A 144,179-nucleotide genomic window follows, 5' to 3' on the forward strand; every position below is an offset into this window, starting at 1 on the left:
TAATAATAATAATAATAATAATAATAATAATAATAATAATAATAATTATACATTTAATACTACTACTGCTACTGCTACTGCTGCTACTGCTACTGCTACTGCTACTGCTACTGCTACTGCTACTGCTACTGCTACTGCTACTACTACTACTACTACTAATGGAAACAATCTAAGCCGGGGGTGCTCTATTGTAATTAAAAAATCTTTCTTAAGCAATTGCTGCATTATCGATAATGTGAAGGACTTAAATGGTCGGTGTTTAATTTTAAATATCAAAGTTTTTGAACATACATATTCCCTAATTATTATTTATGCGCATGATAATGTCAAAGAAAGGAAATCTTTTTTTCTTAATCTTAATAACATGTTAAATGACAAATGCTTAGGTATTAAAGTGATTGGAGGTGATTTTAATGAATCAATATATAATATAGATAGAGTTTCTAAAAACAACAATAATGCAAAGTCGGAAAAAAACGTAATTAAACTTATAAAGAAAACAAATTAAATACTGTATGGCGTGAAAGCAATCCAGATACAAAACATTACACATGAAGAAGGAAAAACAGTCACGAAAAAAGCAGAATTGACTACTGGTTAATAGATAAAACATTTGTTCCCTTTATCGAAAGTACTGATGTCCGACCAGCCTGTATTAAATACACAGATCACATTTCAATTTCTATAAAAAATCATAAACAAATAGAAAGAGATCCAGGTTACTGGAAATTCAACAATGCATATTTATATGATGAAAAGTTTGTAAATGCAATGTCTAAAGCCTTAAAACGTAGTTTATCATTAAATGAAAACATGAACATACCAACAAAATGGGAACTGATGAAAGTTGAGATCAAAAATAAATCATTTGAATTTGCAAAAAAAAAATCAAAGGACGTCCGAGATAAAAAATAACAGCATTGGAAAAAAACTAAACTATCTAGAAGCCAATGATATTAATAATGAGGAAAAAATAAAATACTAATGGATTTAGGAAAATTTTACGCAAACAAAGCGAGAGGTGCTCAAATAAGATCCAGCATTCAATTTCTAGAAGAAGGTGAGAAAAACACAAGTTATATTTTGTCCCTTGAAAAATCAAGATAAACGAGGAACAATTTGACGTAATTAAATGTGGATGGCCATTTATTTTCAGAATAAAATGATATTCTTAATGAATAAGTAAAGTTTTATAGCAAACTATTTAAATCCGATGAATTAGATGAAAAAGATCTTAAAAGATATATTAACGATAGAAAATAAGCTAAGCGGAAATGAGGCGAAAATGTGTGAAGGTTTTTTCAATAATGAGGAATGCGAAAATGCTTTATTATCAATGAAAATTAATAAAAGCCATGGATTCGATGGCTTATCAGTTGAATACTACAGAAAGTTTTGGAAATTAATAGGCCCTTTATTGTGAGATGTTTTTAATGAGGGATTCGTCAAAAAAGAGCTTAGCTATACACAAAAATCAGGAATATTGTCATTATTATATAAAAAGGGGGACCCTACAAATATAAAAAAATGGAGACCAATAAGGCTTTTGAATGTAGATTACAAAATTGCAGCAAAAGTTTTATCACTAAGGCTACAGAGAGTTATATCCAAAATTGTTAGTTCAGACCAATAAGGGTATATCAAAAATCGTTTTATAGGGTACAACCTTCGTCAAATACAAGATATTATAGATTATGCGGATGAGCTGCAATCCGAAACCGCGATCATATTTCTTGATTTTAGAAAAGCATATGATACGATTGAATGGCCTTTTCTATTTCATACACTAAACCATTTTGGATTCCACGATGACTGTATCACTTGGATCCAAACATTGTACAAAAATTGCTTCTTACATATTTTCAATAATGGATGGAAATCAAATCCGGTATTCCCTGAAAGAGGTATACGCCAGGGATGTCCACTCTCTTCATTACTTTTCATTCTTGCTGCAGAAATCATGGCCCTAGTTGCATTGTAAAAGTTATTGAGGTCACAGTAGACAATACAACAGTTCCACTCAAGATATCTCAGTTAGCAGATTACACGACTCTTTTTGCAAACTCTGTAAATGATATTGAAAATGCATTAAAAATAATTGAAGAATATGGTCATTTTTCCGGACTAAGGTTAAATAAATCTAAAACGGAAGGTATGTGGATAGGAAAAGCCAAGGACTTTTCTATTAAACCTGGTAATATCAACTGGTCAAATAAACCAATAAAAGCACATGGGATTTATTTTGGTCTCAACCCGAGAGAGTGCGCATCTTTAAATTGGGATTCTAACGTAGAAAAATGCAAAGAAATAGTACAAGGTTGGTCAAAAAGAAAATTAACGTTTTATGGAAAAATACAAATTATAAAAACGCTACTTATTCCGAAATTCACATATGCCTTTCATGCATTGGTCGTTCCGAATCATGTGATAAAACTATTAAACAGAATCATATTTAGCTTTTTGTGGGATAAAAAAATGAAAATAATAAAACGAAGGACGCTTATTGCTGCAAAAATGAACGGTGGTTTAAATATGATAGATTTAGAATCTTACAAGTTCAAGTTCAAGTTCAAGTTTTATTAAGTAATTTACGGCCACCGGCTCATAATACAGAACATATTTACATCAATGTCATTCAAAAATACCATTGTCATTTCCATGACTATATAACAATATTAACAATATTATAGAAACCTATCAACATTTAGTTATTTTTCATAATTGCATGAATGAATTGGCATGTCTTTAACAAAGTGTTATAATTTTTGCATGACAGTTTGCTATTAAATACTTCCACTGTAGAGTTTGCAGTTGTAATACTACCTAAGTAAAAAACATCGTATTATATCATATTTCTTGCATTCAAAGAAAACATGGTACTCATCTTCAACTACATCTATGCCATTACATTCACTCAATAAAAATAAAATGGGTGAAATCTTTAATTTCAGAAGAAAAAGCTCATTGGAAAGTTATACCTAAATATATGATGCAAAAGTTTGGTAAGGTTTTTCTAGTTTTTTTCTATGAGTTTAGATAGTCCTTAAAGCATTGAAATCAGTCAATTATCTCCCTTTTATAGAGATTTAATAACTCTTTGGATAAGGCTTAAAAATGTTGAACCTGAATCTCCAAAGAGTTTTTATGACATCAGGAACCAAGTTCTTTGGGGTAACAAATTTATCAAATTTCACAACAAATCACTCATTTTTTTGAACTGGATTAATTCTGACATATGTTATGTAAATGATATATTAAATGAAGACGATGTAATTTGTGGGGATTTTTTTTTCAAAAATTACGCTATAGGCAAAATTGGATATCAGAAATAAATATTTAAAAACATGTTTTCCCCAAAAAATGGTTGCGAATAACCTCTAGCGAAAAAGGAAAAAATAAGAGTATCAAAATATAAATATTATTATTAATAATAAATCACTTATACAGCTGACAAACAGGGATATATATTCGTATTTGATTAAGGACAAGGTTATCAAACCTCATGTCCATCGCTTTTGGAAACATTATTTTGATAAACAAATAGCTTGGGATTCATTTTATAAAACTATTTATGCCATACCAGACAACAGAATAATACAATTCAAATATATAGTTTTAAACAACATTTTTCCGTGCAACGTTATAAAGCATAAGTGGGGTATGATTAACTCACCAAACTGCATATTTGCAACACGTGTGAGACATATGAACATGTTTTCAGATTGTTTAGCAGTCAACTCTGTTTGGCAGATCTTTTCAAATCCCTTTTCAAAATACGGGGTAAATAAGAATATAAGAAAGATTGAATATATTGTACTTGGATATAATATTACTTATCCTGAATGTTTTTTATTTAAACCTAATATTTGCCACTCTAGGTTATAGAATATATAAAGCATATTTCATCAGCGATAGTAGACGAGAACATGTCGATATTAAAAATAAAATAATAATAATAATAATAATAATAATAATAATAATAATAATAATAATAATAATAATAATAATAATAATGAGTTATAACAAAGAGTTTCCAATGTTGAAAATCTATAATTACTCAGTTTTTTTCTACCTAACGTTTTTATTTATTCAGTGGTGCTTGGGTACCATTATATATCTAAATTATGCTTTAGAAAAGGAATTTCGCTTAAACTCCGTTGACATTATTTCCTTAATGTCAATAAACAGTTTAAATTATTAATGCAATGAAAACCACACGGACAAGCAAGTAGTGTAAACCCTATTTAGAGGCACAAGGCCAATGCCGTTTGACAAAGCATTACACAAACAAAACACAGTCATGTATAAACACCACAAACACAAATACAAACACCACGAACAGACCACTCATGCATTCATTCAGCTTAATTGTCATGCAAGTAAACCGTAACTGATGTTTTCATAATTGACAAAGTTTTTTATTAAATTTAATGTTTTATTACACAAGAAAAAAAATCCATACATGACAAACCTCTGTTAATAAACCGGCGTTTCCTTGTTGCTAAACCATGTTAAAACAGCATTTAAAGAACCTTAGTGCACCTGCTTATTCCAAGCAGCTACGGGCCTGCTTTTGAATATATTGCTATGTTGATTTCACAGTACAAGTGGCTGTTAAAAGTTGTAAGATAAAAGTTGGACCAGTTTAGAGAACAATTGTTCGTAAAGCTACGAACAGCAGTGTCGAAACTCTCTCCGAGTTACGATGCCGCTCGTATAACTCTGAATGAAACGGTTCCATTGTTCTTGGAATGGTGTTTGTGCTGTTTTATTGGCTCCGGTTTTGTTGCATTATGATAATTCAATGCAACTTCATTATGTCAATGCAATGGTCCTAGGATTATCAACCCATGAAATGCAAATATTTTGATATTATTGTATCGAAAAAAAGGTTTTACCTCGATACATATTTCAGACAACCAAAGCCAGGTTGAACATTGAGATCTATATAACATATTGCTAATAACAATCGCCGAAAAATAGGTTTAATATATACTTGACGTTTTGTCGGAAAAAGCTCGATTATGTAAATTTGTCTATTACAGAACTGACCGACCAAAAGCTCCTAAAAGCGATTGAAAGAGCTCTAGATCGACAACTCAAGGATACAGAAGTAAGACAAGAACTAAGTTATTTTATTGGTTTCCATCTTGTTTTGTTCCGTTTCGATATCGTAAGGAAAGCTTCGAAAATCTTTTTTATATATGATGATAGGTTAGTTGCAACTGTTGGAAAAATGTTTTCGTTTGATTGTTACTGGTTCTGTATCTTTGTTGGTGTAAAGGTCGGGCCAACTGTTGACTAAACCTACGACTGTGAAGGAAACCAGATATGCAATGGCTGTTTTGACGAATGTGAGGGCAAAGTGAAGTGTGCAAGCGTTTGCATGCTGCGCGGTCTTGAAGATGAAGACAAACGTGGAAGGTCAATAATTACACGTCATTGTACATATTTTTGTTGCTTTCCGTTCCAGTTTTCGAAAACATATGTATGTTTGTTTAAGTTTACGATCGCATTGAATTTCACATCGCAAACACCGAAAGTAAATATACACTCAGGGCACAACTCTTCGCGCGAAATCGGTGAAAAACATTGCGATCCTACACTGAAACGGGTGACTATTAGTTTATTTAACGCAGCTACTGATCTTTTCATGGGTTTCGGCTCCAGCGATTAGTCTTTTTATTTTGGCACACAGTGCACAGAAAAAAATAACACTGGTTAGAGTTACACTGGTTCTTAAACGTACATCAGCGTATAACATGGTCACACGGGACCTCTGTTTAACTAGTAATTTAGTGTTAAGGCGGGGAATCGAACTTGTGACACTGGTTTGCCATTGTGTTAGCACTAGGCCAAAGATTCGCCACTTATAATGAAACAAACAGCTTTACTCTAGTTCATATAGTTTTGTCGTTGTTTGTATCAGTGGTATTTGTATCACCTTTTGGCCAGTTTTACTTTCTCTAAGTTCTGAATAAGTAGCACAATGTAGTGAGTCTAAGGAATGATATTCAGACTCAACATAGTTAATTTTTAACAACCTTTGTTTTCTTGATCAATTTTCAGTGACGATACGCAAAAAAGGATGGTGGTACCGCTAAACCCGGAGATATCTACCTTCATATCCTATTCGGAGAATTTCATGATTGGAATTTATGTGTATACAAAGTTCATACAGAATACATTAAACTAAATAGGAATTCATTAGGTTATTGTGTCTGCACCAACATTCTATGAGTTAATTTAGGGAACCTTTTTCGATTTGTTCTTTAAAGTCCATTACAGTATAAGCAGAGTTAATCAGTCGCCTTTCCCAATTTAAAATTTGGTATCAATTGTAATTATTATTCAAAAGGCACAATACAGCTTGATACCAAAAACATTTTTATTTTTATGCATTATTATGTTTATTTGATTTTAATGATAAGAGAAACAAAAAACATAATCTAGCACCTTCTTCTAGCTGACAAGAATCACCAATTTCATGAAAATTTAATTTCAAATTATATCCGCATACAATTGTTTAAGATACGTTGGTGCAGATTCTGAAAACGATTAGTTTTCGAACCTAACATATTAATTGAATGTAAGTTAACGATAAAACATTTGTTAAAGAGGTCATCAGTATCTTAGTTGAAACACTCCTTATGATTTGTCAAATTTGATTTCCGTCATTTGACAAAACCATGAACGAGTCACTTTTATAATGATTAGTGTATGAATACAGACCAATTGATCATTTGGCTAGAATTGACCAAGCCAAACGATTAACCATTTTTTCACAATTGATAGTCAAACACTCAAGTCTGCTGAAAAGACTGCTTTTGTATAATCGAACTCTATTTACGGTACTTTTGTCTAACCAGGTATTTCTGAAATAAGATCATCTCATGTCAACCGTCAACCAAAAATGTTAGTGTGCCCATGATTTAGATATAGCTTGGTATCGCTATGTTATTTTCCTAAATACGAGTATATAGTAGTACGTATGCAAAGAACTATTCTGCAAAGTTGAGAGCTAATTCTACAGACTAAGTCTGGATGTTCTTGGCCTTTCAATCATTTCATTTATGTACACTTTTTAGTGTTCTGTGACCTCTTATTTAAAATATATCTTTCGCGTTTTATCCTTGTAGCATCAAGGTCACTCGCTAGGCAAATCGCTTAAGTATCGATTTCAGATATTGCAGATTAATGTTATGCTCAATTCCAGTAGAAACGATCTTTAGATCGGGTTTACTAGTAAAAATGTAAGAATATTACATTTTTATTTATAATTATAAAAAGAAGGCGCGCGCGAGCGTGTGTGTGTGTGTGTGTACGTGTGTGCGTGCGTGCGTGCGCGCGTGCGCGTGCGTGTGTGTGTGAGTGCGCGCGCGTGTGTGTGCGTACGTGTGTGCGTACGTACGTGCGTACGTGCGTGCGTGTGTGTGAGTGTGTGCGCGTGCGTGCGCGTGTGTGTGTGTGTGCACGCGTGCGTGCGTGCGCGCGTGTGTGTGTGTGTGAGGGCGTGCGTGAGTGCGTGCGTGTGCGTGAGTTTGTGTGTGTGTGTGTGTGTGTGTGTGTGTGTGTGTGTGTGTGTGTGTGCTGTTTGCAAAGTATATATATATATATAGTTACACAAATACCCATGGGGTACAATTTACCATAAGGGGCACATTTTTCTCAAGTCTCGGTTTGTATGAGTTTAATAAAAATGACCAAAACTATGTAAATAGGACGGAAACAACTCCTTCAGAAAATTGACAGCTACCTTAATTACCGTTATTTAACCATTTGCATCGCTGCGTATCGCGGTGGCTCGACGCGGTGGAATAAAGCGGTGGGCATTATGCTTCAATCGCCACGTATAGTGAAACTTAGATACATGCGATCATATTCTTACATTGAATTTCATTATAAGTAAACTTAGAGCCCAGAAAAAAAAAAAAATGCTCATTTATTTAATTTTCGGCCGCATTTGACTCTGTCTGGCTTGTGGCATAAGCTAATACAAATAATTGCAATATAATATCATCAGGTGAATAAGAGTGGTATTAAATACAGATACTGATATCATTTGTAAGCAATATAAGCTGTATCGTTATATCGACGTTCTTATGAACACAAAATATTTCTCTTATTATTTTCTATTATTTACGACATATGCACAAGTTTGCAAAGTTCATTAACACTAAAAATGAACGAACAGTGAAAAATTTGAGTGTGAACTCTTTTTTATCACAATCACAAAACTACTAACCAGAAGTTTATCTTATTTCAACATTTTTCTCATGTGTTTCTAACAGATAAAAACGGTGCCCCGAAAAAAAGTGTCCAGACAAGAAGAAGTCAAATCTCACCACTTCAAACTGACTAACTACTAGCAATCATACATTGTGATATACAGATTTTGTGTTGAATACTTAGAGTGTCATTACAATGTCATTTCTTGGGAGTATCTGTCTACGATTTCGGGTCTTACAGTATCCATTTTAATCACAAAATATAACTAAAAGTTTGGCTAGAACAAACCTTCTATCTTCAAGTCCATCAAAGCCGCATGAAAAAAGTACATTCAACCTTTTTTGTGTAAATGACCTCATTCACTATATTAAACCTATTAAATGAAAAAAATCTCTAATTTAGTTTCTGATGGGACAGCAAATGGATACTAGTAACCAAGGGAAGCAATCGTGGGGCGATTTCATTATTTACTTATCATAGTAAAAGCAACAAATATATATAAACTTTACCACAATTACACTGTTTTGAATTTTAATTTTCTTTCTTAATATCATCATTTTTTCGTTCTAATTTGACGAATAATAAGTAATTATAAAGAGAATGTTAAAATTTTGAAATAGGAAAAACAAATATGAACGACTACAATGATCAAGCATTTAAATGTGGTAACATACTATTTATTATCGTCACTGAACCCCTGAGGACAATGCAAAATATACTGTAATCTATTTCCGAGACCCGATACATATCGTTTTATAACAAAATAAAAGAAGGGTTATTCGTTTTAATTTGTATTTTTGAAATAAAATGAACTTGAATCGTGATCAACCCCGAATCCAAAGAAATAAAGAAATAAAGGAATAATACATATTTTTATAACTGCAACTTCAAAAGGAAAAACATGATGAGCGAAAAAAAGACAGTTGCATTCCGTCCAATAATTCTCAAAGATGAAAGTTAAAAACGTTGCTTAATTACCTCTTTCTACATGCCAAATGTTTTCTTCCTGATTGGTCAGTTTAGATTCAATCGTTCGATTGTCTCCCCTTGTGCCGTAATCAATTTTTCTATAGTGTGGATATTTAAATGTCCATTAATTTCCTCAGCCCGCACTGACTTAACAGTTACAAACATTGTCATTATCAAAGTGAGCAAGATTTTTAAAGAATTTTACAGTTCAAATAGATGTGCCTGATAATTCTATAATATGTTTTATTTTATTGATGCTTTTCCGTTGAAACAAATGTTATTCTGGCACTTAAATGTGAATATGCGTGTGTATATAACTTTATTTATCTAAGTGTGTCACACATCTAATTCATTATCTTCTTCATATATAGAGTCACTGCTCGAAATGATGCATTCAGCTGGCTTAGTGAGTGTTGGATGATATTATTTTTTTGACATGTAGTACGTCAATATGGTTGTTTGAAAAGTCATATGGATGAACATGTCCAGCTGTGAACAATCAAAATGGCCCTCGTTATTGTTCGTTTTTCTAATTTAGTTTGAAATTATTTTAATACAACAATTGTCAAACTTACACTAATCACTTTCATTGGCACCATGTTACTCGGGATAACGGTCTTATGCTGTGGGGGGACTTGATAGCCCTGAAGAAACCCACTTGTCCGGCTTGGTGTCCATAAACCAAACTATTTTTTTCCAACTCTGTACACATCTTCATAAGCATAGAGTGAATTTATCATTAGTTTCAAACAATGTGGTAAAGTTCCGTCCATAAAAACGAGAAACGTTTTTGGAAAAAAGTTTTTGCCGATAATGGTCAAAATATTTTAGTTGAACGTTTTCAATATATCAAACGTTACAGGGTTCAATCATGTAATACAAGACCATTGTATTGAGAAAATTACAACCTTTTGTGTGAGACCAATAATCTGACATTCTTTTACCATGTGTTGTTTCTTGTTCTAATACAGACCAATCAGATCTACTAATGCCGTGTATTTGTTAAAACCCTTTAACCATTTGGTATTGTTGTATATTTTCACGCACTAGAGTCCTCGAATTAACTAATGAATTGAGAGCTGATCTAATTGATATCAGCATTCTCCCATGTAGTGTTGTTTGATTTCATACACTAAAGCCGTCATATCTACAAATGCGTTGTGAGCTGATGTAATTGTTATATATTTTTAAAATGTTTTATTGTTGTCTGTTCTCATTAAAAACAGACTTAAGATTTACTAATGTGCTGTGAGTATTCAGCAAACATTCAAGACGGGGCAACCCATAAACATCATTCAGGACGAGACAACCCATTAATCAACATTTAGGGCAATACAACCCATTAATCAACATTCAGGACAGGGGTAAACAATTCTTCAACAATAAGGACAGGGCACCTCATTAATCAACATCCAGGACGGGGCAACCTGTTAATCAACATCCAGGACGGGACAACCTATTGATCAACATTCAGGACGGGACAACCTATTTATCAACATTCAGGACGGGACACCCTATTGATCAACATTCATGACGGGGCAACCCATTGATCATCATTCAGGACGGCACAACCCATTGATCAACATTCAGGACGGGGCAACCTATTGATCAACATTCAGGACGGGGCAACCCATTGATCAACATTCAGGACAGGGTAACCCATTGATCAACATTCAGGACAGGGTAACCAATTGATCAACATTCAGGACGGGGCAACCCATTGATCAACATTCAGGACGGGACAACCAATTAATCAACATTCAGGAAAGGGTAACCTATTGATCAACAGTCAAGACGGGGCAACCCATTGATCAACATTCAGGACGGGACAACCCATTGATCATCATTCAGGACGGGACAACCTATTGATCAACATTCTGGACGGGACAACCTATTGATCAACATTCAGGACGGGACAACCTATTGATCAACATTCAGGACGGGACAACCTATTGATCAACATTCAGGACGACACAACCCAATAATCAACATTCAGGACGGGACACCCATTGATCAACATTCAGGACGGGACAAACCATTGATCAAGATTCAGGACAGAGTAACCCATTGATCAACATTCAGGACGGGGTAACCAATTGATCAACATTCAGGACAGGGTAACCCATTGATCAACATTCAGGACGGGGTAACCAATTGATAAACAGTCAAGACGGGGCAACCTATTGATCAACATTCAGGACGGGACAACCTATTGATCAACATCCAGAACGGGACAAGCCATTGATCAACATTCAGGACGGGACACCCATTGAGCAACATTTAGGACGGGACAAACCATTGATCAAGATTCAGGACAGGGTAACCCATTGATCAACATTCAGGACGGAGTAACTAATTGATCAACATTCAGGACAGGGTAACCCATTGATCAACATTCAGGACGGGGTAACCAATTGATCAACATTCAGGACAGGGTAACCAATTGATCAACATTCAGGATTGGGCAACCCATTGATCAACATTCAGGACTGGACACCCATTGATCAACATTCAGGATGGGACACCCATTGATCAACATTCAGGACGGGTAACCCATTGATCAACATTGAGGACGGGACAAACCATTGATCAACATTCAGGACGGGACATCCATTGATCAACATTCAGGACGGGGCAACCCATTGATCAACATCCAGGACGGGACAAACCATTGATCAAGATTCTCGACAGGGTAACCCATTGATCAACATTCAGGACAGGGTAACCCATTGATCAACATTTAGGACAGGGCAACCCATTGATCAACATTCAGGACAGCGCATCCCATTGATCAACAATCAGGATGGGGCAACCCATTCAATAACATTCAGAACAGGGTTACCCATTGCTCAACATATAGGACAGGGTAACCCATTGATCAACATTCAGGACAGGGTTACCCTTTGCTCAACATTCAGGACAGGGCAACCCATTGATCAACAATCAGGATGGGGCAACCCCTTCAACAACATTCAGGACAAGGCACTCCATTGATCAACAATCAGGACGGGGCAACCCATTGATCAACATTCAGGACGGGGCAACCCATTCAACAACATTCAGGACAGGGCACCCCATTGATCAACATATAGGACAGGGTAACCCATTGATCAACATTCAGGACAGGGTTACCCATTGCTCAACATTCAGGACAGGGCAACCCATTGATCAACATTCAGGACAGGGCAACCCATTGATCAACAATCAGGACGGGGCAACCCATTCAGAAAATTCTAGGACGGGACAACCCATTCAGCAACATTTAAAACGGGGAAAATCATTCAGCACTTTTCAAGACGGGGCTACCCGATCAGCAACATTTGGGACAGGACCACCAATTGAGCAACATGCATGATTGGAAAAACCATTCAGCGCCATTCAGGGCGGGACAGCCCTTGAGCAACATTCATGATGGAACAACCAATCCGCAACATACATGACTGGGCAAGCAGTTTAGCAAACTTCAAAACGGGACAACCAATTTAGCAACATCCAAGACTGGACAAACAATATAGCAATATTCAGGACAAAACAAATCATGTAGCAACATCCAGGAAAAGACAAACGATTCAGCAATTTTTAGGATGGGACAACCCCCTCAGGAGCATTCTGGACGGGGCAACCGATACAGCAACATCCATGCAAAACAAACAATTCAGCGACATTAAGAACGGGAAAATCCATTCAGCAACATTTAGGACGGAAAACAATTAAGCAACATTTAGAATGGGACAAACAATTCAGCAACATCCAGCACGGGAAAACACATTCAGCAGCATTCAGAACGGGACAATTCATTCAGCAATTTTAAGGATGGGATAAACAATTCAGCAACATCTAGGACGGGAAAATCCATTCAGCAGCATTCAGGACGGGACAGCCCATCCAGCAATATAAAGAATGGGATAAACAATTCAGCAACATCCAGGATGGGAAAACCCACTCAGCAGCATTCAGGATGGGACAACCCATTCAGCAATATTAAGGATGGGATAAGCAACTCACCAGCATTCAGTGCTGGAGAACCCTTTACAGCAATATTCTGGACGGAGCAACCTCCGTTTTATTCTATTTTGTTATGAAAATAATTAATTTATGCATTTTTTGTCCATAGCGTGTCAATTTAACTTTAAAAATAAACTCTAAAGTTGTTTAATTTTTACCGCGTTATTATGAAATCGTATGACAACCTGTTTCCGGTCGGGTCGTTCTATTTACAGAACGAACGAGAAAAAATACTGATATTTTTTTTAATGAAATTAATATGTATACAATAAGCTACAGAAACATGCTCAGTAGCAAAATGTTTAAACATAAACCCGGTTTAGTGGCAATGGGCAACGCCAAACACATAGAACACAAATTCACAAACAAGACACATAGAACAGCACACAACTCTACAAACAGCACAGTGCATAAATACTATATATCTACTTAACAATTCTTGATAAACATACCAATTATATATATATATATATATATATATATATATATATATATATATATATATATATATATAATTGGTATGTTTATCAAGAATTGTTAAGTACCGCCTTGGAACGGTCAGTAAAATGTAAATTTACTGGGGGTTTAAACCAGTTGATGTGCAAGTATGCGTTAAGTAGTATTTTAACAATTCTGAAAATAAATAATGTGTTATTGGCGATAAATAAAAGTAATGAATTGCGTTCATACACCGATAATGACATCAATTAGAAGGTTAATTTCTTACATTAATTTCAGTTTGTTTTACGATTACATATACTCGTGACCCGAAGTTGCTTGTTTAGATTTAAAGTTGTTTATTCGAGTATCTTGTGTATGGATTGCACGCCCTAAGCTGCACCAACACAGTGTGTAACAAAGCGCCAGTTTTTCGATGCGCCTGAACTATGTAGTATCCTATGCCGAAGTGGTATAAACACAGTCTAGACTGAACACGTATATAGATAATTGGAACAGACACACAAATAACTTTAAAAAAGGAGAAGTCGCCATCACCTTATAAACATTGGTATGACGTTGAAAGTAAATTCATATTTAGTTTTCATTTCAAAGTGTCTAGGAGGCTGGCTATTCGAGTATGTATCATTGACGATATGTTGATAACTTTTGTCGTATTGAGACTCGTGTTCCGGCGATCACGTGTTTCACAGACTGTTTCGATGCGGTAATCCAATCATTTATCGGTAAAGCTATTTTCAAAATTGATGAATGTGTGGTCTGTTTGTGGCCGTTGTATTTTTATTTAATGTGTTTGTGTCTCTAAATAAGGTGTTTTGATTTTCACTTACTGGGCTTGTCCCTGTAGTTTTTATAGAATTATTGAAGCGTTTTCTCCTTGTTTATTGGTTTGTTTGGCCAACATCCTTGTGGCTTTATACATGAGTTTGGTTGATACATTTTATTCTTGTGGGCTTGAAATAAAGTTTCATTTCATACGAATCATATATATGTATGTAGGTAGTAAGGGAAACTTCAACAAATTTGTTTATTTTATAGTTCAAATTTGGCGTTCCATAGAAATATGAGCAGCACGACAAGACTGCAAATCAAGAAAGGTTGCCCCCATCCGTCTAAAACGTCAAATCTTACTCTAAATTATTTTTGCGTAAATCATTTTTTACAAATATATCTATTCCAAAAAACTTGTTTTTTTTTCTCTGAACATTATTTACCGATCAACGGGCCACGGTCAATTGGAATAATCTTGTAGACAAGACCACAAATAATTGCAGACACTAACTATTATCAAATGCCCATAGAGTTAACTCACCCTGCAATTCAAAATTTATTGTACTTCAGGTTGTCTGGAATCGTTTTCAATCGTCGAGCACTCTTGCATGTCGGCATTATTTAAAATATCCTAATAACGGCTTCTTACAACGTGGCATGGCTATAATAAACCCCTGCTATTTTCTTTAGTGTCACATGACCTGAATACTTTAGTGAAATGTGACCTCAAATGATTCATTATTTCTTCCAATTTCCTGGAGAGGTCACGTCTTACAACGATCAACCATTTACTGACTATGATTTATACCATTTTAAGAATGCCAAAACATACAAGTACGTTAACCCGATCCAAGAATTTCTGACATCCAGCTGTTCATTCCCTTCATGCCCCTTGGTTTCTTTAAACATGTTGTGTTGAGATGGACTTGTTCGAAAAAAGCCTTTTCCAAATAATGTCAAATAATTGAATAAACTCCGTTTGCCATGTTCACTGGAACACATATTTTTACGAGACTCTAGGATGTAGTTATGAATCCATATTCGGACTCCCAATGTCTCCTTTGTTAGCAATATGTAATGGTTTATGTATTGGTTGCTGTCATGGGAGGTCGTACACATGCACGTTTCTTTGAATCTCTGTTAGGCGTTGAGTCTCTGAAAGACGTAGAGTCTCTGTAAAAAGTTGAGTTTCTGTTTTGCTTTGAGTTTTAATTGAGCCTCTGTAATGCCTTTTGTTAGACGCTGAGTCTCTGTTAGGCGTTGAGTTTCTGATAGGCATTGATTCTATGTTTAGGGTTGAGTCTCTGTAATGTTTTGAGTTTCTGTTAGGCGTCGAGTCTCTGTTAAGCGTTGAGACTCTTTTATGCGTTGAGTTTCTGATAGGCATCGATCTCTGTTAGGCGTTGAGTCGCTGTTATGCATTGAGTCTCTGTTAGGCGTCAATTCCCAATTGAGTGTTGAGTCTCTGTTAAGCGTTGAGTCTCTTTTAAGCGTTGAGTCTTTGTTATGCTTTTAGTCACTGCAATGCGTTGTTTTTTTGTTAGGCGTTGAGTCTCTGTTAAGCGTTGAGTTTTTTAGGCGTCGAGTCTCTGTTAAGCGTTGAATTTATGTTAAGCGTTGAGTATCTGTAGAGCGTTGAGTCTCTGTAGAGCATTGAGTCTCTTTTATGCGTTGAGATTCTGCTAGGCGTTGAGTCACTGCTCAGCGCTGACTCCTTAGTCAATGTGAAGCGTTGAGCGATGAATCTCAGTTAATCGTTGAGACTCCTTATTATGCGATGAATCTCAAATAGGCGTTGTGTCTCTGATAGTCGTTATGTATGTTTTAAACATAGTCATTGTTAAATATTCGGTTGCCGTGTTCGTCATGTGTAAATCAAAACAAACGCATTTTCATGAGACTTGAAAATCTACCATACGACCAGGTATCAATCCTTCATTGGTTGGCATTTTAAATCCTTAAACAGTGTTATTCATGAATTAGGATTTACATGAAGACTCAATTATGTTTTTTATTAAATTTGGGAATTTGGCCATATCTAACATCCGTTTCGACAATTCGCAAATGGTTTATACTTCAATCATTTTTATTACTAACGATTAATACGTATTTTCAAAATACACACGGTCTCGAACATCTCATTATTGTATTTTATAGTAGATGTGCCACAAACACTCAGGTAAACTGGTAAACTATCAGAAGATGGTTCTACCTTGTAACAGACAGAAGTTTATTTTGACGTACCGTTTGGATCAAAGGACGCCTTCTACTAGTGGTACGGTATAAACCTCTCAATTTCAAGGTGTTTTTGATCAACAAAGAGGTGCGACACTATTGCTATATCTTAGCATTAAGGTTTTGATTAACTGCGAAGTCTACACCTCGGTTAGTGCAAGTTGTTGTCTTTAAGACCTGCCATGTTGTACAACGTCAGCAAATTATTTTTATTTGCAAATGCTTAGAAAATGATAACGAAACATTACGTCAATGAAGTTTTGCATTTATTGAAGTATAGGACATTTCGCTGACTACTCTTTGTAACCCCTTCGCATGTCACACGTGCACAACAGAGTTCTACAAAATAAATGCAGTTAATATTTTGATGAATTTGTCTGTAACAATATCGAAATGTGTTTTTCAAAAGCATTTCTTTCATATTCATTTCGGTCCAAGAAAATTGACGACGTCCTCGAACATATCACCTAGAATGTAATTAAATATATGTACGAAGTTTTAAATTCGCGTAAGAAAAAAGCACCAGAGACAGCAACATCTCAAGCCCTGTTTGAATGCGAGATTTGGGCAGAAATCATTAAGCCTGATACTTTGTCGCATTGGATTATTATTTTCCAATAACTTATTCTGTTTAACTAAAAAGGGGCCTCACTGACAATGTACCGAACATTGTGGTAGATACGTGGTCTGGTGGTAACACACTTGACTTTCAATCCAGGGTTCGCAAGTTCGATTTTCCGCCGCAACACTAAAAGTAAAAATCGCCTTCCTATAGGGACGTTGAATGGGGATCCCGTATGACAATGTTCTACACTGGTGCACATTAAGGAACCAGGATAGCTCTTACCAGGTTTACAATCTGTCTATGCACTATGCTCCAAAACCTCAAATGACATCTTACTAGAGCATTCGCCGAATGGGCGAGGCCCGATTGTGAGTATACTTATGCTTATACGTCAGCTGTACCAAAAAAGTACATATTCATCAATCTTTAAGATTTGTCCAATTCAAAGATAGTTGCCATCTTCGATCTCCCGTTTAAAAGGATGAACAGCACCTGGGTAGAGTAACTTATTTTCGAACAACGCATATAAACAGGAACTATAACATATAACATAGTACATGTGTATAGAGTCCCTGATTTATAAGAATGATAAAAACAATTGAATATACTCTTTTTATTTCAAACTTACAGCAGAAACAAACAAAGAATTAGAGACAAAAACTACATAGACAACAACAGCAACTCGCAAAATAATTACGTATCTCTAGCAAAGAAACATTAACTTCTAACACGGCGTGCTTTATCGAAAAGTAACAAAAATACATTTTTCAAAAATGAAACCTTTGACCTATTACACTGACTCATTCTTTATTAATCTTGTCTTGGTTATTGAAAATGAAACGTTTTAACGGAGTTAAATTCTTAAAAAAAATCATAATGTAAAGTGGTTGATTTCGCCAGTATCGTCTGTTCGCTTTGATGTCATCACCAGAACGCAATGTCAGCATTTGACTTTAATTTGAATATGACGTATTTTTGTTGTTATGTTTTCGTTGTTTGTAATTCAATTGTAGTGCTTTGAGCAACAAAATTGTGAAGAACAAAATGCAAACTCGTCATTTTAAAATTGCTTAAAACCGAGCATTTTAAATGTCTTTGTGTTAAGTGATTCGTCGTTGATGTTCCATTAAAGTCTAGTCTTTTTGGTTTAGTGCCTACAACAAAACGAAAAGATAAAACTGCTAAAAATCCACCACTATGAAACGAAAGCCTTCATCTACTTTTTATCCTTATGCAGTTAAGAAAAATTATCATATTAAGAAACAAAAATATTATTGCGAATTGAATACTATTAAATGGTGAAACTAAACAGAGCCAAACTATTGTGTATACATGTACACACATATATCAAATTATGTTTTCCTTTTTGTAGTCAAAGTCCGTTTAAATGGACAACGTTTTTGGTCAGATATAGACTTTACACTATCATACATTTCTCACTAAAGCTTTATGATTTCTAACATTGTTTTCAAACCTCTAAGACTTGCAACTATTACATAAAATTATTTAATTGACATGACGCTATAATCGATCGTCGGTTATCAAAAGCAACAACAACAAGAAAACAATATATTTACGGTTTTTCCACCTACACAAAATCCTCATTGGTTATTGCAATTGTTCTGACACTTATTATTTGTTTAACCTTACGTGTTTTTCAGTTCGGTAGTTTCAAATACTGGCAAAACATGTGACATTTTGATAGAGCATTTGGTTAACATTGACCAAGACATAATGGCGGCATTGGTCAATACATATGACATTCATACACAGCCTAACCTTCATGGTGCAAATTATAGGTAGCTTAATCGATATAAAATGATTTAATTTCGTTCGGGTTCTTAAGACAATATTTAAACATCTATGAAGTCGTAACGGCGTCATGTCAATTGTTTAAGCTATGTACCTTTACAAACTAAAGCGCACACATATATAATTAGATTTATTATTCAACACGTAATATGCTTTGATTAAGGCAACATAGAACGCTTACGTCGGTATCTTAATAAAACAATCACACATTCATGATTGACCCTACACCAGAACGCCTATAGAGAGTCATTCAGACGAATAAAAACACATCAGAGCAATTTTATTTTCATTGTTATCATATGTCCGGCTATTTTGTTGGCGTCTCGGTAATGGTTTGACCTCACGCAAGTCAAATGGCGACACGCCCAGTAGGTTCGGCGGACAAAAGTGAACAAACGAGACTGCTGAAATTGAATACCATGCCCTAGTTTCTAAAAATGTGAAACAAACTAAGCAATACTCTTTCGGCCACCTGTAAATTTATCAATACAATTTGAATACCGGATTTTAAGGCTGGAAAGATGTATTCGTCCTCTTAAATGTAATATTCGTCGAACCGGCCCGATATGTTTTCGTTTGTCCGTCATTGTTCAATCCGTAAATACATGCAAGCGTTTCGGCGTAAGGTCAATTGAAACAAAACGCAAAAAATCTATATTATAAAACTATATATATATATATATATATATAGATATATATATGCATACCTTCAAAAACACTTCTAATATATTACAATTACATTGTATCACGGTCACATATTGAAATATCCGATTATATAAAAAAATGGACACATCATTTTTGTAATCAAGTTTGAAAAACATAAAGCATGTACTTAGTTTCCCAAATCAATGAAATTGAACAGTACAAACTAATTGAAACTTTTCTGACTACTTGATTGGAACATTAGTATTTTAGACTAATCTGATATAAGGCGGGAAATATTTCACGTCTAAGAAATGTTCTTGAAACCGGCCGCATTTGGGCGTATGGTTAATTGTAAACGAGAAAATGTGCATACAATGTACAAACAGATGTATATATTGTATCGAAGTTGCATTAAACATCCGATAACATAAATAAATGCATATAAAACATATCATTAAACTTTAAATTAATACATTGTGTCAAGGTTATGTATTCAAATATCTGATTACATAGATAAATCTATATATATATTCATGGAGAGTGTGCACATTTTTACAGAGACAGTGCATATCCTTTTTTAAATACGGTTTTAACGTTAACCATAATTCATTGACATGTATTTTAACATGTAACACAGTTGAATAGTGACGTTTAATATAACAACTAACATGAGGGCGTTCAATACATTATATATTATATATATACTGCCATAAGGATTTCCATATGGATGTTTTTACATCAATTCTATGAAAACCTAATGAAAAAGAGTGGCCTTTCTGCCATTTGACCTTAATTATGCATGTACTTGTATACGTCAATAATTTTATTGTTTGATGAGCTTCGAATATGGCATGTTCGAATATTCATTCAGGTCTAAATTAATCAGGGGTAAAACATAGATCAGTGTCGTGTTTGAACGTATATTTAGGATAAGCCAAACCGAGGATCGTTTGTTTTGAATAAATATTTTGATAAGTAATTCCATATTTTTACGATTTCAATTCCAACCTTTGTAGATTTCATATCGAAAATCAATTACATAATATATTAAGTAGGATTCGATAATTGTTGTTGTGTTTTTTTTTATATCAAGCTATGAACATCTTGCAAATAATGGTTATATCAATGAAATGATCATTTGACGATTTTATCTAGTTTGTGATTCCACGATTTCATCTTCACGAGGTCAACTTCATTCATCTTCACGAGGTCAGCTCCATTCAGTCACGATTTTAATCTCACGTATTGTTAATTTCTATCGAGAAACATTCAGATTATATTCAAAGTTGCATTCACATGTTATTGTTGCTGTGCGTTCGCACATAAAACTATGAATATCTTGCAAATAATGGTGAAATCAACGTTATGATCCTTCAACTCTAAAGGTTTGACTTTTAATTTTTGCTTTGGGATTTCACAATTTCAACTTCACGATTTCATCTACATACATTCCTGATTAAATGTCATACATCGAGAAACATTCATATAATATACAAAATTACTTTCATTTATAATTGTTTGTGTGTGTTTTTTTCGTAGATAAAACTATGAAAATCTTCCAAATAATGGACTATAAACGCTATCAAACATATCGAGAAACATTCGCATCATATACAAAGTTCGTATAGTAACTGGTATGCCTTTCTATCATTCTATGCAAATCTTACAAATAATGGCGACATCAGTGTAATGATCTTAAATTTATCAAAAGCTAGACCAATAACAATATCATAAAGGTTATTTTGCTGTCATTAACTTGTGAACATGATATCAGTAAATTGAATACCTTATATATGGTATTTTCATGAAAGTATAATTTTGTAAAATGAATAACATTTCTGACATGCAACAAAAATACATTTGATTAATTTCATTCAAGCTGGGTTTTAAACTTAGTTTTTAGCTGTAAAGTATTCTCTATAAAAAATTCAGCATTTAAAGGAGTAAAGTAAGTTTTCTAAGCTAATTTCCTAAATATCGTCTTTTCAATCACAGCAAGATTCATATCTTATTTATTCAGAGCAGCATTCCACAATCGAAAAAAAAAATACTCGTCTTTTCGTTCCTGTTCCTGTTTCATCAGTTCTGTCAGTTTTTCTTTTCCAATTTTATGTTTCTCTTCGTGTTTTCTATTCTCTTCTTCCCTTTTTTCCATTACGATTTTAAGCTGCTCTTCGTGTTTTCTATTCTGCTCTTTCCGTTTTTCCTTTTCGGTTCTAAGCTGCTCTCTTTGATTTCTATTCTCCTCTTCAAAAACTTCCTTTTCTCTATTAAGTTTCAATTCGTGTTTTTTTACTTGTTCTGTCCATGCTTCTTTTTCCATTCTACGAGTCTCTTCATGATTTCGTTTTGTTTCTTTACTTTTTTCCTCTTCGCTTCTAATAATCTCTTCGTGTTTTCTTTTGTCTTCTTCCCATGTTTCCTTTACACGTCTAAGAATCTCTTCGTGTTTTCTATTTTTTTCTTCCCATGCTTCCTTTTCGCTTGAAAGCTTCTCTTGGTGTTTTCTTTTTTCTTCTTTCCGTTTTTGCTTTTCGCTTCTAAGCTTCTCTTCGTGTTTTCTCTTCTCTTTTTCAAATACTTCCTTTTCGTTAGTTAGCTTCTCTTCGTGTTTTCTTTTCGCTTCTTCCAGTTTTTTCTCTTCAAGTCTATGCCTCTCTTCGTGCTTTCTATTCTCTTCTTCCCTTTTTTCCTTTTCGCTAATAAGCTTTTCTTCGTGTTTTCTATTGGCTTCTTCCCGTTTTTCCTTTTCACGTCTATGCCTCTCTTCAAACTTTATTTTCTCTTCTTCCAATTTTCCCTTCTCGATTGTAAGCTTTTCCTCAAGATCTTCACGTTTTTTATTTTCAAGTCTTTGTATTTCTTCGAGTTTATTATTTGCCTCTTCCTTTTGTCGTCTGCTTTCCTCTTGAAATGCTGAAATTTGATCAAGTAGTTTAATTTGGTCTTCCTTATTTGTTTCAAGAGACGCAATCTTTTTCTGTAGATCTTCTACCTTGTCCTCATGTTCTTTGTCTCGCCTTTCGCGTTCTACATTAAGCTCCATTTGTTGCTCATCCAGTTCATTCTTTTGTTTATCTAAAGCTTTCTGATTGTCTTCTGCCATTTCGATTTTCATTCGTTCCATTGATTCTGCAGTTTCTTCTTTCTCCCCTTAACATAGAAATAATTAACGTTGATCATGTGATGTTTATAACTGTTTTCAAATTGACTCTAACAATAGAAAAACAAACTATGTGGTTATGACATAATAATATCTAGTTTGTCGGTCGGTGACGGGTGTCAAAGTGGTAATATATCATTTCATTGTGATAAACATGACACGTTTCTCACAATTAACCAATAAACGAAACTCATTATGGCGAAATATGGCCTCGTTAATTATTGGCTAAGCTAATATATCAAACTTGTTTAAGGAATAGGCCACCGCATTTGAAGGCACACGAAAAGCTTCTTTTCTTGAATCAACATGTAGGAAAGAATTAATGAAATAAGAAGCCTTGAATATTTGAATTAAATGAATCAACATTTTTATGCGACATTATAAAGCTTCCTGAAAGAGAACCAGTCACATCGCATTCATGTTTTTCTGATGATATCTTTTATTGAAACCCTCTTGGTCATTAACCGCTAAAATCTTTTGACTTAAGGGTATACTATCTAGTCCTAGTTACATTTTTCTCCGTGACTTACCACTCCCGAAACGGATTTATTACCACTGACCTATCAGAGCTTAACTGAATTTACTACTTAATGTTGCTTACATGAGCAATATGTCCTGCGGCATGCTCTGAATATATTGTATAAATGTCGGTCGATTTTGGCTCTTGCGTTATCGAATAGAAGATTTTGTTGTCAAACATTAAAAAAACTTGCTCCAACATTTGAGTCCAATCATTATGAAACATTTTCAGAATGGTAATGTGATTTTAATCAATTAAAATGTAAATCATAGCATCTTTGTTCGAAAATCTTGTTGACAGTGTACGGACCACCTTCGTCCTTCATATATTAATGAATATAAGTAATCAACGCCAGTTTGATCATGAACTGTTTCGGTTCGGTACTAAAAAAGAGGCCAGTAGCTCAAATCATTGAAAAAAGACACATCTTCATAACACTTGGTCGGATTGTTTGGATCGATGAAATATTAATCAGGTATGATTCACTCGATCAAAATGTTTGAATATGATCTTTAAACTAAAGAGGCCAACTTAGAATGAATGTACGGAAAAGGAAATCATCTCCGTCGGTCGAACCTACCAACAATACAAGGAAATAACACTGTCATGTTCAGAAATTTAGAACAAAGGTTAAATATAATGGTCCTCGGTATATTAGAACGGAAAAACATATATCATTAGTTATGGATAATTTTATGGAATGAGCATGACCTTTATGAATCCGATGTACGTTAAGATCATATTTGGATACCCCCATATTATTTTGTAATCATTAAAAGGAGTTAATGAGTTGAGAAATAATTTGTTAAGCATTCACCGACCAATATATAACACACCAACATATTTGTGTTTGAACTATTGCAGAATGGGTCAGTTTAATGATGATTTTGAAATAAAGCACAAAATATATACTGAAATAACATTTTCTCTAAAGTTTTTTAGGTCATTTAATTCATATGAAAGTTATCAGAAGGCAATAATCTTTACATGGTACCAACATGATTTAGAGTTACCAGGCATCAAAATTAAAACTTACAGTTAGTGACACAATTAAACGAAAACTCATTTGTACATAACGGATGCCTTGATACATGTACACTATATAGTGTTTGATTTAAAACCATTGAATACATGTTATAATCAGATGAGTATTATAAAGCAAAGCATCTTTTTATTTGTACAGATACATATTTTAAAAAACTTACTCTTTTTCTGTTCCACACAAAGCTCATCGTCTTTTTCAAGGATCTTGTTTTCATCTGGACCAAGTCGGTTCGCAAAGTTGCTCCAAACTAATCCGACCTAAACATATAATGCACTGTAAACTTCTTGGTCACGTTAGATTCATTGACTTTCTACAAGTTGGATAGAAGCAGTATTAGAAGTGTCAACACATGTAACTTGTTGTTGGCTTATTTTACAGCCAGCAGCCAATTGTATAAAACTGGTTGATTTTTTGGTTTGATCAAGGTCAGCCCAACTGCTGATTGATTGCCCAATTATTATTCACTGTATAACTAATCACGTTATTAATATGAGCCGCATCCCGCAATGTTTGGCCTTTGGGCATACATTTGCTTATATTATTTTATTAGGTATTTGAATTAAGTGACATTTACGGTAATCCTACTTTAATTTGTAAACAAATAAATTGATAAACAAGTTGCAATATTGTTACATTTTTTTGCAAGAATATTCAATAATGTGACGTCCAATTTAGCATTCAAAATGCGCAGAAAGGTCTATAAGGACGTATTTTATAAGTGATAAATACAGTCACTCTTAAATGGAACGGGTGACGCCCGCAAAATATAAACTGACAAATGTCGGCTCGGATGTGATTTTAAAATCAGTGAAGAACCGCCTTTACCAGATAGACAGATCTGCAAAGGCGTTATTCCAAGTGTACGGCGTTTCGTTCAAAAACTGCAAACCTTTTAAATTAATCATCAAATAATACGTAGTTCAAAACATAATTATATATTTTGTAAAATATTGAACCTTTCTAATGTATTACACCTATGAAGATCGTGAACCAAAAAAATCTCATAAGGCCGGACAAACGGTCGTATTCAAGATCAATTGTTAATATATAAAAAATCGTGAGCTACATTCAAAGTCGTCATGGAATTGGCGTAGTTTCAACAACGAAAGATAGTTCAATCCAGGGCAAGGTCAAATAACTGCAAATCTGCACAAATAGGCCAAATTCACCGCATTATCTTCAAAATAAGAAATCAGATATAACGACCAATGTATAAAATCTGAAATAATGACTCCTTATCAAATGAACAGTGCTAGAAAATCCAGTGTTGTTCGACCGTTACCCTGTACATTAACACGTTTATTTTAAAGTGTTTAACTACAGGGCTTGCCCCTGTAGTTTTAGATTGACCATTGTTAAGTTACAGACAGTATACACCTCCTAACCGCTGCAATAATTTTAAAACTGGACCACCAACGTGCTTTCAAATTATTTACAACTGCCCTACAAGGGAAAAACGACTGCTCCTGGCGCCGATATCTTTATTGAACGATCATGGCTTGGAGGAATTCGCTAGTAAAACACTATGTGAAATTATTTAGCCTGACGAACCATTTTAGAGCTTGCTTTTTTTCGGTTTTGCATCAAAGAAATTATTCTAAAAGCTGATCATAAGGCGGTTTAGTTTATTGAAATTGGCCGAGTTGTTGTGGGGAATAATTTATTTGAAATAGAATGTTTGCAATGGACAGGTAAATAAAATAGCTTCTCACGTTGGGCTTACAACAAAATTCAGATATCAAAGCGTTAGGTAAGAATCTTATTCAAATTAAATGAAATTAAGTGATTCTTCGAAATATGTATTTACATCCATATTTCTATGTAAAGAAAACAACACACACCCACAAATAAAGTTTACCTCTCTTGGTTCATAATCAAAAAAAGCTTGCTCGTATTGCTGCCTGGCTGTTTCGACATCTCGTTTGAATTTTTTATGGCCTCCGAGGACATTATAACCTTCGGTCTGCAACCTCGCAAGCAAGTTTCTAATGGATTCCAAGCCAAAAAGTACGTGTTTACAATGTTTCACCAATTCCCCTTCATTTTGTCTTTGAAACTGTTGCCAGAACAAGTCCATTTCCATCTGCAAATCAAAATATTGCCATATGTAAATAATGATAATTAAATGAGTCATAAATATACAAAACCGAGTTAAATCAGAATTGTTTCAAAACATACATATTTGAGTTCTTTCTCAAAAACACGGTAAAGTTTTGTTTGTATTAAGTTTTAAACAAGAACGATATGAACACGACTCTCATTTACTTTCTGTTTCAGAATTGGCAAACCAAACATTTAAATGATATTAAGAAATAAGATAGCTGTATTTGATATTTTAGTTTATCGCTTTCTTGGCTCCAAACGCAGAGCCTGTGATTGTTTAACGTGTAGTGTTGATATGGCGACACGGTGAAGTTCAAAACCTTTGGTCAAATTTTGTGTTAAACTCGTGTTCAAAATTCAAGGACCATATTTTCTTTTAAAAATAGTACGATCTGTTAGAATATGAAATCTTTATCCAATATCAAATCCAATATCTAGTGTCCTGAACATTGCTTCAAAGTCCGGTAAATTTTGAAAATCAAATTGGATAAGTGAACAGTTCGATCTGGATGTTTATCAACTTTGGTTGCTAATGTAGTCAAGGAATGACAATTAATATAAATTGTCATTTTTGAAATTAAAATGCGATTAATCTGAAATGAATCGTTGCAGTTAACATAAGCGCTCGAGACTTTATGTTTTAACTAGATTAGGTTAAAATTGGCATGCAGTAAAATTTGACTGTTTATCAAACTTTCTCTAGATTTTAATTAAGCACATGGTAACTATCCCTTGTTTTAGGTTTTATAAAACCATCACGTATTTTACTGTATTACACATGTTTCATAGAGCATTGCTCTATTTCTTTTGGTTAGAAATATGTTACTCCGAATTTTCGTTTACAAATTTATTGCCAAAAATCTTACTGGCAATATTCTTGCAAATCAAACGTTTGTTTCTAACTTTGTATTTATGATGAAGTTTAATTCAAATAAAATAGTATATTTTGTTTTAAGTTTGAAAGGGTAAGCATGGTATTTCGTCTTGTGTGAAAAACACTTTAAAGTAGGTCAGATCTTTATGTATTACAACTGGAAACGACGCCATGAACATATTGCAAACTATGACGTTATCTTACCGGATATGTCGTTACAATTTAAAAAGAGCAATTATCGTTTAAAGTATAGTGTTTTTACTGTATTTCTAATTAGATATTTTGGTGTTCATTCTACTTCTAAACATATTTAATACGATCAGATGTATCTGTGGTTTTAAATTATTCCGGGTACTTCATTTCTGCAATTCATTTAGCGCGGAATATGAAATTACTTTGTGGTATTCGGATAATCACTAAAGCAGGTGAAACAGGTCAGTGGTTTTTGCTATATTTCACACAAGAAAGCATGACTTTTTGTGTTAAAAAGCAACTGACACTAGACATCATATAATACACAATTTTATTCAACATGTTAAAACTTTTGGCTACTGAGCTTGTTGCTGTAGTTTCACATTAAGTATTGTCCAGGAAAAATGTCATTAAGCTCGCAAAAGGCTCGCTGACTAACTTATTTCTTGAACTTGATGACAAGAGGTCTTTATTATATGACTACTCGTGACAAATTCCTTATCTTATGAACATTTTCGCTTCGTTTGAGAATTTTTTTATAAAAAATGTATTTCCGGTTCGGGTCGAAATTACCTGCCCGAGGACACGTGCGGAAGCCGGAAACAGGGATTACCACGCTTTTCCATGGTTAATATTTCGATCCGGACCACCAACGCATGTTGTTGTGATTTGAAATGTTCAATTTGCGAAAATAATAATGAAGAAAACATATGTTTGTACAGTCTGCCTTAAAGCGAGTACGATTTTTTTCAAATTATCAATATGCATTGAGTTGCACTCAATATAAATCTCCAAATTAAGTTTTAATTAACCACGTCATACTATAAACAATAAGTGGCGTGACACATTTTGAATGGGATGCCAGTCACCGGAAATGCATATCTGGTGTCTGGACATGCTCAAATTAGAGAGAAATTAAGGAATATGTGGAAAACCTTGACCATTTACGGTATTCTACATTGGAATGAAAGGAACGTCTTTTACCGAAACGTTAATTTAATTTGAGCAAGCACGAACATCTTGCTGTTTAAATTATTACATAAGCACTATTTAAATTCGTAAGCGGACATGTAAGTGTGACAGCCTAACAACGGGATCTCTGCAATGTTGCAACTGCAACTGAATATGCAAATTTGTAAAAATGTATTACAAACCTGAGCTTTTCTTTCAACAACATTTGCAACATCCTTGATAGCTTTTGTACGCATGTATTCAAGCGCAGTCCACCGGGTGTCTGTGAAATGTATATCAAGCAATTTTGATGGCTGTGGCAACTGTAACTCCTCCATTTTTGATCGAAACATGTTCATGCATTCTTCTTTAACTCTTTGATTTTCGATTTTAGCAACCGTTGCAAATGCATCGTCAACATCAGGCACAGCTCCATTTGCAAGGGCATCTACATAATTTCTGGCTAGCGTGGCAAACACTGCAAACACAAACCCTTTATGAATAAAGACAATTTGCATCCAATATGTAAAGAAATATAAGACAATGTTTAGGGTATAAGCTTCACATTAAAAACTTTATCTTAAGTTTGTGAAAGTTATGGATTTCAAAATGTTTTGGTATCTGTTTGCTATATATTCAACTTTGATATTCTTTTAAGGATGTTACTTTCTAATGAAAGTACTTGACTTAAACGGAAACATAGATAACAATGAGGAGGATGTGCACTGTGAAATAAATATAACGGTTAGTTCCATTGTTTCAGAAGAGCCTTTCCTTGTGCTTTAATTCCTTAAAAAATATTATGCCCAGAGCATTACGTAACAAGTACTTGACGATTAAACAATAACAATGTGACGTGGGAAAAATTATTCCCCCCCCTTGAGCTATTATTTGCTATAAACAAAACTGTCATAGGGACAACTCAGAACGTACTAAAAGGTAATCATCAATATAATGTTTAAGAAGTTGTACATTGTGCTCAAACACGATCAAAACAAGAGATATCCCCTTTTTTGAGTTTCTTCAAACACACTTGGAAAGAAATTTCTTTGCATTGTTTTTTCTCTTTTCCCTATTTACTATTACTGTTATTATAATTATTATTATTATTATTATTATTATTATTATTATTATTATTATTATTATTATTATTATTAATATTATTATTATTATTATTATTATTGTTATTAAATATATAATTTTTTTAGCAGAACTCGGAAACAACTTCAAGGCATGCAATGAACTTGGAACATTGATAGATGGCATTATGTAGTTATGTACCATGCAGTTACTTCAGCTAGGGCACTTTACTGTCCGCATCTATCTTCCCTTGTTAATTTCAACAGAAAACTGTCCCAGAGCATGACTAAAAACAATTTGGCCTTTTGAAAACAACATTTTTATGTATTGTTTGAAATTGTTTTAAATTTCTTACTTGATCCGTTGACTGGTTTGCTAACTTCGAGTTGCTTTGGTTCCTGGCAGTAGATATATGACAATAATTTTGTAGTAACTTTCTGAAAATTTGGGGAAAGGTCTTGAAAAGTGAGGCTTTCTATGTTTTCCAAAACGTCGCCAGGGCGAGGGAATGCAAAACATCTCCGTCTGCCTTTCGGAAAGAATTTTCGGATGGATTCACGGACTTTATTGAAAGAAGCACCTTTTCCCGTTTTACTCTCTAGGCCCTGTTCAAGGTATTCGTCTTCTGTGATTTTCCGACCATTTTTGATCAATTTCACATCGAAATCTCTCAAAGCCAGCACAAATCCAGGAAGTACGCATTGCAAAAGACTGTTGTCTTCATCACACCTTCCGCCAAATTTGACGGTTTTAGACATTTCAGAAACAAATCTGACCCATTAAGGTGAAAAAACAGCACCGAGTAATGTTTTGAATAGTCAATAATTGAGCAGCTCAAACAGCTTGCTTTTAGAGCACTACTTGTAAACAGTTTGTTCAACAAGAAATTAAAAGAAAACAACAGGAAAGTTCTAGAGTCCTCAGGTAACACTTAACTAAGTTATTTACCTTTACTTCTATTGCATATTTAGAACAATTTTAAAAAAAACACTGCTGTTCTTATAATCCTCGTTAACTGATGTTCAGGCTTTTAAATATAAACCAAACGAAGGTTAAGTGATCAAAATCTTTTCATTTGCTTTTTGAAAAAAAAAATCATCAGTTTCTAATATCTTAATCCTTGTTTTAACAATTTAGCAGTCAATAATTGATTAATTCATCCACGTCCAAACATGCTCTAGCAATTCTAACCAATGGAGAAATCAATAAAGCATAAGACAGAGACAAAGGAATATGGGCAACCAAAGACGGACAACTTACAATTTAAAGGTTAAAAATATCCCGCTTGTCATAAAGTTTTATGATCAATTTGTTATCTTTTTTATCAAAATGATAAATAATAAATATTTGATCGGACGTGTTTGATAATTACGTTTTAATTCTGAAGGGTATATTAATTTAATATTTTCTGTAAATGAGGAATTATTCTACCTAATAGTGTTGTTAATTTTTTTAGAAACCACAAGATCTCCAGACTTGAGATGTATTCACTCTCGTAACAAAATAAATACAGGTAAAGTTGTATTAGAAATACCTTAAAACTAATTGATAGGCCATAATATATTTATTCCAGAGTTCTCAAATACTTCATTACAATACCTTAACATGCGTTTTTATTGCAGTTAAACAAGATGTAAGTAACACAGAAACTTGTTACGTTGAACAAGAGATTGAATTTACTTTAAATCGTGTTTGTTGTGAATTTTAGGGTTCGGGTGTATTGTTGTGATTTCTTGTGATCTTCATTCAACACTACTTGAAATTAAGCATTGGCCTCAATATGTTTTTTTTATTATTCTAATTAAATTAAGTTCGCTAGAATGTTAGTAGATTGTTATTCATAAAAGAGTAAATTTACAAGACTAATTTAGGATGCGTTCGTACCCGTTGTGCTTTATAGATATTATTTGAAATAAAGTAAACCGTCCGTATGTGATACATCTCTGTTTTAATGAGATCTCAGCGCGAATATTTTACATTATAATTACTTTGGAAAATGACTTAGTACAAATTTCTGAATATTTTTAATTGATTTTCACGTAATTATACGTAAAACGCAACGTATAAAATCAAACATATAGTTCATCAAAAGGATACGTGAGTTTATTCAAAGCATCCTGGTCCAACTGTCCTTTCATATTGTACACTAGGGTGCTGCACAGCAGTGTAGCAAGTGTGAAAATGCGGTTGTCGTGGTTCGAATCCCCCTGCAATCCGTATGATGCCATTTTTAACATTAACACCAATGGCAGACAAGTTGAATAAGTTGTCTGGTTAATCGCCGTTATCGCTCTGAATAGCTAAGTTTGTACCCCAAAAACTATCTTTCAAGATGTTTAATCCACCCTTATTCTGTTGAATTTTATTTTCAGTAACACACTGTTGTACGAGAAAATATTAAAATAAACACTGTTTGAAATTGAGTCAAAGAATTTTCGTAAGCCTGACGAAGCCTGGCCAAACAAAAATCTTTAGTGATCAGTGAACAATATAAATTTAGAGAACAACAAATACTCTTAGTATACCACATGCTTTATAAACGCGACATTGAAATGACTGTCCGACGAACAAAACCTATTTTATATGCCCCCCGTACTCCTTAAAGAGTAGGGGAATAAGTTGAAAGGTACTGCAATCCAAAGAAATTTATTTCGACCACAAGTATAACATATTCAATTGTTTGAAACCATACATGTTTTCGCCTGTTAATAAGACTTAACATCAGGAACCTGAATTGTATCTACCTTTTCAATGTCTCCCAATCCTTCCGTGTCCAGAAGTATTAGAACTGTGTCCTTCTGTTCTGGATGATCTTTGCACCAAACCCAGATGCCTTTCGTTGTTGACTCTATTGTGTCACCGAGTACAAAACCTGCATCATATTGATTCTATAATTTATATATCATTCTTATAATTATTGCTTAATACAATGCAAACTATAGCAACAATAACATGGTGGGACCATGACAAAGGGAACTATCGCATAAAATTTTATAACTAACGAAGCAACGATATTTAGTATATGACTCGAGGACGCACCACCTCTTCTTAAGAGAAGATTCATTCGAGACAAACTTTCTTTTTGTAACGCCACTTTTAAACTCACAGCCTCATTTTAGAACTATTTACACCTGAATCAATTGGAGCAAGTTGACAAAACCCCGTTATAAAGCCGACAATTAGTACTGATAAAGTTTTTTGCATTTGTACAAACTAATAAAGATAAACCATTATCAAAATATTATACCTAATATACGTGTACTATTGTTCTGAATAACAGTGTGGGGAAACGTCTTCAGTAGAATATAAAACGGTTTAACTACGCGCATTATAACTGCATTAAGCAAACCATTGGTATATAAAAGAAAAGTGATATCATTTATTTATTTTTTTCTACACAGAACATTATGTGTACCTATGTCAACGGATCATCATGTACAGATTGATGAGATTCAATAATTACCTGTTTGTTCGTTAGCAATTCGATTCATCAAAAATGATTTTCCTGTTCTATATAATCCCGCAATTGCCACGACGACACACGGTTTGTCTATGTGGGAAATCTCGTCAAGGACATCATTACAGACTTTGAGTGTATTGTCTTCGCTTGCGCAAATAAGGCATTGGGGTTTCTTGAAGACGCTGGAATAGCGTGTTGACAGATGCCTGAATAGTATAAAGTTCTTCTTTGATGCTGTGTTTAAAATTACTTTTGGTACATTTCATGTGTGTTTTTTCCCAAACGTGTTGTATCAAGCCATCTTTTTATGCATTAACATTGTTGGATCTCAATTGAACTTGTCAATGTCCTGATTTATATGCATAATATATGTTTAAAGAGCATTCATCTAACGTTGGTATTGTAAGTTGAAGAATAATTTATAACCCACTTTGGTGGGTTTTCTTATTGTTGTTTTCTTTGCCAGCCTTTATTCGATATAACATTATTATATTCAATGTCAATGTTAAGGGCCGGTAGCAATTCAAAAGTGGGTGGGGAAGGTCAAAAATTAAAACGTTTAAAAATGGTTGTTTTATTTAGATTTGAGAAACGATCTTTTTTGGGGTTGAAACAAATTTAAAAGATTTTATCAGATTATGGATCAAAACGCATTCACATTATGACGAAAAAGTCTGTCGACATAAGTACTTCGTTATTATGTCAAAATGCCACAGAATACTTATCCAACATTGTCTTGAAAGATCTTGATAATATTTTGTCAAATAAGAATGTTATTCAGAAAAAAAATGAATTTTCCCGGATGAAATTCATTTCCGGGTTACAAAAATGCATATATCTTTTTAAAAAAAGCTCCAATCAACACAAACCCACATGCATTGTTGATGGGGCAGTCCCGATAAATTTGACTAACAAACATATTATTTTTGCTTTACGACATTTCCGGGAAAGCGTAAATGCTTTTTGAATGGAAATCTAACAAAATATTATTTCGTAAAAAATGTTCAACTCCTAATTACTGCTTTTCATGTTGCATCGGATATATGTGTCATGCTTGTTAAATATTGAACCTCAAAACTACATAGAAGTTGAGTTTTTCAATCTTTTAGATTTTTGGTCCTTCAATTGACTTTTTCATCGCTGCAGACCCTTAACGACAATAGTTTATACAATTTTTATCGAGGGCTACTTAAAAGCGGCGTCACTTAGAAGTTGCAACGCTTAGTTAGCCCGAGTCCCCCCTCACACCCTCCATAAAACAACAACGCTTTTTTAAATGTTACGTGGGTAAAGGAGGTTCTCTCAAAAAAGTGATGGCTTTCTGTTTAAACTTTTGGCTACTGAACTTGTTTCTGTGGTTTTTCATATAAATATTTATACCCTCTTATATTACTCAAGATGGCTATTTTTATTTATCTAGTTTGACTATACTTTACTCTTTTCAATGCATATTCTGAGGGATTTAGAAGTGATACCGATAGCCTAATTAAAATTATAATGTTTTATATGTATTAGTGATCGCAGTGCCAATCGAAATGATAGAAGTACCAAAGAATTGAGGGACAATCATGTGGCTGCCACAAGAAGAGCTCCAAGCAATGCAAATCATCATGGTAGCAAAAATACATGGATTTCTATCGATTCGGCAGTTAAAGTAGGAATATCTAACATATGTAAAGAAAGCATTATGTAAACCGAACGACCTATTTTTTAACATTTACCCTGACAAAAAATAACTTACCTTAGATTGAAATTCTCCATAGAGGAAATGACTCACAACTAAACATGTATAATGTTAAACGCATTTTATGATTAAGGTTTGTGAGATAAAATCTTAACAAAACATAAAATCACTAAGAAAAAATATAGAACGTATGTATATTTCCGATGTGCAACAAGCGTGTATCGATAAATTCGCGAAGAAGTGCAAGGTAAGCGTATTTGATTTACATTAAACAATATTACTATTATATAGTCATTCAAAGTATGTGAAATTGAAGGCGCCGGTATTTCACAAACCGCTAGTATAAAGGGATTGCTAGTCTGTTAGTTAAAGCTACGGATACAAAATATGATCGTTTTTATAGAACACTTACACATTTCTTGTAATCGATTCTTCTTGTGGTATCGGTTGTGATGGATCTTCTTGAGGTATCGGTTGGGATTGATCTTCTTGTGGTATCAGTTGTGACAGATCTTCTTGTGGTACCGGTTGTGATTGATCTTCTTGTGTTATCGGTTGCGATGGATGTTCTTGTTGTATCGGTTGTGATGGATGTTCTTGTGTAATCGGTTGTGATGGATCTTTTTGTTGTATCGGTTGTGATGGATGTTCTTGTGTTATTTGTTGTGATGGATCTTCTTGCGGTATCAGTTGTGATGGATCTTCTTGTGGTATCGGTTGATATGGATCTTCTTGTGGTATCGGTTGTGATGGATCTTCTTGAGTTATCAGTTGTGATGGATCTTCTTGTGGTATCAGTTGTGATGGATATTCTTGTGGTATCGGTTGTGATGGATGTTTTTGTTGTATTGGTTGTGATGGATGTTCTTGTGTAATCGGTTGTGATGGATCTTTTTGTTGTATCGGTTGTGATGGATGTTCTTGTGATATCTGTTGTGATGGACCTTCTTGCGGTATCAGTTGTGATGGATCTTCTTGTGGTATCGGTTGATATGGATCTTCTTGTGGTATCGGTTGTGATGGATCTTCTTGAGTTATATGTTGTGTTGGATCTTCTTGTGGTATCGGTTGTGATGGATATTCTTGTGGTATCGGTTGTGATGGATCGTCTAGTGTTATCGGTTGTGATGGATCTTCTTGTGTAATCGGTTTTGATGGATCTTCTTGTGGTATCGGTTGTGATTTTTCTTCTTGTGTTTTCGGTTGTGATGGATGTTCTTGTGGTAACGGTTGGGATGTATCTTCTTGTGGTATCGGTTGTAATGGATATTCTTGTGTTATGGATTGTGATGGATCTTCTTGTGGTATCGGTTGGGATGGATCTTCTTGTGGTTTCTGTTGTGACGGATCTTCTTGTGGTATCGGTTGTGATGGATCTTCTTGTGTTATCCGTTGTGATGGATCTTCTTGTGGTATCGGTTGTGATGGATCTTCTAGTGTTATCGGTTGTGATGGATCTTCTTGTGGTATCGGTTGTGATGGATCTTCTTGTGGTATCGGTTGTGATGGATCTTCTTGTGTTATCTGCTGTGATGGATCTTCTTGTGTTATCGGTTGTGATTGATCTTCTTGTTGTATCGGTTGTGATGGATCTTCTTGTGATATCGGTTGTGATGGATCTTCTTGTGGTATCGGTTGGGATGGATCTTCTTGTGGTATCGGTTGTGATGGATCTTCTTTTGTTATCGGTTGTGATGGATCTTCTTGTGGTATCGGTTGTGATGAATCTTGTGTTATCGGTTGTGATGGATCTTCTTGTGGTATCGGTTGTAAAGGAACTTCTTCTGTTATCGGTTGTGATGGACCTTCTGGTGGTATTGGTTGGGATGGATATTCTTGTAGTATCGGTTGTGAATGATCTTCCTGTGGTATCGGTTGTGATGGATCTTCTTGTGTTATCGGTTGTGATTGATCTTCTTGTAGTATCAGTTGGGATGGATCTTCTTTTGTTATCGGTCGTGATGGGTCGTCTTGTGTTATCGATTGTGATGGATCTTCTTGTGGTATCGGTTGTGATGGATCTTCCTGTGGTATCGGTTGTGATGGATCTTCTTGTTGTATTGGTTGTGATGAATATTCTTGTGGTATCGGTTGGAATTGATCTTCTTGTGGTATCGGTTGTGATGGATCTTCTTGTGGTATCGGTTGTGCTGGATCTTCTTGTGGTATCGGTTGGGATGGATCTTCTTGTGGTATCGGTTGTGATGGCTCTTCTTGTGTTATCGGTTGTGATGGATCTTCTTGTGTTATCGGTTGTGATTGATCTTCTTGTGGTATCAGTTGGGATGGATCTTTTTTTGTTGTCGGTTGTGATGGATTTTCTTGTGGTATCGGTTGTGATGGATCTTCTTGTGGTACCAGTTGTGATGGATCTTCTTGTTGTACCAGTTGTGATGGATCTTCTTGTGGTATCGGTTGTGATGGATCTGAAATAAAACAAATTTTTTTTTGGTTACTTAAGTACAAAATTCACTGATTTTATTATTATGTACAGAAAGTACTCCCATCTTTGACCTCTTTTTTCACAAGACATGTACTTACCAGGTCCTTTCAGAGGCGGAACTGGATTCGGATTGTCTGTCTTTTTTGTCTGAAATAGTTTCGTACACTGGAAGCATAAACAATGATACGCCTCGAAGGAATTCAGCCAACATAAAGACGTAGTGTGGCTTTAATTCGATGATTTAAAAGACAACTGCTGTTTATGCAAATGCATTAAGTTCAAAATCAAAAATATAAGAAAGTAAGATATATGGTTTATGATTTTCAAAAAAAAAACATCCTGAAACATATCAGTTTTAATAACAGTACAAGATCGACATTTTTTACACATTTGCTGGTATAAGTATTCGAAGATTCGATTGTTAACAAAATAGTTTTTTTCTGTCTGAAAACAACATATTGTTGCACTGATATTTTGTAGTTTGAGAAACGTTCTTTGTTTTAAGAACAGACGAAAATATTCTACCTGTGATAGCTCCTCCTTGCTAGATTGATCAAATGGTTCAGAATCCCTGCTGGCAGGCAAAACAGAAGGGTTTTCCTTCGAAGTATTATTAGGTCTTAAAATACAGCAAAGAAAATTAGTGTCAATCTTTCAAGTTATTTATTTTTTCAATATAGTTTGACTTTATTTTGAAGTCTCTTGCGAAAGAACTTAATAAACTAGGACATATAACATCATTACTTCTATAACGTTGCGTTGAATAATTGCCCCGTAACAGCCTATTTTGGTTCATTTGGAAGATCATCTCACTTACGGTAATCCCAACATGTATCGTTAAAAACCATGAATGCGTATCAGAAACTTTCGTTCTGACCCTTGATATGTCAAAAAGAAAGCAAATTTGTTTTGTCCGCTTTCTTACTTGAGCATTTTTATCGAATCTCCCAAATTTGGTGTCAATATTAATGGGCAAAATATATTTATTTGTTTCGGAAAATTACCGGATCACTATATCAACTTTAGAGTTATGACCAAATCCAATCCTCACCAAGTTTGATCATATGAATATGCATAACATCTGAACTGTTTCAGTAAAGAACGTCTTTACACTCTACATGTAGGTTATTACGTACAACCCTTTAACCAAATTTACATATTATGCTTCCTTACATATTTTGTGTCCTACTTTTGCTAAACTTAATGGCAATGTATGTAGACATCACATTTTGCACAAGTTTGATAGCGAGACATAATACAACATCCTCTTTGGAGTGATTGGCCTTATATTTCTTATGTTTGACCACCTCTAAAGACATAAAAAACCATTTTGCTGCGCATAAGGGTGAAGTCAAATGCAACAACAATTTGTATGTGAGATTGATTAGTGGTAAAAACACCGAACAAGTGTGTCTTACACATAGCATACCACCTCGTTCTCGCGCAACATTGTTCAAACGATAGTGATTAATATATTCTTGTAATAACTTGTTTTAACGTCGACGTAAATTAATTTAAATCTAACAAAACAGAAAAAAACATCGATTGATTTATTAATTTATTACCGAACAAAAACAGACAAAAACAACCAAAACTATTTTACCAAAAAACATGACACTCTCGTCAACAATTTATGATGTAAGTGCTAGTTTTACTATGGACGTGCACAATGATTATCTTAAATGCACGTACCTTTTATGAGATGACAATTCTCCTTCAATTGATAACGACATTGGATCTAAAATAAACCATGAAATAAAAAATTCATATCACATTTCATCAAAGTCCTGGTTATGTATATAATGTATTTCTAGATTGTATATATTGTTCAACAAAATATGTACTTACCCAGACTATTGGGCGGGTCATTATTTGGATCATCTATCACACTAGTCTGAAAAGGTATCAAACACCAGTACCATGATATCTAAAATAACGATCGAATGGAATTTAGACATCAAAACAACGTCGTGTGGGTATAATTCGTTGGCTAATACACAACATTTGCAAGTATGTTGTGTAAGCAAATGTTTTTACGATAACAATCAAAATTTAAAAAGAAAAATAATACAAATGTAACGCCACTATTTACCAATTATGAATCATCTTGATGCAAATCACTTTAAAATATAGTCATTTTTCTATGTAAGACGTTCGTTTAATTATAACGTAACTGTTAGTATAATTATTCAGAGATATACTCCTTAAGTATGTTTTTTTTAAGATCAGAATTGCTTTCGCAAACATATTTTTGGTTTTGGCCTTCTCTATCAACTTATGACCTTGGAAAAACCCTTAAAGTTGTTTGCATAACTGCTTTAAACATTTTAAAAATAAGAACCAAAAATGCGCTAAAATGCAACGTGGTTTGTTAGCTTAAATTTTGAAAGTTAAGCACTCAATTTTATGATACGTATTCGCGTCTCAAAGACAGACGAAAAGCCAAATTTAAAACCGACATAAACATATTGAAATATATCATTTTTCAAGTCATTTTCCGAATCAATGTTTGATAAAATATTTATACTTTTGAATTCATAACAATTGTCCAGATCTATATATTTTTTAATATCGTACCTTTAACCTTTGTATGACCTTAACATTTTTACACAGATGAGTTATGTTGTGTCTGCTGTTGCTCGACATAACGAATTCAAAACACTACATCTGTGGGGGTTCATTCAGCCTAAACATGTGTTGTTAATAGTGGGTAGGGTATTTCTACCCACAGATATCTCCGATCATTAAAAAAAAGGATTTCAGTGTTAAATAATGTGTTTGTTTCATTCTATTGTCTAACATCCATACCCATTAATGTTTACATGTGCTTTTGGGGGTTATATTCATGGTAATGGCTAAAGAAAACTTCATACTTCATTCTGAGGTATTCGAAGGAATTAGATTTTTCGTGTTTTGCAAGGCTAGATCAAAGTCCAACAACCTGTTTGCGATAGCAGACACACTGAATGTTAATAATTTGTGTGAAAATATATCTGCATGAACACATTTTTCTGAGTTTTGCAATTTTGCACCCCCTCCCACCCCGCCCTACAATGGTTAAGGATTGATTCGCATTACATCCATTGGGTCCACAAACCAGTTTTACGTTCACCATTCAGAATACCCTTGAATATTCATCGACATATATTTGTATATTCATCTTTTACAAATGCTTGTCCAGTTTTCAAATACTGTTCTAGCTCCCAGCTCAATACAAATGCCACAATGATAAAAAAAAACAGAAACAGATGTATTGGAGTTGTTAGTCTGATCTGCTACAACAGTAGAGGCATTACGCTTTTGAGGCAAATCTACAAAAACGGGCGTGTTCAGAAACAAATTTGATTTAGCAAACATATTCGGTATAGTAATAATCATAAAACATAATAAATATTTATTTTTGTATAAAATTGATATAAAACTGAATTCCGATTTAAAGCGTCACTGCATTTGCCACACATTTAAAAGGTTTACCATCAGGTTTCAGAACTAAACATTTATTTAATCGCATTTGTTAATGTAGAAAATGTTCATTAAGGCTTGTTCAGGCACCTATTCACTAAATTCTTATGTCTGTGTCTCAAAACTTCAAAATCTGGTTTTGTCGTGAAGTTTCTATCAGAGCAGCAATGGTGGTAGAATGTGTTTTATCTGTTACAAATATATTGTTTTATAATTGATTTTGTTTTGTTAACAAATACATTACATATCATTTTCTGAGAAAATTTTATATCTCAGACTCAAGACGCTCATGAATATTGGGTCTAATCACATACCTGCTGAAGAGGAAAATTTCAAGGTTTGCGTCAAACTATCAAAAGCGGGTCCACTTCGGGCATATTTATAACCATCAATAACAATAACCTCAAACTAATCCCAAAAACCAAAATCCTAAGCACTCAATCGTATGTTTACATAAAATATTTTAATTCTTTCTTTAAAGGATAAGTCAGTAATGAACAGGCTTTAAAAGCATTGCACTGTTAAAAATCAAATTAGATCTATCGTTATAACAAATCATTATAACCTACCTGATTTTGTTCCACTTCGCAAGCTAGATCAATTGATTTAATTCCGATGCTGTCTGATGATACAGTCGGTTTTTTATTTGGTCTGCAAAAAACACCCCGGAAAATTAGTACTAAGAACCGGTACGCATATGAAACGTGTCATAATATCTCCGCAAAAGTCAATAAATTATTATTATTGATAAATGTTAATTCCACTTACGAGAGAAACTTTCCAAATTCGGATTGAGAGATTAACCATGTTCGCCATTGAAGCTATCACTTTTGTCTCGGTTCTCTATCTTGACGCATGTATCCCATATTTACAAAACTAATTTGATCAATAGCCGGATTACAATATAAACTCTCTGCTATGGTCCTTAATATCTCAAATTCACTTTGTCCGCTTGCTTACAAGAGTATAATTTATCCAATCATTACCATATTTAGAAAGACAATTCTGATCGTAATATAAACCCTGGAGTTTTGACCAAGTTGGCCTTGATTTCTCCCTCACTTAAGCATTTACTATCTAACAAGTACCGCATTGAGTTATAATGTTTATGGGCATTGTATTTCAAGTTGATTTGCCCAATAGTTCGATCCAAAGCATAATCAAACTATTCACTCAAGGGGTTATAGCACCCAAATTGTCAAAGATTGACCTATTCCCGTTGTCCCCTCTCGTATACGAGCGTTTGATATCCAATCGTGAGCAAAATGGTTAATGTTTGTAATAGGGAAATAACCTGTTTCAATAAACTGAAAAGATCGCATTCTTATTCCAGAGTTATTGCTCATGACTCGCTAAAACTTGACTAGATTCGCTATGTTTGCTCTCAAACTTAAACCTTTCTTATTCAATCCATATCAAGTTTGGTCAGGTGTATGCATAATGTCTGAACTGTTTAAGTAAAGAAAATAATCACACTTTTTATTCAGGTTATACAACCGTTTGTCCAATTTCATCCAAGTTCATCTTGAATGCTCTCTCAATTATTAGATGGACAAATTTTGTTTTCCTCCGTTTTTTTTCTATTCCCGCAGCCAATAAGATCACCATCTCGCGCAACATCGCGCCAACGAGAGTGATAAATATCATGTTGTTATAAAATACCTTGAATTTAACAGAAAGAGATACCAATATTTATTAGTAATTAATTAAGTGATAACCGATATAAAACAGACAGACACTGCCAAACGTAATGTTCGTACCTTTGTGGGGACGGCGATACGTCTTCTTTTGTTAAAACCTTTTGTTGGGATTGATCTGAAATGAAAACTAAAACAGTGCAAAACACTTCAGTTTACCGTTCACGAAATTGCTAAGCATGTTTATTGTGTATCTTTAGATATGTTTTTTTTTTGTTTTACTTACCAGGTGTTGTCATAGGCGGGGCTTCATTTGGATTGTCTGTCGGTGTTGTCTGAAATAGTAGTGTACACTAGTATCATGAGACGTGCAGCAACGGAATTAAGACAAGCAGAAGGCACGTAGTTTGTAAGGCATCTGTTGTGTATAAAACTGTTTGAAGTGAAAAGTCTAAATAAATAGTTCAAATAGTTTAAATAGTTCATAGCTATAATTGGGGTACGTGACGATTTCCATTGGAAAATAATAATTAAGTATGGCTCGTATCAAATGAAGACTAACATAAATATATTTCTTTTATAAATGTTTAACTTTATTCAGCAGTAGATCGTCACTATATAAGGCATACATCTACCCTATAGTTTTCTGATTTTTATTTTGTTCTTTGTGAACCTAGATATAGCTGATTCAAGCATGATTGAAGGCGTGCTTGGAGCGAGAGCCGTTAATCAAAGTGTACATCTATTTCTAAGCTTTATGGTTTTATGTGCAAGAGATCAAAAATACGCTGCGCCACTTTGTGCATGTTTGAAATAAACACTAAGGATGGCATCTAGTTAATTTCAAGTACAAGACTTCAAAGAACCCAAACTTATGTTGACGAAATACCATTTCTAAAATAAATATATCATAAAACATAACATCGACGCTGCAAAGCACATCATAAGAAGAAAGTTCTAAAAAATGTTGCTCTTTTTCAAATACGATAGTTTTGTAACAAATATTAATTTACTTACTTGCATTGGTACAGTTGGATTTTCATTCGAAGCCATAACTTGTCTGAAATAAAAACAACTAGACAATATGATATTAATTACTGATCCGCTTATGATTAAGCTTACTCGAACAAAGTTCTGACTACATCATGGTGGCTTGTATGAAATAACCGCAATTAAACAGAAGTTAGTCATTTGATCACCGTGACAGTTAATATTGGTTAATTTGAAGACTTTTTGAATGTGTTATCTTGTTCTGTTTTGTGTGTCAAAAACTATTGTTACCCACATCTTTTTATAACGTTGAGTCACTGTGCCACGGAAGTAATACATTCATGGAATCAAGTTTTGAAAATGACGAGCTGTGAACTGTATCAACTACAATAGAACACCAACTCTGTGTTGATATACCCGATCAGAACAGGTATGACTTAATAGGAATTTTGCCAATTCACCATATGATCTAGCTTTCATAATCTGTTGTTTTTTGTATTTGCAAATACGGTATAAATACATATTTAACAATATCAAATTTATTAATATATTATAAAAGTGTTTTTAATGTGTTATGCAATTGATGCATCTTTTGTGAATAAAAAGCAATAGAAATATTGAAATGGTGAAATATCTAAACCTTGTTTGATATTTTACAATCAAACGAATCACTATATTGAAATCTAAATCGTACACATCCCTTCAATTCTTCATTAAAAAATTAAAATGACACACATTTTGTAAAAGCACCGCATTGTCATAACTTACCTTTAAACAAATGATATTTATATATACAACATCGATTGCTTTAAGAAATTCAATAAGTGTGTCATATCGTATTCATTAAAGATGAACATATTTTGCCTTTCTAAAACCATTTCGACAATATGTGAAGAGGCTAACGTATGTTGCTGAATTCCACAATCGAGTATCCACAAATAAGAACATAATTAAGATGATATACTGGTAATGGTTATACCTCTTTCTTGTAAACATCACATTTTCGTGATTATTATAATTATTATTATTATTATTATTATTATTATTATTATTATTATTATTATTATTATTATAAAAATCTGGTATATAATAATAATAATAATAATAATAATAATAATGATAATAATAATAATAATAATAATAATAATAATAATAATAATAATCACAAAATTTCCTATTTAATGGCATTGGTACGACTACACATTTGTTCCAGCATTAGAAAACAGGCGAATAAATATAGACACAACTAGACACTACAAACAACTAGACACTGCAAACAACCAGACACTGCGAACAACAAGAAAGTGCAGTTATACATACACAAGAAACAACTAGACACCGCAAGCAACTACGCACTTCGAACAACTAGGCACTTCGAACAACTAGGCACTGCGAACAACAAGCCACTGCAAACATGTTGGCACTGCGAACAACTAACATCTGTGAACAAATAGATCTGCTTACAACAAGGCACTGCGAACAACTAGGCACTGCAAACAGCTTGCCTTTGCAAACAACAAGGCCTTCGAACAACTAGGCACTGCGAACAAATAAACAATGCAAACAGCTAGGCACTGCGAACAACTAGAATCAGCGAACAAATACACACTGCAAACAACTAAGCACTACGAACAACTTGGCACTTTGAACAACTAAGCCCTGCAAACAGCTGGACACTGCGAAAGTACAAACAACTAGATACTGCAAGCAACTATACATTGCGATCAACAAGACACTGCAAAAAACTGGACACTGCAAACAACCAGAGAGTACAAAATATTCGACACTTCAAACAACTAGAGAGTACAAACAACTAGATACTGCGAACAGCGAGATACTACAAAACAACTAAATACTGCAAACAACTTGACACTGCGAAAAACTAGACCCTGCAATTATATTGATTTTTCAACAACTAGACATTGCGACAATTAGACACTGCGAACAACTTGAAACTGCAAACAACCATACTCTGCAATTGTATAGACACTTCTAAAAAATAGTCACTACGAAAACTTGGCACTGTAAACAACTAGATACTTGAAACAACTAGGTACTGCCAAAAACTATACTCTGCATATAACTAGACAATGCTAACAAGGAGACATTACAAACAACTAGATACTACGAACAACTAGACACTGCGAAAAACTAGACACTTCAAACGACTAGGCCATGCGAACAACTAAACACTGCAAACAACTAGAACCTACGTACAACTAGATACTGCGAACAACTAGTCACTGCAACCTACAAGGCACTGCAAACAACTAGATACTGCAAATAACTAGACACTGCGATCAACTAGACACTGCGAACAAATAGTCACTACGAACGACTTGGCAATGTAAACAACTAGATACTGAAAACAAAAAGGCACTGCGACAAACAAGACTCATCATACAACTAAATACTGCTAACAACTAGACACTGCGAACAACAAGACACTGCGAACAACTAGACACTGTTAACAACTAGATACTGCAAACTTCTAGATACTGCAAACAACTAGACACTGCGAACAATTTGGCACTGTAAACAACTAAATACTGCAAACAACTAGACAATGCAAACAACAAGACACTGCGAACGACTTGGCAGTGTAAACAACGAGACACTGCAAACAACTAGATACTGCAAACAGTGAGGCACTGCAAACATCTAAATAGTACAAACAATTAAACACTGCAAACAACTACACATTCCGATTAACTGGACGATGCAAGCAACTGGACACTGCAAACAAGCAGAGAATACAAATAACTTGACACTCAAAACAACTAGAGAGTACAATCAACTAGATACTGCGAACAGCGAGATACTTCAAACAAATAGATACTGCGAACAGCAAGATACTTCGAACAACTAGATACTGCGAATTGCGAGATACTTCAAACAACTTGATACAGCAAATATATTGATTTTTTTAACAACTAGACATTGCGACAATAAGTCACTGCGATCAACTTTACAGTGCGAACAACTATACTCTGCAATTATATAGACACTTCCAAAAACCAAGCACTACTACAGTCTTGACACTGCGAACAACTAGATTCTCTAGACAACGAGACGCTGTGAACAATTAGACACAATAAACAACTATACACTACATACAACAACTTAGCACTGCAAACAACTAGGAAATGCGAACAACTAGACTTTGTGATCAATTAGAAACTGCGAAAAACTAGCCACTGCAAACAACTAGGCACTGTAAACAACAAGACGGTACTAACAAATAAGCACTGCGAACAACTAGACACTGCAAACAACAATACACTACAACTAGACACTGAAAACAACTAATCGCTACTAACAACTAAGCACTGTGAACAATTAAACACTGCATACAACTAGAAACTGCAAACATCTAGACCCTACAAACAACTAGACGCTACTAACAACTAAGCACTGCGAACAACTAGAAACTGCAAACAACACGACACTACAACTAGGCCCTGAAAACAACTTGACGCTACTAACAACTAGGCACTGCGAACAACCAGATATTGCAATTAACTAGACACTGCGATTAACAAGTCACTGCAAAATACACGACACTGCAAACAACTAGTCACTGCGAACAACGAGACACTGCAAACAACTAGATATTGCTAGCAACTAGACTCTGCGAACAACTAGACTCTGCGATCAATGAGACATTACAAACAAATAGATACTGCTAACAACAAGACACTGCAAACAACTAGACACTGCGAACAACTAGACACTGCAAACAACTAGACACTGCAAACAGCTCGATACTGCTAACGACGAGACACTGCAAACAACTTGACAATGCAAACAACTAATAACTGCTGACAACGAGCCACTGCGAACAACTAGACACTGCGAACAACTAGACACTGCAAACAACTAGATACTGCTAACAACGAGACACTGAAAACAACTAGATACGGCGAATAATTAGACACTGCAAACAATTAGACACTGCAAACAACTAGGCCATGCGAACAAATAAATATTGCGATCAACTAGACACTACAATCAACTAGACACTGTAAACAACCAGACACTGCGAACAACAAGACACTGCGATCAACTAGACACTGCGATTAATTTGGCATTGTAAACAAATAGATACTGCAAACAACTAGGCACTGCAAACAACGAGACACTGCAAAAAGCTAGATACTGCGACGAACTAGACACTGCGACCAAAAAGACACTGCAATGAACTAGACTGTGCAACAATTAGACACTGAGAAGAACTTGACACTGCGAATAACTATACACTGCAAGTATATAGACACTTCCAAAACTAAGACACTACGTCAATCTAGACACTGCAGACAACGAGACGCTGTAAACATATAATCACTACGAACAACTTGGCACTGTAAACAACTAGATACTGCAAACAATAGGCAATGCGACAAACTAGACTCTCCATACAACTAGACAATTATAACAACGAGACACTACAAACAACTAGGCACTTCGAAGAACTAGACATTGCAAACAACTAGACACTGCAAACAACTATATATTGCGAACAACTTGGCAGTGTAAACAACTAGACATTGTAAACAAATGGGCGATGCAAACAATTAGATACTGCGAACACATAGAAACTGCGAACAACCTGGCAGTGTGAACAACTTCGAACAACGAGACACTGCAAACAACATGTTAGTGCAAACAACTAGATACTGTGAACAACGAGAAACTGTAAACAACTGGACACTGCACAAAAATTGGCACTGCAAACACTAAGACACTGCGATCAACTTGGCAGTGTAAACAACTATATACTGCAATTAACTAGATACTGCTTACAACTAGACAATGCAAACTACTAGATACTGCTTACAACTTGGCACTGTAAACAACTAGATACTGCAAACAATAGGCAATGCGACAAACTAGACTCTCCATACAACTAGACAATTATAACAACGAGACACTACAAACAACTAGGCACTTCGAAGAACTAGACATTGCAAACAACTAGACACTGCAAACAACTATATATTGCGAACCACTTGACACTGTGAACAACTTGGCAATGTAAACACTTAGAGAGTACAAACAGCTAGATACTGCCAAAAAACAAACACTGCAAACAATTATACACTGCAAACAACAAGACACTGAAAACACTAGATACTGCCATCAACTAAACACTGCAAACAACTATACACTGCAAACAAGTAGACACTTCAAACAACTAGATATTGCGAACAACTGGACACTGCGAACAACTTCACACCACGAACAACTATACATTGCAATTATAAAGACTCTTCAAATCACTAGATACTGCCAAAAATTAAACACTGCAAACAATTATACACTGCAAACAACAAGACACTGAAAACACTAGATACTGCCATCAACTTAACACTGCAAACAACTATACACTGCAAATAACTAGACACTTCAAACAACTAGATATTGCGAACAACTGGACACTGCGAACAACTTCACACCACGAACAACTATACATTGCAATTATAAAGACTCTTCAAATAACTATACACTACAACATTTTAGACTCTGCAAATTACTAAACACACTAGACAACGAGACGCTGTAAACAACTAGACACTAAAAACTATAAAACAGTGCGAACATTTAGACAGTACAATCAGCAGGACACAACAATCAAGTAGACACTACTAACAACTAGATACTACTAACAACTAGATACTACTAACAAGTAGACACTACTAACAAGTAGACTATACTAACATGTAGACACTTCTAACAAGTAGACAATGTAAACAACTAGACACTACTAACAACTAGATATTACTAACAAGTAGACACTACTAACAAGTAGAATATACTAACATGTAGACACTTCTAACAAGTAGACAATGTAAACAACTAGACACTACTAACATGTAGACAACACTAACAAGTAGACACTACTAACAAGTAGACAATGTAAACAACTAGACACTACTAACAAGTAGACATTACTAACAAGTAGACACTTCTAACAAGTAGACAATGTGAACAACTAGACACTACTAACAACTAGACACTACTAACAAGTATACAATGTAAACAACTAGACACTTCTATCAAGTAGACACTGTAAACAACTAGACACTACTAACAAGTAGACATTACTAACAAGTAGACACTTCTAACAAGTAGACACTGTAAACAAGTAGACACTACTAACAAGTAGGCACTACTAACAACTAGACACTACTAACAACTAAACAGTGCGAACAATTATACACTACAAACAACTAGACACTACAATCAAGTAGACACTACAATCAAGTAGACACTGTAAACATCTAGACACTACTAACAAGTAGACACTTCTTACAACTAAACAGTGCGAATAATTAGACACTACAATCAACTAGACACTACAATCAACTAGACACTACAATCAACTAGACACTACTAACAAGTAGTGACTACAAACAAAGATTTTAAATAGAGGTTGTAACGTTTGAAAAACTTTGAGGCGGAGATTGCTTTTAACTGTTATCAAACTAATCAATTGTTTTAACATAATGTAATTTAAAGAAAGTGACTTTTTCAAATAATTTCGAATAACACGCGTCGCTAACTGTCATCCACGATAATATTATAAAGGAGAGTCTAAGTGGCTTAGACCAACACAGAAAAATAAGAAAAGATTCAAATCAGAGCTTTAAAAATTGTTTTTAATGATTACACCTCAACTTACGAAAATCTTCTTCTTAGAGTTCAATTGCCAACATTACATTTGAACAGGGTAAGATACATTGCTATTGAAACTTACAAATGTCTGTATGGTATCTCACCAGAATATGTTCAAAACCTTGTAACTTTTAAGACATGTAATTTTAATCAGAGATACCAAAACTGTGTAGACGTTCCATCAGTAAGAACTACTAAATATTGAAAAAACTCTTTCCACTTTGAGGCCAGTCAGGTATGAAACAGCCTCCCAAAGGAAATAAGGGTCTCCCAAAACTACCTGGAATAAAGAAGGCTGATCCGCACCTGGACAGGTCCCTCTTGTAAATGTTCAATGTGTATATAATACCTTTTTGCTTTAAAAAATAGAAGAAATAGAGAACTATAAGATAGTTTCACTGAATATATTTTATCCTTTGTTTTAACGCAAAAGGAGTTTTGTTTTCAGTGGGATGGCTTACACCCACTGGACAAGATATGGCATTCAAATACCAGAAAAGATTTCAGCGGACTTCTTTGACTAAAATAACAACTTATTTAATTAAATTATATGCCTGGGCTAATATCCAATTATGATTGTTCAAATTTATATAACATCTGTCGAATACATACAACTACTTGTGTTTTTCTTTCGGCAAGTATTTTGTTTAGGTATCATTATTTTACAGTGATATGTGTACCAAAATGGGCCGGAATCAAGCATACGTAACATCGGCGTCAAGAGTGTAACAAAAATGGGCCGGAATCCGGCGTACCTAACATCGGCATCAAGAGTGTAAACAATATGGGCCGGAATCCGGCGAACCTAACATCGGCATCAAGAATGTAACAAATATGGGCCGGAATCCTGCGTTACATCGGCATCAAGAATGTAACCAATATGGGCCGGAATCCGGCGTACCTAACACCGGCATCAAGAATGTAACCAATATGGGCCGGAATCCGGCGTACCTAACATCGGTATCAAGAATACCACCACCACATAGGTCTGATTCCGGCTTATAGAAGTCGCAATGGCTGTGTGTACATCCGTAATATTATTGTCTTTGTTTTTATTGATGGTATTTTTTTTTAAACTTTCCATAATTTAAGAACACTATGGGCCAGTGTGTTCCGCATGTTCTTATGTCCAGGTCACACGTAAAGGTCAATGTTATACAATATGGATGTCATAGCTACGGACACGTGCCGGCGAACATACAGTTTAAACTTATCACTGTTTAACGTTCAAATTTTCTAGATGATGTTATTAAGGCCAATGTATATTAGAACCATTAAAATTGCTTATATTTGTACCGTACATGCAGTACTGTTAAGACCAAACTTTACACTCTTGTTCACTAGGAGTGCACTAGTAGTGAACAATTTGTGCACTATGGATAAACTAATGTAGTCTGTAGTTTATTACTACAATATATAATATCTCTACTCTTAACAATTTGATTAACAAATGATGAAAAGTGTCCTAACGAAGTAGTTTTTTTTTTAATTTATAATGCAATTGCAAAATATAATTATTAAATATAAAATATTTTCCATCTTTTATAAAAACATATTTGTTAACATCTCTTCTCTAAAACAAAATTTGTAAAAAAAAAATATTGAGTTGCCTAGTTTTAAGAAGATTGTCATGTTAATTCTCTGCTGTGTATTCCTTATTCCTTGTTTATTGCACTAGTGTCATTGCAGGGGCCAATTTCCTGTGTATTTGTTTATTGGCTCGGGGCCATTTGGAGGTGACACCATTTAGAGTAGAAAATAGCATTGTCCTATTAATACACAACCAATTCTTGCATAAACAATATGTGCATAGCCAATGTATTAATTTGACTGATGAGAAGTTAATAATAAACAAATAAAGTAACATTACATTTATGTTGTAGGATATAAATCATATAAATGGAATATTATTAATAATAACTAACATTACTCTTATTCTTACTCTAAAGCATTGTTATAATGCTTTAAATATGATTTAAAAAGTTATCAAAATAAAACGGTAAGTCAAACACTGACAGATCTGAGATTTGAAAGACAGCAGGAGGCAATACAGATAAAGATCAATACACAGAGTTGTGTACTATGGGGCGGGCTTAAAGAAGGCTTAGTGTAGCCTTCAATGGATAGTATTTCATTTAATAATGAAGCAGCAGAACCAATTATACAAAACTTCTAAAATATATATTTATCTATTATGTGTTTCAAATTAGAAATGCAATCAATAAATCTGGGTACAATTTAGAAAATGTACTATAATAATTAATGTTGTACTTATTTGATAATGATTGCTGTTAGGCTGTCACCTTAAATCACAATACATTTGTTAAACAAAAATAAACATAAAATTATAAGTTTTAGAATAGATGGAAGAAAATCTTGGTTTATATAACCTTTGAATGAATCAACAATGGCACAACAATTTCACAGTTTGAGCTTGGAACAATAAGGTATGAACCTTGATGATTACCAATTTTAAATAACGAACAACTTTATTATCACCTTGTAAAACGTATTCTTATTGTTAAAATAAAGGCTTATGTATTCATTTCATCATTATGTTCAATAAGTGTTTGAAGATGAAACCCTTTAACCCAGAACCAAAGTTATTTCATTATACCTATCAATTAATATCAAAATAATGCAATGCATATTAAGAAAGAAAACACAAAAAAACATTTAAATAACTTTGTTTGACAATTTCTTTTTTATAAAACATCAGTTTTTTAACTTATTAAATCTATATCATTTACATGAAAGGTCCAAATGGATTATAAGTATTCTCTATAAATTAATTAACATTAAAACATCTGTTTAGACTACACCCATCCTTCTAAGTTTCACTGTAAAGATAGCCTTTATTATAGACTGAATAAACCTTATTTGGTCAGCCCCTTGTCTGCATTTAGTCTTTCCCTGGTCTTCCCCTTGTCTTACCCTAGTGCACTACGAAGTGCACTGATGGTGAACTGATAGTGAACAAGAAGTTCACTAACTGTCAAGTTTGGTCTTAACAGTACTGTATGTCTGGTGGTTTGCCGCGGTTACACGGGTACAGTTTTAGAGATGTCAAACTGAAACGGATGCTATTATTCATCTGAAGCTAGTTAATTAAGGAACAATTTCAGATAAATATGTTTACAAATTGCTAATTTTCGCAGGTTGCCTTTTACAGTCCAGGGAAATTGCCTCCCGGCATACTCCCCATTTTGAGAAAAGGGCTTATCAGTCTATGAAATTAAACAAGTCAATACATCACCTGTTAGCATGTCATCCTGCTGGGCTATTTACTGTGGTTTTTCCCAGATGTTTCTTGTACTAACACCAATATCAGTATGTTAGCATTGAGTTTGTCATGAATGAATATAATGTATAATCAAAGCACTGATAGTGCTGAACGGTTTGAGCGATGATTCCTTTTATGTGATAATAAGAAAAAAACATATGCATGATAGCATGGCACTCGCTCGCTTACTCTCACGTCTGTCCGTCCATCAATCCAACTTCCCGACACACCTGCCCATCCACTCACTCAGTCACCACTCAAAACCAACTCACAACTCAACCCACCAACAATACATATTCGGTGTATTCCACGAGTTGTGGATTAAAACGGGCATCATAGCAAAAGGTTATATTTAGATTCAACTAAACTTTTATACTAGTGTGTTATTCTATTATGCTTATCAACTACAGTTTTAAGAGAATGTGAACGCAATTGTAGTATAGAAAATACTATTTCAATTCATAACACCTTAAAAAAGTGAGTATTACAAATTATTCACAAAGAACATATTTAAACAAATTATCCACACTATATGGAAATTAGAATCATTAGAATGTTAAGAAGTATATGACTTACACGCGCAAGGCTAGATATTGTTTGAACTTACACACAAAACATACATGCACAGAGAAAAATGATACAGCTTTACAGGAAGTTGGAGTATGAACGCCAATATACGTTTGCAAAATCTGACGTATATATTAAAGAATAATTTAAAGGATATATGTTCTTCCATCTTACATACAATGTTACTTGCTACATTAATCTTGTTTCACTTCAAGAATAGTGCAGACAGAAGGGAGAAACCCGCACTGAATTAATTATAAATTGTACATCTGAATGTCCTCCCCTGTAGTATTTTATTTATATAATTATTATGCAATACAGTTACACTTAGCTCCACACCAGACATTCATGTAGTTTTTCAGTTTATGGGAGTTTTCCCATTCATATCCGTGTGTATACATGTATTTTACTGTTAATATACGCAAAACATTACATTCTCGTAATGGACTTATTTTGTAAATCAAACATTACTTCGGGTATGTTTCAGTGACTGATTTTCATTGAGATTTGGTACTTTTTCAACTCCACATGGACTTAGTTCAATTTTTGGGGTCTATAAAAAGAGGCTAAAGCTTAAGCCTAAAACGTTTTTAAAAAGGAGGTATATGCTTGCATACAAAAAGTATATACACAAACAACCACTCAAGAGCATGTAACCACCTCATTCGTCTACACAAATTGGAGAATTAAAAGTTAAAACATGATCTCAAAATGTTTTCTTTTCGGTTCTTGTGTTTGATAAAGGGTGGAATATACATAACTTTACTGCATTTTATGGTATTGACACCTTTTTTGCTCTTTTTTACAAACCAATGCACCAGATTTGTTTATGTTATGGTCACAGAAAACAGTGCATTCATTATATTCCTCACAGTCAGGTGGAGATTATTTAGGAATCGCTCGTGTGATCACCTCTGTCCGTGCGACAGTCGGTCCCTCAGTCCCGTTTTTGTCGATTCTATATCTTTCTCATTCATGTCCTGATTATATGGCAGAAGTGAACGCCCTAACACGAGGATCTGTCGCGCTCAAGATCCGTTCCCCTAACTTCAAGGTCAAGGTAACAGCAACCTCCTAAACTAAGTATGTGTCCGTCAGTCTGTCTGGTTTTTGTCAAGTCCATATTTTGATGGTCGGATTTGAAAAACAAAATGTTTGGCAGAAGTGACCAGCATAGTATGAGGAAGTGTCGCCATTAAAACCGGTGTACCTACCTTCGATGCCAAGGTCACAGCAACCGTCTTATTGGGTTGTTTGGTACTAGAATATTAACACATTAGGATTGAAAAACACAAAATGGACTAAAAAGGTGATACTTCCGGCTGAATGGGCTTACATGAGACTCACAAAAACATTTAATATGAAGCTTGTTTTGCACTGGATGCGCTAAAGTAAGGACAATGTATGGTTGACTTGACTTTTAATATGGGAAAAGAGATGAAATATATTTATTAGCTGTTTTGTGTTTGTATTTATATTATGACTTCAAACAAAACGAAGATTTTATCAGAACAGCGCTGGCGATATTGATCATATTTGCATTTTCACATTCAAATGATTTTGACGTACATTTTGAAATGCGTAGTATTGTATGTCCATATGAATTTCATTGTGAAACAGTTATATCATCTATTCATTACGATACGTTGCGTTTTTATGCCTCGTATGCAAATGTGCACCTGTGTTATGCTTTGGACGCTTTTATATGGTAATTGATAACATTGACCTTTTAATAAGATGCCATTAGTTTGCGTCGAAAAGAACATTAGACATACTGATGAAGTTATTATATTCACGTAAGATAACATTCAAGATTCAAAATTCAAGATTTATTTACAGAATATCCAGAAGGCCAACCGTCTCCGTGGCCTAGTGGTTACGCGTCCGCCTACGGAGCGGGAGGTCGTGGGTTCGATCCCTGGCCGCGTCATACCAAAAGACATTAAAAATTGGTACAAGTAGCTCCCTTGCCTGGCGCTCGGAATTTAAAGGGTAGTGCTTGGAAAAGTGGTGTACTCAATACTGGTTTAACCCAGGAAAGTTGTACCCCGTGTATCGGTGCTTTACACCGAGCACGTAAAAGAACCAAGGGGTCTCTTCGAAAAAGAGCTAGGGTATCGCACCCGGACTTCCTTGTATCCCACCACTGTCTCTTCAGCGTGCTGTTCCTTCAGTAAAAACAAAGGACCCCGTTGGAAATAAGTGCTTGCACTTTCACGGGTTATCCTTGACCGCAAGGTCTAAAGAAATACATACAATACAAGGCCATTGCCTTCCCATGTGTACAAATGAATATACAATATAGTGTTTTCAGGTGATTCAATGCATACAAATTACAAAACTAAACAACCAAAAATAAAATTAAATATCAAATACGCAAATACATCAACTTTATAAATTCAGTAAATCAAAATATTGTATAATGCAATTTACGAAGGATATTAATATCACTATTCATTATAACTCTTATTTACTAAGCGATATTATGTGCCAGTAATTTATGAGAAACAAAAGTTTTATCATGTCAGAAAACATTTAAACTGCACGTATTCACGATTTTTTTCATTCTTTATTTAATTAGAATCAAGAATGTGTTAACTTCCAAAGTATAAGCTGAAATAAGAGTGCGATAGCTTTTCATGATAATTTAATGTATTTGATATTTTAGCAATCCATGTTGATAGAATATGAGACTCAAAAAAAGAACTAATCGATACATGGTCTTAATAAGAAGAAAAGAATATTGAAAAAAAATGCAGTATTTTTATACTATGGCCTTGAAATGATCATTCCATGTACGTTGAAGTGTTCAATGTTGTATGTAAATTTTAATTGTCTTATCATAAAGAAATGCAATCAAATTAATTCTCCCTGAATCAAATGAAAATACGATTTACAGCTCGGTTCTCAGAAACATGTGTTAGAAATTTAATACCTGCTGGGCAGTCAGTATTTTTAACTCTGTGACTTGCTTTAGATCATTATCACAGAGGTGTTAATAAACACTGACCCTGGGTAACCTTTATCAAAATGATACGTTTGAAGGGCAAAAGCTCTGGACTATATACTAGACATTTATCACGCGAACAATTTAACAGTTTTAAAGGAATATATTAGAAGCGCAATAATACTTATTTTCACCATTAAATTAACACAGGCCATTGAGTTATACTCGTATATTCAAGTTAATAAATACATTTTTTTTCTGAATAGTATCTTTCGCTAATGTTTATGTGAAATTTAAGCTATATTTATTCGTATTTTATTATTATTTTGATACATTATAAGACCAGGAACAAAATCGTGTTAAAATGATGTATGCTTTCAGTGAACATCGTCGTTGCATTAAAGCTACACTCTCACACATTGAACGTTTTAAAAACATTTTTTTTTGTCATGGAACGAGCCAGTTTATGCGAAAATGCATTGACATCAGTGATATAAGACTGCTGACAAAAACTCAGATCGCAGTTTTTCATATCTAAGTCCAAAAGTGATGTTTTTATTCATTTTTAAGCCAAAAAACATTAAATTTCGAACGGATATATGAAAATCTGCAATCTGATCTTTCGTTAGCAGTCTTATATCAATTGTTTGCAGATATTTACGCCGAAAATTGTCAAAACGGTAAATCTGTGAGAGTGCAGCTTTAAGGAGTGTACGCCATAGTGAAGTCCATAAATTTGTTTTCAATAATGCACCTAGCACTCCTTGAAATTGTTCCCGTGCATAGTTTACATGCACAGGTTATGTAATGCAAATTGAGAGCTTCAATTTCAAGTTATTTAGAATACCATACATTTTAATGAAATTGTATGCTTCATTATTTTTGTTAAATAAAATATTAGCTTAACTCAGCACGTTTTGTCGCAAATAGCAGACGAAAATTACATAGTCATGGTTGCCGATTTATCTCATTGAACATGGTTACAAGTAAGCGGGGTTTTTTTTAGATTTAAAATGTGGCAGGACTGATGAAATGATAAAATGCATGAAATGTCACCCCTCTAGTCTGCGTAGGTTTTCTTTGTTATTCAGTAGCATGCAATCATGGTATAAAAAATGACCAAGTTGGTTTCTATAACTCAATACTAGTGAAACCAAATACCGTGGGACGATCTTTAAGTGCACCTGAGCAGATCAACAAAAAATATAAAATATATATCCGTCTTCGTGCATAAAAGGACCCGGTGATAAATAAGACGAGTAAATATTTTGCCGTTTACGATCGTATTACCATGTATTTATGTTATTGTAACAACGATGAACTGTATATGTTCTGTTCTGTTCTGTTCAGTTCAGTTCTGTTCTGTTCAATAATTTCCCTTGCTATGACAAACACTATTTAATACATTCTGAGCATTTGCCCACGAATTTTGAAACAAAATATAAATTGCTCAACATATCGCTTAGTAACCGTGTATAGTGTACATTTTCCCCTTATATATATATATATATATATATATACTCTTTAGTGTATGAATACAGACCAATTAATCATTTGGCTAGAATTGACCAAACCAAACGATTAAACATTTTTTTCACAATTGATAGTCAAACATTCAAGTCTGCTGAAAAGACTGGTTTTGTGTTATCTGACTCTATTTACGGTACTTTTGTCTAACCAGGTATTTCTGAAATAAGATCATCTCATGTCAACCGTCAGCCAAAAAAGTAAGTGTGCCTATGATTTAAATATAGCTTGGTATCGCTATGTTATTTTCCTAAATACGAGTATATAGCATTACGTAAACGGATAGTGGATTCACGAACCTTTGACAATGACGTCTACCCAGGCCTCGTTTTTATAAATTTTACATTGACGTAATTACTAATAGTTAGTTATATTTTTGAACACGACTATGACCTCTCTGAAAATACTTATAGTCTCTCATGCACAATTATAGATAAACATAAACATTATTATAGATATACGTACTCTTTTTTGGTAGACAAGTCTTCTTGTGATATCTGTTGTGATAGATCTGAAACAAGACAATAACAATCTTTAAATAAACCTTGGTAAATAATTCAATGAATTTCCGATTATGTTAACAATGAACTTCGATTAATGTTCTTTCCAACTTAAAAACAACATGTTCTTACCAGGTCCTTTCAAAGGTGGAACTTCATTCGGATTGTCTGTATTTATTACCTGAAATAGTGTCAATCAATAGTGCCATGAACTTTAAAACAAGATAAAAAATAATTTAGACAACAAACGTGTGGCTCGATTATGACGTCAACACGACTAGCAAGACATCTGTTGTTTATGCAAATGAGTTTTAGTTCATAATTAAAAATAAAATCGATAGTAACGCATTGATATACCAAGTACATCATCTTGACACAACTCAGTTTCAAATATAGTCCATATTCAAAGTAACAAGACCAAACAAATTCTACATAAATCTTGTCATTATTATTCTAAGATATATATTAAGTTGTTTTTATAGTTCTACTAGTTGTTTTTCTTCATAGTCAAGCATATTCCTTCATGAATTCTATTAATTTGACCGTATTCAAGACAATAAAATAGTTTGTTTAATATGCCCAGCTCTGTTACATTAATCAGGGGGTCCAACGTATTTTTTGTTTTCCAAATTTTAAGTAATTATTTTAAAAATAATTAAGATCTTGATACAACTCAGCTTGTAAAATAGTAAAAAGTGGATGGAACACGTTCGGTAAATTATTACCTTAATGTCGTTATAATTATTCAAGGTTTTATGTCTTGAAAGCCTTGTTTAAGAAATGATAATCGTCTACTGTTTATTGCACTCGTGTCACAGTAGGGGCCAATTTCCTGTGTATTTAAAACTGTTATAGTAGGGTTTTTTTTAATCCATTTTAAATTCATGGTCACCAATGTTTTATCTAACTATTGAAGCATCATGTTTAAATCATATTTAATTTAATGGGCTATTAAACATAACATTTTTTTTCTTTTTTCCTAGGCATTGTAAGAACAATAATAAAATTATTATAAGAAGAAAAAGAACAACAACAACAACAACTAAATGAGATGATGTATTGCTCATTTTTGTAATAAAACCTTTAGAACTGCACAGCAGGACACTCAAATCAGAGATCTGATAGACAGCACAAGCCAAATACGATTATAATCAATACACGGATTTGGTATGGGGTCACTTTTTGAAGACTTAAACTAGGGTAAAAGTTAGTATTTATAGTAAGGGGAGTCTGTTTTGCTAGGCATTTACTTTAATAATGCCATGCCTTAGTTGAAACAAAATGACTGTATTCAAACAAGACGATACAGAAGTGTGTGTAATCTGCTCAACTGTGTTAGAGAGGTCATAATTGTGTTCAAAAATATAACTAACTATTATGAATTCCGTCAATATAAAATTAATAAAAACGAGGCCTGGGTAGACGTCATTGTCAAAGGTTCGTGAATCCACTATCCCGTTTCGTAGTGCAAACAATATACGTTTGTAGGCTGATTTATAAATTATTTGACATTTACCAACCGATAGCTTGAAAACAAAACAACAAATTTCCATAATCAAAAAGATCGTTATTAAAAAGGGACCAATTTAAAATTTGCATGACGTCATCAGCTAAGATATCAGTGTATGCATATCAGTTTACGGTTGAAGTTTGAAAAAAAAACGTTCAGTTACTGTGAAGATGCGCTCTCGCTGTTCTTCGGGAGGGTTAAAACATAAATTAGTGGTGTCAAAATGGCGAATATGCGCATAAATATTATCTTCGTGAATATATGCACCAAACGCATTGTAAGAGCTGCAAGCAAAAAAATGAGATTTAACGTGCATTCTTATTGTGACTGTGCTTATAGGTTTCGGATTTACTAGAGTTACATCCATTCGGTCCCCCTGACCTAATTAACGTTTGCCTTTCAGAATGCTCTTAAATATTCATGGACATGTTTTTTTTTATAAATGCTGACATTGTTCCATACAAATATATATATAATTTCTTGAGTAAAGATGCTCATACTTTTCACCAATTTGTCGTTTATACTAATTATTTAGGAACAGAACGTAGTTGAAAACTCATATATATTGCTCGGGATTAATTAACTTCTAACTGATAACTGTTTTGTGTTAAATCCAAGTTATATGTGCCTCATCAAATGGACACATATGTTTTGGGATGGCTAGTCGGCTCTGCTACAACAGTAGAGGCTGGTCGATTTAAAGATTTATCTACGAAATGGGCATTTCAATACCATATTTTATTTTCAGGACGAAACTTGGTATAGTTTAAATATCCTTGATATATAAATCTTAATAATATAACACTCAATTCCGATTAAGAGCATCATTCTCAGAGACACACATCAATTAGGTAGACATTAAGGTTGAGGTATTAAACACTTATTTAATTACATTTGTAAATGTAGAAAATGTACGGCAATCCTTGTTTTAAGACATGATCAGGGCCCATATTACCTTAAGTCTAGAGTATGAGATTGAGTCTCAAATTGTTAAATTCTAGATTAATCAGAACAGTATTATTGGTAGAATGTGTTAAATCTGAAACAAATGACTTGTGTTTTAATTAGGGATGGCCACGAGTAGTAAAATCTGTACTCGAGTACTCGGAAAATCTTCCGATCGAGTACTCGTGTACACGTATCGGTCATATACATTGTGCGTTGGTCGAAATATAATAATTGGTAATCAAAACAATTCTGTAGGAGATGTACCGCTCTCAAAACTTTTCTAATTGACATCAGTACTATTTGCAAATTAGGGCCCTTTTGTTGACTGTTTGCAACTACCACAACAACTGTCAAATAACTTATTAGGGTCAATTGTGTACAAAGCGGGGATTAGAGGGGCCGTAAATTGTTGGCTAGAAAACACGAAATATCTGATACTAACATCAATTAATTGTGAATTTGGTGAATTTCATAAAAACAAATATTTTTTTCGAGTTCTTTAGTAGCGATTTGATACACGGGTACTCGGATGATTGATCGGGTTCTCGAGTACTCGGGTACTCGTTGCCATCCCTATTTTTAATGCATTATTCTTTTTTGTTGACAACAATTATATTTTGTTTCATTCACTCTTTTGATTTTAAGTCTTTTTATAGACTCAAGACGTTAATGTATGTTGGTTCTAATCACATACTTGGTGGAGAGGCACTAACCAAGGTCTACGTCAAAACATCATAAGCGTTATGGTTTGCTTAATAAATTAATAATAAAAAGCGGATGGCCAAATTCTTCACTTATGGAGGAATTAAAAGTATATATCTATCTTTAAATTAAATAAGTAATAAACCTACCTGTGTTGGTTCCATTTCGCTCGAAATCTCAACTGAGTTCAAATCCTTGCTCTCTGACTTTACAGTAGGATACTTATTCGAAGCCATTAATGGTCTGAAAAATATCCACGAAAATCAGTATTTAGTACCACTTCGTATATGAATAATCTTACAAGACCTTTAACCTTTTCACTAAAGTGTAATTATATGTGGATGTCTAGTGTGATAAATCCGTAATCATTCATAGGATTTATAACATTATTATTTGCAGAACAAAGCATGTCAAAGTATTTCTGTATCAGTCTATTTTGTTTATTTTTCAAGAACATTTCACTAGCAAGATATTAAAAAACATTACTGATAAATGTGTTATAACACATAGTATGATTGATCTCTTATATAAAAGGGCCAAATAACGCTGTTTTATCAGATTTCCTCATGATCTGTCTTCATTGGCGGCTTTAATCCGGTAACCCTAACAAGTTCTGTGAATTTCATTTAATGTATAGTTCGAGCGAACAATGAACCTCTAAGCAGGGACGTTTTTTATGACGCCTGTATAAAACGGTACATGCAACAAAAATGTATTGTATCGTGTCGTCCGGATTGTCATTGGTACCGTCGCCGTTCATTTTTGGCGTCGTCCTTGGCGTTAAAAGTTCATGTCTGCTTTCAAACATTAACATTTTACCAATATCTAAACGTTACAATGTGTATTGCCATATTACCACGACTGAGTTTGAGCAATAGCCAGATTGTTTTAATAACTTTTTATGGCCTTTGATATGTCAAATTGTTGCCAAATTGACTTTGTCCGATCTCTTACTTGAGTATCTTTTATCCAATCTTCACCAAACTTGGTGTCATTGTTAATGGACAAAAGTATCTAGAATGAGTTTTTAAATAACCGGATTAAATATTAAACTCTGGAGTTATGACCAAATTTATCTTGACTTCTTCCTTACTTAATCAATTTTCAACCCTGACCTATAACATTTAACGGCATACTACATCGATTCTGTTCGATCGATAGTTCGATCAATTGTAAAATCACACTAGGGTTTTCTAGCGTTATGATCCTCGATTTGTCCAAACCTTTGACCAATTTTCTCAAACATGAGAATCAGTAATCCAATTTTTAGCAAAGGGTTGGCACTGACATTCCTCAAAACTTGACTAGATTCACAACGTCTGCTCTTAACTTAGACTTTTCTAATTAAAGCCTTATCAGGTTTGCTTAATATGTTACTTGCAGGGGTTTCAATAAGCGGACGTAGACGTATTATACGTCCGGAAAATCGCCAAAAACGTCCAAGAATTAGACCCCGGGCGTTTTGAAAATTCCTTTTAATAGCCTTGTACGCCTCATTTAATTAGACCGGACGTTTTCATATGCTGTTTTCCATTGACCGCTTAAGATATGCCGTACTGCCCTTTGCCAACTTGAAACTTGAAACTTGTAATGAGCAGACGACCTGTGTATTCATAAACGGCCATCTTCTAATCCGATAATTAGGAAGAGCCAATTAGTGAAACATCGCCAGGAGGCAGAGCTATTGAATGTCAGCCAATCAGAATATACAATGAGAACTCGTTCATTCAAAGATGAAAGTTTGTAAAATGCCATAGAAAAAACAAGGATGTTGAAAAATGTTGTCAAACACTATTAAACCTGTAAAAAAATTGATAATTGTATTGTACAGACGATACTCGCTATTTTAAATATTGTTGATTTGAAGCAGACGGTCACTGCCGATTTGTAGACATAGGAAAGCGGGCGCAAACACAATCAAATACATGAATTTATCACTAAATGTTTGTAAAATATTCATGACGAACATTCCTTTGTAACCCCCCCCCCCCAGATAATTTTGATGCTTATGTCGCGTTTACCCATCACGTCTGCGATCATGTCAAAATTCGCCGAAACCGCCATCTTGTCAAAACGATTTTCGGAGTTAACTTATCAATGTTCTATGCTGTATAAGTGTTTCTTTAAGCAAGGGCAGTGATTGTTATTGCCATTCTATTCTAAAACATCAACATTAAGCATAACTTTACCAAAGACAATTGAATAACAGCCAGGCTGAATGTAACATTCTTACCCAATCCCGATCATACCAACTAAAATTCGCCCCCTACATATTTTTGTGTGTATTTAGGCGATTATAATTGTTTCAAATGCTTAACTGTCTGGGGTTTTTTACATAAAGTTTAGGAGAAAAATGAAACATTGCACTAAAGAAGACTCCAGACAAGTACAGTCATATTACCACAGACAAAAAACAAATTTTAATTTTAAATATTTAAACACAACCTTCTAAATTTTGTGAAAAAGCATCCACATTTTGTACAAGTCTGAAAATCATGGAAAATGATTTAAATTGAGTATGAACAAAACATTATACGAGAACCTCACCCCCACCTTGTGACAGGGATGGACCAGGACCCCACCCACTCCCTTCCCCATGCGCCCCTACGAAAGACTCTTATTATGGTTGAATATAAACAATAAACATAAATATAAACATTTTGAATCGGCATCAAACGCACTACTATACCTACAAATTCTATGAAAGTTCCTATTGTATACTGTTTCAGTATAGAACCTCATCACACTCTTCATTCAGGTTTTACAATCCTTTGTCCGAATTATGTTTTATGTCCCCATCTTCACTGCGTGACCAATACTACCAAACTTAATAACAATGTTTATAATAGACAAGTGGATTTTCTATGGCTATTCCTATTCCGGAAGCCAATAAGACCACCTTCCCGCGCAACATCGTGCCAACGAGAGTGATTAATATACTGTTGATATATTTTCTTTTACAATTGTTGAAAATAAATAATAAATGAAGCTACCAAAACAAATGTTTATTTATGAATAAATAATCATAAAATTGATATCGTGGTATACAACACATTGAATCTTACTTACTGATTAATCTTATCAGTACCAGGTAGTGTCATAGGCGTGGCTTCACTTGTAGTGTCTGTCTTTTTTGTCTGAAACAGTATCGTACACTAGTATTATGAGCTCTGAAAACATACAATTCAGACACAGTTTGTAAGACAAGATTAAAATCAAAATTTAAAAAGTAAAATAATGTTAACGTAACTCAATTATTCACAAACTAAGATTTACAGTTACCTTTTTCCTTGAACTGCATATTTAAACTGGATATCATTATATTCTATTTTCACATACTTTTCCACCAATTTGCTGTTTAACGCTGATTATTAAGCAACATAACAGAATTGACAGCTATTGCGTCAGGATTTGATGGATTTCTGAGGATTTATTCTTTCTGGCTGGTCGGAAAGGGCCGATATTACAGAGATCTTGTTCAGTTTGAGGGTGTGTCTGTTGCTTTGTTTGTTTTGTATGGATATTGTCAACATATTTATGCATCGAAAGCAACAGAAATGTTTTAAGATGATTTTTCTGCTATGAAAGACCAAAAAGGGCCGTCGAAAACTAAAAACAAAATCATGTTCAAGCTCTATATAAAACTCGCGGCCGTCTGGTTTAACCATCAAGAGTATCTAAAGCCGCACAAAACAAAGACAGAATCATCAAGAATCCATTGTTATTCATTGACACTCAGCCGACGCCATGTTGTTTATGTTTTAGACAGTGAGTATGAATGTATGGTTCGTTGTTACACTGGCTACATATGAGTAATATGTTAAGGGTTTATATTATTGCTGCACCGTAAGTATTGATTTTAAATGTTATAACATGTATATCAATTTTTATATTTGCTCCATGGAGACAAATGGACAATACTTGTTCATCAATTCAATGACCATGTATTGAATGCATTTCAGAATGTTGTACTTGCATTATTTCCTTTAAACCGATTGATATTTTCCGAATTGATTCAAATAGCTGTCAGTTAGATATATTAATGGATTAAACATATTGTCTGACTGCGCTGTTTACCGATAACCTTGGTCATATTTCGACTTACCGACGACGACTTCAAGTCTAACCCGTTGAATAAATTGATTTTCTGCTCGAAGCCACGAAAATCCGGGACTTAAAATATGTTAATAATGATTAAATACAGTTTAACTTTATTCCGAATGAGATCATCACTCAATATGGCATATATTTTAACTGATTTACCTGATAGATTCCGGTAAGTGAACGCCAAAACGTACTCAGCATGTTCTCAACAGGTGCCTGGTGAAAAGCCAGTAAACAATGTTTACGTCAAAACGGTTAAAGTGTTATTGATTTATGTACAAGAGCTACGTGAATAATAAGAAGCGGTAAAACTCGATCCAACACTGCACGGTATCTCTAGCTAACCGTATGAACCACGCGACTTATTTCTCAATCTTGTGTTAACAATATATACAATAGTAATATAGAAGGTTTTCCAATATAAAATTATAGAGAACACCTACAAGTAATCCATTAACAAATAAAAATAAGAAGCGGTGAAGGAAATTCCTGATAGATTGTTGATTTCTTTGTAAAAATAACTAGTTTATATATATATAGTATGTATGCACTGTGCTATTGGTGGAGTTTTGTGCTGTTCTTCCATGTTTCATGTTTGTGATTTTTTGTTTTTATGTTCTATGTCTTTGGCGTTTACCCAGTGCCATTAAACCGTGTTTATGTTTAAACGTTTTGCTTCTGAGCTTGGTTCTGTAGCTTTTTGCATTAATACTGGTCTTAAAACTATATACTTATACGATATTTTAATAACAAAAATGTATTAAACATACCAGAGTTGGTTCCCCTTTTCTACATTCGAGCTCTGACTTATCGGACGCATTAGAAGAGGTTTTGTTGGAAGCCATAACTGGTCTGCAAAAACACCAAAGAAAATTGGTATTATTTCCGGTACGCCAATGATTATGCTAACCCCACCTGTAGCTACTTAACCCTGATTGAACAGACGATTGATCGGAAAGTATATCGACTGATCGGGTGATTTTTACCAGACGTTTGGTTCTGCTTTTCACGGAGGTAATGTCTATGTTCACCAAAATTATCAAAATATATGATGGTTATCTTCCAGAAAGAAAACAAAAGTGCATCGTGCCTCACTAAAGTGTTTTTTTTTATTTTAACCACGAATTGATATGTATACACTTACGTGTTATCTGATGGCGTTGCACAGTTTCGACATTGGTCATATTTTTATGATTTTGTTTGGAATGAGTGCATAGTGTGTTGTTTTTTTTGGTAAAATCGGTGGAAGTTATGCTACACGAGAAAACGGGAAAGGGAATTCACAAAACTTGGCCAATGAATACGACCCTTCATTTTGAGAATTCCTCGTGTTTATCTTCGACGAATTGATTTAATTCTGAAAAAAAATGATTACATTCTATTAGCAAAATTGAGCTCATTGCACACACTAATTTTATCGTTTAGTTTGAAAACAATCGTTTCTAATTTTATGAACTCTTTGAAGAATGTATTTTAATGTGATATTCATGTAATAATTTAACGAACGCGTAATATTGCATATCAATTATTTATCAAACTGAGATGCATCAAGATTTGAACTATTTTGTAAATAATGGCGTTATGTTATTACTTTGTATCTTTCTTATATTCTAGCTTAAATCTTCATACAAAACAGATGTCTTTTAAACTGCGTTTCCAGTCGTGGTTACGTGCCTAACGAATTAAAACCACAATGAATTTGTGTTGTCTGAATTCAATCGATCGTGTTTTCATATTTCATGATACTAGTGTACAAAACTATTTCAGACAAAACAGACAGACGATCCAAATAAAGCCCCGCCTATCAAAATACCTGGTGAGTACGTGTTTTATGGAACAAAACTTTACAATCTGAAATGCATTTAATTCATAAACAGAAATTTAGTGAATTTTAACTGAACTTTTTTTTAATATTGTATTATTCCATTGTAGATCGTGCACTACAATCAGTATTATCAAAAGGGGAATGGCAGTCTCAAGACTTGTACGATCATTGGAAATAATCACCATTTACGTCCTCACAAGGACTGTATTGTACATCATGACTCTATAAACATAATTGACTTTATGTAAACAATAATCGGTGGAAATTGTGAGTTTGGATAAGAAACGCATAAGTAAGAGAGCGGACAATGTGAATTCGGTCAAGTTTGGACAGAACATGCGCGATAACTCTAAAAAATGCTTTGGTTTGGTAATCGAAAACGGGTTGAAATAGACTCATATTGTCATCTTATTTGCTTAATATTTGGTTTCAACAATAATTTGCCCTCCACGTGACAAAATATCGGATGCAGGGTGCGTGTCAGATAGATGTTACGATCTGCCATTATCGTAAATGTACAATAATAATGACGACCAACTAAATAATAAACACAAAGGCGTTTAAGAAACGTCTTGTAAACAAATGACAGTCTGATGTAAAACGTCACATCATATGCCTCAAGACCACAGTTATCGGCCCCCCGTTGATAGTTTTCATTGTAAAAATTGGAAAAAACATTGCCTGTGGAACAATGTAAATTGGTTGTTTGTAGCCTTATTCCGTCTTGACCTCAGGGTCATGTATGACTACTCAATTTTGTGAGAAAAAGCAATGGTCAACCCTATGTTTTCTTGTCATTATATTTTGTGTCTTGGATTGTTCTACAGAAGCCAGTTCCTTGTTATTCAATTGGGACTGTTTTAAAGTGAAACGCCAGGTTAGTGTCTTTATGAAATATATAGTAAAAATAACTGTGGTCCCACGCCATATTAACCTGATATGAGCATCTGGCCCCAATTTCTCGAAACTTAAGACCCTTATAAATGGATTAAGCTAAGCTCATTATTTTTGTTGTTCTACAATATGCATTATATTTACTTCTTAAAGAGTTTTAGAAATCATGTAGGAATAAACTTTTCATTTATCCGAATTCATTTTCAGTATGTATTTTGGCTAATTGAAATAAGCGATTTAAGCCTGTTCAGCTTAAAATGTTTCGAGAAATTGCGCCGTATTAAACAACATATAAGCATTCAGATTTCTGTATTTAGTCTTATTTGTAATAAATGTTGATATTGTGCTTAGTTTGATTAAATTCCTTGGTCTAAAATCAAAATCGCATAGATAAATGAACACTCGATTTGCTTTCAAGAGAAAATATTTGTCTCCCCACTCAGTATGATGTACATAATCTTCAAAAATATCCCTACTCACAGGGATTTCTAGCCAGCGGTTGCTCAAAAAATAAACAATCAAAGGGATACTCATAAAATAATTGAGTGTCCAATTAGTGTGAAACAATAATCAAGGCAAACTCCAATTTAATCTTGGAACTTATCATTTCTGTAAAGTTAAATAACAATACCTCCAGCAGTTTGGAGATTTTGCGCAGACAAAGTTATCGCTTTGTGCACTCTATGTAAACAAACGAATGGCCAAAACGTGTATAATTATCCCCATTGGCTCTTTCAACGTTAATGTACAAAAAGGGTTGGTACTTAAAAGTCCCATTACAATCTCTCAAGTAGTTTTAGACAGGGTTAGGGCTAGCAACCCAAGTGGAAACTTGAGGGTTGTGCATAACATGGATGTCAACGAAGCAAAACACAAGAAAAGATGACAAATGACTCCCGAACGAGACCTGGACCTTTGACCAACCAATATGAGTCAACCCTTCTTCTCATGGCGAGTAGTTGTTCTATGCTATTTAAAATCAACCAACAAGTAGCCACGTTGAAGCCATGATAGCCAAATAACAAAGTATTTTGATCAATGACCCTAAATTGCTACTATGACCTTTGACCTTTCACCTACTGACATATGTCCGACAGGCGACACGCCAAGTGCTCAGCTCCCATCCCCCGTAAGAATACGTGAGGGACTATATTATTGAGTACGGCATATATACAGATAGAAGAGTATATGTTTTGCAGTTGTAGAATAGTTCAATTTAAAATGTCACAAGATTCGATTCAAATTTTAATTTTAATGTCGAATTAATGGTTGCAACAAAAATCAATTGAAAGACGTCAGTCGAATAAACTCAAATCTGCCAAAAGCAATTAAAAACAGTTTGCTTTCAAATATTCTAAAGACCGATAATCCTGATTATATGGGTATTGTTCAAAAGCAAATATACGGGTACACGTGTAGGTCGAGGGGACGGGCAGGTTGCCAATATTAACTGGTTATAATATCGAACTCATATATGAATACCATTGTAAGAATTTTGTGTAAACAGTGAGCAAAGAAAACAAATGGACTATGATTTGTTTTATAGATCAAGCTAATTTTTGAAAATATATTGATTTTTTCTTGTTCATATATTTGAGTAAGTTCACTGAAATCAAACCATGACCGGCACTTATCGGTTACAGTTTTGGGATTCGTTTTCTATTGTTTTCTATTTTTTGTATTGTTTTCTATTGTTTTCTATTGTTTTCTATTGCATGTGAACAAAATTCATACGAAAGTACAGCATTTCACTCACAAAGTCATTGCTTAACATGTTGCATATTTATTCAGCAAATAATGACTGCGTAAAGCAAGCAATGTTGTAGTCATATAAGAATAACTTTTGTTTTTGTTTAAATCGAGGCCAAATACATTAGTTAACAATAACAAGTGCAGTCGAGATCAGTAAATTAATAACACGGTTCCTTTCCATGCATACCTGGATTATTGACGTCTTGCTAGGGGCAACATATGTACCGCCGTCGACGACAACAAAACCAATGTTATGACAATAGCACCACAACGAAACCAATGTTATGGCAATACCACCTCAACGAAAACAATGTTATGACAATACATCGACAACGAAAACAATGCTATGGTAATACCTCATCAACGAAACCAATGTTATGACAATACCTCGACAACGAAACCAATGTCATGACAATACCTCGACAACGAAACCAATGTTATGACAATGTATCGAAAACGAAACCAATGTTATGACAATATATCGAAAACGAAACCAATGTTATGACAATATATCGACAACAAAACCAATGGTATGACAATGCATCGTCAAAGAAACCAATGGTATGACAATACCTCGACAACGAAAGCAATAGTTTGGTAATACCTCCCCAACAAAACCAATGTAAAGACAATACATCGATAACGAAATTAATGTTATGGCAGCACATAGACAACAAAACCAATGTTATGACAATACCTCGACAACGAAACCAATGTTTTGACAATACCCCAAAAACGAAACCAAAGTTATGACAATACATCATTAACGAAGTTTAAATCTAATTTTTTATAAATTTCTATAAATTTATTAAATTTATATTTTCAATCATTTTAATACCTATCAGGTGTGTGTGTTTACACATATTACAATAACCTCATTTAAGATAACAGTTTTTATGGACTAAACTATATCTATTATAGAAGGCTTAAACAGCAAGCACACGTACAGAAAACAGAAAAAAAAATCACGAAATTATATTTAACTTCAGAAATAAATAAATAAATCACCAACGTTTTAAACTTAAACTTAAAGAATTCTGTTTGTTAAGACTTAAAGTGTCTACGTGCAATCAGGCAAATGTTTATTGACAACCAGCACCTTCACTATGAATGGAATATTGGCTTATTTAACGATATTTGAATAGTTTAAAGCAGACTAATAATGAAGTTTAAAATCGACCTTGTAGCGCAATACGACGTATGTAAGATATAGATTCGATAAGATATGATTCAATTATTGCATGTTTCGTAATGATAGATAGCTTTCACATTTTCCTAAAGATGTCATAATATTTATTTTTGGGTTTCTTAAGAATACCAAAAATAAATTATATTGTCTTAGTGTTCAGCAGGAAGTGGTTCGCGAACGCCTCTACACAAGACAGGACGTATGCTCGAGCTTTTACCATCTTTGGCACCCCAGCGTATCATAACCTATATGATACCCTGAGCAAATTGGCTAGGGAAACGTCGTAAATCTTGAAAATTCATAAGCATTTTCCGACTAGTGTAATAGCCGATAATAAAATTAAAGTATATCCTTTGTGAAGTGTTACCGACAGTTTTAACAATATCCTGCCTAATACAATTTGTAAGCCGTGATCTCATTGGATTATTTCGAACCGAGATTACATCCGTAATTTCTCGGCCATTTCCGCACCGCATGCGCTGTGTCTCATGCGATCAATCAAGCGGCTGGATTTCACCATATTAATTATTCGTGAGTAAGAGATTTTAACAGCTGATTTGCCCAGGGTATCATATAGGTAATGATACGCTTGGGTTCCGAGGAAGGCTTTTACATAAACCAATTAAAAGCAAATTAATAACAGAATGGGATTTGGTGGTTGTTAAGTTATTAAATGGAAATTTGACAGTTTTAATCCGCTAAATGGAGTTTTAGTTGTCAGAGCAAATCTATATGATAAAATGTGAATCAGTCCTGCGATCACATTGGCGGAAGCAAAGGCCTGAAGCTATATATGCACAGGTGTTTGACATGAATTTCGATAGCATACAAAATACATAAAACTATTGTAAGAGTATCGGTTAAATTGGGACTGTTCATTGTCAGTAATGGTATGTGTAACACTGCCAAAGTCTCTGAAATATTCAATATAGCCTCAATTCCGTGTCCTTATGTTGTGATGTCAAGATCCTAAGGTATTTTATTGTTTATAATTATAAAAAAAATGTTTATACTTTGTGTCAATTTGGATTAATGTACTGTAGACACGTGTAAAAATTGCTTAACAAAAGTTTCCGTGAACTGGCTAAGCAATATTATTTTGTTCAAGAAATATTCAGTTGAATCAGAATGAGAGATGAATAAATTACCAAGTTTGCAGGTGTCACTTTTTCCGACTTAGGAATACAACTTATTTTTGGACCGAAATTATGAACACCGCTTTTTAAACTGTAGTTATACCAATGTTCAAATTACAATGCATGTTTAAACTTAATATAGAATGTGACATAAATCATATTATATACAAAGGCTCGCTTACTTACATATTTCCTGAACATTTGAATAAAATTGTGTTTTACATCATGACGACTGTCAGATTTTATTAATTGCAGGTATTTTCCACTAACAAAAATTAAGGAAGGTCCACCTGTTTAACCTGCGTTGCTGGGGAGCCGTATTACACAAATTAATGATATTTCCCGCGAGACTTGCATTGCGGGAATGTCCTACCCAAATCATTTATATAAAAAAAGACGTATCTGATCATTTTATTTTTGTTAAGGATACTAAAATGATATCACTTAAGAATCAAAACATGAACGCTATTTATTTTACGAAATTTGCTTTCCTTATTTTAACGGTGACGTGCTATCCGGAAAGATGGGGTCATAATTTGTTTTTGTTCAGGACGTCATTTGCTGTTTTTAAAATATTAAGTACATAATGTCTTACAACAGTTTTGTTTTTCACGAAATTAAGAAGAGATATCACGTTTCCCTTCAGATATGTTTGAACGGCGTCGTAATTTTGAAAACCACACAACTAAATGCTTACTCTCTTATTATCCGTCTCTTTATATATAATTAACGTATATTTGCAATTATTTTCAAAAATTCAATGAAATCTGCCGATCTCCAATTTCAACAAGGACGAATGAATGGCAGGTTTAAAACATGAGGTAAATGAGATATCGATATACTCATAAAACATTCATTCTACTAAACCTTAGCATAAATAAGTTCAGATAGAAAACTTAACTCAAAGCATTGAATGTGCTGAATGAATTAAGACCGAAAACTGACATTGTCTCATAGGTTAAGTAACCTTAATGTTACATTTTGATGGATTCTTATCCTTTATACTGTTGGTATCATTTGAAAGGTATTTGCTTGCTGATTACTAGCAAAAATAACCGCAATAACATCATACATAAGGTACTTATATTGTGTAGATTTGCTCTTTAAAACAATTGAATCAAGAATAAATGGCTTAGTCAGTTATCTGGCCAAAACAACCTTTCTAATATACTATTTTTCGGTACCACAACCACCAACACCCCTACCCCGGCCTCCACAAAACTCTTTCAACTGCTGCTAACATAATATCGAAAAGCACACTTTTGTGTATCGGATACCTTACATGCATGTAACATTGTTTTAGAATGAGGTTCAAGGTCCTGTAAAACTCATGATTATGCATGTACTTCAAATTGGAAATAAGCCTGGGTCGAAAGTGAAAGTAGATCGTTTTATTAATAAAATCATTTAAATGTGTTACCATCAATTAGGTATAAGATAAGATACTAAATCTGTTTATTATAGTGACATGTGTTAAGAGCTATAAATACAAACCGTCTTGACATATAAACACACTATTATACACCCGACCTTGTGGATCTGTCATCTAAAACAAGTGAATGATATTTCATGTACTCAGGTCGTATATTGTTACCATGAAGCTCTTACTACGAACCAAATTTCACAATATGTCAACCCTACCTAATAATATTCAGTTTCAACAGTTTTTCTACTTTTAAGAACAGTGACCTTTATTCTATGGGCCCTAAACGCACTACCATGGAAAGGGTTCATCACCTCTTACTTTATAACAAGTTTGATCACTAGATGTCAAATTCAACTAAACAAAATCGATACTAAAGCTGAGTTTGTCGCCGCCTTAACGCAAGCCCGCCAAAATACGAAGACATAAGAAATTCTAATAAACAGGTTCAACTTTATAAAAACCTGGATAAAAATGTAAAAGAAAAATATTAAGGGCATAATTTGTATTTGGAGCAAATGTGTAGTTATGTATCATCATTATGTGGATACTGTGTAAAGTATGAAGTACATTATATCAAAGGTATTTGAGATCTAATTTGAAAACTTCTTGTATTAAGGATAATATGGAGTTACGTTACTTGTAAATTGTGTGAAGTATCATGTCACTTGAATGAAGGGTATAGAAGTAATTAGTGAAAATTGATGTAGTTTTGGTGATCGTGTGATCTGCAGTGTAGGTTGAGCTGTGTGAGCTGCAGAATGTGATGCTGGTACTCTGCATGATACATATCTATTTGAGCTGACAATACTTCGACAACAAAACCAATGTTATGACAAAACCTCCACAATATAATTAATGGGATGGTAATACATCGACAAAGAAAAAGATCGGAAGACAATACCTCGACAACAAAACCAATGTTATGGCAATACCTCGACAACAAAGCGAACCTTATGGCAATACCTCGACAACAAAACCAATGTTATGGCAATACCTCGACAACAAAACCAATGTTATGGCAATATCTCGACAACAAAACCAATGTAATGGCAATACCTCGACAACAAAACAAATGTTATGGCAATACCTCGACAACAAAACCAATGTTATGGCAATACCTCCACAACAAAACCGATGTTATGGCAATATCTCCACAACAAAACCAATGTTAAGGCAATACCTCCACAACAAAACCAATGTTATGACAATCCCTCGACAACACAACCAATGTTATGGCAATACCTCCACAACAAAACCAATGTTATGGCAATACCTCCACAACAAAACCAATGTTATTGCAATACATCCAAAACAACACCAATGTTAAGGCAATACCTCCACAACAATTTTTTTTATGGCAATACCTCCACAACAAAACCAATGTTATGGCAATACATCCACAACAAAACCAATGTTAAGGCAATACCTCCACAACAAAACCAATGTTATGGCAATACCTCCACAACAAAACCAATGTTATGGCAATACCTCCACAACAACACCAATGTTATGGCAATACCTCCACAACAAAACCAATGTTATGGCAATACCTCCACAACAAAACCAATGTTATGGCAATACCTCCACAACAACACCAATGTTATGGCAATACCTCGACAACAAAATCAATGTTATGGCAATACCTCTACAACAAAATCAATGTTATGGCAATACCTCGACAACAAAATCAATGTTATGGCAATACCTCGAACACAAAATCATTGTTATGGCAATACCTCTACAACAAAATCAATGTTATGATAATAACTCTACAACGAAATCAATGTTATGGCAATTCCACCATACCGAAATCAATGCTGTGACAATATCTCCACAACGAAATCAATGTTATGACAATAACTTGACAAAAAAACCAATGTTATGGCAATACCTCGACAACAAAATCAATGTTATGGCAATACCTCGAACACAAAATCATTGTTATGGCAATACCTCTACAACAAAATCAATGTTATGATAATAACTCTACAACGAAATCAATGTTATGGCAATTCCACCATACCGAAATCAATGCTGTGACAATATCTCCACAACGAAATCAATGTTATGAAAATACTACTACAACGAGATCAATGTTATGACAATACCTCGACAACGAACCCGGTGTCATGACAATACCTCGACAACGAAAACAATGCTATGGAAATACCTCAACAACGAAAACAATGTTATGGCAATACCTCGACCTTTGTCTTTTTAAGAATATACGAATTTAAATGAAAATAAACCTCACTGTATTTTCCTATAAAATTCTTTAAATTTATTACGTTCATATTTTCAATCATTTTAATATATCTTTAATTTTTTGTGTGTATTCATATTACAATTACCTCGTTTAAGATAATAGTTTTTACGGAATAAACTTTATCATTATAGAAGGCTAAAACAGCAGGCACACACACGTACAGAAGACAGCAAAAAAAATACTTTTCGTTTGGGTACTTTTCTTGGCATGTTTTTCGTACTCAACACATTTCGATGAAATTGAAGTTGTTTCACTTTCCTCTATTTAGGCATTTCGAGGTTTTCTGACATTGTTAAAGTGCAGTATTTCATTGTTATTTTATGCTAGATAGTTGGTAGAAGTGACCCCTTTGATAAATCTGAAGAAATTTTTCAAATAATATTTTAAGTTAAATACCACTAAATTTTGTACAGGTCAAATGACACCAAAACAGGGGCTCATTTCCACCAAATGACTGTGAGGGTAGAGGCATTCACAAGGCATTTCTTGCTGAACACTAAAATCAGTAAGCATTTTTGGGGCTTCTAAACAATTGGATTATACAATTAAAATGCCCGGCCTGCTGAAACTAATCATTTGGAAAAAAGGCACAAAACAACACTAACGTACTTTAACTTAAATATGTTGACAAAGTATAGGCGGTAGTGCATCATGAAATGAGAATGGGATGTTTTGGGGAAAAAACTTACTTCTTGCACAATATAAATAAATACAGTAAGCTTAATTAAAATTAAATTCCAACATGTTGTTTCTAACAGAAGGATGTTCAATTATACAGATGATAACCCATTGTATTATAATTTTCTTTCACACATATTCACTGCGCATGAAAATGAGTAGTTATAGTGGTATAAATGTATGATGCGGGTGTAGGGTTGTGTGAGCTGCATTATATGCAGTTTTATCAGCATCATTAGTGCGTGGGGGGGGGCGGGGCTGGATTAGCTGTAGGATAGGGGCTATGTGAACTGCAGGATAGGTTGTTGGGCTTATAAACTTGAAAAGTTGGGTTTTTGTGAGCTACATTGGATGAGTTAACTGCAGATTGGTTTGCAGTGTAAGCTGCAGCGGGCTGTCTGAGCTGCAGGGAATGAAGCTTGGTGAGCTTAGGGTGGGTCTATGTGTAAGCTACATAAGGCTGGTTAACTAAAAGGTCCGCGGGATATGTACACTTCAGGATATGGGTATGTTAGAGCTGCCGGGAAGTAGGTTAGGTGAGCTGGAGGGAAGGGGACTGGTTAAGCTACCTGATACGCTTTATGAGCTGCAAGCTAGGCTCGTGGTAAGCAGGAAGGGGGCTAGGGTTTGGTTGAAGGTTGGTTAATGCGGGAGCCTCAGGATAGGGGGATGTGTGCACTGCGGCGTAGGATGCTGTGTGAGGTGCATTAAAGAGGTCAGAGTAAACAGCATGATTGGAAAAAGTTGAGTTTCAGTAAAGGTAGCTGGTTGAGTTAAAGGGTAGATGTATGGATGTGATGCAGGCTTAAGAGCTGGATGACCTGCAGTTGGTTGAGCTGTATGATAGAGGTTTGTGTAAGCTTCAGGGTAGTAGCTGAGGGAGCTACAGGTAAGGGTGTGAGTGGACGTAATATGTAGTAAAGGTGGTTGTGTTAGCTGCAGTGTAGGGAAGGAGTTGTGTCAGCTGCAGAATTTGGCGCTGGGTATTCTGCGTGATTAGTGGTTGTGTGTGCTGCACTGTAGGCAGGAATGCGTGCTGCATGATAGGGTTTGAGCAGACTGAAGGTTAAGTTAATTTGAGACCTGCCAGAGTCGTTGTGTGAGATACATGTTTGGTAGCGTTGTGTGAGATTGCACAATATGGTGCTGGTCAATCTGAATGGTAATTGGACGTTTAGCTGAGGAGCTGCAGGATAAGGTGTCGAGAGGACTTCATGATAGGTTGTTATGAGAGCTGTAATGAAGGCTGCTAAGAGGTCTGCCTAATGGTGTGGTTGCTATGTAGGCTTCATAATGCATTGTGGGGGAGTAGGATGCATTGTAAGCAGCTAAGTCAGTAACTGGATGAGCTACAAGAAAGGGGGCTGGTTTGCAGGATTTGTGGTTGTGTGGGTTTAAGCCTAGGGTGGCGGGTGAGTTGAACGACAGGGTCTGAAGAGCTGCAGTGTATATGCTGGGTTAGTAGTGAGCCACTGGACGGCGTTGGAGAATGCGAAACCAATGTTATGACAATACCTCGACAACGAAAACAATACAATGGTAATACCTCAACAACGAAACAAATGTTATGACAATACCTCGACAACGAAACCAATGTTATGACAAAACCTCGATAACGAAACCAATGTTATGACAATACATCGAAAACGAAACCAATGTTATGACAATACATCGACAACCAAACCAATGGTATGGCAATACCTCGACAATAAAACCAATGTTATGACAATACCTCGACAACGAAACCAATATTATGACAATACCTCGACAACGAAAGCAAGAGTTTGGTAATACCTCCCCAACAAAACCAATGTCAAGACAATACCTCGACAGCAAAACCAATTTTATGTCAATACATCAACAAGGAAACCAATGTTATGGCAATATATCGACAACGAAATCTATGTTATGTAAATACATCGACAACGAAATCAATGTTATGGCAGTATTTCGACAACGAAATCAATGTTATGACAATATATCGACAACGAAATCTATGTTATGTAAATACATCGATAACGAAATCAATGTTATGGCAATACATAGACAACAAAACTAATGTTATGACAATACCTCGACAACGAAACCAATGTTATGACAATACCCCAAAAACGAAACCAAAGTTATGACAATACCCCAAAAACGAAACCAAAGTTATGACAATACCCTGACAACAAAACCAATGTCATGACAAAACCTCGACCTTTTTGTCTTTTTAAGAATAGGCGAGTATAAATCAAAATAAACCTTTCTATATTTCTATTTTTCTATAAATTTCTATAAATTTATAAAGTTTATATTTTCAATCATATTTAATACCTTTCAAGTGTGTGTGTTAACACATATTACAATAACCTCATTTAAGATAAAAGTTTTTATGGACTAAACTATATCATTATAGAAGGCTTAAACAGCAAGCACACGTACAGAAGATAGAAAAAATCACAAAATTATGTTAACCTTCAGAAATAAATAAATAAATCACCAACGTTTTAAACTTAAAGAATTCTGTTTGTTAAGACTTTAAGTGTCTACGTGCAATCAGGCAAATGTTTATTGACAACCAGCACCTTCACTATGAATGGAATATAGGCTTATAACGATATTTGAATAGTTTAAAGCAGACTAATAATGAAGTTTAAAATCGACCTTGTAGCGCAATACGACGTATGTAAGATATAGATTCGATAAGATATGATTCAATTATTGCATGTTTCGTAATGATAGATTATAAGTATCTTCCATGGCTGAGAGTGCAACCTCGTTTCCACAAAACACCCTGCGCGAGGGTCGGGATGAACCTATCTTACACGAGCGGCTATGGTAGATGTTTTTTCTCCCACCTCAGTTAAACAAAATTGTGTAAAAATGTATTTTTTGCTGGAACTATTTTGTGCGTAGTGAAAATAAATGCGTATAGATATTTGATAATTCGTGGTTGTCATGGATATGCTCGCAGTGATACAGGTTATGTTACTAGTCAAATCGGTCTTTAAATAGTTCGGAGGAGAGTGGAGAATTATTTTTTGAAATATGCGCGAAAACTTTTTTATGGTGACATTTGAAGCGAGAAATAGTTAACAAGCATTCTAAATATTGCCACAAGACAAGGTTTCCATGATGCTACCGACGACTGTCTTCAACAAGGGAGGTAATTACAATGTGGCGACAATTAAAAAGGAGTTCCATACGGGCATTTCATCTTCGCCCGTGGGCAAGATAAGAATTTCTAGCATGGTTAAATTATTGAATCTACTTATCTGAGGTGGGAGAAAACTTTTCCTAAAGATGTCATAATGCTTATTTTTGGGTTTCTAAAGGATAAAGCTTGCAGATCGGAGAAGCCTCGCACCAGCACATCTTTAAGAATACCAAAAATAAATTATATTTGTCTTAGTGTTCAGCAGGAAGTGCTTCGCGAACGCCTCTACACAAGACAGGGCGTATGCTCGAGCTTTTACTATCTCTGGCACCCCAGCGTAATTAATGGATTAATGTACTGTAGACACGTGTAAAAGTTGCTTAACAAAAGTTCCCGTGAACTGGCTAATCAATATTCTTTTGTTCAAGAAATATTCAGTTGCATGAGAATGAGAGATGAATAAATTACCATGTTTGCAGGTGTCACTTTTTCAGACTAAGGAATACAACTTATTTTTGGACCGAAATCATGAACACCGCTTTTTAACTGTAATCATGAATACCAATGTTCAAACTACTATGCATGTTTAAACTTAATATAGAATGTGATATAAATCATATTATATACAAAGGCTCGCTTACTTACATATTTCCTGATCATTTTGAATAAAATTGTGTTTAACATCATGACGACTGTCAGATTTTATTAATTGCAGGTATTTTCCACTAACAAAAATTAAGGAAGGTCCACCTGTTTAAACTGCGTTGCTGGGGAGCCGTATTACATAAATTAATTATATTTTACGCGTGACATGCATCGCGGGAATGTCCTACCCAAATCATTTATATAAAAAAATGTATCCAATCATTTTATTTTTTGTTAAGGATACTAAAATGATATCACTTAAGAATCAAAACATGAACGCTATTTTTTTTTTACGAAATTTGCTTTCCTTATTTTAACTGTGACGTGATATCCGGTAAGATGGCGTCATAATTTGTTTATGTTTACTGTTTTTAAAATATTAAGTACATAATGTCTTACAACAGTTTTGCTTTCACGAAATTAAGAAGATATATCACGTTTCCCTTCAGATATGTTTGAACGGCGTCGTTATTTTGAAAACCACACAACTTAATGCTTACTCTCTTATTATCCGTCTCTTTATATATAATTAACGTAGTCTCCAATTTCAACAAGGATAAATAAATGGCAGGTTTAAAACATGAGAACTGAGACAAATGAGATATCGATATACTCATAAAACATTAATTCTACTAAACCTTAGCATAAATAAGTTCAGATAGAAAACTTAACTCAAAGCATTGGATGTGCTGAATGACGGGGGCACTTAAATGGATCATATGTTTAAGTTACCAACGAGTTACATACAATGTGTAAATGAATTAAGACCGAAAACTGACGTTGTCTCATAGGTTCATTAACCTTAATGTTACATTTTGATGGATTCTTATCCTTTATACTGTTGGTATCATTTGAAAGGTATTTGCTTGCTGATTACTAGTAAAAATAACCGCAATAACATCATGCATAATGTACTTACATTTTGTAGATTTGCTCTTTAAAACAATTGAATCGGGAATAAATGACTTAGTCAGTTATCTGGCCAAAACAACCTTTCTAATATACAATTTTTCGGTACCACCAACACCCCTACCCCCGCCTCCACAAAACTCTTTCAACTGCTGCTAACATAAGATCGAAAAGCACACTTTTGTGTATCGGATACCTTACATGCATTTAACATTGTTTTAGAATGAGGTTCAAGGTCCTGTAAAACTCATGGTTATGCATGTACTTCAAATTGGAAGTAAACCTGGGTAGAAAGTGAAAGTAGATCGCTTTTTTAATAAAAGCATTTATATGTGTCACCATCAATTAGGTAAATGATAAGATACTTAATTTGTTTATTAAAGTGACATGTGTTAAGAGCAATAAATACAAACCGTCTTGACATATACACACAATATTATACACCCAACCTAGTGGATCAGTCATCTAAAACAAGTGAATGATATTTCATGTACTCTGGTCAAGTATTGTTACTATAAATACTGTAGGTAAGTAGTATGTATTAAATAAATAAGGTAAAATATACATGTGATAATTTTAGTAACAGTGACCTTGACCAATCCCATGAACGTCCACCATAAGCTCTACTACGAACCATTTTTTTTCACAATATGTCAACCCTACCTAAAAGTATTCAGTTCCAACCTTTTTTCTATTTTTAAGAACAGTGACCTTTACTCTACGAACCCTAAACGCACACACATGGAAGGTGTTCATTACCTCTTCCTTTATACCAAGTTTGATCACAAGATTTCAAATTTAACTGAACAAAATCGATACTAAAGCTGAGTTTGACGCCGCCTTAATGCAAGCCCGCCAACACAGACAGACATAAGAAATTCTAATAACCAGGTTCAACTTTATGAAAACCTGGACAAAAATGTAAAAATGTAAAAGAAAAAAAATAAGTGCATAATTTGTATTTGGAGCTTATATGTAGTTATGTAACATCATTGGATACTGTGTAAAGTATGAAGTACATTATATCAAAGGTATTTGAGACCTAGTTTGTCAACTTCTTGTATAAAGGATATTATGGAGTAACGTAACTTGTAAATTGTGTGAAGTATCATGTCACTTGAATGAAGGGTATAGAAGTAATTAGTGAAGTTAGTGTAGTTTTGGTGACCGTGTGAGCTGCAGTGTAGGTTGGGCTGTGTGAGCTGCAGAATGTGATGTTGGTACTCTGCATGATACATATCTGTTTGAGCTGACAATACTTCGACAACAAAACCAATGTTATGTCAATACCTCCACAATAAAACTAATGGGATGGTAATACAGCGACAACAAAAAAGATCGGAAGACAATACCTCGACAACAAAACCAATCTTATGGCAATACCTCGACAACAAAACCAATGTTATGGCAATAGCTCGAAAACAAAACCAATGTAATGAAAATACCTCGACAACAAAACCAATGTTGTGGCAATACCTCGACAACAAAACCAATGTAATGGCAATACCTCGACAAAAAAAAACAATGTTATGGCAATACCTCGACATCAAAACCAATGTTATGGCAATACCTCGTCAACAAAACCAATGTTATGGCAATACCTCCACAACGAAATAAATGTTGTGACAATATCTCCACAACGATATCAATGTAATGACACTACTACTACAACGAAATCAATGTTATGACAATACCTCGAAAACGTAAACAATATCACGACAATACCTCGACAACGAACACAATGTTATGACAATGTCTCAACATCGAATCCGATGTCATGTCAATACCTCGACAACGAACACAATGCTATGGCGATACCTCGACAACGAAAACAATGTTATGGCAATACCTCGACTATTGTCTTTTTAAGAATATACGAATTTAAATCAAAATAAACCTCACTGTATTTCCTTATAAATTTCTATAAATTTATAACGTTCATGTTTTAAATCATTTTAATATCTTTAGATTGTTTGTGTTTATTCATATTACAATTACCTCGTTTAAGATAACAGTTTTTACGGATTAAACTATCATTATAGAAGGCTAAAATAGCAGGTACACACACGTACAGAAGACAGCAAAAGAAATACAAAATGATATTTACCTTCAGTAATAAATAAATCAATCACCAAAGTTTTACACGTTGAACTGTTCCTAAATGATAATATAGAAAAATGTTTGTTCAGACTTGAAGTGTCTACGTGCAATCCAGCAAATGTGTATTGACAACCAGCACCGTCACTATGAATTGAATAAAGTCTTATTCAATAATATTTAATTTTATTTTCAAGCAGACTGACAATGAATAATACAATCAACTTTATTCCTATTTCAGCAATTACCTAAGATAATGAATCATTTTCAACATACTCGTACAGGTTTATTTACATACAAAACACACCGACATTGAAGGCTGTAAATCTAAAGCACTCAATAATTCTATTCAATTGTCAATTGAAGTAGTGCACTCTATCCAATCATGCAATGGATTTTAAATTTGAAAATGTAAATTGGGATTATAATTTGAATATGATTTTAAAAGACATTTTAAGACGTTAGATTTGCAAACATTGAATTAGGTATTTTGATAAATTGCTACTTTGTGTATGAAATAATTACAAACCTCCATTTGAAGTTCTCTTTTATGTTTTAATTACATTTGCTGATCTTCAATTTCAACAACGAATAATGAAGGTCAGGTTAAAAATATCAGAATATTGGTAAATGAGAAATCAAAGTACCCTTATGAAACACTTTATTCTACTTGATAGAGAATAAATTTAGAACGAAAACCTATATACAAGCACCGAGATTGCTGAAAAACTGAAGCAATTAAGTGAATAATATGTTTTCTTACCAACGCATTACATATAATGAGTTGTTTGGTTCATGATGTAAACATTTGTTGTATGACGTGTGCCGGATTGTGTAGAACTTCATTATTCAAAATAACTGCAGTCTTGGTCTGCATGCTAAGAAGATGTATGATCTACACTTCAGGCAGCGCTGAAGGCTGCATTCTTAAGTTGGTAAGATTTCTGCAGGGTAGATTGCTTTGAAAGCTGCAGTGATGGTTGATGTATGAGCTGCATGATGCCGGTTGGGGGAGGGCTGTGTAAGATGCAATGTAGGCAGATTAGTAAGCTGAAAGGTAGTGAGGTAAGTGGGCTGCAGTGTATGTCGCTGAGTAAGCTGATGATGCGGGAGTGAGGCTATGTGAACTACAGAATATGGGGTCGATGAGCTGCAGGAAAGGGGCTATGTGAACTACAAGACATGGGATTGGTGAGCTGCAGGAAAGGGGCAATTCGAACTACAGTACAGGGGATTGGTGAGCTGCAGGAAAGGGGCTATGTGAACTACATGATAGGGGTTTGTGATTTGCAGGACTTGGGGATGGTTGAGCAGCAGGATTGGGGCTGGTTAAACTGCAGAATAGGGGGAATGTAGAGTTGGGTTTTTGTAAGCTACATTGGATGAGTAAAATGCAGATTAGTTTGCAGTGTAAGCTGCAGCTGCGAGCTGCAGAGATTGAAGCTTGGTGAGATTAGGATGGGTTCTATGTATGATGTCCATTGGGCTTGGTTACTTAAGGGTTCGTAGAAAGCTGAGTGAGATGATTGGCAATAGGCTAGATGAGCTGCAGGCTAGGGGCATAGTAAGGAAAATGGGCTAGAATTAGGTTAATGGTAGGGGGCTGTGTCAGCTGCAGAATAGGGGTCCGGTCGACTGGCATGGTCGCGGGCTGGTTTAGCTGAATGATAGGGATTTATGTCTATGAGGGCTGTATAGAATTTTAATGAGCTGTAGATAAGGTGGTTGTAGGAGCTGTAAAGTAGATAGTTGTGTGAGCTGCAGTGTAGAGAAGGGGTTGTGTCTGAGTTATCTGCATGATAAGTCGTGGTGTGAGCTCCACTGTAGTCAGCTGAGCGGCCTGCAGGCTAAGGGGATGAGAGGACTTAAGGATAGGTTGCTATGAGAGTTGTGATGAAGGATGCTGAGTAGGCTACATAATGGTGAAAGTTGCTGTGTGTGCTGCATAATGATGACAGTTGCTGTGTATGCTGCATAATGGTAAAAGTTGCTGTGTAGGATGCATAATGGTGAAGGTTGCTGTGTAGACTGCGTAATGGTGAAAGTTGCTGTGTAGCGTGCATAATGGTGAACGTTGCTGTGTAGGCTGCCTAATGCAGGGTAGGGAGGTGAGATGCGTAACAGGCAGCTTAGTCAGCTGAAGTGTAGTAAGGTGAGAAGGCTGCAGTATTTGTTGCTGTTAAAGCTGCATGATTGATTTGGAATTGGGTCTGGGTGTGCTTCTTTGTTTGGAGTGCTGTCTGCTGAAGAGTAGGAGGGCTGGGTGAGCTTACGTATAGTGGCTGGCTGAGCTACAGGATATGAAGGTAAGGGACCTGCATGTTAGTGGTATGTAAGCTGAGTTAAATGGGACTCTGTCAACCGCAGTATATGGGGTTGAGTGAGTTGTAACACGATTGGTGGTTGTGTGGGCTAAAGCGTAGAAGGGAGGAGGGGCGGTTGAGATGCCCGATAGGGGATGGAGGAGCTGCAGTGTAGATGCTAGGTTAGGTATGTCAGATGAAAGGTGGGGGGGGGGGGTTAGTTGGCTGACGACCGGTGTGGGTTGGAGGTAATGAGCTGCAGGGCATGGGGTTCTGAGAATTGCATGACTGGGTCTTGGTTAAAAATATTCGGTTAAATGACAAGATATATGTAATCAAGCTTAACGACAGCGTTTTTTGACATTGATGAAATATGTTTTTTTTGTTCTGATACAGGGTTAATGAAGCAATGCGATGGTTAGACGTCATGCTAATCATTGTATAGTATAACAGTGATGAGGAATATGGATAAGTATGCAGTTAACAGGTAAGGACATAAAAGAAGTGTCATTTAAATCAAAATAAACCTCACTGTATTTTTCTATAAATTTCTATGAATTTATTAAGTTTATATTTTCAATCATTTTTAATACCTTTCAAGTGTGTGTGTTAACACATATTACAATAACCTCTTTAAGATAACAGTTTTTATGGACTAAACTATATCATTATAGAAGGCTTAAACAGCAAGCACACGTACAGAAGACAGAAAAAATCACAAAATTATATTTACCTTCAGAAATAAATAAATAAATCACCAACGTTTTAAACTTAAAGAATTCTGTTTGTTAAGACTTAAAGTGTCTACGTGCAATCAGGCAAATGTTTATTGACAACCAGCACCTTCACTATGAATGGAATATAGGCTTATTTAACGATATTTGAATAGTTTAAAGCAGACTAATAACGAAGTTTAAAATCGACCTGCTAGCGCAATACGACGTATGTAAGATATAGATTCGATAAGATATGATTCAATTATTGCATGTTTCGTAATGATAGATTATAAGTATCTTCCAGAATGCAACCTCTTTTCCGCAAAACACCCTGCGCGAGGGTCGGGATGAACCTATCTTACACGAGCGGCTATGGTAGATGCTTTTTCTCCCACCTCAGTTAAACAAAATTGTGTAAAAATGTATTTTTTTAACTATTTTGTGCGTAGTGAAAATAAATGCGTATAGATATTTGATAATTCGGGGTTGTCATGGATATGCTCGCAGTGATTCAGGTTATGTTACTAGTCAAATCGGTCTTTAAATAGTTCGGAGGAGAGTGGAGCATTATTTCTTGAAATATGCTTGAAAACCTTTTTATGGTGACATTTGAAGCGAGAAATAGTTAACTAGCATTCTAAATATTGCCACAAGACAAGGTTTCCATGATGCTACAGACGACTGTCTTCAACAAGGGAGGTAATTACAATGTGGCGTCAATTAAAAAGGAGTTCCATACGGGCATTTTATTTTCGCCCGTTGGCAAGATAAGAATTTCTAGCATGGTTAAATTATTGGATCTACTTATCTGAGGTGGGAGAAAACTTTTTCCTAAAGATGTCATAATGCTTATTTTTTGGTTTCTAAAGGATAAAGCTTGCAGATCGGAGAAGCCACGTACCGACAAATCTTTAATAGTACCAAAAATAAATTATATTTGTCTTAGTGTTTAGCAGGAAGTGTTTCGCGAACGCCTCTACACAAGACAGGGCGCATGCTCGAGCTTTTACTATCTCTGGCACCCCAGCGTATCATAACCTTTATGATACCCTGAGCAAATTGGCTACGGAAATCATAATCTTGAAAATTCATAAGCATTTTCCGACTAGTGAAATAGCCGATAATAAAATGAAAGTATATACTTTGTGAAGAGCTACCGGCATATTTAACAATATCCTGCCTTAAACGATTTGTAAGCCGTGATTTTATTGGATTATTTCGAACCGAGATTACATCCGTAACTTCTCGGCCATTTCCGCACCGCATGAGCTGTGTCTCATGCGATCAATCAAGCGGCTTGATTTCACCTTATTAATTATTCATGAGTAAGATATTTTAACAGCTGATTTGCCCAGAGTATTATATAGGTAATGATACGCTTAAGTTCCGAGGAAGGCTTTTACATAAACCAATTACAAGCCAATAAATAACAGAATGGGATTTGGTGGTTGTTAGGTTATTAAATGGTAATTTGACAGTTGTAATCTGCTAAATGGAGATTTAGTTGTCAGAGCAAATCTATATGATAAAATGTGAATCAGGCCTGCGATCACATTGGCGGAAGCAAAGGCCTGAAGCTATATATGCACAGGTGTTTGACATGAATTTCGATAGCATACAAAATACATAAAACTATTGTAAGAGTATCGGTTAAATTGGGACTGTTCATTGTCAGTAATGGTATGTGTAACACTGCCAACGTCTCTGAAATATTCAATATAGCCTCAATTTCGTGTCCTTATGTCAAGATCCTATGGTATTTCATTGTTTATAATAATTTAAAATTGTTTATACTTTGTGTCAATTTGGATTCATGTACTGTAGACACGTGTAAAAGTTGCTTAACAAAAGTTCCCGTGAACTGGCTAAGCAATATTCTTTTGTTCAAGAAATATTCAGTTGCATGAGAATGAGAGATGAATAAATTACAATGTTTGCAGGTGTCACTTTTTCAGACTAAGGAATACAACTTATTTTTGGACCGAAATCATGAACACCGCTTTTTTAACTGTAATCATGAATACCAATGTTCAAACTACTATGCATGTTTAAACTTAATATAGAATGTGACATAAGTCATATTATATACAAAGGCTCGCTTACTTACATATTTCCTGAACATTTTGAATAAAATTGTGTTTTACATCGTGACGACTGTCAGATTTTATTAATTGCAGGTATTTTCCACTAACAAAAATTAAGGAAGGTCCACCTGTTTAACCTGCGTTGCTGGGGAGCCGTATTACACAAATCAATGATATTTTACGCGTGACATGCATTGCGGGAATGTCCTACCCAAATCATTTATATAAAAGAATGTATCCGATCATTTTATTTTTGTTAAGGATACTAAAATGATATCATTTAAGAATCAAAACATGAACGCTATTTTTTTTTACGAAATTTGCTTTCTTTATTTTAACTGTGAAGTAATATTCGGTAAGATGGCGTCATAATTTGTTTATGTTCAGGACGTCATTTACTGTGTTTAAAATATTAAGTACATAATGTCTTACAATACTTTTGTTTTTCACGAAATTAAGAAGAGATATCATGTTTCCCTTCAGATATGTTTGAACGGCGTCGTAAATTTAAAAACCACACAACTAAATGCTTACTCTCTTATTATCCGTCTCTTTATATATAATTAACGTATATTTGCAATTATTTTCAAAAATTCAATGAAATCTGCCGATCTCCAATTTCAACAAGGACGAATAAATGGCAGGTTTAAAACATGAGAACTGAGGTAAATGAGATGTACTCATAAAACATTAATTCTACTAAACCTTAGCTTAAATAAGTTCAGATAGAAAACTTAACTCAAAGCATTGGATCTGCTGAATGACGGGGGCACTAAAATGGATCATATGTTTAAGTTACCAACGAGTTACATACAATGTGTAAATGAATTAAGACCGAAAACTGACGTTGTCTCATAGGTTCATTAACCTTAATGTTACACTTCGATGGATTCTTATCCGTTATACTGTTGGTATCATTTGAAAGGTATTTGCTTGCTGATTACTAGTAAAAATAACCGCAATAACATCAAACATAAGGTACTTTCATTGTGTAGATTTGCTCTTTAAAACAATTGAATCGGGAATAAATGGCTTAGTCAGTTATCTGGCCAAAACAACCTTTCTAATATACTATTTTTCGGTACCACCACCACCAACACCCCTACCCCCGCCTCCACAAAACTCTTTCAACTGCTGCTAACATAATATCGAAAAACACACTTTTGTGTATCGGATACCTTACATGCATTTAACATTGTTTTAGAATGAGGTTCAAGGTCCTGTAAAACTCATGGTTATGCATGTACTTCAAATTGGAAGTAAACCTGGGTCGAACGTGAAAGTAGATCGCTTTTTTAATAAAAGCATTTATATGTGTCAATATCAATTAGGTAAAAGATAAGATACTTAATTTGTTTATTAAAGTGACATGTGTTAAGAGCAATAAATACAAACTGTCTTGACATATACACACACTATTATACACCCAACCTAGTGGATCAGTCATCTAAAACAAGTGAATGATATTTCATGTACTCAGGTCAAGTATTGTTACTATGAATACTGTAGGTAATTAGTATGTATTAAATAAATAAGGTAAAATATACATGTGGTATTTTTAGTAACAGCGACCTTGACCAATCCCATGAACGTCCACCATAAGCTCTACTACGAACCAATTTTCACAATATGTCAACCCTACCAAAAAGTATTCCGTTTCAACCTTTTTTCTATTTTTAAGAACAGTGACCTTTACTCTATGAACCCTAAACGCACTCCCATGGAAAGTGTTCATTGCCTCTTCCTTTATACCAAGTTTGATCACAAGATTTCAAATTCAACTGAACAAAATCGATACTAAAGCTGAGTTTGACGCCGCCTTAATGCAAGCCCGCCAACACACACAGACATAAGAAATTCTAATAACCAGGTTCAACTTTATGAAAACCTGGACAAAAATGTAAAAACGTAAAAGAAAAAAAATAAGTGCATAATTTGTATTTGGAGCTTAATTTATTTATTTAACATCATTGTGTGGATACTGTATGAAGTACACTATTTAAAAGGTATTTGAGACCTAGTTTGTAAACTTCTTGTACAGATGATATTATGGAGTTACGTTACTTGTAAATTGTGTGAAGTATCATGTCACTCGAATGAAGGGTAAAGAAGTAATTAGTGCAGTTAGTGTAGCTTTGGTCACCGTGTGAGCTGCAGTGTAGGTTGGGCTGTGTGAGCTGCAGAATGTGATGTTGGTACTCTGCATGATACATATCTGTTTGAGCTGACAATATTGCGACAACAAAACTAATGTTATGTCAATACCCCCACAATAAAATGAATGGTATGGTAATACAGCGAAAACAAAAAAGATCGGAAGACAATACCTCAACAGCAAAACCAGTGTAATGGCAATACCTCGACAACAAAACCAATGTTGTGGCAATACCTCGACAACAAAACCAATGTAATGGCAATACCTCGACAACGAAACCAATGTTATGGCAATACCTCGACAACGAAAACAATGTTATGGCAATACCTCGACTATTGTCTTTTTAAGAATATACGAATTTAAATCAAGATAAACCTCACTGTATTTTCTATAAATTTATAACGTTCATGTTTTAAATCATTTTAAGATCTTTAGATTGTTTGTGTTTATTCATAGTACAATTACCTCGTTTAAGATAACAGTTTTTACGGATAAAACTATCATTATAGAAGGCTAAAATAGCAGGCACACACAGAAGACAGCAAAAGAAATACAAAATGATATTTACCTTCAGTAATAAATAAATCAATTACCAAAGTTTTACACGTTGAACTGTTCCTAAATGATAATATAGAAAAATGTTTGTTCAGACTTGAAGTGTCTACGTGTAATCAAGCAAATGTGTATTGACAACCAGCACCGTCACTATGAATTGAATAAAGGCTTATTCAATAATATTTTATTTTCAAGCAGACTGACAATGAATAATACAATCAACTTTATTCCTATTTCAGCAATTACCTAAGATAATAGATCATTTTCAACATACTCGTACAGGTTTATTTTAATACAAAACACACCGACATTGAAGGCTGTAAATCTAAAGCACTCAATAATTCTTTGTCAATTGAAGTATTGCACTCTAAAAATAACTGCAGTCTTGGTCTGCATGCGGAGAAGATGTATGATCTACACTTCAGGCAGCGCTGAAGGCTGCATTGGGAAGATTTCTGCAGGGTAGGTTGCTTTGAAAGCTGCAGTGATGGTTGATGTGTGAGCTGCATGATGCCGGTTGGGGGAGGGCTGTGTAAGATGCAATGTAGGCAGATTAGTAAGCTGAAGGGTGGTGAGGTAAGTGGGCTGCAGTGTATGTCGCTGTGTAAGCTGATGATGCGGGAGTAAGACTATGTGAACTACAGAATATGGGGTCGATGAGCTGCAGGAAAGGGGCTAAGTGAACTACAGAGAATGAGGCCGATGAGCTGCAGGAAAGGGGCTATGTGAACTACAAGACATGGGATTGGTGAGTTGCAGGAAAGGGGCAATTCGAACTACAGTACAAGGGATTGGTGAGTTGCAGGAAAGGGGCTATGTGAACTACATGATAGGGGTTTGTGATTTGCAGGACTTGGGGATGGTTGAGCAGCATGATTGGGGCTGGTTAAACTGCAGAATAGGGGGTATGTATAGTTGGGTTTTTGCAAGCTACATTGGATGAGTAAAATGCAGATTAGTTTGCAGTGTAAGCTGCAGCTGTGAGCTGCAGTGACTGAAGCTTGGTGAGATTAGGATGGGGTCTATGTATGATGTCCATTGGGCTTGGTTACTTAAGGGTTCGTAGAAAGCTGAGTGAGGTGAATGGCAATAGTCTAGATGAGCTGCAGGCTAGGGGCATAGTAAGGAAAATGGGCTAGAATTAGGTTAATGGTAGGGGGCTGTGTCAGCTGCAGAATAGGGATCCGGTCGACTGGCATGGTCGCGGGCTGGTTTAGCTGAATGATAGAGATTTATGTATGCTTAAGGATAGTAGCTGGTTGACCTGATGGAGTGGGGGAGTGAGAGGGCTGTATAGAATTTTAATGAGCTGTAGATAAGGTGGTTGTAGGAGCTGTAAAGTAGATAGTTGTGTGAGCTGCAGTGTAGAGAAGGGGTTGTGTCTGAGTTATCTGCATGATAAGTCGTGGTGTGAGGTCCACTGTAGTCAGCTGAGCGGACTGCAGGCTAAGGGGATGAGAGGACTTAAGGATAGGTTGCTTTGAGAGTTGTAATTAAGGATGCTGAGTAGGCTACATAATGGTAAAGGTTGCTGTGTATGCTGCATAATGATGACAGTTGCTGTGTAAGCTGCATAATGGTGAAAGTTGCTGTGTGTGCTGCATAATGATGACAGTTGCTGTGTAAGCTGCATAATGGTAAAAGTTGCTGTGTAGGATGCATAATGGTGAAGGTTGCTGTGTAGACTGCGTAATGGTGAAAAGTTGCTGTGTAGCGTGCATAATGGTGAACGTTGCTGTGTAGGCTGCAGAGTAGGGAGGTGAGATGCGTAGCAGGCAGCTTAGTCAGTTGAAGTGTAGTAAAGTGAGAAGGCTGCAGTGTTTGTTGCTGTTAAAGCTGCATGATTGATTCGGAATTGGGTCTGAGTGTGCTTCTTTGTTTGGAGTGCTGTCTGCTGGGTGAGCTTACGTATAGTGGCTGGCTGAGCTACAGGATATGAAGGTAAGGGACCTGCATGTTAGTGTTATGTAAGCTGCGTTATATGGGACTCTGTCAACTGCAGTATATGGGGTTGAGTGAGTTGTAACAGGATTGGTGTGGGCTAAAGCGTAAAAGGGGGAGGCGCGGTTGAGATACCCGATAGGGGATGGATGAGCTGCAGTGTAGATGCTAGGTTAGGTGTGTCAGATGAAAGGTGGGGGGAGGGCTTAGTTGGCTGATGACCGGTGTGGTTTGGAGGTAATGAGCTGCAGGGCAGGGGTTTCTGAGAATTGCATGACTGGGTCATGGTGTGCTGCAGAACATGGGGCTGACTGATTTGCAAGATAGGTAGCTGTACCTTTGCCATGGTTATATTTTTATGATATCTATAACTCTGTAGTCAAATTATTTATTTTTTTAATTTGAGGCTGAATAGTGGCTGAATAAGGGGAGTTTTGCACCAAAAAAACACAGCCTTACACCAAATACTTATTTCAGCATATAACGTCAAACAAAAACAATATTGTGGTTCTTGCCGCCATGTAAATGTAGCGTTGATTGACTGTTCCCTTTAATTGATTGATGTCGTGTAATATGTATCTTCATGTATGAAGATTCGTAAGCTCTTCTTAAAGTAGTTGACTGACTGAATTCAATTGCCCAAGTAATATTTCCTTCTTTCCAAACTCAATGTATTAAACATCCACCATCAAACGAGACCTTACCTATATTCAGTACAATTTCGATGGGGAAGTGACAAGGAAGTAGAGAGAGTTAATTAGATAGTGAGGTGGCGAAGGGCTGCTATATACGATATAATAACTCAATTCACCAACACTTACGAATATAAGTTTTTAGAACGTTCAGGACGAAACGCAGAATATTTTACACGTAGCACACAAATAGATCGGAGTAAAACAGCAGCTGATACCACCAAATAAATGGATGTGTAAAGTCAAAATGGCCTGCACACTGATGTTGAACATATCGAATTAGAAGAGACATTGGCATTTCTGCAAGAGCGGAAGTATTGGTCGAACATGGTGAAAGAGCAGATAAGCGGACGTGTAGGATGAACACATGTGCTCCACTATTGAACTTAAGCAACACATACCCACTCGAGATGTGCATGGTTTTCCTGAAAATGAAATCATCCAAATGTTGCACATTCAACATCCATGTCATACAAGATACTTATACGAATATTTCCCAATCTATCATCCAAAAAAGAAACAGACACCCAAAACGACAAAAGAAGCGTTTTCTTCTCAATTACAGAAACCTTTCAATCTAACACTCAGATCAAAAAGCAAACTTGGAATATAAATGTCATTAAATAACTAAGTAAACTGTCTATTAATATAATCCAGAGATACACCTTATCACCCGATGGTAAGCATAATAACTGTAAGGATAAATGGGGCTCCACTCGGCATGCTAAGGACACTTGAACCAAATCCGACGGCTGCAAGAAGTCGCTAGTATACGCAAGTGCATTAGACCTTATGTCCCATTAGAGTTTATGTTTGGGAGGAGGCAGAATCTACCGACTGATGCTACATTTGACATACAAGTAAATATATTGCTTAGATAAAAAACAAAATGCAAAAACGAGTGAGATAGTTTTGAAGAACACAGAGAAAGCCAAGAGCAAGCTGAAAAAAGAACTACGACGCGGTAGCAAAAGCGGTGAAAATTCGGTACCACACTTTTATTACCGATTTTACTCAACAGAATACAGGATGCAGATAAGATTTAGGATGTTGTAGGCAACCGAAAGAGTAAAACCCTGTGTTCAAGATAAGAAGAGTGAAAACAAAGGATAGACATTGCATAGAAAACCAATCAGTTCTAGAAGATTACCAGAATGACATAAATAAGGACTTTGTAATAGGAAAGTCTGAAAATGCACCGACCGTGAACTATTGCGATGTTCAGGTAGAAGAGATAGAAGGGAAAGGTAACTGGAAGCAAGTGTAGAAGTGGAGAAAAACCGTGACGTCACAGAAGAAAAATCGAATTCTGATGATGAAGTAAGCTACTTCTTTCTTTCCGCTATGTTCAGGTGGGAACGCACTTTCGCTTGCATGACGAGATGGGGAAATAAGTTTGTTTTATAGACATAGTACACGATAACGTAGGTAGCGATTCAAAAGCAAAAACACCAGAGATCAGACCAGAAGTCCGAGAAACAGATTCTCCGAAAGAAGACAAGTAAATATAATCAGCAACAGTCTAGCTAGACGCAGACGATTAAAATAGAGAAATGACGATTTTGGAAGAGGAATCACCACACTGTGATATAAGAAAATCTTCATATAAACGAACATATCCGTATATATTTACGGAGGTTATTATAAAGAATGCTACAGTATCATGTCTTGGTACTGTCAAGCCTGGGGTGGTACTTCTCTATTGTGTATATGATTTAAAGCCTGGAATTGATTGCGCTTCAACTCAATATTGTAGTCATCTCGTATGAAGATGATTCATAATTGGCCTTGAACAGTATTTTACGAAAAGCTGTCTGAAACTCTCCCTTTTTAAATGGTTGTCATTAACTGGAGATTGTCGACACGCTATATCTAAATAATGCACAATGAATATCGAGTTTTATCATTTCGTTCATTTAATCAGTCCTTCAGTAGATAGTTAACATTCACATGATATACAGTCCAAAGTACGATATAGACATTGCCGATACATGATGAATCATACCGTTCGTGTTACCTTGTAGTATGTTGTACCACCTACCTAACCTTGTCTTTATAATAATAACGTGAAGATTGGTAAATCATGAAGTCCCTAGTGTTCAACTCGAAAGTATTTAATAAAGAAAATGGTATTTTGATGAAGGGACACTTTGTGAATACGGACCAAGACTGGAACTCGAAATCCTACGTTAGCATAAACGTAGTTATCAAATACGACAAATGACGACGTATATCGGGTATTTCCGTTAAGGTTTTCATTGGTTGTTTGAGATTAGACCATGTTAATGTATTAAGTAAAAAACTTCGTTTTTTCTACAAAATGCAATATGATTGCAGAGTTTGCAAAATACAGTGCAGAAAAGTATTGATGAAATATGATTTATATGACTGTATTGATCCACATTTCGCCCCGGCTGAATTTAGTAGAACACTGCAAAAAAAATTTGCAAACGAAAGAAGAACAAAACAGATTAATCCGTGTCACGGCAAGTTTTAAAGATGTGTTTAAATTTAGGTCTTGTTTAAATCATTCCGATTTAATAATGATCTTGATTTCGTATAACCAAAATTGATTTATAAATCCGCATTCGCCACTGCTGAATTTAGTCGAACGCCGTTTTACATTTTGTTTGCATGCGCAAGGAAGGACAAAACAGATTTATTCGTGTTAAGGTGGGTTTTACTGAGATATTTCAATTTAAGTTTTTCTTAAATCATTCCGAGTTTATAATGATCTATATTGTCAATTTTACAATGTAGGGTACAACGTGCAATCTTATCTATCAATCTTCGAAAAATAATTTGATCCGTGTCCTGAGGCAAAATTTTACTTTTTATCCTAGTTGCCTTTGGTTTGAACATTTGATGTAACCAGGGTTCGACACTTACTATATTTACCAGAAATCCCGTTGACACTTCCCTATTTTGGGTTACTTTAAAACATTTGAATGAGCTTTTATAGCAGTCTTTGTTTGTGTAACAAAGAAATTCAAATGGATCAATGTGTTTGCATGTTTTGGCAATTTCGGAGGCTTCAATGCAGGCCTGCTTTCATCCAAAACATAAACACTAATTACAAATTAACTGAATGAATTATGGTGTTCCGCCGGGACACCTGACTTTGAAAAATTTGGTGTCCCTTCATGAAACTTGTGTCCTCGGAATCAATATACACCGTTCATGTTTAACGCTGGTAACGCAAAAGCAATATATAATTCACAATAGCTTTAATTTTAAACCTTGACAATGTATGTATACGCCTGACCTGAACAAAACGAGTTGGGTTATCTCTTCAGAATCGCATGGTTTTGTAAAAAAAAGACAACGTAAAGAAACAATACCACTGGTGAAAGGACAAACATTCAAAGTGCTCTTTAAAAGAAACATACACATCTATTTCGCCATCCATATTTATCTTCTAATATTCAAAACACCAATCAATGTCTTAAAATCTGACACAGAAGTTCACAGGAAATGTTGAATAACAATCAATCAATGATTAATTTACCTGTTTTAATAATCAACACAAGGTGTTCAGACACATATTGAGAAGTATAAGGAATTGTTATCCGTTAATAAAACGTTTTACAGGAAAATAAAACTACTAAATCTATGAAAAATGTCCTTCAAAGAATGCATTTATGTAATTTTATTATTTTACAGTAGCGGTTTGTTTACATATTTTGATACTTTGACAGTAAAAAAAATATGTTGCAGGTTGGCGTTTTTAACCACAAAACGCAACAAAATGATTGAGCTGGTTGTTAATCCTCAAATCATTATTATTATGATTGTTTGTTTCAGTGTAAGATCCGAATATATTTCACCAAGACTTAGTGAGAACAAAAAGTAATATAATTCACCAGTGACATTTTTACAAACAGAGATAACAATATACATGTGAACATAAATAACAATTTGTATCACATTTATACATGATAAAAAAAACAAGATTACAAGATATTTGAGGACAGAGATGTATATCATGAAAAGATTCAGATGTTAATCTAGGTAATCGATACGGGTAAAGACATTGAAGCAATATTTCTAGCAATGTATGTTCATATGACGGATAATAATTGAATAGGAAAATGAATGAAGTGAATATGTTTGATAAAAATGAATGTCTGATCTCATATGACAATACTAGAAATTCACACTTTGATGCTACATAATATCTCACTTTATTTTGATACGTTTGGGATATTTCCATCTAACAAAAAACATGCTTCCCCTCAAATACAGCCTTTTAAATGTCACGGAATGCCGTGAGTACTTTGTGGCCACTTTTGTTTATTTTTTAAAGAAGCCACAGTGAGGTAATTCTTACTATGACATTCTCTACAAAGAATTAAAATCAATTAACCCATCCAAAGAATAACGACATTAGCGTAACATGTACAAACATTTCAGATATTCAGTTTACTATCAATGGACAATAATGTTTATTAGTGTTAATAATTGTTGAAAAATGTCAATTAATATTAAGGATAGTGTGATTATGACACTAAAGATTAACTAATCTTGACAATAAAGATATTGTTAGTATTTCATTATTTATTTTTTAAATGAATGCTATAATGTCATAACTGAAAGGAAATAATTTCTTCTAAAGGAACAAAGATCTGCAGCAAAAAATAAAGAATTGGGTAATTTAGAACATAACATTTAAATAAAATAAGGAGCTGGTCGTTGGGCTGAAATCAATTATGAAGAAGAACGAGAAAATCTCTAAACAAAAAGTAAACAATTGTCTTAACAGTTTAATCGATTAAAATGGGAATATTGATCAATTGACATTTCTCAACAAGTTAATCGAAATTAATGTATTGCTAAAAAACAATGACACCGTTGTATGAGTATTGAATTATAGATGAATTACTAAAGTTGTGGGCAATTACCGGGGGATGAACAGCTAAAACATTACAAAACTGTTTTGAAGAGTAAAATGTTATCCAATCATTTAATCCTAAGTGTGTATTTACTAAACATAACAGATTGATGGAAAAGTCGGCATATGGTTTTTGTGGAATAACTTAAACTAAGTTTGATTAGAATGAATAATAAAGGCAGTCATAAAGGTAATAATAAAGATGTAAAACAGACATTCATTGGGCGTTGCCATTTCTTCTTCAAAAAGGATACAACTCCCAAGTACTGAATACCAGGTAATCCATTGGATTGTGGGCAACCAGTTAATGACTTAGATCAAATCTATGAATTACACGACCATTGTTATGACAATGACCCATATTATCAATTATTATGTGATAAAACAATGTTATATGAATTAAAACTATATCAGATAAATCATATGGAAAACATGTTGCTAAGCATTTAGTTGGCTAGCCTGTAACTAGTGCAATATATGAGGTCTGGGGTAAAAAACAAACACTTTAAGAAATGGAAATAGGAACATAACAAAGAATGTATTACAAAGGCTATACTCATACTTTTAAACTTGATTCAAGAAGGCTCATCACCGTTGGCTAAGCATTCTTCAACGTTGAAACGTCTGTAAATTATGGTTGGTCCCAAGGTATTGCAGACGTTGATATTTCAATGTTAAAAAACAGTGAATTGTGTAGTTATGCAAACATTAGTCTTAAGCTTACATTCTTGTCAAGTAGGAATTCTTGCAAATAAGATTTATATTATCTCATAATTATCTTTGTAATTGTTAAGCGCTTAACAATTACGAAGATTCCATACGAAACAAATTTCAATCTTCATGTCTTATAATATGCAGTGTTTTGTATAGATTTATAGAGATTTTTTGTTATAAAAAACAAAAACAAACTATTGCAAACATATTTTAAATGAAACTGTCAAAATATAGTACATATCCCTGAAGTAAATTTCGGCACATATTGTTCAGATAATTTAAAGCGATAAAAAACATAATACACATTGTCACGATGTTAATGTCGAAACCATGGGGCCTTTTATACATTGAATGTATTCAATCCGAGATGATTTGACGTTTGTTCAATGTTCGATGCCACGAAGTTCAATTTGGATCATGAAATGTTGTTTGTCGCGGCTGTTCCTCTTTAATATGACCAACAATACATTGCTTATCAAGGATAGAGCTGCTTGCTTAAAAAGTAAGTGGAAGCCTAGTAATTTGATGGTAGGTATTGTTTCTTCTAGAGAAATCAGTTGGTTGTTCCCAGGGAGGAAATGGAATTCGACTTATATGGAAGTCAATGGTTGTTAAGGAATTTATTACTTGCTGAGAATAAAACCTGTTAAAAATCGTGATGTTAGAAATACAGGTATGACTCAAACTTTAACAAATGCCTTTTGAAAATATGCATTTATAAATATAATATGTAAATAGAACAGTTTCGTATTCAAAATTGACGAAAACTAAAATCTCGCTTTACTACGAAACTGTTCTATATGACATTTTACTTTTACAGAATGGTTAATTTTGCATTTCCACTACGATACTTAATAATTTCATACACAATCTCAGTATCCGAAAGTTTATACATAAAACTTGAAAACTGAAGTAAATAATTAAAATGAAAGATAAATCAATTTAGCAAGATTTATAGGGAAAACATATACATTTTAATAAACATTTTTCCGTAGTTAAATAAACAAATAGTATAAAATAAGTAATATATTCTCAAGCAAGAAACAGTTTTGTACCTGAAAAAACATGTGCATCATATTATTACCTCAGATAATTGTTTCAAAGTAAACTATGAACTATAAACCTTCTATTCATTGGTACAGCAGCATCTTTGTGGGGTTTATTTACGATTGAGTAGAATATCTGTACAGTTCTATAAAACAGAACAAACCAAACGTCTGCCAACATCAGTTTAAAGTTTAAAGCTCTACAATGGTACACGTTATTATGCGATAATGATCAAACCACTGCATTGTCACATCAATCAGAGCTTACTGAAACTTGTTAAATTTTGTATGAATATCCTGAAATTGATATTAATTCAAATAACTAGTCTTCAGTCGATCAGTAACAATCGTATTGTTGTTTTTTGTGTGACCATATAATGAAAAAAATGAAAGTAATTTTCAAATAAAGATATTACGAAGCGAGAATGATATGCCATTAAAGCTGACAAAGGCACAACATGATGAAGAGTCTGGCATATGGAAAAAGGTTGTCATTAAAGTTGTCGTAAAAAAACTTGTAAACAAATATACGAATGGAAAGATCTTTAACACCAAACAACTTAGAAAAACTAAAATTTATTTAGTGGAAACGGATTCGAGTGATGATTATAAGAGTGATATTGTAAGAGCATCTTTAAGTAAACCCGTCATTGCATTTTTATATAAATATAAATATACATATATATAAATATATAATATTTTTTATATATATAAAATACACTTTCGATCATTAATACATGAATATACCCAAAACTAGTTCAATCCGATAGTCTGTGTCAGGTTTCTAGTTTGACTGTCAGTCATCCAAGCTCTTGTGCGCATGCAATTATAATGCGTTCTGGCTTAAAATTCCATTCTTCGAGAATATTTACATGAAACTGGCTCAGATGGTATTTTAAGCATCAAATAATACAAAGCTTTGCATATTTTGCTCAACCGGACAGGATTAATGCGTTTAAATGATATAATTTTACAGATATTGTGAAATGCAATATATTTTTCCTAAAATGACACTTTTTGAACAAAGCATTTGAATTCCTTTAGGTAAATACTATTAATAAATTATCCTAAAGGTTTCAAAGCAAATAGGCAACGCTTCAGATTGGAAAAACAAATGTTAAGCGTTTCACGTTCATGACAACCATAACTTTTCTTAATATCCAATTCAAACACAATTGATTTAAACAATAAAAAGGTGTGTCATGTTTCACCCAAGATAATTCACTTATTTTGAAGTTCACCACCATTGATATTGCAATAAATCCATGTTACATCAGGCCGGCAGAGAGGAAAGTTCCATTACAGCAGAAAAATGTGATGTTTGAACTATTTATGAAATTGTCATATTTGAGTTCAGGTATTGGACTGTTCGAAAAGTATAACATGTATCGTTTATGTGCATCGTTCAGAATTAAAACAATCTGAAATAGCATTTGCAATCTAAAATGAAGAGTTGGCATCCTGGATTACATCGTGGTACTTAGCATTTTGTTTTCACTTTATAATTGGACAGTCGTGATATATGTTAAGTAGTAGTAGTAGTAGTAGTAGTAAAACGTTACAAATGTTGAGCCCAATATCGAACTGAGCAAGTCACATAGTACAGTGAGTGGATACCTAATCAAACCGATGTAAATTGCAAAAGAGAAATTTATAATTAAAAGAATGGAATACGGAAAACATATGATCCACATCGATAGAAATGCCATACTAGTGCATTAGCCTGTGAAAACTCAGCTGTACAAGAGTAGCTGGATCATCTGGAAATATACTATATCATTGTTAGTCATTAAGCAGCATGTTAATTGTCAACAGTACAAAGGCGAAAGTACGAATATGTCTTGGACCAATAGACTTATAACTGGTTTTTGTAGTTTTTCAAATCAAATGTTTATATGCAAAAAATAATGACGTAATGTTACGAAGGCAAGGAGCAAAATATATTTTTAAAAAGGATACTACATCTTCATTTTGACATAACGAGTTGGAAAAATGTGTCATTATTGTTTATGTTTCCTAGAACAAACGCAATTTATAATAATAATAATAAATTTATTAATTTCTCGCATTAAAAGTGAGAAACAGAAAACAAACAATAAAGTTTGCATCCTGTTTAAACTATGTTGTATTAAGCGACAGAAATAGAGTGTAAAGCAATGTATCAATGTATCGTTAATAGGTCAGCATATTCATTTCTTTTAAGTCCCGTCGGCCGAGAGGTATAGGTGGCTGTTTTATTTTTCATTGACTTTACCGGCGTGGGTTCAACCCCATTAAAACCAAAATACGTTTTAATCTATTACTGTTTTTCTTCTGCAATTTCGATACCATAGAGTAAGATAATGAAAAAAAGTGTTTTTGAGATGCATAACCAGGGAAACTAGTTTTTGGTCCAAAAACATGAGCGAGTCACTTTAAACGCCATTTGTCATGATGTGATGATAAACTTTTACATTCCGTGAGCCATATTGTTGTTTACATGTTACGAACTTCCTGTCTGACTTGAGGTCACAGCTGTATACACTAGCAAGTTATGACCGTATGTTATTACTGTTAAAGTACATCACCGTTTATGTTCAATCTACTTAAGAATGGGCGGAGTGAGCGAAGCGAACGATTCATTAATTGACTTAAAATACAACCTCATTGGCTGATACAAATGACAACGCAAAATGTGACGCAGGGAGTGTAACGGTTAATTGGGAGTAGGCGGACCTTTAAACATCCATGAAAGATACAATTCTTGATAGTTAAATCTAGTACTTAATAATTGCCTATCTGCAATTGCATTGGCTTAAAATGTAGGTTGTATTCTCAACAGTGTATGATTAAGAATGTGAGATTCGAATGATATAATTTTCCTTCCTCGAAATAAACAGAGATATGTTTCATCAAATCGTTATAAAACAAACTTTACTTTATATTATATTGGGAAGTTGCCTTATTCAGAACTCTTTTTAAAATTGAATTACTAAACAAGTGGAAACAAGCATTTTGAAAATAAGAATTGCTCGTGTTGTTCAGTGATAAATGGCCGACATAAACAGTCAATATCATAGGCTTAATACCTCCCTTTGCTCCAAAATTAATCTAATTTTGCTTGCATTTAAATTTTTGATGAATGTTTTGCTTAATTGTAATGTTAACATTGAAGATAATATACATCGCCATTCATGTTAGAAATGTTGAGGTTTTCTTAACGTTTTGACAACTAGAACTTTGGGAACCAATATACAACCTTCTAAGAAAGTTTCTACAACGTTATAATGCATGGTTGCCACGTTATGGTAACGTTGTAGTTATTTGAAGGTTATGTATTGATTGTCAAAGTAACGTTGTATTAGCGTTAAGAAAACCTCCACATTTATAACGTTATGACATGACGTTAAAACAACGTCATCGGTAACGTTGCTACCACAATTTCACAACATTGTCTAAACGTTATGTGTTTGCTGGGAATGACTAGAGCTTATCATGCAATTCCTCACAGTTCCAGGCATTCTTTTTATCACCATTTGAATTTATATTTGGGAGGAAACCTCGTTTACATGTAGACTTTATGTTGACACAGAGTTACCACATGAACATTTTTCTCAACAAAACACATTTCAGAGGGAATAAAGAGACAAATTCAAGAAGTACATGTAGTATGGGAAAATGCAGACAAGTTCAGAGAGAAACGAAGCAGAACAAGCATGCCAAGAAACTGATGGTGAGATCAAATGAGTTAAAGCAGTTGGATAAAATTCTGGTAAAAGTTAGCACATTTCGAAAGAAAAACTATATCAAGTGGTTGACGAGTCAAATACCAACATTCCGGTATATGATGTTCAAACACCAGATGGAAAATGAAAAGTTGTTAATATGAATTATTTTTATCAGCAGGGACTAAGAATCAGACATCACCATTTATTGACTGGTACAAAAATGCTTAAAAGGAAAATTATAGGTTATACTGGTGAAAAAGTTGAATATAATTTAATTGAAAGGAATCGTGACGTCACAGGATAAGATGGCTAGACCATAAATATAAACAGGGAATTTATGTTTGAAATGGGGACACCCACAACGCTGGTAGATATCTGGGAACGAATCTCTGAGAGAAGACCAAGTTCCGATTGTTGAAGAAGAAATATTGAAGAAATTACTAAAGATGACGGAGAACATGAGGAGGACCTTGATGAAAATGAAAATGATAAAAATCAAATCATCAAAGAAGGTGTAGAGGAGGTCAAAGATGTTGATGCGCAAGAGCAGCTACCAGAAACTATGTAAATAGAGGGAAAAAAACGGGAGAAACCCCATACAGACAAGAAGACCGAGAACCAAAATATAAATCGTGACAGACAACATACAGTATTTTACTCGTCCTATGACTGAAGCCAGTAATTATGAATTTTGTTTTGTGCTGAAATTTGATAAACTGTCAGTATATGTTTTTAGTATTTCATAAGAGGAAAATATGATGCATATGTAACATGCATTATTATGTTATGGTTTGATTTAATGCTTTCAAATATGTTTGGGTTTATTTTCTTTGTGCTCGTGAAGGACATGCTTGGAGCCCAGTGTGTCATGTTGCAGAAATATTCTTCATGTCTTTGGTAAATGTTGCAGATAAATGTTATGAGAGAAATAATAATCATTTCTTTTGCAGATTTCTCCTGGCATTATGTCAATATTAAGGTTATTTTTGTATTTTTATTATATTTGAGATGCATTGTACAATACATATTTCTTTTACAAAAGTAGATGTATCTTAATATGTAGAATTTTCATTTTCAAATTACATGTATTTCCCAATTGACATTTTTTGACATGCCGCGATTTCATTTTTCAGAGCCGAAAGAGTATGACCCAGTGTGAATTGACTGATTTCACCTGTACGTTTGATCCCGCCATCCATAGGGAAGACTCTCATGTCCTAACGATCACGATTGTGTGTGTGTTCTATGTCTTTGGTGTTTACCCTGTGCCATTAAACTGGGTTTATGTTTAATAGCTATTAAGCTTGTTTCTGTAGTTTTTCACATAAATATTTATAATTCTACAGGTTTGTTTTACGGTAGTTGGCTTTCGTTTTCCTGGGTTTGTCTGAAGCGGTCGTCCTACATGCTCTGTCTTTTGCCGTTCTTATAATATTGCATTCTGTTATCACAACGATATCATGCAATAACAAGGGAAAAATACAGAGATATTCATTGGTGAGAGAGTTTAGGAGTTATTTTCACATGTAATTACAAACTAGTTATTGTACTAGTTTGTGACAAGTAAAATAGTATTTTTTATGTTTATAGTTTGTTTCATTGAAAGAATGTATTCATACATTAAAATCATGTTAGTGAACTGCAAAGCCGAACGAAAAGTATTGATGTCATGTTTCTAGTTATATTGTGTTTTATAAGATTTATTTTAGATAGTGTTATAATATATCATTTAGGGTCTTTCCCAGTGCAAAAGGGGATGGGAAAGGTCAAAAATAAAAAGTTTCAAAAGTTCATGTTTTATTTAGTTTTGAGGAATGATCTCTCTGGTGAGTAAAACATACATTCTTTGTGACATGTTTTTGGTAAGTGAGGATTTTACAAAAGAAGATGTTATCAGGTTTTGGATAAAAACATTCACATTTTTTCGGAAAAGTCTGTGAATATTATTATTTCGTTATTGTGTTAAAATGCCCCAGACTACGTAATCAAGAATGTCTTGAGAGTTCTCGATGATATCATTCCTAATAAGAAAGTTATACAAAACATTAATTGAAAATAGTGGATACAATCCAATTCTTGGTAACAAAAATGGAAATCTCTTTTAAAATAGCTGCAATCACCACAAAGCCTTCATACATTGTTGATTGGGTAAATTCGATAATTTTAAATCGTAAACATATTCGTCAAGACATTCAACTGCACTCGTGTTATCTACTTTTTCAGATTGTTCTGGATCGTATGTGGATTTGGCGTTTACCCAGTGCCATTAAACCGGGTTTTATGTTTAAACTTTTTGCTACTGAGCCTGTTTCTGTAGCTTTTCACATAAGTATTGTGGAATGAATGGGTGTTGTTTGTTTGTTTAAGATATTTGTCTAAACAGTTATATAGATAACGATGTGATTTAGCACACACGTTCCATTTTATATGATGGCGCTACAGTAGTTTCAAAAAATGAGAGGTATGGTCGTTATAACAGATTTGACTTTTCATCGAAAACATCATATACTAAAAGGAGCACAAAAAAGTACCCGATGACCCGTTTTCTGTCTTTGAATATAACGATTGAGCACAATGGTGAAAAACTAAAACTAAGCTTGTCGTAACCAAGTTTGGGAAAGGATTAGATAAGAAATATTAGAGTTAAAAGACATGGAAGCGTGCCAATATAAACGACGACGTGGACAACGACGCTAAACTAAACTTTGATCAATAGATGTAAATCAATATCTGTGATGCTTTTCAGGCAACATGGAAAATCTGTTGGGAGTGTTTTTTCTCGCCAGTGGTGCATACGAGTTAAAATAAAAATAACATCATGTCATAGGACGGATGGGGTACTTGGAGTTTGATACCATACAGCCAAATTCTACATTGTCCGATTTCGGACATAAATTTGGGCCTTCGAATATTTTATACATTAAAAGCCTTATCATCATAAAACATAACGGATAAAGTCCACAAATGGGAATGCATGTGAAGCCGAAGAGAATACATTTTGAATACAAATCATAAAGCACATTAAGGTAATGTTTTTTTCAATCAAATTTGCAATTTTCCCGCGTTTGTATCTGTCTACAATAACACAATATGTAAAACTACTCAAATTATATTACATTAATCAGTAATTTATGTAAAATTATGTGGATTTTATTTACCAAATACGTTTCGTTTGCCTCGACTGCACAAACATCAATCCGACAAACCTCGTTGAAGAAAACGTTATATTAGCCATATACAAATTAAATCTTTAAATATACATATCAGATGTATATTACAAGGAGACAACACGGCTATTTACATTTGATAATATAACATTGTCAGTCAAGTCAAGTCAAGTCGATATTTGTTTATTGTCGGATTTCATATATAATATTTGAAACATACGCTTTGCATAGCTTTTTACCGACATAACCATTAAACAAATAACAACAGGATCTATCTTAAAGAAAAAATGCATGTGTAATTAGACATTAATATCTTATATAAAGAATATTAAACATATATGTATCTAAAAAAAAAGAAGTGAGAGGCATATTGAACTTAGATCCTAACAAAGTTAAAAATGGCTAGTTATATATTGTATGATAATAATCACAGAAAAGACAAATTCATGCGGTTAAGAACTAGTAAGATATTCAAATTGCACTTATTATATGTTAAGACAAAGACTAAGCACATTTATAGGTATGAGAGCCAATAGACAAGTATACAAAGGTAAGACTTAGCTGCCGTCGCTAATCGTGACTAAAACATAATTAAGAAAAAGGACATAAAAAACGAGAAATTCGGGAAAATGCATTAGATGACATGCGCTATTAGAAAATGGTATAAAAAATATATTATCACCTCGATCAGATTATAGATGAACTTATTAAAAAAAACAGCTTCTTAGAGGGCATAAAAAATTAGTTATGGTAAGAACTATGCATTAATTACATAAATAAAAATACAACTTTCAAATTACAAAGCAATTATGAGCAAAACTTACATGCATCTAAGAAAGCTGAAATCTACAAACACAATGCAGATGTCAAATCCAGGTGGCATACGGATAATACGAAAATTGCAGACTGGTGACAAATACTGAAGCACGCAAGGAAGATGTACAATAAAGCAGGCAACAACAAAGAGCATACATAAAACTATTAACACGAGGAACAATAGCATCTCTCTCCGTTTCAGGAATTGATTAAACTTTTATAATGTTGGTAGTTAATTAATGATCTAGAATAAGCAACATTCTTGTATCTAAAATTTAAAGAATGTTGTTTAATACTAACAATGTCATGTAAATATGTAGGCTCTTGTTTATGTAATATTATGTGTCTCTCTAATGTTATACTTCTTAGCCTTCTTAGTTTAAGTGTGGGAAGCTTTGATTTTTGTAGAAGGTTGTCGTAATCAGAGAAATAGTCATCATATATGAAGCGCAGCGCACTCTCTTGTAGTTTTTTCCAGTTTTCTAGTACTAGTATAAGTTTCACCGCAGAAATGCCAAGTGATAGGGCAATAATTGAAATTTGACATTATAAATGAATAATAGATATTAATTTTACCAATTTTGCACATATGTTTTCCAATCCTTTTTAGCACATTTTATTTTCTTGAGGCTTTCTTGCAAATATTAGATAGGTGACTGTGAAATTTGAGTTGAAAGTCAAATGTAACCCCAAGCAGTTTAACCTCATCTTCACAAGTAATTTGACTACCATTTACATTAAAAGAATGATTCTGGCGTTTTGTTCATTTACCAATAGAAATAGCTTGGAATTTATCAGGATTGGCCTTCATTTGATTATCAGAAAAACACTGAATCAGGGATTTGCTGTCTTCTTCGAGAGAATTTTTAACCACATTGATGTCATTGTGGCAGGCTATTGTCATCAGCATAATTATAAAGGTCGGTATGGTGGACAAAGTGAAAATATCATTGATAAAGATGTTAAAAAGAATCGGTCCAATAATAGATCCTTGAGAGACGCCTTTGGTGATTGCTTTAAAGGTACTCACTTCATCAGCAAGTTTTACATTTTGCATCCTGTTGGTTAAGTACTTAGTACTTGGTTAAGTAATTACTGATAAGATCAAGAGCATGGCCAGAGACGCCGTATGTACTAAGTTTCATTAGGAGGTCGTGTGGAAGACAATCAAAAGCCTTAGATAGGTCCATAAGTATGGTCGCCACATATTTGTTATCATCTAGCGTCTTTTTCCAGTCTTCAGTAATCTTAAGAAGTGTGCTGTGACATCCATAACCGGGTCTGAAGGCAGATAAAAATGGGTTGAAATGGTTATTAAAGAAATCCATTAGCTGTGAATTAATTGTCCTTTCATTAATTTTAGACATAATTGGCAAGATGCTGACAGGTCTATAATTCCCCTTGTCAAGAGTACTGTTTTTCTTGTACACTGAAGTGACTTGGGCAATTTTCAGCTTGTCTGGGAAAATTGAGGTGTGTAATGAACAGGTAACCAAGTTTGTAAGTGGACCGACAATGATTGGCTTGGAAAGCTTGAGTAATTTAGCGGATATGCCATCTTGACCAGTGGCTTTCTTAACTGAGAGTTTATCAATTTGTTTACTGATGAAAGAGTTGCTAAAGGTTTGAAAGCAAGTTCATCAGCACAGCTTTTGTTTTCCTGAATTGATATAATGCTTGGATGGGCATTGTTTACCGGAATAGAATCTATCCCAATATCTTTGGCAACATTTACAAAGAAATCATTAAAAATCTCGCAAACATATGCTTGATCGTTTACCAAGATACCATTTTCACATAGTGTTGTATCTTTATTGACTATGTTACCTTTGTTTGTTAAAAAAGGTTTTACATTTGGCAAGAAATATTTGGATTTACTGCCTCCAACACATCGCTCTATAAAATATTTACCAATCGATTTGCGTTTTAAGCTAGTAACTAAGTTTCTTTGTTTTCTATACTTTTCGCAGGATTTGGAGGATTTGTACTTGTTAAATGTGTTCTGTAGCATATGTTTCTTGTATATTTCTCTTTTAAGGGTTTTATTCATATATGGTACAGCCTGTTCAAGAAAGCGTTTTCTTTTCATTGGGACATGTTTGTTTGCAACATCGATGAAATTTTCTGTGAAAATATTATACATATTCTTTAAATCATTTGACTGGGTATTCATCTGGAAGAGTCTGGGCTGAAGATCAGTATTAAAACTATCTGAGTCAAATGATTTAAAAGTTCTGTACTTACACCATCTAGTTGACTTGGTCAGTGTGTGTATACCACGTGACAAATAGTGTCATAAATGCTACGCCAAACATTTATCGAAATGTAAAATACATGTATGGCATTTATGCCAGATTTTTAGTTAAAATAAGGTTATAGATACTTAATTAATACCAGTTAAGATACAAATTGTTATTACTAAATAAATAATGTACTTACGGTTATTTATTTTACATGCTAGTGATCAGGGTCGAAATTTAGCCAAATTTCTCAAACTTAATAGGTTTAAGAAGTTTATTTCAATTTGCCAAAATGCATACTTAAATTGAATTTTAATAAATGAAAATGGTTTATTGTGATTATCATAAAGATAATTCATATCTAAAGTATAAAGTAAATATTACACAAAATATTGAAAAACAAAAAAGTGAGCTTGTTTATTTCTATTATAAGGGATTTAAGACGTTTCGAGATATTTGGGCCAGTATGAAATTTCAAATGATACCAAACTTGTATAAGGCATTACATTTTAACATGAATGTTTATAAAGCTAACAGAAAACCTTCTTTTGTTGGTCGTATTCCTGGAATTATTTCAACGGTTTCCGGACAATTCGACCACATACCTTTTATACGACTTACTCTGGTCATTAAACAGACTTATTGAAAGTCGGTTGCAACTCAATAAAGAAATACGGTGTGTTAAAAAGAACAGACTTGCGTAAAGCCCACGATTTCTACCACTAAGGTATTTCGATCCTGCAATTTCAAACTCTCATTAATTGTATTGATCTTTCGACCTCTTACAGAAATGTCTTTTAGACGTTTCAACCTCTTTATTTATAACGAAATAGTTTAGTTCCTGCCCGAGTTTAAACGCTTACATGTGGATGTTTCGACCTTTTATTGAACTTTCAGTTGAAACATTTTAATTTGAAGAACATTTATAAGACAAGTGCGTAATTGTATTTTAAATTCCTCATTCAAATCTTGGAATAGTCACCAACAAAAAAAAAATGAACTTTACTATGTTTAGATTTCAATACAATTTGAAACGCGTTATTAAGCGGTTTGTAACTTAAAGGGACTGTACACCAGATTGGCACCAAAGTTATTTTTTTCTGTAACGAATCTCAGGACAATTATTAAATAGAATATGTTAGGCTTTGATATCCTAATTGTAAAAAAAGTACTCTACTCGGGTGACATAATTAAGCTATACACCTAAATCGTTAATATCACGTGATAACACCGACTAGCCAATCACGCATAAGGAATTAATCATACTAGGTAGACATACCCAGTAATCTTTTTTAATGGAAAATACGAAATAACTGCTAAACTTAAATAAATAGTAGACTATGTGGTACTTCAGTTAGTAGGTTTCAATGCATTGTACACACATTAATACCAAGTTTATGACAGGTTGTGACAATTTTCTTTTTTTTTCAAATTGATCATCTGATGCACAGTTGCTTTAATGTGTGGACTTCAAGTGGACTTCAAGTGTTTACGAGATCTCGCTAACAACATCGCGCAATATATATCACACAATACCGGAATTTGCCAAACAGCTACGATGTACACGGAAATATCTAAATTATGTTTAATGTCGGCCGGTGAACGATCCAAGTGTTTCATGTGAATAAGTGATTCTGTAAAATGTAAGTATTTACATTTTTTGTTTTAATATAAAATGGAAATGTCATGCTAATAGCAATGTTGTAATTATTAAAAGTATTAAAAAATGTTCAATTTAACTTCCGTCAAGTTCCGGAAATCATCAAATATTTGTTTAATGTTAGGACGTCATCTTGTAAACAGCCAGTTTAAGGGTTCTTTCAAAACCTTTTTAAATCATATATGGCTTACAAGCACCTGGTGCCAAATTGCGTGTGTTATGTGTATTGGCTAATTGCCATTTAGGGATGTGTTCAAATGAAAAGGGCTGCGCTGAATCTCTTTTGTCCGATCAATATTATAAGTATCTATCATGTGTTTCCGGTACGAATAGAAAAATCTGACCAGAGAGCACGCGCGTAAGCCGGAAACGAGGCTTGATATTTTTTCTTGTATATCTAAAATTATCAATTTGTGGAGAAATTGACGTAAAAAGCGTTCTTTTGTACACTTCACCAAATAGTGCGTGCGACGTTGTTTACTGACATCATAAAGCGCAGTAATTTTAAATCATGATTGACGATATTCCCATAAAAACCCGTTTACACGATTATTTATTTTCAATTTTAATTAAAAGTCTTGCATACTTATATATTTGATTGCGCTTTATTGAAATGGCATACTATAGTTTTCATAAACCATACGATAAAAGGTATAAAAAAGTGACGCGTTGTTGCGCGTGACTCATCATACATGGGGGTGTAACTGACGGGGTTTCCAGCACTGGTCACATGACCGGAAACACACGTCCGGTGTGCAAGAATAGTATATATTCATTTGAGATCTCATTGATGATAACAAAAACCAAAGTGCAATTACGATTAGGACCAATACATAACTTTGTGTATTACCCTCGAAGTAGCTAGCATAATCTCTTCGTGTATTTATTTCCTTATTTTTCTGTATGAAGCTCCCATTGTTTTAAGGAGTAAATATTAAAACCAAATTATTGAAGGTTATCCGATTAGTTTATTACAAGGTTAGAAAATTGCCGAGTCTACAAAATTGACTTCTTGAGCCAATGTAACAGAGCAATTTATCACTTGTAAAAGCTTCTACAAGTATTTCGGGAATTATTGATCATGCTATGGTAGTCTAAGGCTCGGACATCAATCCTAAATATAATTATTCAGAGACCATGGAAAAATGTACATTTTCGGACATCACCCTTTGTATATTATACAATTAAATGTATATATATACCAGGGCAGTTATACCATCACTCGGAAATCACCCTTATATGCTTATATGCTTATGATATTCATAAAGCAGGGATAATATACACGTACTCGGACATCAGCCTTATATGTAATTTTCATAGAGCAGCGAAAAAAATATAATCATACTCCAATGCGAACTGTAATGATATATGATATATCCCAACACAAGACTCCTTATCTCTAGTGTGAAAAACCTTAAACATGATCATTTTAATCTGAAAGGTTAAACAATGAAAACAGTTTCTTGGTTTAACAAAGACTTAAAAAAATATATACTTATATGCCTAAGCCAAGAAATCACTTAAGTAATAAAACAGAATCAAATTGTAGAAGGGAACTAAAGAAAACTGAACTAAATAACTAAAATAATACCCTCATAACATGTTAAGAAACATATAATGGCAAACCATTTTGGAGATGCATCGAATCGAACACACCAAATTAACAAGCTCTAAAGACGTTTTTTTTTCTCAGTTTTCAAGCAAAATTCAAATTCTACCAATAAACAGAACTGACATGGGCTTCCGTTTTTTTCAATAACATCGTCGGGAATTGAGAAACTGTTAAACAGTGTTAATTTTTTAAAGGTAGTTGGGCCAGATTCAAATAATAATAATGAATTGTTCTAAACAACGGTCACGATGCAGGACTGTAATTTTCCAAACTTCCATAGATACTGGCACCTTACCTGAGAATTGGGACAACGGTTCACGTTGCGCCTATCTACGTGGTGTCGTCCATCAATGTGAAACCTAGCGTCTAGTTTACCTTCAACCCGTGACTTGTTAACCTTTGGAACATATTATATGCAAACATCTCCTAAACCACCGAGATAAAAACAATAGTTTAACAAGCCTAACCATGGCTTCCCTTCCGAATATATCCGTGAAACACATTTACTTACAGCGATACACGATTTAATGAAGATTATCATATCTGAATTCCCGAAAGCCTTCGACACGGTGCCTTTCGACGAACATTTAAAGGCAATTTTGACTAGTATAACCCGTATAAAAATAGATACTTGTGATATTAAAAGGTTACAGCAACCTTCGAACATCTAACATACTAAGAAGATTATAACTCCGGTAATAGTAATAGACTATTTCAATGTAATTCATGCATACCTTACCAACATAACGACTTTATTTCTTTAAAAAACTGGTAAAGATTGGAATCTGGAAACTAGTGTGATCCGCGTCAAGGAACTGGAACACCTTAAGATCGCACTACCGTAAAAACGCTAGTAAATCCCCGGTTTTAATTACGCAGTAACTGGCCTTTTGAAGCAGAAGGTGAGGCAATCTGTACGGACCCTAGTCGATTTAAATCAGGCATCTATATGTCAGGCACCGATTTAGTTCTTTAAAAAGAATATTAATATTGACCGTGTTGATTTTGTTTTGAGCTGTATTGAGCTATACTATGTCATCTATCAATAACAGTGCGGTATTATATAACAACCAGACAAAGTAAGTTAAATCAGTACAATCATAAATTATCCTCTGAATCATCAACGAGTTAGGGAATTCACCTTTTACTTCAGGTATTCAAGGTATGTTCTTTCAGCTTCACTAACGGGAGGGCAATAATGTAAATAAGTATCGTATTAAACAGATTGAATCACCTTTCAGGATAACTCGTTATTTTTGAACATATTTGAACAAGTTTTATTATCTATACATGTGTACCCCATCATCTTGTTCATATTAGAAATCGGTCAATATATCGGTCAACATCATCTATGTTTGTTTGAATGCATGCGTTCATATATCATGTTCCCATGATTGTTTAGTCATAGCTGACGTGAAATGTATCAAGAATAGCAGACGAGAATTTTTATTTTAACATAAAAGCATCCACATTCTTTGAAGACTTTGACTTGATCAAAAGGTTTCGGGATTTCATATTCTGACAATGCACAATACAATGAAATAGGAAGTGAAATGGACATGACTCTGAAGTAGGTTTAAGTTTTCTCTTTCGCTCGTTAAGCAGAACAAACACAAAGCCGATATTTATATTCCTTTTAAAGAACTAAATCTCATAAATAAGTCAATTGTTGATGTTGGTTTGAATCGTCTAGGGTCTGTTTATAATTTTCACTTCAAATCCCCGGCCTATCAATAGATGAATCGAGTACATATATATATATTCATAATTAGAAACCGTTCGTTTAGAATCAACTTGATACATATCTTGGACAGTTGTTCGAAAGTGGCTTAGGAAATCGAGAAAGTTTCACTGCTGAACGGGAAATTAAACATGAGTGTCACACATGTCGTAATTGAATTGAAACTTGAAATATGATTAATTCAGTGTTTGCGGTTATCCAACTTCATTGCAAAGAGAATGCCTTCCACTTCTTAAAGTTTAATGATTTGGAGACAGAGAGAGATAGATAACTTTATTGCAGAGAGAATGCATTCCACTCCTAAAAGATTAATGATTTGCAGACAGAGAGATATATGTAACTTTATTGCCGTGAGCATGCATTCCACTCCTATAAGATTAATGATTTGCAGACAGAGAGAGATAGATAACTTTATTGCAAAGAGAATGCATTCCACTCCTAAAAGATTGATGATTTGCAGACAGAGAGAGATAGATAATTTTATTGCAAAGAGTATAAGTATCTTCCATGGCCGAGAGTGTAAGATAGGTTCATTCCGACCCGAGCGTAGGGTGTTTTGCGCAAACGAGGTTTCCGCAAAACACCCTGCGCGAGGGTCGGGATGAACCTATCTTACACGAGCGGCTATGGTAGATGCTTTTTCTCCCACCTCAGTTAAAGAAAATTAAATAAAAATGTATTTTTTTGCTGGAACTCTTTTGTCCTTAGTGAAAATAACTGCGTACGGATATGCGATAATTCGTGGTTGTCATGAATATTCGCGCAGTGATTCAGAGTATGTAAATGGTCTGATCGGTCTTAAAATAGTTCTAAGAAAAGTGAAGCATTATTTCTTGAAAGGTGCGTGAAAAGTGTTTTCTGGTGACATTTGAAGCGAGAAATGATTAACTAGCGTTCTAAATATTGCCACAAGACAAGGTTTCCATGATGCGCTACAGACGACAGTCTTCAACAAGGGAGGTAATTACAATGTGGCGACCATTAAAAAGAAGTTCTATACGGGCATTTTATCTTCGCCCGTGGGCAAGATAAGAATTTCTAGCATGGTTAAATTAATGGATCTACTTATCTGAGGTGGGAGAAAATGCATTCCACACCTTAAAGATAAATGATTTGCAGAGAGAGATAAAAGCTGTCTCAGAATAGTACAGTCAATAAAAGGGTAAAAAGGTCCCGACCAAGAACAATCAATTCCTTGGCAAAACTTTGCATATGCATAGTCTAGATTATGTTGCCATTATTATAGGTAAAACATAGTTAAGGTCATCAAAGGTTCTATATTGGTTCATCACACCGTACATGTATAATGTCCAAAAATTTTTGCTGTAGGTTTAAAAGAAGGTGAAAAGACACGGTTTTTGTCACATCCAAGGGAACTATGCAATATAGGTGCACTGGACCTAAAACGTTTCTATAATGTATTTTTCTTATCATTATTATAACATGTGTTGAACAGATGAAGTTTCCTGCACGTGACCCGATACATTAATTTGTGTTGCAAATAGGGTTGTAGGGTTTTATGATTTTAATACACATATGGCTAATTATTAAGAACTTTTAACGACATTGTTGTCACCTTTTAAAGGTGAAATATTTGATTAACCATTCATATATTAAAATAATACACATGCAGCTGGAACAAGTATCCTAAACCTTGTTAGAAATACTGCAGATAACAAATTTTCCCATCTCAATTCCAGAATAGTTATTTTGTTAACTTTGAACAATCGGTCAATAGGATGTGAAAACATTTTGTGGATGCAGGGGTGGGGTGGGGAAATTTGTTACATAAAACAAATCGCTGTTCATGTATATAGCTGCTCTGTTGCATAAACCAAATACATGGGTTGATGTTAATGTTACCTAATGAAAATCAATATATTTGATAAAACTGAAGTGAATCAACAGAACATTTAAAAAAAAGTTATACATGCAAAAGTATTAGTTTTGTGATATATTAGCCTCTTGAATGTTGCAAATGGTTATATTAAATGTTGATTTTTGTTCATAAACCTACATTAATTTATAAAAAAATATATTTTATAATATTTAGAATAATTCTCTTGAATCCATATCCATTGAAAACTAAACATGTACGAAATGTGCCGTACATATTACACAATGTAAAATTAAGAAGTGCTATAAATTACAAAAACAAATAACGTAAAATTAGACACGAAAGGGTAACTTAAACGCTAAGAAACACACACACATACACACACACACGCGCGCGCGAGCGCGCGCACCCATGCACGCATGTATATATATATATATATTTATATATATATATATATATATATATATATATATATATATATATATATATATATATATATATATTGTTATGTTTTATATTTTTAAAGATTATCATTGAAAAGCAGGCAGTTTATTATATTCTGTTTGAGCTTCTTGTGCACATGATCCATATCCATTGTTGTAGATAAAAATCAGGAAATAGGTCAAAAGACGATATCGAAATTTGATTACAAAACTGTACATGGTCCAAAATGGCTGCTGTTCCGAAGTAAGTCAAGGGCTAATTGTCAAGGTTATCCAAGGATAACATTACATTTGTTTTCAAACTGTTCTTATTGTCATAAGTGCAATGTTTAGGCTGTAAAAATAATATTGCGTTTATATGTTGAACCTCTGTCGTGGAGAAAACTTTAACCATGAGCGGAAAATTTACACCAAGGGTATATTGTTACGCGTTTATATGGCAATGCATACTTTTAATAAAATGCTAATAGTTTGTGTTGGAAAGAAACGGGACATTATGATGAATTACATATTACAAACGAATAATATGCATAGCCTTATTTAATACCGCTTTTTCACTTAGCGATATCATGTTGCAGTACTTTGGAAAACTAATAAAGAAATATGTTTGTCATTGAAATAAGTATGCTAATATGGCTTTTATATGCATAATCGTCTCTAGTGCAGGTTATTTGACTCCTTTCTCGTAAACAGTTTAATGAATCCTTCTTCTTCTTCTTCTTCTTCTTCTTCTTCTTCTTCTTCTTCTTCTTCTTCTTCTTCTTCTTCTTCTTCTTCTTCTTCTGCCAATGGGTAAACTTTTTGAAACATGGTACACTTGCAGAAACGTATTATTGTGAATTGGAAACTCTCAGGGCTCACTCTGGATTAATTCCAAATCCAATACTGCCACCACGTGGCATTTAGTAATAGTCTTAATTATAGAGTTGCACATGGGATTGGTTGGCTTTGGGTGCTTGATTAGGCTTAATAAAAGTTGCGCATGTGTTTGTTTGGCTCTGAATGGGGTTATTTGTTGCAAATGTGTGGCGCTTTTGGCACTGAGCAGGCTTAATTAGAAATGCACATATTATTATTTGGCTCTGAGTGGGCTTATTTATGGTTGCCAACATGTTTTGCGGGGCAGATAATAGGCTTAATAAGAGCTTTCATGAATTCGTTGGTTGCCTAAATGAGTTCTGTTTGGCATACAGTAGTCTTAATTTGAGCTGCACACATGTGGTTTTAGTCTCAGTATGGTTTCCGACATTTGATCGTTTTGGTACTAAGAGTGCTTAATTAGAGCAGCAAATGTTGTTGTTTTTTTTGCTCTGAACGGGGCTTATGGTTGCCTTTTGTAGATTTTTTAGCACTGAAAAGGCTTTATTAGAAATACCAAGTTTGTTTTGCTCTGAATAGGCTTCATTGTTACAACGTGGTCAATTTGACTCTTATGATGCTAATTTGAGATACACATGGATTTGAATGTGCATCATTTTATTCACTATATATATTGTAGAAAACTGGACGCACTATTATAACGGCCCTCTGAAACTTAAGACTGCCGATTGTAATGCGACTTTGGTGTTTGCTTCACACGTGATTTACTTTAATTTAGCTGCATTTGTGTTTTTCTGTATTGACTTGAGAACCTATATAGGATTCCTTTTCACTAATTGGTCACAACTATAGCAAAAATACTGATTTTGAGGCACTTGATAGAGATTCATAGAGCGTCTTCATTTAATGTTTGGCACAATCAGTATGTAGTGACTGTATGACAGATTTAGGTTGATAGTAGTTATCATGTGGTTAAATGAGCTCTGGCTTGGTTTTTAAAGAACCCGTCTGGGGCTTGTTTGATATTGAGTCGGCTTGACTAAAAACACCATAGGGATACGAGGGTCTGCATGGGACCTATTGTGTCTTCGAAATATTGATAAGACATGTAACGGGGTTGTTACGTACAAGACTATTAACATATTAGGTTAAAGAAACACTCGAGAGACTTGAAAGTGATACTTCCGGCTGGATGGGCTTCCATGAAACTTAAAACTATAGTGTGTAAGTAGGTTGTGTAGCACTTGATACACTTGGCAAGGGACATTGTATGGTTAACTCCACTTTTAATATTTAAATGCTTAATTTTGAATGACAGTATAAAGTACATTATGAAACGGGTATTGCATATTTTCCTTAATATAAAGGTTGTGTTTAATGCACCGTGGGCAAATTTTCATATGTGGTAGTTTTGGAGGCGTTTATTTGGTAATTGAGATAATTGAATTTCTTAAACGGAATGCAAATAGTTTCCTTTGAATAGAAGATAAGACATGATGGTGAAACTAATATTACTAACGTGATATATCAATTTATTATATGCCTATCAATTTCCTTTTCCATATCCAGCAGTGAAAATACAGCACGCCGTATTGATAAATCCGTATCACCATACTGTCGTTTTTTGATTCCGTATCATGCGAGTACCGTGTGTAGTCTTGGAACTACTTTGTCTATTTTAAGACAAACTAAAACGAGATAAATTTAAAAAGGAAGACAGGATATGGAAAAAAACCCGGGTATTTTCATCCGCTGACCTTCAAATGACTATAAATTGACATTGAAGTGGCCAATGTTGTATAGACGCATGTACACTACGAGAGAAGTATTAACATAATGTGACAATTGTACCGGTATAAGAAAACTGGCATATATAAACAACACATTTTTACTGAGTTGAAATGTTGAGATGGCCGTTTTGAACACCCCCTTGGATTTCTCGGTCTACACAACGCTTTTGAAATATTGCCATTACTTCTATATACTACAAACATAGCCGGACATTTTTAGGTATAACACCGCGTTTCAAGTACTCATCAAATACACCACTTTGACCTGATTGTAACACCATTATTAGTTCTCGTCGTTTCAAATGATGATCATAAGCATGAGATGAAAGAAGTCTTTTTGTTACTATTTGAATATTTTCATAATTCTTTTTAACAACAGAAGACATAAAAGAAATTTGGCAACTAACATTTTAAACATGTTTTCAAAAATCTAAGTTCAGGTTTTGGGACAATTACATTCGCGTATAAATTGTTTTTATAATATAGAAAAGCATAATTGAATTTAATAGGGTTTCATTGGGAGATTTTAACAAAAAGTGAATTCAACTTAAATAAGGTATTTACTCATAACAAATGAATTTTTGATAATTCCTCTTTATAACGATTAGGGTGATGACGGCCATCGTTGACGAAATAATGGTGGGTCCTGAGTTTATTTTAACTCAACTGCATATGTGTCATCAGGTAAAGTTTAATAATTTCAACCAAAAGTGCATACTTTGGGGAAATTACGTCACGATATGACTGGACTAATCATGAGCTAATGTTACTAACTTATGATATCAGGATTTGTATTTAATACCGCTCTTATTTACTTAGATATATTATGTTTAAGTCAGGAAATAAGTAATGAAATCTGTTTCTTTAAAACATAAATAAAAAAGGTCATACTGTCAGGAAGCATTCTTTTCATTTTACTAACAAAATCGAAAAAGTAAAGTAAATACAAATGTTAGTTACACATGCTGTTTAGTATAATTACCTTTTTATTACATACCTGTTCAAATGGCGTGTAATTCTTTAATACATTCGACATCGATTTATCTTTTGAGTATTTTTCTTGATCTATGTTTGATTGGCGGATGTAAGGTAGCTTATGTTAATGTGCACGTTTTCATGTTTGATTAATTTTTATATGAAAAAAATACAGAAACAAGCCTAGTAGCCGAAAGTTTAAACATAAAACCCGTTTAAAGGCACAAGGTACAAACAGCCCAAAAATCCACAAACAACGCTGTACACATATATACAATATAAAAACTAGGTCTGATTATCAAGGATTGTTAGGTACCGCCTTACAACCGTCAGTAAAATGTAAATTTACTGGAGATTTAAACCTGCAGTTTGTATGCACAACGTTACCGTTATCACAGCATTTCCGAATGAAATAAAAACATAAATGGTAATTATAATCAAAGTATGCATTAACTTGAGGAAACTTTATAATAAAACAAATAATAATGAACTAATAGGTTAATCCCAAATACATCTATGATTAGAGATCCTAACTCTATCTGCAGACGAAGGAATACTATTTAGAGGACCTCATCCAAAATATTTTCAAAGATATGATGCAGTTATTGTTTGAAACTATAAACATCACACACAGTCTGCATCTGCAAATAAAAGGTTTAAAACTGTATGACCAATGAGTTTTATTCTGAAAGCGCTAGCTTAGTGATGTACGCACGCCATACTCAACATTTTTATACTGTATATATTTGCCGTTATATCCACAGTTTATATAAGATTAGAGCAACTCATTTAGTCTATCTGCCCAACTAGCTGCTGAAAACATTTTAATTCTACGAATTTTCTTTAAAAATCGGGATGAGCAATACTACCAGCAAACAGCAATTTAAGTCTATTATTGTACATTGATATACTATTATAATGACCGTTAACAAATTTTGAAAAAGTTTTCATGAATTTATTATATCTGAAACCCTGTTTCAGAAGTTTTTCCGTCATAAGTTTACCACAGGAGCTGAAATTGTCGACATCTATGTATATTCTAGCGTTTCTTATTAACGGTGCAATAAAACACAATATGGTGGTGAGGAACACCTCCCTCCATCTGAAGAATGGTAATTAATTATTTTGAAAATAAATCATCACATTAATCATAAAAAATGATATTCAGTTGTTCTTCCCTTACTTCGAGTTGCAGATCTAAATAGGACGTTTTTAGAAAGGATGCATTAGACTGATAAAGTTGCAATTGTTAAGGGTATATCGAGTTAATATTATCTGTAAATACCGGATAACCCAAACTTAGAATATCGTCAATATATCTAAAAGTGTTATTGAATTTATCGACAAGGCCAAAATCTCCAGACTTAGATATTTTTAACATATATTCACTTACAAAGAAGTAAAAAGAAAGAGTTCTGCAAGTAGAAGTGCATAGTAAGCACCCATTGTAATGCCCCTTGTTGGCTTATATTAATATCTACCGAATTTTAGAAAAATAATTATTCGGTACAAAAGTTAATACTTCAATGCCATCTCTGCCCTGAGACTTATATAATCTACTTTCAAAATCATTAAGTACTTCTACTTCTAAAGAATTATTGATGGACCGTAAGAGATTAATTCCAGAGTTCTTAGTAACTTTGTTACTACATTTTTTCACATGCATCTTAATTGTAGTTTAGCCGGATGTAAGTAAAATCGAAACTTGCATTTTAGGTAACGAGTGAATTGTTGGAATGCTTTTATGATCATCATTGAACACAACTTGAAATTTCACATTAGAATCAATATGATTTTAATAACACTTGATCGAGTTGGCTAGGAACGTAAGTTATAGAAGATTGTAACTCTTCAATGATAATATTTACATAATATAAACGTCAAACTATAATCACATTATTTGTTGCTTTGTCAACTAGAACGAATGCCGATTTTTATGTTATCGAAATAGACTTAGGAGAGAGGGCCAATAGCAATAGATTATTGTTAAGAAACTCTTTTTTTCATCTTTTTGTTAAGGGAAGATATTATATTCATTCACGGCATTAAGGCAATAAGTTCAACCCTTTCTCTTATACACCAGCTTTTTTAATACTTCGATACAGTTTCTGTCAATTCTAATTTACATGTATGGAAATTGATTTCAGATCTATCCGGTAATTAGGACCTTTATTTAGCAGTTTTCTTAGGATATTGTTTTTAATTAACGTATTGCCTCCTTTTGCAATGTGTCCAACGTCGTCGTTATTCTTGAATTAAGCGTTTAAATTGAGAAGGTCTATACCCTTGTTGCTAAAAGAGAGTTTAATACGATATCTTTTGCGTGTATCATCATTCTCAATAGTAGGAGGAAGGTAATGTTTTGTATAACCATTAATAAAACAAGCGCATTCATTCTTTGGATCTGTTCTCAAAATGATATTTTCCGCTTCCCTATCGAGAATGCGTAAGGAAGTATTTGAAAGAGAACATACAGTTGAAGAAAGTCGGTGTTTGCAATTTACTAACAGAATATTATTACACTTGTTCGACGTTGTTTCCTTTTTATATATTTCCATTAATTTCCTCACCACGTGCTCTTGTCTTTTATTAATGAAAAATATCATTATCAATTCCCAACTTTTCCAGATATGTCATTGTGTTTCAATGATTATTTTTCAAATGACTATGTCCTGAAAAAACCAAGAACAAAATTCTAAACATGCACGGAACTACTTTACACTTCTCAATTTCGTCAATAATTGCAAGAAACCATTTAAACTGCATGTCTTCATATGTGTTTCATAGTAAGAAAAAAACATCAATGATGTGTTTTAAGTTGATTACTCTCAAGGCATCAGATGGAAAAGGAGTGTGATAGCTTTAATTGAATGTAAGAAAGACAAAAATAACAAACTTGAACCAAATCCGATATAACATGGTATTCCAGACATTTTAGTTCTAGTCCTTTGTAAAAACAGTCCGTCGAGAAATTTCAGAAAAGGTTTTTGGCGTTTACCCTGTTCAATTGAACATAGTTTATGTTTAATCTGTCGACTACTGAGCTTTTTTCTGTAGTTTTTCATAATTATATCGAAGGCATAAAGACATTTATATATTTAAGAATTTTCTTCATTTCCTTTGTTTTATTTATCATACTTTTGTAGATTTCTGCCAACTGCAATATTCTTCCGTGAGTAAATCAAACCTTGTGTTTGTATGACATAAAACAGATACGTGGTTAAAACTGATCCTCCCAACATACATGGAGCAATTTGCTATTGAGGGTTAATTTCCTTGTAGTTTTTGCGTTCACGTGCACGAATTCCTGGGAAGGGTAGATATAGTCATATTAACGGCCTTTAAGGAAGTAGGTAAACTATCATTGCTTTTATGGTTATCTACAGAAACTATTGATGTTAGTTCGCGAAATGGTATGCATAATCCAAACCCCGTAACATGAGCTTCACATATCAGAAAAAAGAAGTTTCATTGTCATTCGAGGAAAAAACAACGAATTTGCATAATTGTACCCATGGTCTAAATTGATGTAGCAAAAAAGAAGGAAAATAATCAATATGTTATGGTTAATGTCATCTAAGGAAATAATTTAATTTGCAAACTATTCACCTGTTTGAAATTTAAGTATTGCAGCTTTAACTATTTTCATTAGTCAATAATTAACAAGTGACACCCAGGTCAGGGTCACTGTGGACCAAAGCGTCATAATTAGTTTTGCATGCGATGCTACATAGCGTTTAATAGCACATAAGGACTAACTGACTTTCATGGCGATCAGTGACTTGTTTCATCAATAAATGTCCCGGTACGGGCAGGAAGTAGAGTGCCTATGGTGTCGACACCCTTATTTAGGCATACAATACACAGCATTGATCTGTGTGATATGGTGATGTACTGAATCCTGACAACCTTATCCTAAAAATCATCTCTGAACATTGATGGTTCATAAATAAATTGTTACTATTAAGCATAATCTAAAGTTCAAATGTCAATTGATGCCAGCAGAATTAGGCAATTTTATGATTTAAAGCAAATTCATTGCTACAATCTTTTTGACCTACGACTCCTGTTGTTTTGCGTTGAAATAATATAGCTCTGTCTTATATTCATTTTAGGTAAGGAAAAATACAAACTCTTTCCTGTATTATTATTGATATTATGAGATAACGCATTATTATTATAAAATGTGGAAACATTCAACGGAACTCTTAATAGCTGATACTTGTTCGTTGAACAAGAAGCGGTAAACATTTGAGTTTGCCATTGTTTCTATATCCTGAAATGATATAACATGTCATCATATCTGATCAAAATCTCTATTTAGTGACACTTCCAATTTTGGTCTAAATAACGTCCATCTTTAAAACAAACAGTTTCCTATGAATGAAACAAGAACAGCACATAGACATAACACATCCTCATTATTGTATTTCTGGCCCTAAGAGGGATGCAGATTATGTTAATATGTATAAACAGTATTTAACAAAATTTCTGGAGCACAAAGTGCCCAAATCGCCTAGAGTCTGGCCTCTTTGTATGTCCTCTTTTTGCCAACGGATTTTCGTGTCGTAACCTATAAGGTCCATAGCCTTGCTATTCTTGTCTGAAACTTTAAGGCTCAAACCTTTGATAGTTGGTTTGCAACCTCAGCTAGTGATGGTCCTAAACCAATATCGCTCAAAGAATGTCCCGGAGTAGAACAAGTCCCCGCCCCAGCGGTCAAATGTTTTCAATTTAATTATCAAGTGAATATGTTTAAAAATCTTATCTTAAACCGCAAAGCCCAGACACTTGATATGCATCCTCATGTATTAGTTCTTTATTAAAATTGTTCAGATAATTTCCCTTGAGTCTCAATCAACCAATGACCTCCGTAGCAACCTTAGATTACCTTATCATATTCCTTCATCATTAACAACCAAATTATGATGACACACATAATATCCATTGAAATACATGAAGTGAATAATATGACAAATCATTTAGGTAAAAAATAAAAAAAAATATATTAACGGATAAGAATGATAAGTCATTTTAAAGCACAAAATGGTAGAGTTCATAATTGTTCATGTCATCAATTCTTCTTTTTAGGGGAAAATGCAATAATGCACATACAACATAGCATAACTTTTCTGTATACTTCATGTTTTGCGGTTAAAGATCCTTTTGGTCAACGCGATGGACTAGCAGATCAATCTTCAATGCGAGTGATTGTCAACACCATTTTTTTCATTCGTCTACACAACTGTTCGGTTTTCATAAGCTGCAGAAAGTCATTGCTCTCTAGCACAAGTTTGCGCATACCAATGGTCTCAGAGGAAATATTTTAAAGGCGCAAAATATCTTCCCAACCCTGTAGTATACTCCTTTAATTAACTGCGTTAAGCATGACGCTGAAGTATATTTCTATTTTATGTTCCTCGTCATCAGGATCTGTACCCATGATGCAGTCACCATCTGTTTGGGAGGGGAGATTCATATGACAGCCATATTTGTCTAGCCACCATATCCATAACCTCAAAAAAAGCTTTTGCGTAAACAAAGTCAAAGTAGGAGTTCTTAAGCATCGCACTTGTAGAGTCTGGAGTTGGTTGATGAATCTCTATAGAGTCGGTAACTTTCAGATCTACCTTCAATGACATACACTGTTCATCTTCATGTATCTCTTGAGATAGTGCTTCTCCTTCAATGCAAGCCATGTTAAGTATTTTTGCTATGAAACGTTCACAACGAAAGCGGATTTTTTTTATTTGAATTTGAATTTGAATTTTCTGTTCAGGTCACCCGACTATATCGTCATAGTGCAAACCCGCCAGAGGTTCGGTTCCTTTCCATGGTGCTCGGGATGAGTCATTGGTGTACGAGGATCGAACGCCCTTAAGCTTCCAATAAATATCGTTTTTATTATGCCCATTTTTTAAACTTGGAGAATGCGTTCTATGTTCTTACAACGACTCGTCCCCTTTCTACCAGTGTTGTAATCTGAAACCGTAAGAAAACCATTCTATTGTGTCATTTCTACCAGTATGATAAAATCCGACTGATGATAATTGGAACTTGTTTGGGGTCTATTTTAAGCGAACATCTCTCGAGTGTTTTAAGTCAGTCTTGGTAAAATATCATAATTGGAGAGCATTATTCAAACTCTAATAGTTTGGAAAATGTCATTACGACCGTCCTTTTAATAATGAAGCCAACAACTGAACACTTTCCTTCATATCACATAGAGTTTCAAAGATATCAAATGGTAATTGCAGACTTTGGTGACCATGTTTAATTATCATTTTAATGCGTTGCTGTCTCTTTCATAACTATGACATCTATCACAAAGTTTTCAATTCATTTCCCTTCTTATTGGTGACCAGGAGACATCTTCGAAATCAAAACTTCTCCAATGTCTGCAGCTCGTTAGAAAAAGGTATCTGGGCTTGAGTCATTTTGTATTTTTAAACACTTTAGTCAATGTAATTTTGAGAGTCTTGAGCACAGACAGATCAGGGCTACAAAGAACACTTTACATTCACGGTGTCAATCGTTTAAAATATGTACTGATTGACAGCTGCACGTACAATGATTGTTGCAAACACAGATATCCGTTTTATTGCTTCGGAAAGAAGTCTTCAATGTCTTTTATCTGAAAAATGTTGTTCAAAGCGATATGAATTTACACTTGCAAATGTATATCTGATCATATCATAAGTATATTTATCATGACATATTTCTTTTCGTTTATTTTGTTAACACATGCATTTATTATGTAAATTAATATATGTATCTCGATCAGAGGAAATAAAGAGCACATATATACTCCAATGAGACCATTATCTATGTCATATAAGTAAAGTTATGTGACCCGGTCTGAATTGACCGTTTGTAGTAAAGCCAATTGGAATAAGTCAGATATGTTCTCGTGAGAGACAGCGTTAGTTCTCAAGACATCCGACTTCAACACGTTGTTCTGAGCTTAAATTTTTAATAAAATTATTAATACCATCCTTCAAACTAATTATTTAAACAGGCTTATGTTTATTTTCGTTACATATTATATTGGTTTACTTGTATCTCTTTTAAATAAGGTTTTGTAGTATTGACAATGGCAATTATATGTGACTGAATATTTGGTATTTGGAAGGTTGGGATTTTCAGACAGTTCTGACTTTATTATGTCACTTGCATGTTATTAATTATGCATTTTATTGGTCACAGTGAGCCGAATGTGACAGGCGGTGTGTTTGACGTTAACCAAGGGTTGTGAGTTTATACATTCATGTGAGTATTTTTGCTGTGTCATTGTTTTTTTTTTACTTTTTCTACTGTATTTGTTCATAATAATAACAATAATTTGAATGTGTAACAGGGTTGTTTTAATATCATTTATAAATGACATTATACTTAATTGAGTTGACCAGTCTGGAGTTAGTGTTTTGAAGGACAAGTGGTGTTTTATTATTTGAATACATAAACCATTTATATAATGCATTTTAGGTTTCATATTAATTTGTGTATTTCAGAACTGATAAAGGAAGGGACAACCTTTTATCTGTATTTGTACCTAATAAATACATGTAGAACTCTAATCCTGGTTTTCCTGATATTGGACCCGGTTACAGTTACCCTTGCGGATCAATGGAGGTCGCACCCAACATTCTTTATCATGTTAACAGCATATTTGATTTCTTGGGAAAATCGAACGCAAGAGATGCGCCAAACAGCTTTGAATAAAAATAAGATGTCACCATCCATACTTGTTGTGGATATACTGAATATTTGATTTTGAAAGTGAGTTCTTACTCAGTTTAGTTTTCACTGGCCATGCCAAGGCGGCTATCCAAGCATTTATCAAGTGTTAATCGTTTGTAATTACTGTCTCCTTGTAGCGTTGTAACTCTTATTTAGTATTTGTGTGGCCTTGATTCTATTAACACTATCATGATTAATCCATTCATAACTACTCGACGTGAATTTATTTTCCTTTAATGAACCATTGAACTAAACTTCTGGCTCAGTCGCTCACGGGTAAGGAATTTCTAGTCATGTGAAAACTGGTACCAAGATTTAGGTGCAATGCGGCTCTCTTCTTTGATTCAGTGTCGTTAATGCAGATAGTCGCGGAATCGTGCCAAAATGCGATTTTCTATTTCTGCGATTGAAACATATTAATGTTCCTACAAACAAAACAGGGATTTCACTCAAGTGCCTCCCAGATACTTTTTGTACAACTCGGTACGAATTGTATACATACGGATTATCAAATTACCAAAGTATGTTTACATTTACGTTTACGTCACTAAATATATTTAAGTTATGGTATCGTTTTTCCCTAAATGTCTTAATTGTCCTTTCATCTTTTGTCTTGGAATGAACAAATTTTTGCGAAATTGGCTGGAAGCCATTGATATAAGAATGCTAACAGCAGATCGCAATTTTCATATTTACGTTTGAAAAATAATGTTTTGAGCGTAACTTACGCTTTAAGCAAAATCAAAGCGCTGAAAGCGCTGCAAGACTGTCGGTGACGTAACTGAAGCAAGCAAACACTACCGCTAAGTTCTTTTAAATGAAACGTGATTATATGATGAACACTCTTTAAGGTAGATGAAGAACGATAAATGTGATTATAATAAGCACAACTATTTTGGCCCTACTTAGTCATGTATCCAATGGCCTACACGATTCTTTATTCAAGTTTCCTAAGTTTGAACCGCTTTAAATCAGTCAAATGCATATTCATTATGTTAGAAATGCTTCAATATATTTAACGTCGCTTGTAACAGTTTCAGTGAGCAATTACATGCCTTCAATGCATTAGGGTCTGTTGAAGCCAATGTCTTTAAAATGCGAATACAATACAAACTATTACCTAGATTCTAGGGACATGATAAACTTATAATTTTAAAATGATGCTCTTTCAAGTCTAAAAATGCCTCCCAGAACTTCTATCAACAGATTCCACATATCTACAAAATTTGTGCTCTAGTTACCTTCTTTGATATAAAATTGAAAACAAATCTGCATGGTGCTGTGGCATCATAGCAAGAAAAAACCCAAATATCTTCAAAATTTGTTTTCTAGTTTGTTTTATTATAAAAGTGGAAATAATTCTGCATGGTGCTGAAGAAAAACAACTAATGTCCTATATTCAAACCTGCAGCATTAATTAGCGCCATGTTGTCAAGAATATCTGGACAATTGAATGAAATATGCATGGACCGAAATGGTTTTTCATTGACAAAAGATGCCTTTGAGGCAGTTTTAAGATTTTGACCATTCAAAGTATGAGGGTAGTTGGTACAGTTTTCAATCATATTTAGATGATGGCTGATATTTGCTGATAAACATGTATCCTCTTAGCAGCAGGGAATAAGTAAATTACATAGTTTTAAAAACCAATATTTGAGTTGTGACCTTGACCTCCAAATCCAAAGGGGTCATCTGCTGGTCACCCCAACCTATATTTCAAGTTTGAAGGCCATGGGTGCAGGCTTTGTCAAGTTGTCACACAGGCAAGCTTTTTGCATTCAATGTCTCTGTGACAAATCAATAGGGCTCGCCTACTGGTCAGGCCCAACCCCAAAAGTAAAGTTGATGAAGGGCCTGTGGTGCAGGCTTCACCCAGTCATTAATAGTACAACCATTAAGCAGTTAAGATCACAGTGACCTTGACTTTTGATTCAATGACCCCTTAAATCAATAGGGGTCATCTAATGGTCAGGCTTAGCCCCATGTTGAGTTTGAGGGCCATAGGTGCAGGGATTGTCCACTTATCACTCGGACATGCTTTGACGCCTTCCTGTTCAAGGTCACTGTGACCTTTGACCCGATGACCCCTAAAATCAAAAGGGATTATCTACTGGTTAAACCCAACTTTCATGTCAAGTTTGACAATAGGTTTAGGAATTGTGGTCTTATTACCCGGAAAAGCATTGGTCTACTGGCAGACAGACGGACGTACTGGCCAACATGTGCAAAGCAATATACTCCTCTTCTTTGAAGGGGGCATAATAAATTGAAATTGATTAAATAATTTTGTTTATTATGTTTATTAACTTACACTGCGTACAACAAGTACCATTTTGATATTTTCGAATGCTCATTTGGGCATGTACATGGGGTTTGATCTGAAGTTGAACATAAAACTACATTGAGATGTTCCCTCCTATCAATTCTAAATTAATATAACCATAAGAAAATAAGCATGTTTTCACTGCACCATAATAGATATGTCAAACAAAATAAATGTCAAGTTATTCACGATTAATTTCACACTATTCTTTTGATGATTTAAGTGCATTCCTGTCTGCAGGATTTTCCCACACAGTTATTACATATTGGCCTAACAAGGTCAGATCTTGAGTTGGGTCTTCATAGCTGGATACTATCTCTTTTATCTCCACAGAAAACACACTGGTGCAAATTTCAATGCAACACCTGCAAACAAATATAGTTTAATTCTAACTGAACTATGCATCAATATTCAATTATTTTTTTATCAGATTTAGAAAATGTCTTTGTTGTAAAGGGGTTTATATAAATCAATGCATTTTTTCAATTTAATGCATTATCATGCTGTACTCTTTGACATTGATGGTAAAAACAAAAAAGGCATATGATTTGTGTACAGATTAAACATTATTGATTATAAATGTGTTCTTTAATTATTAGACAAGTGGCAACAATTTCTCCAGTTAAGAGCGCCTAAATAATGCTTACATTTGTATATCTGCAACTTAATCATTTGCATTTCTTCTGCTTTGATCATTTAAGTCAAATGAGTTAGACATGGTAATGCATTAAAATTAGAAATATATTTTGGGCATTAATCTTTAGTTTGTGCCTTTAATCTTGAAATAAATTTCTTCTCAACAGATGCTAAATTTATAAAAAAAATTAAAATAAACAAAGAATTAGATTTTGAATATATGACATACCTGCATAGTTAGTGGTCTCCATTACTGCTCAGAAATGTGCTCTGTGACAAACAAAGTGCTGGTGTATGGTCAGGGAATGGTGCTGCTCCAACCAGTTGCGCACCTCTTCCTTAGGGCGGACCAGCTCCTCAATATGGCTTCTGTCATGGCTGTGATAACAGTATGTAACACGCCCTTCACTACTTTCCATAGAATGAATCTTTCAATCTAAATTACTAATTTAAGAACAAAGTTATGCATATGCACATGTAATGTTGTTAAAAACAAACCATTTAGGTGCCACAAAACTATAAAATTGTAGGTGAGAATTGGGCCAAATCAAAATATTTTGTCATTTAAAGCTGCATTCTCACAGATTTTTGTATTTTTTTGTCTTGGAATGACCAATTTTTTGCGTAAATATCTGCAAACCAGTGATATAAGACTGCTGACAAAATATTAGATTGCAGCCATTCATATTTCAGGTCAAAACATATGTTTTATGGCTTAAAGCGTTACTAATGGTTTAAGAACAAGAGCTGTCACAGAGACGGCGCGCTCGACTATTCCGCCACTTTTCAGTGTAAGGATTGAAAAGTATTGGCAAAACATGCATGGATCACTGTTTGATTAGATTTCAATGCAATACATGCTGTGCTGAGATATTAACATAAATGTGGTTACATGCAAAATTTTAACCAGAATTTTTAAGTGTAATAATAAAGGGCCATTATTTGCAAAATACAGTTATCAATTACCTATTGGTTATTCAATTAGGTTCGGTGGTTGAAAACCATTGTATAAAGTCTCAATGCAATACATCAAGTAGCTGCTGAGATATTATCATATGTGTGCTAACATGCAAGACCTTAACCAGAATTTTTAAGTCGCATAATAAAGAGGCAAAATTTACATAATATGAAAGATAGAGTTATCTTATTTGATAAAATAAGGTTAAATGGTTGGGAGCCAGTATGTAAAGTTTAAAAACAATACATGATGTAATCGCTGACGTATTGACTTAAAAGTGGTTACATGCAAAACCTTAACCAGAATTTTTAAGTCTAATAATAAAGGGCAATTATTTTTTTAAGTCGAATAATAAAGGGCAATTATTTGCATTAAATGCAAACTAGAGTTATATTACTTGGTTAATTAAGTAGGTTGGATGGTTGAGTACCATTGTGTCAATACCTCAAGCAGTTGCTGATATATTACCCTTTGTGTGCTTGTACGCAAAACCTTAACCAAAATTTCTAAGTCAAATAATAAAGGCCTATTATTTGCATTAAATGCAAACTATAGTTATCTAACTTGGTTAATAAGGTAGGTTGGATGGTTGAGTACCATTGTATAAAGTCTTAATGCTATACCTCAAGTAATTGCTGAGATATTTACCTATGTGTGCCTGCACGCAAAATCTTAACCAAGGGGTGACGCCGACGCAGACGCCGTCGCTTGGGTGAGTAGTATAGCTCTCCTTATTCTTCGAATAGTCGAGCTAAAAATGCATAAAACATCAAATTTGGAACTTTAATATAAAAAAAATCAGACTAATTTATTGTCAGCAATATTATATGAATGGTTTACATGCATTTTCGCATAGATTAGCTCGTTCCAAGACAAAAAATGAATAAAGTTGTCAAAACGTTCAATCTGTGGGAGTGCTGCACTCTCAGTCACAGGTTGAAGGTTTTGACAACTTCTTTTACTTTCGGGCTTGGAATAAGCTAATGAAAAGCAGTATGAAAACTGATGATATAATACTGCTGACAAAAAATAAGATCATGTTTTTTTTATATTTACATTCGTAAACTAATGGTTTTATGGTAAAAAGCATTACTAACGCTTTACTAATAATGAGATTTTTGGCATAGATCTTTTGACCGTATTAAAAAAAGAAAACAGCAATCCAATATGTTCAGTTGTCTTTTTTGACTGAATTTAAATGAAAGAAAATAGCGATTCACTATTACCAGTTGTCTGTTATGACCAGTGTTCAGAAATTCGCACCAAAAATATTTGGGCTCTGTGACCTTGTTTTTGACCCCAGATGACCCTTATTCGAACTTGAGCTAGAAATCATTGAAAAAACCCTTCTGACAAATTTCCAGGATATTTGGGCTGAAAATGTTACCTCTTGAGTATTAACAAGATTTTTCCATATTTGGGCTCGGTGACCAAGTTTTTGACCCCAGATGACCCATTTTTGAACTCTTCCGAGTAATTACTGGGACAAACATCCTGACCAAGTTTCTTGACAATTGAGGCAAATATGTGACCCCTAGAGTGTTAACAAACTAAGTGTGGACGGACGACAGGCGACGGACGACGGACAATCATCGATCCTAATACGAAATAGCTCATTTTCAGCCTACGGCTAAGGTGAGCTAAAAAAAGTTGTTAAAACAGACAATCTGTGAGAGTGCAGCTAAAACATTTAAAGTGATATGCATTATCAGCCAAGTGCACACCTATTCACATCCTGGCTATACCACTAGTTCATTCATCAGCTTTACTGATTCGAACCAGGCACATTTATATTGATAGACTAGCATTTTAACATTCTGTGCTGGCCAGTAAAGTTCTCAATTGAATTCGAATTCAAAATGTATATACCTTTGTTGTTGTTTTTTGCCATCTCTGTTTCAACTGAACTTCCTAAATGAATGAGAAATTTCAAAAATAATTACAATATCTCAGCAAATACCTGCATTTATGTGTTTTTTGTGCAATCTGTCAGCTTTGATAGCCTCAGGTTTCATTTTGTCCATCTCAATACTTATAATCTTCTAGTCTGATGTATTGCCATCCAATTTTTAAGTCAGGTCAGGCAGCCAGCTTTGTTCCAGTTGCTTGTATTAGATGATGTTTACAATACTAGCCTCCCAGCAAACACATGACGTTGGATCAACGTCGGATACAGGTTGGATTAAGGTCACGACGTCGGCGACTTAAATACAACATTGTATCAACGTCAAAACCACGATGTCAGTCCGACGTCGCAATTAGACATCGAACCGACGTTGTGATTTGGTTATTGTTTGTAATAAGTTGTATTTTTCAAATTAATACATGATATACACATGATGTAACAAGAAATTGCTCGAAAAATCGTGATTCTGCTTCAAATAATTACTTAAATTCGATCATGTTATTACTGTAAGTTGCTTCCCTTGTCTGTGCCCTTGGTTTCTGTAATTGGAATTTCCGCATGGTGTCGCATGTTTATAGACTTTTTCTTTCTGTTTTTTTTGTTATTGTTAAAATTCATCTTGTTAAACAAAAATTAGCAGAAATAATTATATCGATAGCTTTTTATCATGTCATTTAGATAATTCCGAAAAAAATTCGTGTTTAATTCCTTATCTTAAAATAGACGCGCTCAATTTTGAACCCATTCCGATCCGCCATATTTCTCATGAGGTGTACGAATATTGACGAGAGTGAAAGAGTCAATTACTCCTCTAGAGACTCCACGGTTCATATTTTAAATGATACAACAAGGTAAGTTGATACAATGCATGTTTAACGGTTTATAGCAATAATTTTCTGGTGTTTTACAAGGTTGTTTCAATGAAATTTTAGCAAACATGTAATTCAACCCGATTCGCCCTCAATTGACATCGCGCCAATTTGTACTTTTTTGTATGAGAAAACAATGTTATTTGTTTTCTTAAAATATCTGTAAATACATGTACTAGTATTTTCTGTGTAATTTTGAACTTTGATCTGGATCCGAAAGGCCCATATTATTTACTATTGTTTTTGTTAAACACAATGTTATCCAGCAAAATTATATATATTGTTATCAAATTCATATTATATATTCAAATATATATTATGTACCCCTTTTTGACAGGTTTATGACGGATGATGTTATGCCTAGCTTTACCGTGAAGGGGAAAAGGAGAAAATGACTTTCCAAAAGCAGTTTTTCAAGGTTTTCAAGGTAATACTTGCCAAATCAAATCTGCTTCTTGACAGTAATCATTTAATTACTTTTTTATTAAAGTGAGTACCAGGTATAGTCTTGTGCATTTACCTTTTATAAAACTAGCACTGAGCCCGTTCACTGGAAATGATTTCATACGCAATAGCTTTGATCACAGATTCTAGTAACTGAAATAAGTATAACAATTAAAAGATAATGAAAAAATACAGAAAATATTGTCCCAAAACTGGAGAAATTTTGTTGTGTGGAATTTGATATCAAAACTTTATTTTCAGCAGTTTCAAGTCAATATAAATTAGTACAGATTTGTTGTGAAAATAAAACCTGTACATTGTCTGAGTTGTTTGTTAATGAATGTAGGTGTATGCTACGGTAATTCCTAATTACCTGTTACCTGTGTGCTATGCATGTTTATACTATGGATTTTGGTTGTTATCACGACGTTGTTCCAACGTCGTAACTACCGACGTTGTTCCAACGTCGTAACTCCGACGTTGTTTCAACCTCGTGATTTCGACGTCTAAAAAACTTTCATTTTCAACCAATATACAACGTTTATCCAACGTCAGTTTCTGACATTGTTACAACGTCTTTCCAACGTCAATTGTTTGCTTGTATCTATAGGCACTTCTCAATCTGAAAGTTTACAAAAGAACATGGCCTGTAATATTCAATAAAAAAATGATAATTGACACCCCCTGGATGATGGGTTCTAAAGTACCGGTAAACCTGTGAGAAAAAGGTGCTACTGGTATGAAGCTTGAGCCAGCGACCATGTGAACACTTGCATAGAGATCTATCAAACTGAGCTAACCGGGTAACTGATTTTTAGGCATTTCCAAGCTTGGCTCTACAATTGACTGGTGGGTTATGCATTATAAAGACAATAAATCAAATACTTGAAGCACTAAGTCCAAATGATAGTAACTTAACTGATCTTTTTACAAATTTTAAAATAGTATATCCTTCGCGTATAATTTTATTTGTATCAAAAGTGGGTAGTTATTCCGATCGGGATTCTGGTGATCGGGCAATGCTGCGGTGCATAGATTTACAACAATCGGAGCCTTTTGGCCATGGCCGAGTTGTTACGATTATATATACAATGTGAGTGGTCTATCTCGAAGTTTACCTGAGATGGTCGAGTTGATATGCTAGGTAAAATGGCTGTGTTTAAATCCAAACGTCTCACTTGCATGGTACAAACCAAAATACGAATATAAACCTTTAATATATATTTCAAACATATAATACTTATATAACTACAATTTCAATGTCTTTCAACCCCTAGTCTATAATAATAGATGTGTTATGCACCAGTCAATTGTAACCACCGATCCCCCCCCCCCCAGGTCTGGGGATATACCGGGGATAGCCGGGGGAAATGGGCCGTGTTTTTACCTTTCAGGTGACCCCGCAGTGCTGGGTGAATGCGGTGGTTTTGTCTTCGCTTTGAATATAGCCGGGAATGGGCATTAACTAGCGTCCCTGGGGTGTGGGGGGGGCATTTGGCGGGGATTTTACCATCTGTTCGACCCCGCCGGAAGGAGATTTTAGCAAGAGTTGACTGGACCGAAAGTCATATTCCCCGCTATTCCCCAGACCTGAGGGGGGGGGGGGAGGTTAGTGAAAACCGTAACAATTGACTGGTGCATTATACTGTTACAATTGACTGGTGCATTATATTGGATCTTTCCGATTCTTAACTTCTAAACTGTTTGTGAAAAAACGGGGGGATTTGAAAAATATTGAAATTGTATTTAGTGAAATATTTTAAGTTTATGAAATGGATAATAAAGGTTTATATTCCTACACTACCGTGTAAGTGAAAAGCTATTTTGCACAAAACAGCATTAAAATGCATTAAAACACATGATTTACCTTTCCAATAAAACAAAATTTGACTGAAACAGACAACAATTATGCCAAGCGGAACAACTCGACCCTTATCGTAATAACTCGGCCATCTCCGACAACCTTCGAGAGATCGTCCTTATAATGCAACCGTTACAACTCGGCCATGGCCGAAATGTTCATATTGCTGTAAAATTGTGAACTGCAGGCTTGTAGGTGCCCTTCATGTATGTATTGTTATGTTTTGACAGAATGAAATGAACAAGAACCCGTCAAACTATCTATCTATCTATCCGTCCGTCCGTCCGTCCGTCCGTCCGTCCGTCCGTCCGTCTGTCCGTCCGTCCGTCTGTCTGTCTATTTATCTATCTCAAGTCAAGACTCGCTTTGAAATCTGGACCCTTCTTGTTTTCGGCATTATTGAATGACTCTTACCTCAGCAGCACGAAGGAAACACACTGGTGCTATTCCTTTATGTGTCATACAGCCTGTGAATTTTGGTGACAAGTGACCAGTAAGCATCTTTTCAGATTTGCATAAGTGGTCCCCACTCCTAACAACAACCTATCATAAAATTACTATAAATTAAATAATCCAAGAACTATAATACATTTAAATATGAGGTGTTCTGGCATTCAGGGGTTTATTCCCTTTATGCAACTGTGCTTCTAACAACATGTTACGTTGAGATGGCCTGAGCCCAATATTGATCGAATAAAGCATTTGCCATGTCCCGTATTTGACTATTTTACGATGCCCAGTTGCTCACTCGAACATATTTATAAACGGATTTGTAGCATAAAGTTAGTACCCATATCCAGTGTCCCAATGGACGTTGTTTTCAAGATGGTAAGCCCAACATTTGTCTCTTTGTTAACAATACTTTATTGCGCGGGCGCATCGGCGCCCGGCGCATATATTGATTGTTTAAGAAGTGTTCCTGGTGCAATGGGCTTGCGCATGCGGCGTTTTCATTGTTTTGATCGCGCATGCTCCGTTTCTTACCGTCCGCTCTCGGATAATTCCGAAGCAGTTCGCCATTAGACTGGTTCCTGTTCGATGTTGCAATAGAAGATTGGTAATCTTCTAATATGTGAAGCTTTGAAAAATATAAGGCAAATGAAAACCAGAGATTTTTTTAAATAACTCTTTTAGAGAAAAAATATCATAAATGCACAGTTGTTGAGAAAACTTCTCTTTTTTATTTAAATATTTTTACATAAAAGAATAAACCACGAATGCGCAGAATGTATCTTACAATAATCGTAGAAAATCGGTGAACCAGTCTATTATCTGATTACCGGGTCAGATGCAAGCGTCCAGTAGACTAGGGATATCGAGGTCAACATGCTGGCGGTTGGGGAAAGGTATTTTCATTTTCTTTTTACGTAGTGAACTGAAAAACTATTGTTATATTATATTTATCATTTTAAAAGCAGGTTTCGTGTCTTTCGATTTAAACAGTAGCACGTTTTTTTGCGGTATTCCTACTTTCATTTTGGACAACATTTGAAGGCTTTTCCAAATTGCGTCATTAAAACCAGGAATGATAGCCGTCCAATGAAAACGCTTCTTGCATTTCAGATATAGGCGAGTGTGCGGTCAAGGTCAAAATTGCGAGAGGGTGATTCGAAGTGAAATACCGCAACAAAAACGTTCGATTTGTACATTAACGCGTCTAACTGAATGAGTCAAAATGGTAGGGATGATATTTCAAGCCCTTCTTTGTAATGCATGCGCTAAATGTGCATGTCAGTCTGTATGTAACGAGTTTAAGGTGATTTGTTCGTAGTCATTAAATTTTTGCATCGTTTTCATTATGCACCAGTTATTATTTTAGACTAATGCATCAGTCATTTGAAACCACGCCCCCCCCCCCGGTCATGGGAATAGCGAGGACCCTGACCATAGGTCCAGCCAATATTGGCTAAAATCACGTCCTGCGGGGATGAACTGATGGTTTAATCTCGCCAAATGCCCCGCACCCCAGGGGCCCTAGGTAATGCCCATTCCCTGCTATATTTAAAGCGAGACATAACCATCCCATTCACCCGGCAATGCAGGGCCACCTGAAAGTTAAAAACATGGTCCATTTCCCCGGCTATCCCTGGTATACCCCCGGACCTTGGGGGTCATGGTTACAATTGACTGGTGCATTAGTTTAAAATAATAAACATGTCTTACGGGATTCTGTCTCAATAAAATGTATATTTATATTTATCATCCTACATTCCAGTTTCTACCACAAGAGTTGTAAATATTGAAAAACTGAGATAAAAACTGCAAAAAATGGCCACCAACAATAATTGGCCAGGACTGAGGAGTTCCAAGAAATGAGGTTTGTTCTCTTTCTTAGTTTCCTGTTAACTTTATGGTTTCAGAACAATGCTTTTGGTATTAACATTCAACCTTTAATAAAACAAAAACATATGGGTGTTTCAATGCATTTCAATAAATAATTGAATGTATTTACAATTATTCACAATTTCATGTAATGTTTAAAAAAAAATAACTCTACAAGCTTACATTATTTCACAATATTAGTCTTTTTTTAGACATCATTTTGATATTTATTACGCTCAAAATACATGACCTATAAATAAGCCTTCCTAAAAATTAATAACATTTTTTCACTTTTTCTAACAAAATTGCTTAACTCAATAGCTGAATAAAGGAATGAAATCATTACTTGTATATAAATACTTAATCTTAATTATTATTCTGCAATTCATGCATCAATGTTTGATTTGTATAACCTGATTCAGAATTGAAATCAAATTGCAAGTTACCTGTCAATTCACATTTCGAATAAAGCTTATGAAATCAACCTTGAAACCTAACAAATTTACCTCAGTTTAATGTTTAGAGTTATTTTATTTCTCATGTTTCATGTTTTCAGGTCTTCAGTGCTACATTCACTTATCATGATATCACTCCTTTCATATCTTTTTAGAGTGTGGCAACAAGTTAATGGACCTTGACAAATGTCCTCTATGTTAGAGCCAGTCCCTTACACAAGTGACCTACTTTTGCACAGCTGAGATTGTTATTAAACGCAGCAGTAGGTATGAAATGCGGAAACTGTTCCAACTTGATCTTCAACAGTTGAGTTACTCCTCATCACAATACCTGAACTGAAAACAATCGGTGACGATCCTGCACTTCACTTCTACCTCACAGTGCTCTTCCCTATAAACGCTAGAGGAAAGTTTGAAAATGAAAAACTTGTCATTGCAAGAAAGGACCAATTGATTCTTAACAAAACAACCTGCCTCAATGCTTTAGCTGACACTACATCAAGTCAACACAAGGCAATTTGTTTTTCTCCCAACCTGACCGGTATGTTGAATCTGATCAAAATTGAACACAACCACTGGTCAAGAATATAGAAATACAAGTTGTATGATCAGTAACCTAAAATATTCTTGAATATTTGAACATAATTAAAGAGTATATGTTAAAGTTATACATATTGTGTGTAGTGTAGGTAAGATCAATGCCAAGGTTATTTTGGCTAAAAAAAGGAAAATGAGTCTTGATTCATAACATCGATGAAATAGAAAGCCTTTTCGATAAAGTGATACATATATTTTGTGGTGATGTCATAACCTTGTTTCACTGTTTTTGAAGAGAAAACACATGTTATAAATATATTATCACATTTGTGTTTTTTTAGCTCGACTATTTTAAGAATAAGGTGGGCTATACTATTCGCTCTGGTGTCAGTGTCCGGTTCAAGTTTTAGGGCAAGTTTTAGGGCAAGTTGGGATTTTCACTTATAAGTCCAATACCCTTCATTCAATTGACTTAATACCTCTTATAAGTCCAATACCCTTCATTCAATTGACTTAATACCTCACACAGTTGTTCAGGGCCATCATATAATGGGAATAGATAACTCCTTTATACAAGTTATGGCCCCTGATTGACTATCAAACTTAGGTTAAAGTTTTAGGGCAGGTTGGGATATTTATTAATAACTTCTCTACCATTCGTTCATTTAACTTAATACTTGACACATTTGTTCAGGACCAACACACAATGAGGTTGCATAACTCTGTATTATCCTCAATACAAGTTATAGCCCCTGATTGACTAAAGGTTAAAGGTTTAGGGCAGGTTAAAGTTTTAGAACAAGTTGGGATTTTCACTAATAAGTCCAATACCCTTCATTCAATTGACTTAATACTTTACACAGTTGTTCAGTGCCATCACATAATTAGGTAAGATAACTCCATATCATATTTTATTCACATAATGGCCCCTGATTGACTATGGAACTTAGGTTAAAATTTTAGGGCAGGTTGATATATTAATTGATAACTTCTATACCCTTCATTCATAATATCCTTAATACAAGTTATGGCCCCTGATTGACTTAGGTTAAAGTTTTTGGGCAAGTTAAAGTTTTAGGGCAAGTTGAGATTTTCATAAAAAAACTTCTATACCTTCATTCAATACTTAGCAGAATTATGGACGACCATCTTACACTAATGAACATAACTTCATGTTAACCCTAAATACAAATTATTGCCCTTGAATGTTTTTTTTTTTCTTTTTAACTCTTCTTTTAATTTCTTTTGAAAGGCACATTTTCATATTCCTAACCACATTTTCATAAAGGGAAAACAAGATATTTGAATGACCTGTGTCATTGTTCGGGCGGGCTGGTGTTAGAGCAGCGTCAAAGTCACCTTATGTATCGATTAATTTTAGCTAGGTTTGACATAAAGAGACCAAACTTGGTATATGCAAAGAGTTTATGGAGACCTTTTATGGGAATGCGTTTGAGGCCCCTATGATCAAGGTCAAGGTTACTATTAATAGAAAAAGGGTTGGTTTTGAATACTGTGAAATCAGTAATGTTCGTGGGGCATTAATGTTCGTGGTTTTCGTGGGTTGGGTGATCCACGAATTCAAGATCCCACGAAATATAAATCCTTCATTCACTTTTTCAATTGCCTTGTTACGTACATACACTAGTATATTATTTACAGAGGTCGCAGTATACAGTGTTAAAACCTGTCTCACTGTATAACTTACGATCATTATTCTGTTAATATATTACAACTGCCTTTAACAAATAATGAACCAAATCAATTAAATGTGTTTTATGCAGCAAATGACAGTTATAAGCACGTGTTTGAACATGTGCTGTTAATGAAAATATCCAAGTTTACAAGATGTGCGTGATGAGTGTCTGTACTCGAATTTTTTATTTAATGAAATAATTAATCGATTACAAGTACATTGAAGGTTACTAAGCACCGAACGTGACAATATACGCACCTTTTCGGTGTTTTCACAGTTTGCAAAATTCTTAATTGGCATCCCCTATCTGTATTTATGATCAGGGTACATCTTCTTTTATTACCTTTATTCCCAATTAAATCGATAACTGACATGGGTATATGCACTAATTGGCATGTCGTACCACATTAGCGAGTGTCATAAACCGAGTGACGTAGAAGACAGAAATCACGGGCCAGCGCGTGGATATTATGCAGACGATCTAGGACGATCGCATGTTCGATTTTTTTTTT

At 34.4% G+C, this 144,179-nt stretch overlaps 1 protein-coding gene across 5 annotated transcripts; it reads right to left on the minus strand.

Moving 5' to 3' along the window:
• Positions 1-19,872: 19,872 nt before the first annotated feature.
• On the minus strand, positions 19,873-87,134 carry LOC128203407 (uncharacterized). Of its 5 annotated transcripts, none has more exons than XM_052904818.1 (24): positions 87,053-87,134; positions 66,828-66,909; positions 66,217-66,273; positions 65,023-65,090; positions 62,103-62,196; positions 58,926-58,974; positions 58,759-58,804; positions 43,322-43,364; positions 42,591-42,639; positions 42,428-42,494; positions 41,237-41,318; positions 39,054-39,099; positions 38,898-38,943; positions 37,731-37,824; positions 37,304-37,352; positions 35,175-37,188; positions 33,082-33,284; positions 32,363-32,490; positions 31,716-31,825; positions 29,974-30,389; positions 28,742-29,016; positions 26,277-26,501; positions 24,579-24,675; positions 19,873-22,843 (listed from the first exon to the last, which is right to left on the minus strand). In XM_052904818.1, exons 2-24 carry the CDS (start codon positions 66,900-66,902, stop codon positions 21,699-21,701), a joined length of 5,478 nt encoding a protein of 1,825 aa, XP_052760778.1. In that variant the 5' UTR covers positions 66,903-66,909; positions 87,053-87,134; the 3' UTR covers positions 19,873-21,698. The 5 variants fall into 5 exon arrangements, with proteins under 5 accessions (XP_052760778.1, XP_052760774.1, XP_052760773.1 ...); XM_052904814.1 differs by lacking the exon at positions 87,053-87,134 and adding an exon at positions 84,265-84,296 and having other exon boundaries at positions 42,428-42,482; XM_052904813.1 differs by lacking the exon at positions 87,053-87,134 and adding an exon at positions 84,265-84,296.
• Positions 87,135-144,179: the final 57,045 nt, after the last annotated feature.

This window comes from Mya arenaria, chromosome 9 (genome assembly GCF_026914265.1).
Source record: "Mya arenaria isolate MELC-2E11 chromosome 9, ASM2691426v1".
Taxonomy (NCBI): domain Eukaryota; kingdom Metazoa; phylum Mollusca; class Bivalvia; order Myida; family Myidae; genus Mya; species Mya arenaria.

What these genes read in the sequence shown, in the direction of transcription:
- LOC128203407 (XM_052904813.1), bottom strand. Translation starts at nt 84,290, where the DNA reads ATGTTGAAAATGATTCATTATCTTAG. An exon ending in GAAAAGGGGAACCAACTCTG is followed by an intron (nt 66,274 to 66,827) that starts GTATGTTTAATA and finishes GCTTTTCACCAG; the next exon opens with GCACCTGTTGAGAACATGCT. An exon ending in TTGTGTGGAACAGAAAAAGA is followed by an intron (nt 22,844 to 24,578) that starts GTAAGTTTTTTA and finishes TTCTATGTTAAG; the next exon opens with GGGAGAAAGAAGAAACTGCA.